This window comes from Pagrus pagrus (genome assembly GCF_965226575.1).
Source record: "Pagrus pagrus genome assembly, chromosome: 10".
Lineage (NCBI taxonomy): Eukaryota > Metazoa > Chordata > Actinopteri > Spariformes > Sparidae > Pagrus > Pagrus pagrus.
The window spans coordinates 9,990,871-10,112,001 of NC_140194.1; the positions used below are offsets into that span (position 1 = coordinate 9,990,871).

At 41.8% G+C, this 121,131-nt stretch overlaps 5 protein-coding genes across 8 annotated transcripts; 2 read left to right on the plus strand and 3 right to left on the minus strand.

Moving 5' to 3' along the window:
- The first annotated feature begins 1,065 nt into the window (after nucleotides 1–1,065).
- Nucleotides 1,066–15,573, plus strand: rgma (repulsive guidance molecule BMP co-receptor a). 2 transcript variants are annotated; one of them, XM_084363882.1, is made up of 4 exons: nucleotides 1,066–1,716; nucleotides 6,772–6,887; nucleotides 8,904–9,421; nucleotides 12,024–15,573. In XM_084363882.1, the coding sequence occupies exons 1-4, from the start codon at nucleotides 1,703–1,705 to the stop codon at nucleotides 12,711–12,713; spliced, it is 1,338 nt and encodes a 445-aa protein (XP_084220008.1). In that variant the 5' UTR covers nucleotides 1,066–1,702; the 3' UTR covers nucleotides 12,714–15,573. The 2 variants fall into 2 exon arrangements, with proteins under 2 accessions (XP_084220008.1, XP_084220007.1); XM_084363881.1 differs by lacking the exon at nucleotides 1,066–1,716 and adding an exon at nucleotides 6,187–6,402.
- A 1,078-nt stretch (nucleotides 15,574–16,651) lies between these two features.
- Nucleotides 16,652–44,081, minus strand: chd2 (chromodomain helicase DNA binding protein 2). 3 transcript variants are annotated; one of them, XM_084364022.1, is made up of 42 exons: nucleotides 43,943–44,081; nucleotides 42,473–42,538; nucleotides 42,267–42,328; nucleotides 38,872–38,928; nucleotides 35,471–37,424; nucleotides 31,784–32,018; nucleotides 30,756–30,842; nucleotides 30,488–30,549; nucleotides 29,967–30,095; nucleotides 28,833–29,009; nucleotides 28,563–28,702; nucleotides 28,229–28,454; nucleotides 28,038–28,138; nucleotides 27,886–27,927; nucleotides 27,603–27,781; nucleotides 27,207–27,331; nucleotides 26,891–27,107; nucleotides 26,723–26,812; nucleotides 26,417–26,607; nucleotides 26,122–26,313; nucleotides 25,834–25,996; nucleotides 25,499–25,651; nucleotides 24,279–24,350; nucleotides 23,823–23,972; nucleotides 23,584–23,732; nucleotides 23,404–23,500; nucleotides 23,222–23,314; nucleotides 22,941–23,117; nucleotides 22,633–22,802; nucleotides 22,500–22,541; nucleotides 22,239–22,378; nucleotides 22,015–22,153; nucleotides 21,746–21,896; nucleotides 21,466–21,588; nucleotides 21,224–21,346; nucleotides 20,572–20,712; nucleotides 20,315–20,431; nucleotides 20,022–20,200; nucleotides 19,831–19,930; nucleotides 19,548–19,740; nucleotides 18,669–18,915; nucleotides 16,652–18,579 (listed from the first exon to the last, which is right to left on the minus strand). In XM_084364022.1, the coding sequence occupies exons 5-42, from the start codon at nucleotides 35,530–35,532 to the stop codon at nucleotides 18,294–18,296; spliced, it is 5,460 nt and encodes a 1,819-aa protein (XP_084220148.1). In that variant the 5' UTR covers nucleotides 35,533–37,424; nucleotides 38,872–38,928; nucleotides 42,267–42,328; nucleotides 42,473–42,538; nucleotides 43,943–44,081; the 3' UTR covers nucleotides 16,652–18,293. The 3 variants fall into 3 exon arrangements, with proteins under 3 accessions (XP_084220148.1, XP_084220149.1, XP_084220150.1); XM_084364023.1 differs by having other exon boundaries at nucleotides 31,778–32,018; XM_084364024.1 differs by lacking the exon at nucleotides 29,967–30,095 and having other exon boundaries at nucleotides 31,778–32,018.
- Nucleotides 44,071–53,860, plus strand: fam174b (family with sequence similarity 174 member B). Its single transcript, XM_084364026.1, has 4 exons — nucleotides 44,071–44,155; nucleotides 48,375–49,106; nucleotides 49,820–49,951; nucleotides 51,326–53,860. Exons 2-4 carry the CDS (start codon nucleotides 48,820–48,822, stop codon nucleotides 51,327–51,329), a joined length of 423 nt encoding a protein of 140 aa, XP_084220152.1. The 5' UTR covers nucleotides 44,071–44,155; nucleotides 48,375–48,819; the 3' UTR covers nucleotides 51,330–53,860.
- A 434-nt stretch (nucleotides 53,861–54,294) lies between these two features.
- st8sia2 (ST8 alpha-N-acetyl-neuraminide alpha-2,8-sialyltransferase 2) lies at nucleotides 54,295–67,545 on the minus strand. Its single transcript, XM_084364025.1, has 6 exons — nucleotides 67,028–67,545; nucleotides 65,464–65,520; nucleotides 63,434–63,574; nucleotides 63,082–63,339; nucleotides 60,016–60,309; nucleotides 54,295–56,997 (listed from the first exon to the last, which is right to left on the minus strand). Exons 1-6 carry the CDS (start codon nucleotides 67,123–67,125, stop codon nucleotides 56,685–56,687), a joined length of 1,161 nt encoding a protein of 386 aa, XP_084220151.1. The 5' UTR covers nucleotides 67,126–67,545; the 3' UTR covers nucleotides 54,295–56,684.
- An 8,185-nt stretch (nucleotides 67,546–75,730) lies between these two features.
- On the minus strand, nucleotides 75,731–111,785 carry slco3a1a (solute carrier organic anion transporter family member 3A1a). Its single transcript, XM_084364999.1, has 11 exons — nucleotides 111,436–111,785; nucleotides 111,064–111,255; nucleotides 103,726–104,173; nucleotides 83,124–83,222; nucleotides 82,761–83,033; nucleotides 81,835–81,999; nucleotides 81,530–81,728; nucleotides 79,402–79,570; nucleotides 78,735–78,907; nucleotides 78,561–78,625; nucleotides 75,731–77,568 (listed from the first exon to the last, which is right to left on the minus strand). The coding sequence occupies exons 2-11, from the start codon at nucleotides 111,220–111,222 to the stop codon at nucleotides 77,216–77,218; spliced, it is 2,103 nt and encodes a 700-aa protein (XP_084221125.1). The 5' UTR covers nucleotides 111,223–111,255; nucleotides 111,436–111,785; the 3' UTR covers nucleotides 75,731–77,215.
- Between the last annotated feature and the right edge of the window lie 9,346 nt (nucleotides 111,786–121,131).

Consider the following 121,131-nt stretch of genomic DNA (forward strand, 5'->3'; position numbering starts at 1 on the left):
CATCAGAATAAAAAGTACATTTCTGCAAAACCACAGATAAATGATTTAGCAATATATTAGCAATATTTTTTTTTCTCTTGTCACAATGCTGTGACTATGCTCTGGTTAGGTTTAGGCACAAAAACCACTTGGTTAGGGTTAGGAAAACATGTTTTGGTCACCACAAACACTGCAGATGTCCCAACTTCCCGTCAAAAATATCTTAAAAAATTTGCTACAAACATGGCTGGAGATGTCGCGATTTCCTGTCAGAAATATCATTTTTTTCACGCCACAAACATGGCTGACGATGTCCCAACTTCCCATCAAAAATAAACGTTTTTTTGTGGCCATTAACGCTGCAGGAGATGTCCTGACATCCTGTCAAAAATAAATGTTTTTGGTGGCCACAAACATGGTGAGATCCCCAGCTTCCTATCAAAAATATAATTTCTTTCTCACCACAAACTCGGCCAGAGACGTCCTGACTTCCCCTCAAAAATAGAAATATAAAAATAAAATAAAATATATTTTTTCTCGCCACAAACATGGCTTAATACGGTCCAACTTCCCGTCAAAATATCAGTTTTCCTCGCCACAAACATGGCTGGAGATGGCCTGACTTCCTGTCAAAAGTATCCGGGGTTGGTCGCCACAAACGAGGCTGGAAATTGACCGAGGCCCCCTCAAAAATATCCAGTGGCGTCACGCTTACAAATGCTGGAACACAGTCTCGAACTGTGGTTATCGGCTTTTTGGCCGATAAACATGTACTGTGAACATGATATGAAGACAATATCAATGTGGTCAGGCCTGTAGCCAGTGACATGCACACATTTGGACATATCTGCACTTCAACTAACATCTCATCCTTGCCACCGGGCTGATCATTCTGAATACAGCACATATCTTCACCACCTATCACGAGAATCACATTTGACACGACATGGGTTCAGTTTCACTTGCTTCAACGCAAAATGACAGTGCACGACTCAATTTTTTTGGCTTGTTTTTCAATGCAGCTGCGCCTCCAATCTGAGGACTCCTGTCTCCTGAAGCCTCTGAGAGAGAGAGAGAGAAGTTGTGCGTGTGTGTGTGTTGTGTGTGTGTGTTGTGTGTGGTGGGGGGTTCACACACAGCTGAGATGTGGGGCTCCCAGCGGCGTCATGCAGAGTCGATCATTGTCTCTCTCACACTTTCTAACTAGCCATTTCACAACATCCACACAGCGGATCGGGGCCGTACGCAGAGCAGCAGCGAGCGGCAGCAGCAGCAGTTTTTGCCCCCGGGGGCTTTTTTTCTTTCCCTCCCCGACGTCGACCATAACCAACAATTTGGATTCACCGCGCGGATGAGGGGCAATTACTGGACTTAATCTATCATAATGTCTCCTTTCCGATCGACTTGATAGTCAAATGAGTTCAGCAATGGCTGGAGAGATCTGAGTCCCCCCCTCCTCTCTCCTCTCATGAATCCTAACTCTCAGAAAAAGCACTTTGATTTCCCTGAGAGGCTCATCGGTGGACATCATGAACACATCGGCGGGTTTTACGCGCAGAGAGCCGCTGGGCGCGTTTGATTTCGGATTACTGTGACGAGTTGTTTGAAAAAGGGGGGAGATATAATTTTTTTTTTTTTTTTTTTTTTTGGAGGAGTCGGCTTCCTCTCGCTCCTGTTCGCTGTCCTCCGGGTTCCTGCAGGACTCCAGAGCCGCGCAGAGCTCATGCAGTCGCCAAGGTCGGTTTGTCTGTTTTTAAGTCGGATTTTTAACCTAACATGATGTGAGTTTATGTTAAAAAAAACAAAAAACGCAGGTGTCTTGTCTCTGCCTCTCGCTTTGCTATTGTGGGCTTTCAAACTACATGTGTGTGTGCCTGATTTCCAGCCAGGGGAGCTGCAATTTCTGCAAAAAAACTTGATCCATTCTGTCAAAAGACATTTGCAAAATGCTGCATCCGCTTGAATCGAGCATCTTTATTCTCATCTATATTGCACAGTAACATCACGCAGGACTGTTTTTAATTACCATACTGTCAGGGTTGGTTACTTCTATCTGACAAGGTGTAAGGGATGATCGGGACAAACGCGCCTGCCGGCTGCAGGTTTCCACCTTCCTCTTAAAAAAATCCTAATTGCATGACAGCTGTAATTAGAGCAATAAGCGAGCTGCCCACAAAGCTCACATTTAATGACAGGTTTGGTTGTCCTCATAATGCCATGTGCGTTTGTGTCATGATTTGAGGTTTCATATCAGGAGATCCCAACAAGCGCCATCTGTTGGAAAAGAGGATCAGTCCTCTGTGCGTCAAGACGCACGGATACCAAGGAGAAAAAAAGTAGGCTAGTGCACACAATGTGACACTGCACAAAAGATAGAGATATCACTTAGCTTATATAAAAATGTCAAAACTGTGTCTGCTTTGACAGGTGACATCAGAGGATGGAAGCAGCACAACATAAAAACGTGATTGGATGATACCCGCTGGATTTATGGAGATGTTTTATTGTTAAATGATGTCACCTTTACCTGTTTCAGCACGTGGAGCTCATGATCTGTCTGCTGTCTCTGTGCAGATAAGTCCTAATTTATAGCTGCTTTGTGTTTTCACTGCAGCGAGATGTTAAACCTCAAATTTATTTAATTAAAAGCATCAAATAATCTGTTGATAAATGACTGGAACTGTCACCCAAAATAGAGCTGATAGCAAACACTTGATGAGTAAAGGCTGTTGAAAAGAAGAAGCCCCAACCTGATTTTGACCGGTTATGTAGCCCAACTGATAAAAATGAGCCTTTATGCTGAGAATTAGGGCTGTGGCATTAAATGTTAAATGTAGAATGGCCATCACAATTTCCTAGAGCTCAAGAAAATGGCTTCGAATTGTTAATTTTGCCCTCAAACAGCCCCAAAACTACCCAAAAATCATTTTACATTAACATGAATCCTTGCACATGAGAAGCTGGAACCATAAGGACATTTCTCAAGCCAGACCGATACATGAGTTGGCCCATGTATCGGCTGATATTGGCCTATCACGGATATATCAGTATCAGCGTTGTGGTGTCCTACACGCCCCGTTAAAATGAAAACTTGACCTTTTTAGAGATTATAATGCAGAAAAAGATTATTGAGATGATTTATAATGATTGAATCTGCAGTGAAATGTATTGTTTCAGTGCATAGATGTCATTTTAGACAATTAAGTTTATTGTTTGTGGCAAAGATATGCAACAAAAAATGTGTATATATCGGCTGATATATCAATATCGATAATTTTTTACTCTTTAACATTGGAATCAATCAAAAAAAAGTATTATTTCACATTTTTTCGTAATAAATGACATGAAAATAAATGATTTTTGTCACTTTTTTTGGCTAGTTTATGAATCAACTCCTTATTTACACGCTTATTGCAATAATTCGATATTTCTGATTCAGAATAAGGACTCGATCCGCCTGTCCTGACGATGTGGACTTTAAAATCCATTGATACAAATGTAAAATCAGTGAAATAATTCATTTCTCCAGTGTCTTTGTCACAAGGCAGATGAATGCAGGTCACGCACTACTATCTCTAAATATCTATCATCAAAGAGCGAAGCTTACTTGATGCCATAAGTGTGACTATCTTTTATCTTTTAATGATATCAGCTTATCGTTCATTAAAAAAATTAGCAAAAGAGTACTTATCCAATCACGACAGTAATTACATGATTAATAGACTACTCATGTGAGCAGGGGCAGACAATGTCAAAACACAGCCTATTAACATCTTAATATTACATAATGTGCAGTCATGATGCACCTACATCTTGCAAAGTCACTGCAACAGGTGAAGAGAAACAAGGAGTCTGAGCTTTTTCTGCACCAAAGCCCTCACAGTGACAGAGGACAATTTTGTCTCCTACATCCACAGTGTCACCGCTAAAGAAGCCAAAAATGTTCCACAATCCATCAAAGGACATCACCGAGCAGCTTCTAGGCTACCTTTCAGCTGCAGCCATTCATTTCAGATGTGAATGCCTGGTATATAAGAGCTGGAAATCAGTGTGCACAGGGCCACCCTTGTTGAAAACATGTATAGGCTCAGACCTCATTGTACACCAACGTATCCATCATCCACAAGAGGGACAGCGATCACAAAGACGTTCACCGACCGCGCTGTGGAAAAATACTGTACAGCCAGCCTTAACCTGAGCACGTAGCCATCTGCCTGCTTGTATTTTGCTTTAAAAAGACACCAGTATTGTGTCATCTGTAGAAGTGAAAGATAATCAGAGAGGAGGTGATCACAAATGATTCAAATCCTTTAAGCCAACATGCAAAAAAGACTAGTACATGTCAAAGTCTTGCAACGTACTGAAAATGTGCATGTGATGTGTTAACCTATGAGCACGAGCTTCGGTTCTGACTTTGATTACCTCGTGTACTGCTGAGGCCTCATGTTTAATTATGAGCTCTTGGCTTGTTGTCTGCCGATCAATATTTCTGTCCAGCGCTGTAGGTGTCATTGAGAACACACAGCTCATGTTCTCTGGTCATTTACCAACCTGAGGATGAGTTTATATCATATAAATACAGGCGTGTTACACAAAGTGGGGTTTTAAGTGCTGATTTCTACATGTGCTTTCTTTACTTCCACCCCGTCCAATTCAGTTTGATTCAATAGGTTATGTTTAGGGAGTTCAGTTCCCTTTAAACCCTTTAAAGCCCGCTTCCTCCCTTTTAATACCCCCCTTTACCTCGCTGTCAGTATGTTTAAGAGTATATTACATAAAGCTGGAACTATTAGGTAATCAATCAATTTGTCAATCAACAGAAAATTAATTGGCAACTATTTTTTTTTTAGAAAAAGCGCCAAACATTCACTCCTTCCACCTTGTCAGGCGTGAGGTTTTTATGCATGTCTTTGTCATGTATGATAGTAAACTAAATATCTTTACGTTTTAGACTGCTGGTCGGATAAAACAACCAGTTTGGTTTGATCAGCTGAGCCCAATGTTCACTGGGCCTGTGTTCTGACTAGAGCCTGACCGATATATAAGTCGACTGATATCATCATCCGATATTGGCCTATCATAGATACACTGGTATCGGCATATTAGTGAAACTTTATTTTTTTTACAGAACATAATTTAGAAAAAGACGCTCGGGGCATTTATAATTATTAAATCCTTGGTGAAGTTTATTGTTTCAGTGCACTGATGTCATTTTGGACACTATTTAGTGTTATATAGTCAAATGTGACAGTGTTCTGTGTATATAAGAATATGAGCTGATAAATCAATATTGGATTTTATTTTTATTTTTTGTTGTTCTCTAAATGGTATTAGCCCCAGAAATCCAGTATCAGTTAGGCTGTAGTTAATGACAGCGATCAGATTATATTTCATTTATCGGTATCGGTGATTTTTCTGTCAGATTGCCCATAAAATTAACACATTTCAATTTCAAAAAGTGCAACTTTTTGCTCTGATGCATCATCCTCTCACTCAATGTCCCGCCTACAACAATATCTGACTGGTAACACGTCAATATTAATAGCCTATGAACACCTAGTAATCTAAATCTGCAAAGTCACTGAAGTTATCGAATAAATGTAGTGGAGTGGAAGTATGAAGTCGCAGAAAATGGAAAGTACTTGAGTAAATTGTACTTAATGTTTATTCCATCGCTGGTTGTTCAGAGATTTTCATTTTTACTGCAAATGAATATCAGTCGCAAATATTAGTTTTCAGTCTCCTTGATTTCTAATAATCGTTATCGGCCCTGAAAAGGACATATCGGTCGACCCCTTATTTTTGAGATCAGGCAATTATTTGTTTGTTTGGTGTATAAAATGTCTGAAAATGGTGAAAACCTTCAATCAGTGTTTCCCAAAGCCCAAGATGGCATCCTCAAATGTCCACAACCCAAGAATATATGTAGTTTATTGTGACAGAGTAAAGAAACAAGAAAATATTCACATTTAAGAAGCTGGAATCAGGGAAATTTGACTTTTTCCTTATACCGATTAATCGATTAATGTCTGCAGCTCTAAATCTACGATGTCATCGAGTGAAATATTCAAACACCAGACTCCTCATGTGTTTATGGCTGCAACGTTTCATCAAATGGAAATATCCTTGGTGCCTGTCATGGTTAGAAGATCTTGACTTGGCCTGTAGCCACCATTTTATTTCATGGCAGCTTCAAAGCTGGCAGTGCATAAAGGAAAGCAGCTGAAGCTCTTAGAGAATAAACGTGATTTTTTGTTTACACTGTGGGGTTTTTCCTCCACTTTCCTCAGCAGCACACAGACTCGGCTCCCCCTCTCTCCACACCGACACCATGCTCCTGTCCTCTCCTACATGCCGCTGTGGACTAAAACACTTCGTGGGTCGTGAAGACTCGGTCGTCGTCGAACAAGTCCGCACGTCGAGGTGTAATTTGAAACTTTGAGAGGGGGGTTTTAAGGGCACCACAGGCGGTTGTGATTGGCTCAGTGTGTCCGCTGGGCCTCAGAGGCTGCACCTTTGTCGACACTCCCTAAAAGGAAGAGCGATCGCCGGGCTGCGCTCAGCCGTTTGCCCCGCACTGGCTGTTAGCAAGCTAACGGCTGTAGCCGCTCGGTTAACTCTCGTACAAGAGGAAGGCAGGAGAATAACAACTTCTTACCCCGTAGTGATGAGAAGACGGGGACCGGCTTCAGACCTCTTTTATGGACTTTTTTTTTGTGTGTGTGTTTTGTCACCGAGGACTGGGTGGCTCTAACTCTTCTCCTCTGTCCTTCCTTAATCCGGTCTGAGCAGGGAGAGGAGTGAAGTGCGACCCCGAGCTGGATGGATGGTTATGGGGAAAAGAGGAAGACCCTCGGCGCTTGACGTGTGCAGAGTCCTCGCCGTGTTTCTCTCACTCTTCCCCGCCGGTAAGATGCTACTTTTTTTACTTGTCAAAATGAGTTTTAAAACGGAGAGTATCAAGTATGTGAACCTAATGCTGTTAACTCAACGCCACATGTTGAACTTTGTAAATCGCAGTGTTAGCTAACGCTACGTCTGAAGCGTTGACTTACTACTTTATCACGTTGTGCTGCAGAGTTTCCAGTTTCGGGCTTTATTTATTAGCCGAAATACTGACGTGATGTTACAATCGAAGTAAAGTTTCCCATTACACCTAAAAAATGTGCGTTTTTTGCTGGAGACCGCAATTTATGATAAAAATAGCGAAATATTCACATTTCGCCGCAGCAAATCAATTGGAACCCAATCGAACTCGATGCAAAAATGATTAGATTCTTCTAGACTACAGCGATTTAGGGCGAAGTGCGTACGTGCAGACGCCTGAAAAAATAGCTGAAGGTTTGGAAAATATTACAACAAGCTTACAGCGCCAAATGTGACTCATTTAAGTAGTTGTAGTCTGTTTTATTTGACTTTTATGTTATTAGAGAAAGACGGAACAAAGTGAGAGGTCCGTGTGGAGCTGCTGCAGCCCCTCAACCCTTGTTTTGTTTGGGGGATGGGGCATGCCTCAGTATTTCACATCATCAGCTCTCAATAGTCAGTTTTTTCCCCAACCTTGGGTTTTGATTTAGCGAGGAATGGCATTTTAGATGTTTTAAATATTGCCCTTGAATTTCAATAACTATTTCTCAGTGATTGTGACCTGAACATGCCTGTTGAAATGGTTTAAAACCCACCAAACAAAGTCATTGATGAGAAGATTTTTCAAAAACACTGCCAGAAAAATGTATCATGACATCAGGAGTGTAATCTTACATTAAAACCCCCCTATTTGTGCATTTAAATTGACAATAGGATGATGGCAGTGGGTCACTTTTTGCAGCGGGGACGCCTCATTCAGCTCACCTTGCACGTTTGCCAAACCCTTATCAGTTTCCCTCTTAAGTCACTTACCATCCAACAACAAGGTGATAATGCACTGAGTTGAGATCAAGATAAGTTTATTGCCATCTATCAAATGGGTGGTAAATGGAGAGGTGATGTGGGGGTTGGAAGGCGCTGCGGTGAAGCTTTGAGGAGGGATATTGTTTTAAGTGGGACTTCAAAGTGTCGATATGGCTCTGCCCCCCCCTCGAGACACTGGGTGAAACTTCTCACGGCCCATTCAAATAAATGCTTTATTAGTCAAAGGTAATGCTAGTCAAACATGGTGTCGCAACAGGGCATCCTGGGAAATGTTTGAAGAGCATTTGTGTAAAGAGTTTTTCCGGATGTGGAAATAAAGCTGGAAACAACAGCAATCAACAGCCGAGCAGCGTTTATTATCATCAAAGGTGTAGATTAGGATCCTGAATGGCTTTTTTTATTTGCACATAAACCAAAAGCCGCTGGGTGTGAAATGGAAGTGCACTTCTGTCTACAATAAACAGCAAAGTTATCTTATATCCTGGTTGACCTGAAGAAGGTTCAGACCTGCTTTTTTGCTGTTTCTTTAGAGCTTTTGTTCACTGTTTGCTCAAAAATCCAATGTTTTGTGCTATAAACATGTAGAGATTTGTATAGAAATAGATGTTATTTGTTGTTTTTTTTGTTATTATGGTGCTGAAACAAAACCCAACAGCAACACAAAATGGAGCTTAACTCTTTTCTTTTCTCTAGCTGTAAAGTGTTTTTTAAGATGTTGACTGAATGCCAACTTGAAAATAGACAAAATCAAGTGTTTGGCAAAAGACATGAATTACTGTGTATTATTATAATGAGTATAATTTGATGTGTAGTAGCCCTATGCAAGAAAAGTAGTCTAACACCAGTGGCTTTGTGGGTATTCAATATTATGTAAATCTGTGGTTTTAAACTATCATCAAAAAGAGTCACAATGCATTTATAGCATTATCTGTGTCAGTATCATGTTTCTAAATGACGTGGTGGCCTCTGGTTTGCTTCTCGTGTTCAACTCGTATCTTGTTCCTCCCTCACAGTGAGTCTGCAGTGCAAGATCCTCAAGTGTAACTCCGAATTTTGGGCGTCCACCTCCAACTCTGGACCGGAGGAGGAGTTTTGCACAGCACTGCGAGCGTACAACAGCTGCGTACGCCGGACCGCACGTACCTGCAGGGGTGACTTGGCGTACCACTCCGCCCAGCATGGCATAGAGGATCTAATGAGCCAACACAACTGCTCCAAGGAGGGGCCGACATCCCAACCACGTGCCCGCACCCCGGTTCCTCCTCCTTCCCCTCCGCACCCGTCTGACAACCAGGAACGCTCCGATGGACCGGAAGTGTGCCATTATGAGCGCAGTCTTCCACGCAACACAGCGCCGCCCAACTACACCCACTGTGGCTTCTTCGGAGATCCGCACCTCCGGACATTTGGTGACGACTTCCAGACGTGTAAGGTGGAAGGAGCCTGGCCGCTCATCCACAACAAATACCTGTCTGTCCAGGTGACCAACACTCCTGTCGTGCCAGGTTCTCCGGCCACTGCCACAAGCAAGGTGAGGCTCCTTTCTGTTCATCCTGTATGCATTAGGACAGCAACTAATGATTGTTTTCATTGTCGATTTAATCTGCTGATTATTTTCATGATTAATCGTTTAGTCGATAGAATATCAGAAACTTGTGAATAATGCTCTTCATTATTTCCCAGAGCCCAAAGTGACGTCTTCAAATAGCTTCTTTTGTCCAACTGACAGTCCAAAACCCAAAGAATCTTCATTTAATATCAAATCCTGACACTCAAGTAGCTGGAACCAGCAAATGTTTGACATTTTTGCTTGAAAAATGACTGAAATGATTTATCAGTTATCAAAATACTGTAGTTGGCAGTTGATTTTATTTTGATCGACTCAATGTATCGACTAATCATTGCAGCTCTAGCATGCATGTCATTATTCTCTACTTAGACCGGTAACTATTCATCAAACAGTAAATCAGCTAACAATTGTTTTAATTTATTGATGATTCTGCTTTTTTTCCTAAAAAATTGAGACATCTTAATCTTGTTTTGTCCGACCAGCAGTCCAAAACCCAAAAACATTCAGTTTCCTCTCACAGCAAAGAAGGAAAAGAAGCAAATTCTCACCTTTGAGAAGCTAAAAAAGGGAAATTTGGCATTTTTGTCTGAAATAGGTTGAACAAATCAATCAATCAAAAAACTTCTTTGTGATAATCAATTAAGCATTGAAGTCATTTATGAAGCAAAATTGTATTAAAATATGTGGGTTCTGGACTGGTCAGTCAATAAAAACAACTGAACACAAGAATTGAACAAAAATGTAGGTCTTTTTGTCGTTTTCTGTCATTTTTATAGCCTAAATAATTTAAATCAATTATCAACAACTAAATCTGCAATTAAGATGGTCATTAGTTGCTCGTTGCTGTATTGACATTACATGTTCATTGTGGATGACTTAAGTTATCACAACAAGTTCTTGTCGTCTATTGAAGTCAGTGCTGCATCAGAACATCTCGCTCTTCATATTTTTGTTTGTGTGAGTCTCCTCTTTCATGTGGTCTTGTGATTGTGAGAGCTTCTGCTCCTCTGTCAAACTGTGGACTCTGGTTAGTGTTTGGATGAGCTCCACAATAACAGATAAAGAAGCCAAACCCAGCTCAATTGCAAAGATCTTGATAAGCTTTATAAATGATATGTTAGTATTATAACAGCAGTGCTTTGTCAGATGTTAACATGGGGCTACATTTTCACTTTCCACGGTGGACAGCTCAGGCTGATGTTTGGCCTTCTTAAGAGTTTAGTCCATGCTGAAGCACATTGAATTAAAAGCTGTAGATGTTGTGTGTAGATTGAGATATTTTCTATTATATCTGTATCAGCAGTACATTCCTCAGTGTTGTTGTTTTGTTTAATGGTTAGTTTGGACGGCTATGCCTGAAATAGCATTGAGTAGAACAAAGAAGTAGGAGTTTTTGTAGTTGGCGAATTTACCTTGAGTTGGCCCAAATTTAGCAAAGTTTTGACAGCAGTGATTGTGGACCGGAGCCACTTTGTTGAGTATCATAACTGAGGTATAAGAGCACTTTGTCCTTAATCACATTTGTAGAAAGTATAATTTTCTGCAATCAAGGTTTCTTAATGATACCCTATTAAGCATTTGTGGGTTTTTTTAGCTTTTAAAGTAATGACATTTTTATGTTGCTGTTCTTGGAAGCAAATGAGACAGCTTTTTTAAGATCTTGATTCTGGACAAAGGGAAAACAAGGCAGCAGCCAATGCCACCTGTGCAAACAAGGCCCCTCTGGTAAAAGATCTGCATTAGCAGAGCTCTGTGCTTGGTACATTGCTCTCCCTAGAACAAATAAAACTGTCTGGTTATTTCCATCTTCATTCTGAGAGAGGGATAATAGAGGCATTTCTTCTTTTGTTTGTTTTCATTAAGAGCTTTAGAAATGAAGCAGGACAAAAACAGAAGTTAATGTAGGTGGGAATGTTAGCTGAGCGGAGGGGGGGTTGGAGACAGAACTGGTGCAACAGATGAATTGTCGAGCTAATGGAGTATTCTGTAGACTCTCCCTGTCCGCTGTCCCGAGCGAGCAGACATCAGAGTCCCTAGGCTGTCCTGCTATCGCTGCTCTGACAATGGCTCATTGGTGTCCTGATGAAACCAAGCTTGCAGAGTCCTGACCAGTCTCACTTAATTAGCTTCAGAGTATATCGCTCTGTCCTGGCCCGACGCCACTCCCTGGAGCATAGTTCTGGGGTTCACAGGCAGGTTTTTCAGCGCTATGAATGGATCGTCTTTGTGTCTGCAAACTGAGGCCTGATTTTACATGGCCGAGACTCATGTTTTTTGAGGGCGTTTACCTTGGCCTCCCCCATGTTGAGCCAGTGCTGAAATGTGACACTTAACTGGGGTGGTGGGGTAGATGGCACATATTGCACAAACTTGTTCCTAATGCGAAAGTATAAGCACTTCCCTTTTTTAAATCTGATGTTTACATTTACTGCATTTTACAAGGAATTCTGTATGTGACCAGAAAAACACAGCGGCTTATGACTGCCTGCTTGTATATGTGAGAATCTTAAAGGATCATTTCTGCTAAACGTTAACGAGATTTCTCTTGTTTTCTGTCCTGCAGCTGACAATCATCTTTAAGAATTTCCAGGAATGTGTGGACCAGAAGATGTACCACGCAGAGACAGATGAGTTGCCAGCTGCTTTCGCAGACGGATCCAAGAACGGAGGGGATCGGCACGGAGCGAACACTCTGCGCGTGGTGGAGAAGGTTCCCGGGCAGCATGTGGAGATCCAGGCCAGATATATTGGAACAACCATAGTGGTGAGGCAGGTGGGCCGCTACCTGACCTTCGCTGTGCGGATGCCGGAGGAAGTTGTGAACTCTGTGGAGGAAGGTGACAACCAGGACTTGTACCTGTGTCTTCACGGCTGTCCTGCCAACCAGCGCATCGACTTCAGGAACTTCAGGGATCGAGCAGCCGAGACCCACAGCACTAGCAGAACCAGGGCTCAAGGCTTCACCTACCAGTCTGCCAAGGCCAAGTGCAAAGAGCGGCTCCCAGTGGAGGATCTTTACTTTCAGTCCTGCGTGTTTGATCTGCTCTCCTCTGGAGACATAAACTTCACCATGGCAGCCTACTACGCCTTTGAGGATGTAAAAATGCTCCACTCAAACAGCAAGAGATACCACATCTATGAAAATTATTCCAAGGGCAACGCAGCACAGAAAGGCAAAGATTTACTTTCACTGTTCCTCCTCAACCTCCTCGCTGTCGTATTGTGGATTGAGTGCTGCACAGCTCATCTATAGTCCCTTTGCAACAGTATCCTCATGGTGTATCTGTCAGTGAGTGTTGTCGCTGTGTCGTTCATTGGCTGCTGTCTTCTGCTCTGGTTCTGTGACGTGACCAGTGGCTTGCCAGTAGGCTCATCCCAGCCGAGAGTCTCATTTTAGTTGTTTTGTCATGTCTTGACTTCAGCCGAATGACGGGGCGAGTTTCACCGTGCTCTCCACCTCTCATCACATGTATTTAGCTGCTTCGTAGGACTGGTCTTTGAAGAGAGCAGCGGTGAGAGAGCCCAGCCACTCCGGAGCTCAGGATATCCACCTGGGATTAAATCCCACATTCTCACCGGGGCTGCATGCCTATGGGAAGCCGGACAAGATGATCTTTTGCAGAAAGAGGAGTTTGCTGATCCTCCCCTCCCCTGATCCCCTCATTGGTGCCAAGCCAGTGAAGCTCTCTGTGGCTCATGTGGCGAAGCGAGAGGACCTGACAGGGGCTTTTGTTAACCTAAGGCCAGAAGCAGCTCTATGTTTGATTAGTTTCCAGCTTTGGAAAAGCCTGAGCCTTTTTGGAGGAAGCACTCAGCCAAAAGGATGTCAGAGCAGCGTCTCCAGTTGTCTGCTGTGGAGATTAATGGGTCATATTGTTAGGTTGTGTGTGAGTGAGTGTGTGTGTGTGTGTGTGCTTGTGTGTGAGTAAGTACAATATGTGTGCAGAATTCAGCGTCTGTGGTTAATTTTGTGTGTTTGTGGGTGCAGGAGTTCCCAGAAGTGAGATAACAAACCTCCAGTGGGAGAAATCTTTCCCATGTCTTTATGTTGCACCCAAACCTTCAGAAATGGAAAAGACAAGGCGCTCTCCAGTCTGCTAGAACAGACTCTACCAGCCAAGTAGCGAATCCCAAAAGGGAACTGATAAAAATAATCTCTTTTCATCTGTACGTCATTTTCATTGTCATCCAGCCTCTCTCTCTCCATTGTTTCAAGCTGACATGGTGATCAGACAGTGTTTGTATTTTAAGTCTGTAATGTGAATGTAGCTAACAAGAAAGCAAAAGAACAACCTTAGTTTAGGGCACTCGGAGTGTTTACAGCATTTAGATCAAAACCAATCAAACCACGGCGCGTCTTTGAGAGCATTTTGTGAATTTCAACTCTTCATTTTAAGTCTCAGTGATCGCTAGCAGTGGTGTACGGAGGACTGAAACTGCCAAAATCAAGACATGCACAAATGGCTCAATAAATTAATAAATAAATATGACATTAAAGGGATCAAAAATAAGTCATTTTACAACACCAGCTTTGTAGACAGGAGTCTCACAGCCCTGAGGAAAGAAGCTGCTCTGTAGGCTGGTGGTATGAAGCAAAATTGCAACAAAAAATGTAAAAAGAACATCATTTAATAGTATAATACAGACATAAATAGATAATTACATTTAAAAATGTATAATTTCATTTAAAAATGTATAAATACATTTTTATTTAATTAAATGGGAACTTACAAAGAGAAATTGATACAAAGCCAAATAAATACAAAAGCAAATCAGATATAAATATACATTTTGATAAATTGATTAATGCTTACATGCATTTTAAATACTTTTCATACATTTAATGGCATATTTATTGACGCATTTATTATTGCTTTTTGTTTTTATTTTAGATGTTGGCAGTTTCCACCCTCCATATCGCCGTAGTAACTGTAAGAACTAACTGTAAAGACGTCATTTCCAGTCGGTTTAGCATTTTCTAGACTACCAGTGTGCTGACCCGACTGTGGCTTAAATGATAAGCATATGTCTGTAGACGTGATTTCATGGCTTAAGTCATTGCCAAAGAACAAGCCCTTGTGCCAACATTTTCCCCAACAACTGAATTTCCATCTTTCAGTCTTAAACAATTCACATTCGGGGGATTCTTAACTGTATATAACTTGTGTTTGTGGTGGAATTTGCGGTTTTGCAGAAAAATTACAGCTGACACACTATAAAAGCAGCATTTAGTTTCTGGTTTTGCAGTCTCACCTTTGCTTTTCTTGTGTTTCATGTTAGCACTCCCCGCTACGAGAGGTTTTCCATTTGAACTCTCTGCAGCTGCAGTATCTGGTAAATGTGTAAGTCATCCCTGTAGATACTGTTATTCCTCGGGCACAGTTTTACGCTCATTTATCCTTTACACTGAAGTATTTGGCAGGCCTTACTACTGCTATTTGGAACATGTATTGGTGCAACAACAAAAAAAAAAAATCATACAAACAAAATGATTGTAATGTTGAATCTTGTGTTAATAGATGTAATTTGTATTGTGAGTTTTGCAGTATATGGTTCTACACGTTTAATGTGAGATTGTACATATGTTTTGTGAGTTGTTGAGTTTAAATTTGTATATTACCAGTTGTGTTTTGAATTTATCACTCCAGTTTTTGTACATCAGATGTTTTGGTGAATGTGAACCTTTTTTAATTTTGAAAAGGGATTTTTTGCAAAAACATGAACACCACAGAACAAAATCTTCTTTACTAAACACAGTATACTCAGCCAGTCTTTGTGGAGGAAGTGATAAAACCAAAACGCTCACTTTGTTGTAGATCAAATCAAACTTCCTAAAATGCAGCCCACCTCATCCAGAAAGGGAATGTAGGAACATGTTGTGGGGTGTTCATGTTTTTGAGTTTAAAGCACTTTATGTTTTCTTTTTATTTAGCTCTTATGTTGGTTTGAAAGTCTGTCAGACTTGTACTGGTTCAAAAGATTGAAAAAAAAACATAGCTGAATGGGAAAATGCCAGAAAGATCAAACTGTTCGTATGTAAAGCAAATGTTGTGCCACACGCCAGCTGTTTATAATGTAAATTATTTATTGAATAAAAGAAAATGTCTTGTTAATGAGGTGTCCTCTTGTCTCATTTGCTGTTGCTGTGAGAGCTTTTTTTGAAAGTCACAATGTGACTTCTCGCCATGACTTGTGGTGTTTGACTGCCCCCTGCTGGAAAAATGTAGTGGAGCATGTGAGGAGTGCCCTGCCTGGCACTGAATCAGCCTAGTCATGATGAAGACAAGATTATATAAAGTATGTTTCAGTAAATTGTAGCATACACGAGAGGTTATTCATGAACATATTAAACAAGTTAAAGCAAATATAGTGAGAATCATCTGTAGAGGCCCTATGATATATATGTTTGACTTTGTTTTTCTGTAACAGGTCTCAGGGCTCACTGGCAAGTTTGTATATTTGGAAATAACACATTTGACTTTTACATTCTGATTCAATTATTCTCATTCAAACTCACCAGAATTCTTGTATTTAACAGCTCAACTAATGTAATTATTGACATTTTTTAAATCAGTATAGATGTGGACATCAGGAATAATGACACTAACATGAACATTTGTATTCCTGTCTTCAGTATCTTGTTCAAAGATGCTTAATATGCAGCCGGTGTAGCTGGGTATCGAACCAGCGACCTTCTGATTACTAGGTAACCACTCTACCTCCTGTGCCACAGCAATGAATTCATGATGTTACTCATTAAATTAGGCATTAAAAGTAATAAAATATTACTTTTTGCCTTAAACATTTTATCTGATTTCATTTATGAATCCTTTTAGTCAAAATAAGCCAACCTCAAAATGTGAAAACTTCACATTTCTAACGTCACTCATCTCTAAACCTACCACTGAACTTAACACTGCAAAAATATGGATTAACCTATCTCACTATAAAAAACATATTCCTACATAAAACTTCTCTCTCCCTATGCACAGGACCACATACATACTACATAGCTTTTTCCACAATGATTAAATAAAATAATATGAATGCAGCTCTTACTAATCATAAGAATTCTTATGATTTTGAGCATTTTTCCTGAAAACATGATGATTTAATTGAGACAGTAAAATGCACTCATCAGGTATATTTTAATAAAGTCAGCCGCCATCGGGGGATGAACGAGGACACGTCTTTCATTGTGTAACAAAGTTTATTACATATGTCCAAACATATGTACAGCACGTTTCTCATGAAGAGTGGTTTTGTCACAAATATAAATTATTTAGACTTTCTTAAAGAACATATGATACAGGAACCGTAGCTTGCTTAACGTGGAAGAAAAGATGTGCTGGCTGTTCACTGTAACAGGTTGGTTAAGTGCCCCGGACGAAACACACACGATTCGTTCTGTATATTGATGTTTATATTTTCCCCTCAAATCATCAACTCTTTTGGAAACCACATGATGATTACCACAATACATGGTCCCTTCATGTTTTTCATTTTTCCTTAAAATGTGGCTGTAATACTACACATCCTGCCTGTGTTCGGCCCCAGTACTGTCCATGGACCAATATACAGCATGATAATACACACATAAATAAGGCACAAATGGAGAAGCATAAAAAAACAAAAACAATTGAGGGCCAGAGCAGAACCAGATTTGGCACAGGAAAGGATTGACCAAAGGTAATAAACACAATAAAATGGCATTAGCAACTTCCTGATAACCCTTGAACAACCTACCAAGTCTGTGGGTCAGACATACTGCCAAACCATAGATTATGAAAGAAAACGTTTTTTTAACACATAGTATTTTCGGACATAATTGAGTACTTACATACAGGAGGTGGAAAGATGGGTGAACTACTGAAACTACACTGAAGTACCATTCTTATCCAGCATAATACTGAGGCAAAAATAAAGGATATTTCTCTAAGTCATAGTGTTATGAACCTTTTGCACAAGTTGTTGCAATAAATACTGCTTAAGAAGCTTCGAATTCATCAACTACGAAGACGAACACAGTGGTTAAAGTGAACAAAGCAAGAGGACCGCAATGATTTATGGCGCTACACAATTACAGAAGTAATGATTATCTGTACACGTGGAGGAAACTGAATTAGCTAAAACCTTCTCTAACTGTGTGTCGAGTGCTTGGAGGAAGCATACTGGCTTCACTGATCATTCACAATCAAAAGAATTAGGCCGCCCCCGTCACGCCACGCGGCGATACTGATGATTCAGCTCAGCTACATGTTTAAGATTAAACATTTTGAAAGGTGCACATGATAACACATAACACATTCTTTTGTAAATGACATCATTTTAAAGACTTAAAGCTAAACACAAAAAAAAAAAAAATAATGTCCATGACATGCGTCCTCTGGGAGTGATCCCATACATTTACCATTCAGAAAGGCCAAAACCTTCAGGCACTTCTAGGATTGAGATCAGTCATCAGTTCGTGTATCCCAAAGTCACTTTAGATAATAGTCCATGGGACTAAGCATCCATCAGCATTCCACTCAGTCTTAGTCACTGATCGAGTCAATTCGTTTTAAATAAAGATGCTTATCTTAGTTTTTGTTTGTGTTCATCATGGAGATGACAGGAGGAAAACCAACTCCTTCCTTCAGGGCACAAATCATTCACAGCCACAGTCACGGGGGGAAAAGAGCAAAACAGTTTTGCTGGTAAAGAAGGTACAGGTTGATTCCCTTTCCAACTGCGAGCTTATGATTGGTGAGTCCACACTTGTCCATCAGCAGCATGTGGCTTTGACCCTGGACAAAATACACGGATCAGTTTCCTGAGCCAGCACTGGCGTCCTTTATGTTTTCCTGTTGTTCCAGTTCGGATCTGCCGCGGCGTTCGCATCTGCGGGCCGCTCGGGGGGCGAGCGAGAGTCCTGGGGAGACTTCTGAGCCTGTGGGGAGCGAGGGTCCAGCAGCGGAGGAGGTTTGTCAGGGTGGAAGGGCCGGCTGTAGTGCTCGGGCCCAGGTGGACCTGCTGGCCTGTGATCGGGCATCCTCCTGAAGTCCTGAAGAGGGCCTTCTCTTCCCTGGTGGTAGTTGGGATGGAACTCATCACCACGTCTTCTTTTGGGGTCTGGATGCCTGAAATATCATAGTGTATTACATTTATATTTAGGTACCTGATATTTAAACAAAAAACTAAAACAAGTGATGAGGTTTGAGTAACTCACCTGTCGTAGTAGGGTCTGTGACCCCTGTGGTCCCGGTCGTTGCTGTACTGGTCGTACGACCTTTTGCGAGGGGAGCTGTTGTTGCGGTAACTGCCTGAGCTGCGGTACGGGTCTCCATGTGAGCGTCGATCGTTGTAGTGCTCCTTGTAGCGATGCGGGTCATAGGGATGATGTCGGTCTCCCTGCCACGACTGGTTGCTGTTACCTGGGTAATTGTATTTACGGTCCCTCTGCCAGTCTCCCCTATCTGCAATCAAACATGTCAAACTGATGTTAAAAGATGTTCTGTTATTGTGGAAGAGCGTAATTAAGTAACTTCAATAAAAAGGAATAGTTTAATATATTGGTAAAGGTACAGGCAAGACAGTTAGCTTAGCATAGCTAGGCATAGCTTAGCATCTCAGGCCTTGTCCACACACATTTTTCTCCACCATTTTACACCTTCATTTTACAAAATCTGTCTGTACCCTATTCCAAGTGCTCAAACAAGCATGCCTGGCCAGTAGGTGGTGATAAAGTCTCATTCAACGTTACGTCAAACACTAGAGAAGAACATTCTGAAGATGTGGGTTTTACATTAAGTTGTAATTAGACCTTGCGGTGCTAACCAAACCTAAACAAACAGTAGTCTGCTATTGTTGTTGTTGTTTCAGGCGCAGGATCATTACACAAAACATCATGAATTGAGGTGACGATGACATCAGACAGTTTTACATGGATACACACAAACAGGAATTGAGAGAAATTTGCATTGAATGAAAGGCCCAGGTGCTCTTGTCTGTGAAGGGTAAATAATAATTTTGCATGGACAAAGCTTAAAGCTCGCTAATGCTCACGTTGCCTGTGCTTTAAACTAAAATAACCCTTTTTTGCACCTACCATCGTTGCCAAAGTGCCGCTTGTTAGCCGCGTTGTACTGTTCTCTGTGGTGTCCGTGGGAGCCCGGCTGGTTCGAGTTAGGTCCAGATTTGGAGGACGGCTGAGTACCCGTGGAGTCTCGACTGGAACCAGACGGCTCCGGTCTGAAGGTTTTGACCCTCCCTGCAGGATCCTCCTTCTTCTTCTGCTCCTTCTGGAAATGTCACAGGATATTTTTTTAGCATTAGTGATTCCTAACACTTGGAAAAGCAGAGTGTGAACAGCTAGAAATAGTAACACTTGCCTCTTCTTCATGTGATCGCTTCTTCTGTGCCATTTTGTAAAGCTTGTGAAGCTTCCTGGCACCAAACTCTGTAAACTTAGACACAAATATCCAGAGGTTTCTGTGGGAAAAGGGCACAAAATAACCATGAGCTGAGTGGAACAGGTGAGCATTATCACGTAATTAACAAAGGTAATATCTGATCATCTTACCGTCGCCATATTTTGACATGTTCGGGGTCACTGTAGGCTTTAAGGCACTCTGTGATTCGGTCTCCAATCTTCAGTAGGCATGTGCGAGTGTGCTGGAGCTGCTCCTGGTCGGACAGACCCTCATCTGGTTTATCCAGCTGCTTCAGGGCCTTTTTCACCGGCCTCATGCGCTCCTTACACTACACACAAGAACAAATTAACAATATTATTGTAATTATCTGCTGACCGGCAACTCTGACACTTGTTAAACTCAACTGCATTATCTTTGCAGGAGAGCTAAAGAAGAAACTCACAATACTGAAAGTCTCCTGGTCGAGTTCATCGTCCTCCTTTCCTTCGATGGGGACGGGGTCAGACCCAGCTGTGATGTGGACTGGACCTTGAGTCTTCTTCCCTTTGGCTCCTTTAGCCTGAGAGACGAATGGATGGGGGAAAAAGGCCATGACATTCTAGCTGCGTTCTTGTAGCCACATGTTGTATTTTAGTGCTAAAATGAGAGTCTAATAAGGATAAATTATAAAATAAGACGATGAATATTTTGTTGAAATACCTTTTCTTTTCTGGGCTTGGCACCCTTCTTTTCTTTGTCCCCATCTTTCTCCTTTTTAGGGGTTCCCTGTTTTTCTTTGTTCTCTTTGTTGTCCTTTTTCTTTTGTCTTTTCTTGGCAGGGGACTTCTCAGTTCCATCGTCCTGCTCGAACACGAGAAAAGACAATGCAAATTAAACAACAGAAGGTTATACAGCAGGAGAGGACAAGTGTTGTGCACTCTAATCAAATGCACTATGACTGTGATCATCTAAAACAAAGAGCTGAATTACATCTCTTTGTTACGGTCGCTTGGAACAGCTCTGCAATACAAGATGGAAATGTGGCACACCGACAAGCCATGAGTGCATTTAATATATCAGAAGTAACTCCGTTTACATTCTCTGTCAACAAGTCCTGTTCAGTAACAGCATTAAGGACGAGGTTTGTCGTGTGTTTTGTTAGGTTGCAAAATCAAATTTCTCAACAAACACTTGGCGACAAAACAAATTACAGTCACTATTTGTAGAAACAGTTTTTAGGAAGAGCACATCAGCTACAACAAGACCCTGCACATAAAAACATCATGTAGGCAGCAGGAGACCTCGACAATGAAGCATAACATGCCCCCTACGGACTAACAGGTGACACATTAGTGGTGATCTCATGACTGACCTTGACCTCGCCCTCCTCCGACGGGTTGTCTGACAGGCGGGGGGAGGAGATGTCGTTGCCCTGCTCATCCTTGAGGATCTTGTTCTCCTTCTTCGCCCGCGGCTTCCTCTTCTTCACTTTGACCTTTAGAGGGAGAGACTGGATGAGTTGTGTGGCCGGTGGGTGCTTTGTGCAGATCAAAGGCAAACTTCATGTGGTGAAAACAGTGCAGACAAGTTACTCAGAGATTAAGAGCAGCATACCTCTTCCCCTGTTTTAGACACGTCGCTACTGTCTTGTTCTTTTTTCAGCAGCTTGAGGAGATACTCGGCTCTTGCCTGTAGTTGCTTGCCCTGAGGCTTCTTGCTTGGATCGTCTGGGAGAATCTGTCCAGAAGGAATCGATGTAAGACTCCTGACTTGTAAAGGTATTTTTCAAAGCTTTTACAATATCTTAACAGGCTAGTTTTAGTCCAAATTCACAAGTGAGTGAATGCCTTTTTATTTATACAAGTACCCTCTCCAACAAAAGGTAGACATTTACCTTATCAGCGAGTTTAAGGTCAGGATCCGTCTTGATCAGATCCCAGTTGCCAAAGCCATGCTCGTAAATACCAAGCAAGAGCTGAATGTCATCCTGCAGATCCCAGTCGACATCAAAGTGGGCTACTTTGACCCTGCACGTCAGCTTGAACCTGCCGGAAACAGAGACTTGCCATATTTAATCTGCAGCACAGATGCACTTTCTCAACATCTTATCTTGAACACAACACTAAGCCTGTGCTCCTTCTTACATCTGCAGTGGTATCTTACTTATTTCTCTCAGCAGGGTTGACGGGCACAGCTTTGTGCAGAGGCTCAAACTCTTCCTCATGCTGGATGATGGACTTGGCGTTGACCTGCACTCCTGAGATCTTGATGTTGATCCCTCGCCGTTTCCCAGGACCTTTGGCTGGGATATTAACATGGGTCATTTTTAGGGGCCTGGAAAATGATTTGATTTCAAGGAACTCTAAGGACATAAAAACTAACAGTACCTTCAACTGGGTTCTCTTTAAGGTGCTCCTCGTGTTCCTGTACTGCAGCCACACAACTAGTATGAATCAGTTCACCTAGTCTCTTCAGGTCTGCGATGGATTTGTCAACCAGCTCGGAGTCTCGGGCGATGCCCTCCAACCTGGACACAGAACAGAGCACCTGACTGCATTGTGTGTTTGAGAACTTAACTGCTCAAACGTTACCAATTTCATGATGCAGACATACAGTATACAGACTGTGGTATCAGTTAATCTGCCTACCTTTCAAGTGGAGATCCAAATTTCTTGTAGGCCTTAATGAACCTGTTTAAGATATTAAAATGAACACATTTTAATTGTTTTCACAAAAAGAATCAGAAAAAAACAGAATACAAATGCTCACTAAATGTGTTACCTGCGTATTTCAGCATCAGTGAAACCCTCCACATTGTTTTTGCGGGCTCTCGGTCTGCCTCTCTTTTTCGGCTTCTTGTCATCATCGCTATCATCGGTCTCGCTGTCAGAGCCTGACGAGCGGTGCTTCAGCTTAGAGCCCACGTCGCTATCACTGTCGTTGGCCTGAGCCTGAAAAGAGCAACACTTTATCACTGGATTCAAAAGCTAAGGAGCTGCTTGAACACAAAAAGCAGAAGAGTATGTTTCTCACAGCTCACTGCAACAGTTAACAGAGAATCCAAACAACCAATTTTCCTCTCCTCTTACCCTCTTGTTAGAGCTCCTGCTTCTGGGCAGCATGAAGATGTCCTCCATTTCCCGCTGCTTCTCCTCCTCCTCAATTTTTTTGCGCTGCTCTTCAGGGATGATGTCGTCCCATTCGCGAATGGACTTCCCCTCGAACTCTGAGGGAGCGCTCTCTTCCATGCTGGAGAAATTGGCCACCTGCAGCAACACGCAGAGAAGAGAAAGAAGGGATATCATAAGATGCTGAAAGAGACGGGCGCCTGACTGTGGTACAGTGCAAAACTGTAACAACTTAACGGTACCTTAAACTGAGACAGAAGTTCATCTGTAGCACTTGAGCCCTGATCACTTTCTCTTGTTTCGGCCAACCTCAGGATCTCCTCAATGTCCATCTCCTGCAGAAACAAAGAAATTCTGGTTTAATTTTACAAACATGTAACACATGTATTTTTAATGCACAGAAGATAATTAGCTGTTGTAATACCTGTGGTTCGGACTCTTCTCCTTCTGGCTCTTTGAAAAGCTCCTCTGCACCAAACTTGAGGATGGCAGTCAGCTCTTCTTTATTGAAAGGGTTTGAACTGAAACAGAAATCAGCGTTAAACACAGAATGAAATAGAATCTATCACAAAAAAAACTCCACAGCTTATTTCTGACATCTTACTTTGTGTTCCTTGAGTTGCTATCCAGTACAGTTCGACCAGTGGTGTCCATTCTCTGAATGACGAGATGGTCCAGAACCATCTTCTTTTTCGCCCTCTCGATGATGTCCTCCTCCACCGTTCCCTTGGTGACCAGTCGATAAATATTCACCTATGAAGACAAAGCGCTGATGTTAATTTTCTCATGCTCTGTACAATAATCTGTAGGGGGTGAAAGTCATCTGTTTGAGTTGTGGGTTACCTGTTTCTTCTGGCCGATCCTGTGAGCCCTGGCTTGGGCCTGCAGGTCGTTCTGAGGGTTCCAGTCAGAGTCGAAGATGACTACAGTGTCTGCTGAGGCCAAGTTGATCCCTAAACCTCCGGCTCTGGTGGACAACAGGAAGCAGAAGTCCTAGAAAACAGATGAAACTCTTAATACAGATCTGATCCAACAATTCACACACCAACATTTGTAAATGTGTCTTGCGTTAAGAAAAGTACGAACAAAGAAGAGAGATTAATCAAATTTATCAACTATAGTAGTCCAAAAGACAAGCAAAAATGTACAATATGTGTTTAAAACAGTCATTATCTGGATATGTGCATTTGACAGTAAATGCATTACTTAAAAAGACTAATAATAAACTAAAAGATCTTATTTACTGCAGCTTAATTATAAAATGTCAGCCAAATTAGACTTCGGACTTTGTTCACACACCTCTGAGCCTTCTGCATTGAAGTGGTCAAGCGCCTGCTTTCGGATTTCTCCCTTTATGGAACCATCCAGCCGCTGAAGAGGAGAGAGCCAAACAGAGACGATTATCAACCTCTGAAGATTTCCTGGGCAGCCATCAGCTGTAACCTTGGCATCACTCCGCTTTACATGCCATAGCAGCCCCCCAGTCTATATGCTCAGACCGATCACAACAGTCTGCACCGAAGAACAAGTCAGCAAAAACCCAGGTCGAGTGACTTGCAAGAGTTCAGCTGGTCTGCAGCAGCAAATAACTTGTTGATATAAATAACCACATGAAGTCTGAGCCTGTCCGAGTATGTTTGCAACAACAAGTGACATCTGAGCCTGATCAGAGTCTAACCCGCCCAATGCAAGGACCTCAAAACGCCCCGTCACTGTAAACAACAATGACAAACAACAGTAAAAACTGATTTATGGGTCAAAAATAAAAATAATAACATTATAAAACTTTCCACTTATGTCTTAAAATGCTTGATTTAAAAGAGAATGTTTTTTTAATTTCCTTTAATTATTTTAATACTACCTCTGCTTATTCATTTGTTTCTGTGCGATGTCTATTCTAATCTATGGGATGTCTCTTGTTTTTCTATGGCTCACTCTGCATTTAGTGTTTTGTGAGAGAGATTTGTAAGCTGTTTTCTCTCCTTCTCTGCTCTATGCTAGACTAAGACTGTGTAACCATTGTCTCCTCTTTATTTCCTTGTGGTGAACATCAGGCACTATACAGTCAGACACACATGATGTACTGTGATGGGCAGAGTACTGCCTGTTTATTGATTTCTCCTGAAATAAAGGTGTGTGTTTGTGCTTGTGGGTGCCGGACAGTCCCACGTTCTGAATCGCCTTTAGCATTAAAAGGGAGAAGTGAATATGAAATAGAATATTAGTTATGCACTGTAACTCCAGGCTCTATCAGTACAGAGACGGCTCTCTCTCAGCTGTGGGCCCAACTGGTTCATTTAACCGGCTAAAGTTGTAGCTCAATTTTAACACAAGGTGACATCGAGGTGGGGCTCACTTGGTAATTTGGTATGTATTGTAACATAAGCATGGGATGAACCCATTAGTGACAGCCTTAGAGAGTTATGGCACATAACTAATATCTGTTGCTCGGACACAGTAGGTTGTTTAAAATGTAAAGGGTTAGCAGAAAAGCAGAATTTTAAAATTTGCAATCTTACCTGGAATGGGTAGCGATTCTTGGTGAGGTATTCAGCCAGGATGTCCAACATCCGGACCATCTGGGAGAAGATCAGCACCCGGTTGCCTCTTTCTCTCAGTCTGGTCAGCAGCTTGTCCAGCAGCACCAGCTTCCCGCTGCCCCTCACTACACCCTGTAACGCACAAGAGTTAGAGTTTGAACACAACAGAGGATTCATGAAAAATAAATAAGCACTGAGTCCTCTGTTGCGACTCGTGTTTTCATCTTTATTATGTCACAACTAGTTTCCTCTGCAGAGCGCAGCTATCCTGAGGTGTTGCTGGGAGCCAAAGAAGAGTTCAAGAGGAGACTCACCTGCAGGTGTTCCGCTTGTGTTTCACATTCACCATCCTCAGGCTGTTTAATGAGGAAACTGTGGTTGCAGCACTTTTTGAGCTCCATAACGATGTTCAGGAAGCCGGAGGAGCTGCCTCGGGTGCCTTTGGAAAGAGCTTTGTAATTCCTCGTTAAAATCCACCTGGAAATATTTAGGAACAAATTAAGTTAATGTAGAGGAGGAGTGCAGCTGCTGTACCAGAGGTTTGTGTGAAGCACAGGAGCAATAAAAGAAAATGGTTGCGAAAGACAGAAATAAAACCGTACTTGTAGAATTGTTTCTGCTGTGCAGTCATGTCTACGCGGAGGATCTGTTCCACCTTGGCAGGGAGAGATTTTTCCACATCTTTCTTGACACGTCGCAGAAGGAAGGGCTCGAGGACTTTGTGAAGACTCTGATAACCATTTTCCCTTCCTTTCCCGTGTTCATCCTCAAAATCCTCCCAGGAACGAAACCTGCTGTTCTCGACAAAGATAAAAAAAAATGGCACTCATATCTGAAACTGATTGCATTTTCCCTTTTTTGCTCAGCATCATATTAAACGTCTAAACCAGGACATACTTGTCAGGCATGAGGAAGTGCAGCAGTGACCAGAGCTCTTTGAGGGAGTTCTGCAGCGGAGTGCCAGTAATGAGGAGTCTGTGGTTGGACCTGAACTCCATTAATGTTTTATACAGCAGAGAATCATCATTCTTCAGCCTGTGAGCTTCATCGACACCCAGGAAGGCCCAGTTGATGTTCCCAAGCACGCCCTGGAGATAAATGTTAAATCCTTGTAATCCAAAGTGATTGATTCTCTTCATGCACAGACACACTGTGAAATAAAACCTAAACAAAACCGTAAGAAATTCTGATAATTGCACCTACCTTGTCTTTAAGTAGAATTTCGTAAGTGGTTAATAATGCATTGAAACGGATTCTCTTCGTTTGATGGTTCACCCACTCGTAGTCGCGGATCTAAATAAAACAAAAGCATCGGTGTAAGTTTATGTCACCAACTCAGTGAGAGAAAAAACACCCGCAGATTCAACCTACCGTTTTCCTGCTCATGACGTCACCGAGGTAGACCACCACGTTCATGTCTGGGGCCCAGGTGTCAAACTCCCTCTGCCAGGAGGTGAGCGTGGACAGAGGCACCACCACTAAGAAGGGCCCGTACAGCTGATGCTGGTGAAACAGGTAGGACAGGAAGGAGATAGTCTGGATCGTCTTTCCGAGCCCCATCTCATCAGCGAGGATAACACTGTTGCACCTAAGGACGAAGAATAAGAAAACACTATGGTTTCAGCCACTTTCTATGTGTTATTTTTCAATTGAGGTCATCAAAACCAACATTAATCCATTTATTTACCTGCACCAGGAGTGAGCCAACCAGTTCAACCCATCCAGCTGATAATCTCTCAGCTGAAGGCTCTCATCTCCAATATACGATGGTTGTTTCTTTAGAGCAACAAACCTTGGTCTTTGCTTTAACACCTGAAATGATAGTTAGGAACATGTTTCTTTAGTTACGGGGAGAAAAAAATAACCATCTGAAATATGTTTTGAAAAAGCAATTAAAAAATAAATCAGAAGATGAAACCTAATTGGGTCATTTCTATTTGCAGAGTTCCAGACTGCAACCATTTAGCTGCATTTGCGACCATTTGTGGAGGCAGTGAGACTGTGCAAGTACTTCTCAATTCAGTGAGCAGCACCAGTGCGATTCGTAGAAAAAGTAAGCGTAGAGCCCCGATTAAACTCTTACCTTACAGTCTTTAGAGGGGACCGTTTTACAGGAGTTTCGGTGCGTGAAGCTGTCGATGCAGGACTGAAACTTCTTCCTAACCAAAGCTCCGTCTTCCCAGCTGCACTCCGAGTAGGGTAGGCCCATCCACTTGCATAGATACTCTGGCTCATTAGAGGATGGTATCTTGTGACTATGAGCTGTTTGAAATGCAGGAGAGTTGTTATACAAGTGTACAACACAGGAGACCATTAATAAAGACAAAAGTTAGGAATGATGGTGAGAATTTTGATAAAGGACTTACAGGGGAAGTCAGAGGGCCCTTGTGTCTTTCCTGTTCTCGTAGCTGAAAATAATAAAATTCCTTTTAGTACGAGTGCAATACGCAGTATATTTAAACTAAATATCTGCTGCACAACCAGACAAAAGCAGCTACGTTTGATGATGAATTCTTACCGATAACACGCTCCACAAACTGAAACTGCTTGCTCAAGTCAAAAGTGAGCTCCTGTTGGCAGTTATGAAACTCTACATCCTCAGGGGACGCCTTCCTCAACCTACCAACAAGGACAGAATAATTGGTGAAAATGCTCGGAAAAAGTGTATATTTGCAAAGACACTTTTGAAGAAAAAACAAAGATTTTCACCATGAATTTAGCTCTTCATGCTTCTTTTTGTAGTTGTCCATTTTCTTTAGTCCCTTGACCTTTTGCTGTATCAGAGAGTCCATGCTCTCCCACGTGTTGTGGATGTAGGACCAGCCCTTCCACTTGATCAGGTACTGAACCTCGCCTTCATCGTTCTCGGGGTCAAAGCCTTCATTCGGGTCCCCGTTTTCTTCCACGGTATAAACAGTGGTGGAAGCACCATTGGCTAGAAGAGCAAGATAAACTACTTTTAGACTGTATGCACAAGGCGAATATTTTGATGAGAAGCAACTTGGTTTTCAAAAATAGTAGGACACAAGTGATAATGCATCACCTCCTTTTTTGGCTGTCCTGGTGTCCATAACCCTCTCGATGGTCTCACTGTCATCATCTTGCTGCTCCTCGCCCGCGTCCCCTGTCATTTCAATCAGGTCATCAGAGTCTGTTTCAAAGTCATGTTGGTCCTCTTTATAACTGTGAAATGAAAGAAGAGGAAACAGGTAGTATCGATATGAAAACTGTGCATTTGCAAAGGTAACTTTTTTAATACCTGTTGTAATGGAAAACAGTCCTGAGTTCAAAATCTCAGCGCTCAGAAACGCACCTTTTGACTTTTGTTGCACCCCGTCTTCGAGTCTGTCTCTTTGGAGTGTCATCCTCATCATCATCGTCCTCATCGTCTTCCTCCTCATCATCATCTTCTTCGTTAGATGAGTCCTGTTTCCTGGACTTCCTCCCTTTTTGTGCCAGCTGCTTTTTGGCTGTTGATTTGGTTTGAGGTCTGCAAAACACACAGTTATGCACATAAACTCAAAAAAACGTTGAACGTTTTAAAGGGTTTTGAAAGCTTTTGATCGATTCTTAGATGCATCGCAATTCTCTCTTCAAAGATTATGTCTTTAAACAGAAATTAAGAATCGGACATTTAAAACCCTCGACATTATGATCACCTGTAACAATTTTTTAAGAACAGGATGTAATTTCCTTACGGCTAAATCAATTGGATGGTGAAATGTAAGGGAAATATTACATGTACGGCATGTTTATGCTAGGCTACTTCTTGAGCTTTGATAAGGATGGTTCAGTGACAGCAAAGATAACAGACTTAAATTCATCTGTTTATTTAAATCGTGGATCATTACAGATATGCTGTGTTTTAACACACAGAGAAAAAATACATTATGTATCCACGCCAGGTCACTGGGGAAACGACTAGATTGATGCAAAAGGTGATATTTCCTGTGCTCGGTGAAACTGGCGTAAGTAACAAAGTACGATAATAACTGATAAAAAAGCATTTAAAGGCTTTCAAATTTTGATGTTTTTCGAGTACATCTCAGCCCTCTGAATTAGAATCAGATTGTGAGGTGCCAAGAGATTTCTACGCCTAGTATCGAAGTGATTTAAAACGGTTTTCGGGGAATGATGCAGAAAAGGCGGGTTTTCTCGAGATCTCAAGTTATTATCTCGAAATAACAACTGCCGGGATAATTTTCTCGAGACGGGCTTCTGTACATCAGTACAGTATTTGTATCATGTTTTATGATTAGATTAAATTAAAATTGTAGATGTTTTATAGTCTAAACTTTCAGATTACAGCATGTACATCATATCTAAACTTCACACCAAAGTAAAAGAGGAAAAAAAATGTAATCAAACAACTGTTCACACAATATGGAATGATATTTAAATGAGCAGTGGGTAGCTGTCTGATGGCCAGGCTTTGCTACACTCTTACCTTCTAGCAGGAAGTCGTCTGGATCTAACTTTTTTCTCTTCCTGCTCACTGTCTGAAATGTCGGAAGCCTCCTCCTCCTCCTCCTCCTCCTCCTCTTCATCATTTGAGTCATCATCATTCCAGATATTTCTTACAACAAAGAAATGCCACAAGTTCACCCTCAAGGCCAACCACTGCGATAACCAATTTAAAATTTCATGAAATGCTGGCCATAGGGTGTTCACCAAAACCCAATGTGATCAGGGATAAGCCGCTGATCCGACCAATCAAATTTGATGTAATTGTACAACATCACCTGGCTGATTGAAGCTAACTGAGCCCAATTAGAGCAAACAGATACCCAGTTACACAAAATGATAAGAATCACAATATGATCACAGACTGGCACCACAATGACAAAAACAGACATGAACAGTGCAAAACTACAGTATGGATCGAGTCTTAAATCATAAAAATCTTGCTAACAAAAGTGTCTCAAATAAATTAATAATAATACAAATGTTCACTATCATCATACTTACTCTTTTTTCTTGGCTCGTGATGTTTTCCTCTTGGGACTTTCACCCTCAGAGTCACTGCTACCCTGCAAATACAGTCAGCACAGCCAACACACATTTCAGGAGGAGCTTTGTTGTCATAGGAAACATAGCAGCACTTCTTTAAAATGCCCACTAGATGGCACAATAGGCTTGTTGAGAAAAGCTCACGTCAGCGGCAATGACTGCAGAGCGAGGCCATGCCGCATATTAGTATCGCTGGTCTTTATTGTTTCTTTGTCCGTCTGCTTACCCCAGCTCCGATGTTCAAACGAGCCGGCTCCTGTCTGCTGCGATTTGACCTCCTGACCCCGTACACATCTGGATGTTCTTCCCACATCTGTAAACGGAGACCAACTGCTATTACAGAGCCACTGATTATCTGAACCAATATATAAATATAATGTGTCCCAATTCCATTATACATTTTAATGTGTACACCAGCTGTTGGACAGCAACTTGTTATTATTTCATTAGCCATGACCTGCTGCTCAAGGTGCCATTTTTAAATGTCTTAATTAGTCCGACCAACAGTCCCAAACCCAAAGATTTTAGATTTACATCTTTATTAATGAGAGAAAAGTGGAAATTTACAATTTAGAAGCAATAACTAGGAATTTCTTGGTACTTTTGCCAGAAAAATGAAAAATAAAAGTATTATTTTAAATGTTAAAATCATTGGTTTATGGGGGTTATTCCATTATTTTACCAACTGCTTTTACTCTATTGGGCTGCATGGTAGTTGTCATAGTCTACCGTCTATGTTCTTAGCATGTTATGTTCTGTTTTATACCACCACCTCATCTAGCCAAGTAATGCCTCTGTTTCCTTTGTTTATTGCACTGTGGTACAATCATGTACATCAACAGCACCTTTAAGGGTGTTTTCTAGTATACATACTCACTATGTTGAGTATAGTTTTTATCACTTTTTCAATGTGACCGAGTGTCGTCATGATACTGGAAACACTGAAGGCAACGAGGGCATACAATGTTAGAATGGCTTGTGTACACACTACCTACTCAAAACCTGCTTTTAGTTATGAAGTAAGACTGAACTGGGACAAAGCTTAAGTCTAACGTGGGCAAAAAAGACAATATGGCTAAAATAAAACTTCACTTAAGTTAAGTGAATGTCATTGAACCCCTATAATCACATTTAGAGCGTGATTAGAGAAACAAAGTTAACTCAATCTCCATTATCAGAGGACAGGAACCTTAATCTGCTTTACAAACAGTAAGTCACCACAGAAGCTCCTCTCTAAGGCTCAGTCACCTTTACCTTCTTCACATCTGCCAGACGCTCCTTCTTTCTAACTGGCTTGTCTTTGACTTCTGATGTGGTTTGCTGTGATTTGGACTCGGTGGACTCGCTCCCTGACCCTGAGTGACTCTCTGACTCCGAGGAGCTGTTCGACTCGGAGTTGTGGGATCTCCTCCTCTCGCTGCCATGCTCGCTCTCTGACTGACTTCCCGACTCCGACGCAGAGCGGTTGGACTCTTCTGAAGCTGAATTGCTACAGGAACAAGAACATGTTCATTGTTTTCGATTTTTGCAGGGCATACGTATTTGGTTACATAACTCTGTGAACCCGACAACGACATGGCATCTTAAAATTAACCTCAAAGTGCACACACTGTCACTGGGACAAGGAGAAACAGAGAGCTCGATGGCACGAGTAAGTTGTGATCGTCAGCCGAGTGGAACAGATACCTCATTACATCATGCAGCATGTTCCTTACTTAGCGAACAGTCTTATAATAGCCTCATTCTCTCTAGGGCACACAAATCCTCTTACAGGCATTTTGAAAAGCCTAAGATCAGCTTTCACTACTAAATAAAACCGAGCTTAACGGTAATTAAGTAAGTATTGAAATCATTCATGCCTGCTACTCTGCAATTACTTGTGACATGGCAGTAATATAATCAGACAGTAATACAACGGTCATGAATAAATGAACAATACAGTAAATTTGCAGATGTCCCATTCTAAGTAGCCTCATTCATGCTCATTAAACTCCATTGTTTTGTGGAGGTATACGAATCTTAAGACCGACCTTATTTGAGTTATGAGACTATGTGCTGCTATGACAATTTAATTTCTTTTCTCAGATTATTTCATTGGAGGGATTTTTAGAAGCCTGAAGAGTTGAACATTTTCAGTAATTCACATGAAAAAAAGAAAATACTAGAGAAATGTTTGAAAGCTTAACATTATTTTGTGTCACAGAAATGTTTCTTTCACTTGTGTCCAAACCCCAAATTTCAAGGACTTCATCTGTTAAGTAAAAAAGTCCAAATAACTTAGTATCACTGCACACAAGGAGCCTCAAATGGTTTTGGGACCTGCAAATAAATTCAAATTTGATGCAAATACATCAGTTTTGTATAAATTAAACAAATTAGCTGACACTTATGACAGCACATTGATGTGATAAGGGGCCATCAGTGCATAAAACATCAAACTTAGTATTGTGACCTTTCTGTCTGGCTTTTTCTGCATTCAATACTTTGTCTGGACACATGGGGGCGTTATATCCATTCACAATAACTATGCAGGGTTCACTGCCTTATATGGATTGCATTGCAAAAGACACATACAATAGTGTCTTACGAAGTTAAAATAAATACTCATTTCATATATTGAATGTTATTAAGAACAAGTCTCCTACTGTACTATTAAAGGATTTATATTTGTCATACTACTGTCTCTGTATTCTGGCATTTATATATTCAACTATGATAATGTAACTAAAGGGGAACATTAATTTATTGGTTTTGAATAATTACTTACAATTTAACTGGTGTTAAAAAGCATATAATGACTCTGTAAGTCGATATTACAGCTTGTACTTTCAGCTGTCTCAATGGCCTAACTCGGATGTGCATGGCTCCTTCCGCTTTAAGTGAGGTCAAAAGTGGGCGGGGCATGAAAATAAACTCGAATTGTTATTGGCTGGCGTGTTGCTATGTGGAATTCTAGCCTATAGCACTGCAGCGTGGAGGCTTTTTCCAGGCTCTGAACTCTTCCTGGTCCTCCTCCATGTAGTTCTGAGCTGAGTTTTAATACAGATAAGTGAGCAAGCTGGGCACACAAAGCAAGGGCCATTTTGTGACTCAGAAGAGCATGTACACTGTGTGGTACTTTTGTAAGATGTCATTTTACAGGAAATCACCATGTTTTCTGTTGCTCATTCTGCTGCTCTGCATGCCCACAGTGCTCATCTATCAGTACAAAAAAGTTAGGCTGTCATCAGCAGCAGAGGGTATATTTCACTCACAGCTGAAAACACTAAAATGGCTGCCACAAGATCACACAGAAAACTACAAGTGTGATGTAACCTGCTGCAGTGAACAGTCAGTAAAATGCTGAAGGAGATTACCTGCATTTAGCATTCAAACTCCCCTGTGCCTTTATCTAAAAATAGGCTAATGAGGTCAGGCTGCATTGTTTGTTGTGGAAATATGGCAGCAGTTATTATAGTAAGAACTTGATTGGGGCTTTTATGCAAAAAACATATTTTTTTTAGAAAGAAAGGAACATGGCAAGCCACTTGTGTTGTTTCTGAATTTCTGCATTGTTTTGACACCATGCAAATGACCTGGTATTAGTTTTTAAACAATCTTTATTGATCAAAATAGACTGGTGTTTCCACTCGTTTTGGTATTTGAAGATTCAGATACCTGCGGATGATGTATACACACTTGCCCAATTGCTCTCAGTATACATTTACTGTCTTTATAAAAAGAAAACCAGACAATATTGTAAAAAAATATTATACATTAGTGTCAAGACTCCTGGCCACAGGCCTTTAAATATAATCTACCTCGTAAGTAATACAAATAAAGCCAGATTTGAATTTGAATGTTTTTGCTGTAACATTCACAATAATCAGACATGTTCAAATCAAATACTTCCATCAACACATCAATCTTCATATAACCGAAATTCAGAAATACAAAAAGTACCTTTTAAACTTGTCGGATAATTAAAAATGACAGTAAATTTATGTGATAGGATTCCAACAGATATAATATATTGCATGACAAGTGAAAACAACCATTCAATACCTGTAATAAGTCAAAAAAATCATTCAAAAAACTGTAATAAGACAGAAAATCATTATGTGTCAAGAGAAATATTTGAAATGAAACTGTCCATTGCAATAAGGCCCAGAACAGAAAGTAAAACAACCTTGTCCTGGATACAAATATAAAGCTGGGGAGGTTAAAAGGTTATGTTACATAAGCAGGTGGCCACTGACATAACTCAGTAGTGGAATAGTTTTAAGTTTTACTATCCATCTAAAACAACATAATGATTTAACAAGATATTCAAATCTTTTAGATGAAGGGCTTTAATGAGTAGAAATAACTAAGCATGAAAATTGTGTCAAAACTATGAGGACAGATCCAGATGAAAGGTTACAGATTGATATAAAAAATGAAAATAGTAGCCATATGTAATCTGTACTAAGGTCAAAGAACTACAGAGTATGTTATATATAACCCCTGTAAAATACTGGATACATTGCTGACCATAATGAACACCAAAGCAATACATTGTTTCTGAAATAAATAAAAACCAAACATCAACGTTGTAAAAATGGTGCAATGCAGTACCAACTAGTAAGACAAGGTCATATTACTTTATAGCGATTGGACATCAAACATTTGTGACAAATCATGTGCAACATAATAGGACAAATCACTTTTCCTTGTGGTCTAACACACACATCTTGTGGGCAATGATCTCTAAAACACAGGGCCTGAAACCTCAGTATTGAGTGTAAGAAATGGTAGGAAAATCAGGGTGTGGCTATTAAACAATAGCAAGGTCATTCATGACAGTGGTGCACTTCAACAAAAACCACGTCGCATATGTATACACAGGTGATCAACCATGCTTGACAAGGTAAACAATCAAGGCAGATATGGAAAAAGGGGAAAAAAGTATAAGGATCATACCTTGATGCATTGCTCTGAGTCGATCCTTCATCCTCTTGTTTTTTACTTTTATTCTTCATCATCGTATTATCCTGTAATTCTCTGATAGGTGATCTTTTCTCCTGGTATTTACTGTCAAAAAGTTGGAGGAAGCATGAACTATCATACAAGTCCCACAAGACTGCCTTTGCTCAGGTGGCAGTTAAAGCCCAGGCGGTGCGACACGAGTCAGGAAAAAGGCATTAAATCGACAGAGCTGACGATCATTATTTACATCGCTAATGTAAATAAAGCGAAGGAAAATGACAGGTGTCGATACAAAAAGGAGAATAGCCAACTTAAATCTTATAATATAGTCCACGGATGAAGCCGCATGCAATTAATTCTAACTGCGTCATCAGATGAAGGGTAAGAAAAATAAGATTTAAAGCTGAGAAAACCAGTAAATTATGCACTACACAATGTAAACAGACCAATTCAAAGTGAAGAAAAGGTGGTAACCTATAAATGAACTATTAGATTCAACTTCAGCTCTATCACAAGGGTTTTTATCCGACTCGGATAAAAAATAACAAACCGTAAAAATAATAACTTAACAATAAATTACAAAAAGAGCCTTGTTTCCAAAAGCTTGTAGGCCTTTAAAGTCTTCATCTAACAGTCAGACTCAGAGAGACAGACGCGAGCAGCACACTAAAAATGGAGGCGCGCCATGGTTGCCAGAGCCCAGTATGGAAAACAACGACAAGCACTGCCCTGCACAGACGGCTCATTCGGCTCGAAAAATCAGCACAAAAACCACACAAAACGCCTAAATTCCCGTAAAAACACCGATCGTACGTGTATATCCCTTGATTTTGATCAGAATCGAGCGTTTTCCGCCGAAAAACAGGCAACAGAAACGGTCTGACGAAAGCCCATGGCACCCTTCCCAAGGCTCAGCCGCCATCTAGAGCTCCTTCCTAGCTCTGAAAGCTTTGCCTTTGATTGACGTTATTTCCATTTACACCACACTCAGGTGATGTTTAAGTCCCACCCCTTTTATTATGTTTTAAAATGTACTTTTATATTAACTTGCATATTTTTCAGCCCCAGGACAACAATCTTTAAATTATAACCCTTTCTTTTCCACAACATAAAAAAGGTAAGAATATTGAGAGGCTGGTAAAGTGTTTAATTCTTTTGCACCAATTGCATCACTTCCTGCTCAGACAGGAAGGAGGACGACCAGGAGCCATTTTAGGGAGCCTTTGGAAACCATTTCTGTTCAGACCAAAACCTTTTTAAAACTACTTTATAAATATGAATGTATTCAACTGTTTTCATTAATTAGGATTTATTTAAGCACAAGTGTGCGCTTTCATTAACCCCTTTCCCTTCGTCTCATCAATCCAGTGATAATTTCCTTTGTATAAAAACACTCGAAAAACAAACATTACTTAACGAGATTCATCGACCCAATGCGTAGCTTTAGCACTTGGCTAGCTCGTAAACTAAATGGGCAAACCATGATGGCAAGTGACACAACGTCAATGCAGACCTAATTAATTTGTTGAATGAATTAGCTGAAATATTAAAAACATACAGCGGAGCTAATGGACTTTAACACTATCAAAATATTACGCCAAATATCCTCTTGTGATTTTCTGGTTAGCTAATTAGCTAATGAAACAAAGCCAGGAAAAAATACGTGGTCATACACTTTATTTAAAAACAACATTTGAATATCAAATGTACACAGGCGGATTTTGTGTTTCTCAAAAACAATGTCATTTTTCAACAAGTCCACTATACAGCCAGCAACAGTGTTCCAGTGTCCATGTTGTCGTAAAAAAAAAAAAAAAAATCCAATCGTCAAAGTCCAGTCAGAAAAAACAGTTTCATCTTGTCAAAATTTGGCTAACTGCCAAATCGCTTGCAATCTTCACGTTAAACAACGCTGTCTCCACCTCAGCAATATCCAGTTGAATGGGGTCTTGATAGGATAAAAAAAGAAGGAAAGGTTGTAAGCCCACAGTGCAACTGAAATGAGCAATGATTCACTTGTCCAGAGGAAAACGACGGCTTGCTAATCTTAACTCAAATTAAGACAGAATAGTCACAGCTAGCCGTCAGTTGCGTTAGCTAGCATTGCGCAAACATGAGTGTTTGTAAGAATACCCACTTGTTTAAATATTTAACAAAGTTGCCCTTCTCAAACTGTAATTAAAAGTCATCATATTGACATGATGTGTTTAACGCAAGCTTCAGTTTTGAGTGTGTGTTTCAGGATCAAAGCTGTTGAAATATTGTTTTACAGCCAACACTTGTGTTTTTTTCAATTCCTATACGAAATGAAATCCGACTTTTAATACGTTACGCGAAATACATTTGTAGATCTAGTAAAAAAGGAAATCTTGGTATTAAGTTATACAGTGAGAAGTGCAACAATGCTGATGGGCCTGATCTAAATTAACATTTGATGTGGCTTTGAACTGACATATTGTTTGGCGAGTTCAAAGTAACCTGCAAAATGAAGTCCGAGTTGAGTAAAGGCTCCAACATTTCGTAAGTTATTATTATGAGTTCAACAACTGACCACCAGGGGTATGGTGAGTCTAGAGTTAGCCTAGTTCACATCATGCATAAAACATTTTTTAAGCTTTACGCAACATTGATGCTCAAACAAATTTCGATTAAAAAACAAAACACTGGCATGTGAGCAAACAATGCTGTATGCAAAATAGGATGCATTGACTGATTTAACAAAAAGATAACCAGTCACCAAAGCAAATACATGACTGACCAACAGTTTGACAATATAATAGCATCAATAAGTGTTAAAGCAACCATTGAAACAATGATGTTTTCAGACATCTATTGTTCAAAATCAGAAAAAAATGTTCCCTTACTGCTCTTTAAATGTTGAAATACTAAACTAATGTGACCTGGACGTTTGAGCGTGAATTTTTACGGCTTAAAACCTATCAAGCATTTTAGCAAAAGCGGAGAATTCAGCATCTCTTGAAGTAATGTGGCCTTTTTTGTAATTTAACAACAGGAGGTAACGCAGCCAATGTCCACATAAAGCCACAGTGAAAAAATGCTTATATTATTAATAATTAATTAAACCACATGATTTAGAAAATTCCTGTGCATGTTCTACCATAAACTTACATTTACAAGCTTAACATTTAATTTTGCACGCTACGTGCTAACATCTAGGTCTTTTGCTAGCCTTTAGAATTAACTCTGAAAGGCAGTAACAAATGGTCCAGATAAATGTGGGGAGAGGTCTGCTTAAAATAGGTGTGCAGTGTCCTCAACCTATCCAAATGCGATTGTAGAAAACATATAATCTCGAGGAAGTAGGACATTTTCTATGGATTACATTAGTTCAGTTGGCATTTGAATGATACCGAGTTCAAACATGAAAAACTTACAGAGCTGTCTTCTTTTTCTTCAAATTTGGAAATTCTTCCCACCAGTGCAGGTCTCCACTGTGGAAGAGAAGGAATAATGAATGATACCATATTACCATGAATCAGATTTACACACAAATGGTATACTAGTGGGCCAATCAATGTGGCTGGCTTTAACTAATGTGGGCATTTGGGACTTCTGATTTCAACACTGACTGGCAAAAATTACTTAAACAAATACGCAATCTTTTGAATTTGAGGAATGTGTTCGTCTCAGAGAAAATATACAATTGTCACCAACCTTCCCAGTATTAACAACTTTAAAATCAAGTAATAGCTCATGACCTGCATGGCAAATGCTTTGGCCGAAAATTGATTTAAGTCCAATTGTAGCTTTATTGTTCTTTCAAGAATCCTAATTTAACAGAAACCTTAAGCCCGAATACCATACATGTTTTCATATTTGACTCTATAGAGCATTCAGTACTGCAACCTTACTGATCACTGTTACTAACAAGACTCAATGTCAGCCAACTGTTGTGTGATTAAATCCGCACTGTATGGTTTTAGATATTTTATGAGGTTTACAGTGTATGGGGGGTCAAATACAGCAAAAAAAAAAAAAGAAGTCTGGAGCAATAATTACATCTAATTACATGTCTTATTACAGTGGTAATGACAACTTATCAGGTCTTTTTTCAGGGCCAAAAGAAAAAACAATGCCTGTGGTGCATGGTCAGGGAAGAGGCCTGCATTTTTAACGAAGTATGTGCAGAAGTGAAACTTGACACTGTAAGTTTGAGATTTATTGTGCACTCATGCACCTCAGAGTTGTCAATCTACTGCAACATTGGAATTGGTGTTTTTTTTTTTTTTGGTTTGTTTGTTTTTACATTACTGTTAAAGTCCACTAAATTCCTTTTGTCAAACTAAGCAATTCAGATAGCTAACTTTATGGTTTTGCCTTGATGTTTTGGTGGTATTTCTACTCTCAGGATTTTTGTTGTAAGAACTCGAGTTTATTTCTACTGTCAGTGAAGAATTTAGGGGGGCAGCCAAAAATGCACTTTTCTGTGTTAAGGGTGACTTGCTTTATCTATTTTATTTGGTTAAGAGCGGTCTTTGACCCGTGATCATTTAGTAGACGATTTTAGAAATGTATTTTACTTATTATCCAAACTGTGAATTTGTGTGAATGTTTCAAAGAGGCAAAATGGTCACATGAATAGGCGTAAATATCGATCACAAGTAGGTAGTTAAGTCATTAAGTTGTTGTTGCTGTTGTGTCTCAAGACATCTCTCATATTTCAAGATTGGCTTCATTTATTCATATTTTGGAGCGGAAGTATTTTCAATGATGTTGTTTTGGTTGCAAACAACATCACTGCCAAATAAGACAGGAACTGATGAGAAAATAATGTACAATCAAAACAAAATGCAGCACATGGCACCAAATATGTAACCTATGGTGAAAACATGGATGATAATAAAATTAATTTGACTGTCTTCATAATGCCCTCAACAGGCCAGGATTAAACTGCATTTCAAAATTGCAACTGTTGAGCCAAAATGGCCAGTAGTTCTTTTACAATGAGCCTTGTGAAATGTCACCAGTGTGCAGGCTTGAATAAACTGAGCAACATGTAATCAAAAAATATGAATGTAATCAAATTTGGGATGTTTTCACAAACAAAACAGTCCAGTATGGCAGTAATCGAAAAATATGTTCTATGCCACCCTCTGTTAGAGGTGGGTGTTTTGGCTATACAAAAATATGACTAATCACAATTATGAGCCACATTCTGAATTGCCATCTTTTTTCTCAGTTTGAAGAATGAAATGCCCTTTAGACTATAGCCTGACATAAATGGCCAATGAATTTCTCCATTTGCCCTTTTGAAACATAACTTTGCATTCAAGATATTTCTATCATGGCACAAATTCCTCATCCTCCATGTTGTTTAATACATCATCGCAGGAAGAGCCAAGTGACGTAGTTCGTCTAAATCAGCACTGCCCTCTAGTTGGCTACATCACTCTAGTAGCTTGTTCATGCAAAGCAGATCTGCTCATAGATGGTTATTTAAAGTTTGTACACATAAGAGGACATTCGATACCGCAATCTCATCGATTCACCTGAGAAGTAGACTGTTGACGCCTTGAAGATCAATTGGAATCTAAAATCTACTACCACCCATTCCTAACCCAGGGTCGAAATGTTAAACATTATCCGCCCCTGATTAGTTTCACTACAAGTCTTGATAGAGCTTTTTATTTTGAGTATGACTCTTAAAGGGAGACGCAACATCCTAACCGCTCAAGAATTCTATTGCTTAAAGCTGCGATGAATGTTAAAACCGCAGCAACTGAAGGATGATCTAGAAGAATCGCGACCCCACCAAATGTACTTCTTGCATTGGCGCCACAGTTGTTGTTGAATGGCAGCTACATGCAAGTAGGTGTCAATTAATATGACTAATATGGGTGTGATGTGATATTCAGTTGTATTTTTGTTTACCAGGGTTCAACGTTAATGTTTTTTTCCGCACTTCTTTTGGCATGTTGGTCAGAAATCAACTTGCCCAAAGTCAATTTTAACTTGTCCCAATATCTTTTAAGGGTGTAGCAAATAACCACAAAACCTTAAGTTAATTGCTATGTTACATCTTATGCACTTTGCTCAACAGCCTGCGGCAAACCGTGTCACATGGTTGGAGTTTTGCCCACATCCACTAACCCCACCCAAATGAACTCCAAGTAACCCCCACCATTTACCCACGACTGACCAATCTGTACTGTACACGTGCAACTCTCAACAGAGATAAGAGAGAAGCAAGATGACTCCCTCCTTAGCTACTTCCATTATCAGCTCCGAAAAAAACGATGTGTTTAATTATTTTTTTTCCGACCTGCCCAATCGGGCACATCCTATAATATAAATTAATTTTTCACCAGTATGTTTAACTGTGAAACTATTTTAGTGATACGTTGGAACCACTAAATGGTCAAAACACTCTAAAATGTATACACAGTGTAATATATTTCGGTAGGTATTCAATGCTAACTGAAATATCTCTTCGGGGAAATTTGATTACTTTTACGTATCTTTAATTGATGTGCATGTCCTCGCCACATCATACACTAGGTGGCGTAACTTTTCTAAGATTGAACATGATTGTTATTGCCTTCAGTCAAAACTGGGACAATGCTACTATAAAAATAGAAGCTACATATGAAATTATGCTTAGCGCTATTTCTTAGCAATGACGTACACATAAATATACTTTATTTACGCTGCTGTTCGCTTAGTTATGTTTAAGGTCATTAAAAAAGTTAATTTGATTTAACGCATTTGAAGAGTTAAGTGCAGAGAAGTTTTCTAATGATAATTTGTCTATCTTAAAAATTATACTTACAATTCCCCATTGCTGCGAGGGTCACTCGAATCCTTCGACTTCATGGTGGCTACATGTTAACCCTTAAAAAAAGACAAAATAAGAGTCAGAGACGAAATGTGACAATAGCACACCCTACTGGTTATATGCATGTAGCAGGGAAGACAAAGAAGCTAGTAGGACTGCAAAAAAACATTTAAATGCCTGAAACGGTTAAAAACACATACCATTTAGCGCGAGTCACATGATGTCCTTTCTTCGTCCACGCACTTTGTGAAACATCAAGGGAATACCTGCAAAACACAAAACATGATTTTTGTTCATTTTTGTAGTTGTAATGTGTGACTTATGTTTGCATAAAACCAGACATAAATAGACTATTTGTGTTTTAAGATATTTTAAAGATAATTTTCGGGATGGTTTCAGAGCTCATTAACATATTAAGAAAATCATAAATAAGTTGTTGCACATTTAGTTGCCGGATATGCTTCTTCTTAGCGTGTCTTGGTGGATCAAAATGCAACTAAATTTGTCTTCGACAGTAATGTCCCATTGAGAATAGCTTTCAGGGGACATTTTGTTTCGTGCAGGGTGGTACTAATCCTTTGGATTTACCATATAGTTTAACATGCATAAATACGTATTATAAAAGACAGTATATTATCTATTTATAATGTGTGGTATTTGCCTTCATATGTGGGTAAACCAACAACCTTGTCCATGAGACCGTAATATTGAGATGAATTTATTTCTTTATTTAATTTTAATGCAGTATTTTGAGTTTTCTTAAATTCACATACTTGTAGTGAAGCTTTCTAACATAAAAATCTTTCTTAACGTGTCTCACAGGTGTAATGTAAGATGGAAAAACAAAATAAATGTATATATTTAGATTACTTCTCCATTCAGTACCTCAAAGGGTTAAAAGCCAACACCCTATTTTTTATTTCGAAGTATATCTAAGCTTTTAAAACATATAGAAGCTGTAATTGGCAAACAAATCCAAGTATTGTGTTTGAAGAGTGTCTACAATCGAAGAATTGTTTTCAATAGTCACATTTAGAGCATTTTGACAACTTGTCCCAATTTATTTCAACTATGTTTCAAATAAAAAGAATTAAGCATCTCACACTTTCTTAAATCTTGTTATAAACTACATGTGTGCAGCCTTGTGGTCAGATACTGTGAAAAACTGTCGATTTTTAAGTGCATTTTTGATTTATAATTCGGAGAAAAACCTCAAAAAAACAAGTATACTGAAAATAAACAAAATTCTGCTTAAGATTGATGAGTTGATGTCATTCAGTCACAGTACAACATTCAAAAAACGAAACATCTGCCTAATTTTGTTGTTTTTGTCGAGCAAATACGAACAAGGGCATTTGCCCTTTCAAGGACAAAGCAAATTTTAAATGCGTAGGTTGAAAAAACTCCAAACAGGTCGAGAACAAATGTGCTTGTCCAAATATCAACAAAGTTAACTCGAAAAAGGGCTACAAAACATGCAAAATCCACCAACTACAACACCATTTTGTGCAATTTACAGTCTCTACGTCGTTATCTTTATTCTTCGCTGACAACACACCATGGCCATTTTTACAACACTGCGTCTAACTGTCGTTCTATCCACCATATTGCCAGACACCCCCGACCCGTATTTTACAGCTATTAATGTTGGATTACTCGTAATTTCTTACCCATTTTCCAGGCCGTGTCTATCCGCCGTCATCTGCCCGGGTCAGTGTCGCTTTTTGGGGCGATTTTCGTCGTTTTGGTGGGTCTTTTGGCCGCATCGTTCCGCCCTTCCTCTTCTCCGCTCTCGACGCCTCGCTCCTCTGTTGTGTGTGTCCTCCTCTCTGCCTCTGCCTGAGCTGATATCCTTCAGCGGCTCTGCCCACTTTCCTCTCAACGTAAGCCAAACTCCACTTCCTCTCTCCAGCCCCGTCCAAGCTAACGTTAGCAGCCCACTGAGCCTGAAGCGTATATTATTTTTTTTTTTTTTATTAGCAAAACTAAAAACGTATTTGTTTTTTTTAAGTGGCGTCAACAAAACAAACTTAGTGTTGTTTATGTGATAAATAGGAATAGCTACGCACACAGGCACGTCGGGAGTAAACCAAGCAAATCAAGCTAGCTAGAAGTTGGGAACTTTTTAATGGTAACACAGGTGTGACCTAATTTACTGGTATGTAATTGAATGATTTAAAGAATATTTAAATCTAATCTTATAAAAACAGTGATACTCTGTGTCACAGGAGTGGTATAGTCTACTACTGTCAATATGTAGATGGGTTTATATGTCTGCTAATGGGAAGAAAAAACACATTTCCTCCTGTTATCCAGTTTGTCTGCTTCCATATAGGAACACAGATCAAAACACAAGTATGTATAGTTGTTGTGATATCACACAGTAGTGTTTACATCAGTAAACACAGGCCTTCTTTAAACCTTTTTCCTTTAGGGGAAATGTAGTCTACTGTGTGTGCAGGGCTGCTAATAAATGATCAATAACACATTTATTCCCTGGTTTGTGTACAACAAAGTTCAGACATTTGACTTATCTCCTGGTATTAATGCCTGATTGCCACCATTTCATAATGATAAAGGAAACATTGAGGTGTTTTCATAATACAAACACATATATATATAAAAAACTATTCAGAAATTGAGGATTGAAAGGCTCCACATAATATGTGTAACTGAAGCTTGAGAGAAGCGAGCCCTGCCTGTGGCAAAACAGCAAAAAATCAATTATATTATCTATTTTAGCTGAGGAAATTTTGAAGAAACAAAATTAGAAACTCCAATGGGGGCAACCACACTTGGAAAACTTTGGCCCGCTCAGTCAGTGCAGCCTTCATTGGACAGTCTGTGGAGTCTGAGGTATGCACTCCACCCCCATCACTAACCAATGAGGTGTTTCAGACCACAGCGCATGCTCTGTGCAGGGGAAGATTTCTTTAAAAAGATCCTCAGCCTAGCAACAAGAGGGCCCTGCAAGTGTATTACAAATCCAGATGCTACAAGTGAAGGGAACACAGCCTTATATTGACTGACTGGTTGGATGGGTTTGAATAGGGGAGTGTTTACCGACCAAAAATTTGTTTGCAGTTGTCGTTGTCATTTGTGCTGCGGTCTAAAACTGTGCTTTAAGAGATTGAGAATTGGAAATGTACCACAAAGCTGAGTTAAGAGCACCTATTTGGTTTCAGTTAAGCCTGCTAAATTTGCTGAGAAGACGGAATAAACAAAGAGGAAAGAACAATAAAAAGTAAATACATGCTTGGTGCCATACTTGATACAAAGAAACATCTTGGTTGCCATTTTATAAATAGGTAAAGACTTAAGTCAGTGGTAAGCAGGGACATTCACATTAATATGGTACCAATTACTATGACATATAATGTGTTTATTTGTTTATTTAAAGGATCCCTATTAGCTGATACCATCAGCTAATCTTCTTAGGGTCAGCTCTTGGCATACAACACATATCACACACGATGAACACTAGTTGTATTCATTTAAATAAAATTACATTCATATATATAGATATAAAAAGCCAAACTTGCATTAATATAGAAAAAAAATGCATTCATATACAGTTAAAAGCCAGTCAAGCTAGAATACTAAGCACATTTACTATAAGACCTGTCTATTTCTCAGAATGGGAAGCCAGTGTTGCAGCCATGAAAGCAACAGCAGTGTTGCAGAAGGGTGTGCTGTAACACATTGCAAAACTGCACCGACAACAGGCCGGATTGCACTCATGGGTGTGTTATTTCAGATGAAAGCACGCACACCAAACCTCCTCTTACATTGCAAAACACCACTGATGATTAACATAACATACATAGTAGTCACGTAGCTCAACAAACAGCTTTTAAACCTGAGTTTAGCCAGTTCCAAAACCAACACCGTGACTGTGTTTTCAGCCTATACTGCAGTCTTAATTCAGTGCTTTGTGAGAACAACTATTTGTGTTTAATAGAAGCTAAACTGAAACTGAAGCACTCAAACCAAACCGGATTGTAACCCAGTTTAAGCAGTGTAACACGATCCCTGCAGTCACCCTCTGAGCTCTGAGCTGCTTCTCTGAGCAAAGTTCAGGATGTTTTCTCAGAATGTGAAACCTCTCTTCAGCTTGAGATTTATATCGCCTTGCGGCAAATGAATCATGCTTCACGGAGCAAAGTATTCTCAATGAGCAATAAATCTCCATGCAAAATCAAGATATAGCAATATATGGTTTTGTGTGCATGTTAGTTTACACTGCATTCCTCAATTCATATGCATTATATCTCATTTTATGAGAAAGAAATTGCAGCCAGCGTATGTTTCATAAACTGAGTTCTGCTACAAATCAGTCTCTTCTGAATTTTGACCTATGCGTTGAAGGAAAAATGCAGTCATCCTGTTGTTATTTTGTGCTGCCATCTGCTGGGCTTTGATCAAATTAAATAGCAGCAGAGGGCCCTCGCTCCCAGGAGTAGGTGTTCAGAAAATAAGACACATCAAACCAGACGAAGCTAAACTGGCTGTTGTGTTGTTGTTTTCAGATAAAGCAAGTCCTCTCAGGTTTGCACACTGTGTAGAAATTAGTCTGATGAATAAGTCTGATGTATGTCTGAAGCATTTCTAACCACAAGCCTTCAGAGGGATTTTTTTGTTGTGCCAAATCTAAGTGGTGATCTACTTTTTTAATCAGGATTACGCATATTACACGCCCAAAGTGTAGTGAAAACATAAATGGAGATAATTTGTGTCTGCCTGTGTGTCTGAGTGAGAAAGACAAGGAAAGACATTGACTGTGTGTGTATAGATTTTGTCGAATCAATTAGTTATCACCGCCACGGATCAGTAGGATGCTTTTCACCATCTTGTCTGTCAAGATTTTCTTGGAATCTGTGGTCATGACCTGCAGTCTGCTGCCCTTGGAAAATTGGGTTTGCTATGTCCTATTGGTAAACAGAGAAATGCTGCCTTCAGATGCTGTAGGAAATTTTCCATATACCACATTACACCATTAACCCTATTTTTTTAAATAAATATTTGTTTGAATGTAGAATATAAACACCTGAAATATACATTTTCTCTCTTTTGCTGCACATTTTTCAAAGATAATAGTCTGATATCTAAGAATACCAAATTGTAAAACAATTGACTGGAAGAGGAACAATGCAGTGACGTGCATGATATATGAATATACTAACACCAGCTGAAGGCAAAGTCATGTCTTCTGTGTTGCTGTATTGTGGAGCCTTTAAAGAGCCACTTGCAGGTTACATTTTTTGTGAACTCTTTTAGTTAACATTGTCTGAAAATGTCCATTTCAAAAAGTGACCTGAGAATGCGTTTAAATTCTGGAGGCACACACACGTTGGCCATACGTGTGTTCAAAACTAATTGAAATTTTTAGACTCTCTATGTTTAAATTAGATTCTTTTTTAGTAAAAAATATAATTGATAATAAAGAAAAAACAAGTAAATAAAGAAACTTTTTTCACCAGATTTGTCACGGGTGTCCTGTGTGTTGAAAAGTGGTTGGGACATAAGGACTTAGATGAAAAAAAAAAAAATAAATTTAAATGTTTTTTAACATATACAGTTACTGGCAATTAGCGGATTGCATGAGGTCATAGTAGATAATTATAGTCATTGAAAAATTGCATAATGGAGCATCAAATTTCATTCTATCTCATTTGTAAGGTAACATTTCTTGGCGCAAGCTATTTTTAGCACATTTTAAACTATTTCTTCTTTTAAAAAGTGATGGGGACAAAAAGTGTAAACGACACCTATGACAATTATATTCAGGCAGTCTGGAAAAGGTGTGTGTCATTTATAATACAAAATATGCTTGAACACATGCAAAAATATTTTTTTTAAATAAATTAATAATAATGATAACAGCATATAATACTGTTATTCATACCTTTATAAGTAAATATATGATATTTTTAAATCCTATACCAGATACCAGGAATGAAGGACTCCAAATCTTGGCTTCGGTCCTGACTATAACCTCATTATACTAGCACATGAACAGGTATTATTCTTATTTATTAGTATTTATGTGTTGCCATGTCTTCCATCTGAAACTGCCCACATCCTTTCCTCTGGTGACATCAGGTGTGTAGGTGTTCGGGAAGTACGAGGGCTCCCTGAAGGCAGCACCAGCCCACATAATGCTCCTCTTCAGCACTGGGAGCAGCGGGCCAGCCTGCAGAGCTCTTCCGGAGGCGGATAATCCCCATCTCTCTACACGAAGTCCTAATGCAATCAGGAAGGGATTGCCATAACTCACCTCCAGGGAAACACGTTTTGGAGGCAAATTGCAAAGTGACGACCCCCAGAAGTCCAGTGTGAGGAGAAGAGGGGGAAGACGGAGCACAGAGATGGATATTTGCGTCTCACATTTTCTTCATTGTGTTCACAGCAGAGCCTGACACTGATAAAGCCGATCCTCTCTGTATAATGTGACAGCTGCTGTCGCATTTTTCACCCAGTTTTGCAGGAAGAGAAACTACTGAAGGAACAAAAACCTCTGCTTACATTTTTCCTCACATCAGCAGCCATGGCGACCTACAGTCTGGTTTTAACTTTCCTTATTGCGGCTTTTTGGCGGGTCAGCTGCGAACCACAAACTCTGCCTTCACCCGCGACGCAGTTAAATTCAACATCATCATCATCATCATCCATCATCAGCAGCGAGGATGGACTGACGAGTAATGTGACAGATGCCGCCGTGGGATCCCGGATTTCATCTCTCATGACGCATCTGCCAACTCTGAAAAACATTGTTATTTTCATCTGCGTGTTAACAGCTGCTCTCATCACAGTCCTGGTCATCAAAGTGATCAGGTAAGGCAGGTTGATGCGTGAGCTGGTTTTCTTTTACTGTACTGGTCTGTCGTGATGCGTTTAAATGTCAGCAGTCTTTCCTGGTTGAATGAATCGATTAGGAGCATGTGGTTTCCTGGAGGAAAGAAAAGGTCTGGGGCCTATTAATAATAAGGCTCCTAGAGGGAGTTGAGTAAGCAGCCTGCTGTATGTAGTCTATCTTATGTGTTTGTGACAATCAGGTTAATTTAATAGATGATGTATACTGTGGAGTTTATCACCAGCATCTCTGCATTTTATCTCAGAAGTCATATTTTATAGCAGGGCTGCAGATCATGACACATTTATTGATGAATAATCGGTCAATGAATCATTTTGTCTGCAAAATATCACGAAAAGTGTGAAAATGTGTCCGTCACAAGTTCCCAGAGCCCACAGTGACACGAAACCAGGGGAAAAAAACAGGTGTAATCACACAATTATGTTTGTCCTTTTCAGAGTTGATTTCATCAGCGTAAAAACATTAGGCGGTCATGACTCTACTTACAGCCAGTTTGAGCATTAATATGATTGCAAAAACCTCAGATTTGTTACCAGTCTGATCCTCACCATCTGGAGGAACTAAAAATGGCTTCACAGCTGATGTTGTGGTGTAGCCAGTCAGCCCTTAAATGATTTGATTCTGTTTGTTGTGTCGTCTCATGTCTGGCACCGGTTCCCTTTTTTCCCCACAGATCTGGCAGACGGATCAGGAAAACACGTAAATATGACATCATAACGACACCTGCGGAGCGCGTGGAGATGGCCCCTCTTAATGAGGAGAACGATGAAGACGATGACTCAACCCTCTTTGATGTCAAATACAGGTTTGTTCTCTTTTAATTACTTTAAGCGGTGGGAGGTTCATGCAGCAGATGTTCATGGTGTTTTGAAGCCAAATCAAACTTTTTCTTTTTCTTTTGTTTCCGCTGGCCAAGTGAGAACAACTGTGGGCTCAGTCCCATTGAAAAAGTTCTGCACATATCAGAGAAGTTAGGTGTATAACTCCTTAAATGGTTACAGTGCAGCTACTGACCACAGTAAAGCATGATAAGGGTATTATGGCCTTTTATTGCGACAGGAATCTATCAGCGCAGTATACGACTTTGAGAAATTTAGTCTTTCTTTGTCAGAGTTTGACTTTATCAAACAGATTTAAAGAAATCTAAACCCTTTTTAGTGTTTTTGTACTTTAAATGACCTGATTTTGCTGCTCTTACAGTTTGTAACTTATCTTACTTGTCACTATTGTAGTCATTAACCGTTTAACCTTCATTTCCCTATAAGTAAATCACCTTGTGAGTCTGTTTTGACTATCTATCTTTGCAGGGAGGCATCAGCTAGCTTGTGCTTATATGTAGGAATTGTCCACCTGTCAAATCTATACTCAAAACCAATAGGGGGGAAGCATATCACCAGAGTAAATGCTGTCCTTAGCTAGTTAGCTCAGTTAGCCGTGGCGGCTCCGGCTGGTATCTCGGGGACCAGCCGTGTGTTGGTGTGTACACCACTAGTACTGGAACAAGCTGCGGCTAGCTGGTTAGCATTCTACCTTAAGCAGACACAGACAATTATTTTATTAAAATGTTTTATTTTTTAAATTTTATCTGTTATGTTTTCAAGGTATGCTTGATTCAGATATATTCCTTTGATAAATGCTTGATTTTTCAACACAGTCTGGTGTTGTATCTACACAATCATTCACAGAAACCGAAACTCTACTGTATATAAAGGAATTCTGTAAATGTACTTTTCGCAGTTGCATTTTTCACAGTTGAGCTGATAAAGGCTTCAAGAGTCTTGAAAGTGCTTGAAAAGTGCTGATATTTTACTAAGCTGAATGAACCCTGAATGAGACGCAGTACAAAAGCACACAGACATAACAGGAATAACTATGTGAAAGTGTGCATTATAACAGGTATTTGCACTTCTTGCTCTGCCTGAAGAAACACGCTACTTTAGAGAAACGCTTTCAGCTCTGGCAGCGCCGACATTAGGTTTCACCCTTCCGTCCTTTCTATTGTTCTTTAACATACAACCACTTCCTCAAAGGAAGGCATGACGCCCTGTTTACCTGACATTCTGGACTTCCAAGTAAGACAGGACTCAGCAGCAGGGGAACATATTTCCTTGTTGCCGTGTGGACAGTAGCACCGCATGAAATTCAATGAAGTAACCGTGTTTTTTCCCCTTTTTTCCAGGTGAATCCCAGCATGGACATCAGTATTTGAGAACTCCTGTTTTGCCCCCGAGACAACTCAAGTGATTATTTTTTTGTGTCGCCAAGTCTGACCAAAATCAGCAACTTCACACGCAGCTTGTGCATGGCTTTTTATCTGTGTTTGAAGGACTGGAGCCGCATAGATATCATTGTTTTGCTGATTTACTGATCATGTGGCCCAAAATAACCTGCCCGACTCTTCCTCATATTGAATCAGGATGCTTCATGCTGTGACCTTTCCTCCGAAGTCGTTCAGTAATCAGGCTGTTAGGGACTTGTCTTCATAACAACTCATGTTTTGTTTTGTTTTTTTTACACTTTGTGACCATTTTTGTTATTTACACTTAGTTTTTACACTTGAGCGACGATATGTTGGGCTGGGGAGTTCATAGTAGGAGGAGAAAATGCCTACTCTGTCCGTATTTAAATGCAGGATTAATCACTCGTGATTGGAGTGAATATGTAATCTTTAAATAAATACTGGCTGGCCACTAAAGACCATCATCTAACGCATAAAATGTTAACAAATATTGTGCAGAGAATACTTTATTCAGATGTAAAATGTGCACAATCTGAAGGATCTATCTATAATATACAGTAATTGATATTTTTAACTAAACTTTCATACCAAATATATTTCTATCTACTAACCACTTTATTGTGCATATATACTGAAGGCTTTCTGTCCTCATGTATGGAGTAAGCGTATATTTTTTTACCGTGTGTTGTTTTAGACAGTCCTATTTTGCTGCTATCTCAGCTGAAGATTTACGTTTTCAAAGGTTCATATTGATGAAAAGCTCAAAGAATATTGTCAGGACGTATTTGTGAGGTGTTTGTGGAATATGTCCGTTTGCTCTGAATGTGAATGCTGTAATCTGTTGTGATCAGGTGTGTTCAATCATGTGGCGACTGCATTTAATCAAGTAACCACTGAAGGATGTTTAAACAGTGATTTAGTTACAGTAGTCGACATGAACCCAGTGTCTTATTTTCTAAATGAAAACAATGTTATGTCACATTTTTATGGCCATTTTTCCCAAACAGTTGCTTCTCTGTTCCACAGATTCTGCTAGAAAGAGATCAGTTACATAATTTATGCCCTCCTCATCTAATATGATTTTCCTGGGCACTCAATTAATTAAATTTTGGTATTTTGAGTGCAGGGTTAGCGTGCAAACCAGAACCAAACCGAAGTCCAGTGTATTGTTCGTTAAGTAAAGTCATTACTGGCTTTGACTTTTGATGGAAATGTTTTGAAATTTGAGTTTAAAGGGGCCCAATTTAGTTTTGGAAAAGAAAACGAGCTGTTGTGTTTGAAGCTGGAAAGGTGGCAGGGTCCGCCACATATAAACAAAGTAAAACAGTGTAAAAACTGTGTTGTCCTGTTAGGCCCGTTTATGAAAACGATGACAGTTTGTTTAGGCATAAAAATCAGTCAATGAAGATCGTTCCCCTCTGATTTCTAACTTTCTCCCAAAACTACATAGTGCACCTTTTTAAAATGGAGGTTTTACCTGATACTACATCCTCTCATGACTCGGCCCATTAGATCTTAAGTGAAAGTCCTAAATTACTAATACAAAAGTCGATTTAAAGTAAATGAAAGAAAAGGCTTTCAAACCTTCCTCGTCTCCGTCCTCACTCTAAATGTAATCAGAGTAACATTTCAACAATGCAGAGTAAACCTAGATTAGTTTTCTGCACCAGATGTGAGTGTCGTAGGTGACCTTCTGTTTTAATCCAGACTGATATTTGATAGTGCACCACGGCCTGCAGGTGCAGCTGTCTGCAAATGACCTCCAGCCAAACAGAAAAAAGAAAAAGAAGAATCTGCACGGTTCAATCTTGTACAACCTATTCCTCATTTTCTTTCCAGGAGAAAGAACATTGTGTATTTTTCTTTGTTGTTGCCATTCACAGGGGACTGGGTACATTTGTCGTCACTGTTAGATCTACAAGTGGTATGTGGGAGTGTGTGTGAATGTGTTGAATCAAACTTTCAGCCATGTTTTTGATTGCTGGCTGCAGACTTTGTGACCTCTGTTCCTGTCAGTGTTTTGTCATGTTCCACTGATTGTACAGATCCATTTTTGTGCCTCCGCACAAGTATTTTGACCCGTGTACAGTTAACTTCTTTCATCCTGGCAAACGTCTTGTTTTATCTTTAGTCGTGCGTGAAATTGTGGAAAAAGCCTGCTCATTTACAGACGCTAATGCTGGACTTTTATTAGATTTCACCGAATCATCCGCTGCAGAAAGTTCCTCTTGTAAAATGAATCAAAGTCATTGTGGTAGCTATTCGAGGACTAGTTAATCACCCCTGTCCCACATTTAAACCAGAAAAAGTTCAATGTTCACACTGTTTTTTGGAAGTTTATTGAAAACAAGTCCCCGCTTGGTTTTTGACACAGAGATGTTATGTGTACCCACAGCTGTTTCCTCAGTTTCCATGTTCTTTGAAAAACACTACTGAAATAAAATTGCTTCCTTTGAAGTGTTAACTCGTTTTTAAGGGAGAGGCTGGAAGTGTTATTTTTTCCATTCTGGTCTTTTGTGTATTTTCTTTTTGCCACAGGAAAGTACATTCACTTTGTCATAACCTCACAATTTAAGTGTCGTTAAGTCATTCTGAATATTTTTAAATACAAAGAGACTGAAATATGCTTAAGTCGTATGTATCAAGACAAGACAAACATGCAAAAAAGCTAACATCTGTCGGCTGGAAAACAGATGTTAACATACAGTATACGTGATTAAAAAAGGTAAACTATACAGCACACAGTCCCCACAGAAGCTACATGTCAGTAGAAAGTTATCTAAACTGAGACAAATTCCAGATTCTGGGTTAATTAACTTAATTGTGTTGGTCACAGAATGTTGCTATTTTTGCCAAGCTCAGACAAGCCTCAACAAATAAACCTTTCATTGCTTCAGACTGCTGACGTCTCTGGTACAACTTTCATGTTTATTCTTAACAGGCAGCGTAGTGCTACACGCAAGTCAACAGGCGCATTCTGTCAAAACAACACTTTCATGGACAAATGAGTGGAAGCACATGAGAGGCTGCTTGTTTAGCTGCAGAGGCTCTTTGAATATTTCAAATACTTGGGGCAGTTTTTTTATCCAAAGAGGCATTTTGTTATGGAGAAATACGCAAAAATGTTTGACTGAAAGCCCAAAAGTAAAAAATACAAACTAACAAACTCTTCAACTTCAGGACTTTTACTGAGTTGGAGCTTGGCGGTACACAAATATAATCCGAACAGTCGCTGAAGGTGCACTGTGTAGTTTTTTGGGAACAAACTTTAATCAGAAGAGAACAAATCTTAACCGATTGATTTTCCACGCTAAGATAAACTAAATAATCAAACTGTCTCTGCTTTCATGACTGAATAAACTGAATTTCATACTGTTTTACTTTGTTTATGTTTGGCAGGGCCTGCCACCTTTCTAGCTTCAAACAGTGTTCTGGGGACCTGCTTTTCCTCTGAGAACAGCTTGTTTATTCAGTTATGGAAATAAAAAATACTTCTGAGTTTGTATTATTCCCTCATTTTCTGAGTTTCTGAATTTATTTTCGAAAACTACATAGTGCACCTTTAAACTGATATTTTGATTTGACAAATCAGTAAAAAAACAACAACATAATAATGAGTTTCTTCCCTGACAAAACTCCAGTAAAATCAGTTTTTGTTGTATTGTTGTTTATCCACACTCAAGAAATGATTTGCCTTAAACATTGACTTCCAGTACTTTAATTACATATACATTTCCCAATTTTATTACATAAGTTCAAATGTAAAGTTTCACATTTAATGATAATTCTTCCTATAACATTGTGTCAATGTGAATAAGTTGAACAACTTAGTCTTCAAGTGCTTATTATTGGTATAAGTATCATACATAAAATGTCTCCAGTGATAAATCACACATCTGCTTTGGCTGAACATGACAGAAAACCCTTTGCTTGTAATTTGACATTGAAAATTAAATGTAGATGTAATCAAAGTACTAGGCAAATCCTTTTTTTGAGCTCATATCACGGCTTCAGAAGCGAGTCTCACTTTTAAAACAATCATGTAATGCTTCATTTTCCCCATCCTGTGAAGGAAAAACTTGGATAAACCCTGAACATTTTTACGTCTGGACGTGTAAATGGTCCAATTTAAATGTATTGTTTATAGGCACAAATTACTGGCAGCTTCAATCAAATCTATAAACATCTGCATCAACCTACACGAGTACATTATCTCAAACGAATAAAGGCAACAAAGTTATCAGCGTCAGTACATTGAAACGGTTGTTAACTGTGACGAGGAATTAATTTAAAGCACGTTAAGGGGCTCGTTTCTCACAGAACTTGTAAGAATATCACCGATACATTCATTAAAAACTAGAAGCTTCTTTTCTACCGCTACGTAACCACAGTCTGTGCAGAAAAACAGGGCTGGTGCTCTTTGAGTTAGCAAAGTGAGTTTACTGTCGGCGGAGTCTGTGTAAACATTCTTGTGTGAACAGCTGGTACACTCCTTCTTTATCCTCACCGAGGCTGGATACAATTCAGCGTGCTTCCACTCAAGGTGACCCAACCTTATCACGTGGCAGTTCTGGTCGACTGGACTCAGTGAATTTTTGCTTGTGAATCACCTGTTTTACTGTGAACAGCAGTTAAGGTGCTTTATAAGGAGCTACAAAAGCATAAAACGTTCTCAATCAGAAGGAAAATGTGTAACCACGGGTCGAGCGTTACACCAACATCCCAATCAAACGGGTTTGTTGTATTAAAAACTAATTTAAACAGGTGACCTACATTTTCTCTTATCGTCCTTCTCCCTGATTATTAAGTGCTTCCATCTTGTGGCCCAAACAGTGACTCACAGCAGCCATTAATTCAGCAGCTCTTCATGCTTTGACATGCTGGGTTAAATTAAAACAATATTAACGGAGCCCTTTCGTGCCATGAGGTGGGGATATTAATTTGTGTCATCTCATTAATTGAAAAAACAAATATGTGTTCTGAATGCTTCACTTGTAACCATTACTGGAAACCCCCGATGGAGCGTGAGAGCTTAAAGTCAGCTTTTTGAGGGCCAACAGATGGACATGACGGGGATCTAGACGGGTCGCACCGTTGCTTTTTAAGGTCGCCGTAGAAATCTCATTAAAAGTTAAAACACACCAGTGAGAACGAGTCACTAAAAGAGCCCCGGAATAGAAAAACGTTCATTCCAAATTACTGAAAATAAGTTAATTCAAGTTTCATAAAAGAGTAACAAGAAACTGTCCGTGCAGAGTCTGCTCAGTGGTTTCCATGGAGATCACCCCCCCCCATTCAGCTATTTGCTCTGGAGCTCCGTCTGTGGCCTCCTCTCCACATCGCAGGTCCCAGTGTGGAGCCGGAGCGCCCCCTGTCTGTGCAACGTGCTCAGGGTCCTGAACTCCAGGGGCATGGTGTGAGGACTGGAGCTGGATGTGTACTCGTACTTCAGAGTATCGTAGTAGTGGTACTTGACCGGTTTGCCGTGCGGGTCGAGCGGGAAGGGCCAGAAGCCGTAGAGGTGGATCTCCTCGCAGAAGCGGGTGGCCATCGTGTACATGAGGAGGCCGGTGGTCGGCCGCTTGATGTGGACATTGTTGGTCAGCCAATACCTGTTGGTATAAGACACAGATTAGCTGCATTGGATGACACAGTTACTATCTCCTAAACAAGAAATACAGCTACAGACAGAATCTGTTCAAGGTCTCTGGATCTGTTTTTTTATAATCTCATTCACTAAGACCATTCTCCCACTGGGTCTGGATATTAAGCCGGATATACAGCATGCTGGAGCGCACAGAGAGAGGCTGAATCCTAAAACAGTCACACAAGTTAAAATGTAGAGCCTGCCAGACATGTTTACTCTGTTGTGGACCACCAAATTGCACCTTAAGAGCCTTCTGCTCACAGAAAATCAATAAGTGACCATTTTGTTTTCTTCTTCTTCTTGCTCAGTGGAGGAACGGCGAATAACCCACCCTCTTAACAAGCCATTTAGTCTAAAAGTCTGAAAATCTGACTCTTTAACTAAAGCCAGTTATTTGTCGTTTATAAAGCAAAAACACTAAGCGCTCTCTGGTTCCTGCTTCTCTGATATGAAGCCTTGCTGCTCCTCTCTGTTTGATATAATTGTAAAATGAATACATTTGTGTTTTGCCCCGTTTACTGGACATAATAAGCCATCTTGAGATGCCATTTCAGGCTCGAGAAAATGGCATTTTTCCACCATTCTCTGACATTTCCTCTCTTCTTGCAGCCCTATTGTTAAGACAGCAAAACAAGATTATTCCACACATTTCCAATTCACAACAAACTGGCTCACACTTCTTGAATTATGTGCCATTCTCTTGATACCAGTGCCGCCATCTGCACAGGAGACAAAGATTTTCTGTTCATCCAGTTTCTAACAAAGACACTTCTGATATAATGGAAACTAAACTGTGAAAAGTGGATTCATCATGGCACACTCTCAGAGCGTTTTCCTGTACGTTTCTTATCTTTCTCACCCCTCGCAGTCTGAATGTCAGATTAAATTACCTTTTGTGTGTTTGCTGAGCACATACTATATGTTCTTTTACCGCAGCAGACCTTAAACACAACAGCGGCGCCCCTCTGCACAATAGCATTCTTCAACTTTCGGTGACCTACGAGCTGCTATGACATTGAGATACCGCATGCTGGCCCCAGGAGCAGCTGATCAGATGTTCACTTGCTCTAACTTCATTTTCCTTTCCAGTCACTAGCCCATTTCTCCAGCCTCGAGGCTACCCGCCGCCTCCTGCGGCTGTGCACTCTGCGGTTAGTGTGGAAGGTCGTGTTGAGATGCAGAGGATGTACTATTTAAAGCTGTTCATGTGCCGTGAAGGGCAAACAGCGGGCAGGTTTACAGTCCGACTCAACACTACAGCAGGTGATAAGCATTTTAATAAGCGGAGGAGGTGGTCTAATTATCAGTGAAACGGTCTGATGTGGAGTATGAAGATGAGCTTTGTCCTCTGCTGCACCTGATGGGGATTTAAGATTCAGCCTTTACTGAGAAAAAGAGAAGTTCATTTATCAGACAACACTATAAAAAGAAGAGAGGTATGTGTTTCTTCTCCAGCTAGATTTCAGGCTAATTATTTTCTCTTGTAAAACGCTGATCTTACAGACTGTGAAACTACATGGCCCAGTTCTACCCCACTGCAATACCGAGTGTTAGTTGGGGCATACAAAATGACATTTTTGGTCACCGACCAGCGGTGGCTGGTTTGAACAATGCAGGAAAGACCCGGAGCAGAGTCTGGTTGTGATGAGAGAGAGAGGCGACGACAGCAGAAAAATTTGCAGAGAGGGATTTTATAAAAGCCTGAAGGCAGCGGAGGCTGTATTTGACAAAAAGCAAAAAGGATACTTGACCGGCTCGAAAATCACCACTTTGGTGCAACAGCTATTGAATGAGACTGTAGCTCTGTCACCGTGATGTTGACATTTGTGTGTTTTTGAGTGAAATGTCACTTCCCCGTTAGAATGAATTCAGGGCAAAATTTTTATTAATCCAGTACTTCAGTTTATGAGCAAATACATGCCACCAAACTTAAATGGTGATTATGGTAACCACACTGGAAAACATTAGGATATTAGCTCATCATTCTGAGCATGTTAGCATATAGTAGCATATAGTTAGCATATAGTAGCATATAGTTGCAGGCTTTTAAACTATGAGTGGGAGTGTCCTTACAGAGTCGTTAAGTACACGCGCAAGCTCTGAGTTTCAGAGTCATTAGGGCCACTTGTGGGTCGTTGACCCAACCGGTCTTCATGTGGCTAGGCTCACATAGCCCTAGCAACCCACATGAAGGCTCAGAGCTCACACATGTCCTTAACAACTCTGTAAGGACACTCCCACACAGAGTTTAAAAGCCTGCAACTCCCCATCCAGGGTTTAATACATGTGGTCAAGATGTGTGTTGAATAATTTACACCTTTCCTATCATATCATGTAAGTTATACCATTTCATGCCATTGGCCCAGCTTGTGGCCTAATGCGTCACCGTTTTTATAGAGCATCTTTAGTACAGCCTCACGAGGCTGCTAGCACGGTTACAGTGTGGATTAAACAAAATGTGGTAATTAGTCGGATTTAGAGGTGTTGTGAGGTACATTTTGTAACTTTTTTGAACAGAGCGCGGCTAGCTTTGAACCCCTTTTTTCAGAAGCTAATTGCCTCGTGGCTCCTGCTTCTTGATTGACACACTAGGCTATGGTATTGATCTTCTCATCTCACCCTCTGCAAGGATGCAAAGAAGCACATTTCCCAAAATGTTTGAGTATTTGTTTAAGAGCGACAGAGACATCTGAGAGAGATCCTCGCACACAAATCAAACAGAAAATAGACTGATAAAATAGACGGAATCAAACAAACGAAGACGGATTGAGGCTTAATCGAGACAGATTTGGTGAGACGACTCGAGGTGCACCCTGACTGAAGCGAGATCAGAGTCGCGTTCTCGCTCTGACTGGTGATCAGCTTTAATGCTCTGTGTAAAAATAGCCACCTGGGCTGCAGATTAGAGTTTGCCAGCCCCTTGATTATGCTGCTCACAGGTGTTCTTATGAGAGACGGCACAGCAGGAGCAGCTGCATCTTACCCTCTGACAGCGTGGAGAAGCCGCAGTGAGGGGAAGGCGGTGCGTACATCCACGGTGTGCAGCAGGATGAGACGGAGGGCCCACTCCACGCGCTCCTCTCCCCCCTTGGCCATGAAGGCTGGGATCCACAGCACACTACCGCTGAGGCTTTGAAGACGCTGCAAGAAGCGATCCCTCCACTCTTCGGTTACCAGGTCCTGGAAGGCCCGCTGGACCACCGAAGGGTTCATGGTCACCAAGTTGGTCCGCCACCCCACGTCACGGTAGTAGTCCTCCACTGGTGCCAGGTTACACCTGAGGACAAACAGGCACAGGTCGATCAATATCATATGAGAAATTATTTTCTATAGACAAATATCTTTTAATCACTGTGTCTTTGTCTATTGTTCTGACTTCTCTTTCATTTTCTCACCTTGAAGGGTTTTATTTGGCATTTTTAGTTTTTGTGAACGTTCATCAACCTTGTGATATTTGGCGATATTAACAAAATTGAATCCAGTGTTTAGAGTTTTACATGAATAGTTCTTTGGAGGGGTCCATCACATAGTTAACACTCCCACAAGTTTTCCTCACCCTTTTTTAGATTTAGTGACTAATAAAGCGATGACATCCCACATCCCTTCGCACTTTCTTCTTTTGAATACACTGAGGTAGGAAGAACCCAAAATATCTCTGCACGTAGTGGGCTGTTGTCAAGACTTAATTTAACAAATCTGATAGGAACCTTTGTGAGTGCTCAGCCTATTAGTTACTTTTTCTCCTGGTTGGCAGCACCCGATGTAGACTTACATCAGACTTACTTACATCACCGTCTTGTTTTGTGGTTTTTCGGAGCTCGTAGCGATCATATGTGGATGAGACAGTGGAGCTAGGGAGCAAAGGCATACGCTTTATCGTCTATTTTACTCGAAATGAGACCATAATATCCAAAATTAACATCATGCTGTGTTGAAGAAGACTTCAAACTAGCGATTGAGACCATAAACTCTTTGGGAAACTGTTTAGTAAATCAAGTGAGAAGTCATTTTCTCATTAGCTTACATACAATCAGACTTCTTTTTGCAACCGGTGGATTTGCCCCCTGCTGGCCATTAGAAGGAGCGCAGTTTTGAGGCACTTCTGCATTGGCTTCACTTTTCAGACCGTGAAGCACCGTCCATGTCAGTGGTAGCACAAAAAGATGGTACGACAAAGTAAAACAAACGTCTGAATAAATTATCGGGGAGCCGTTAATGCGGATACTTCAACACCAGACAGGACTGTGTTCCTCACAGTTACCAGACTCTCAAGTGAGCTTAAGTGAGAGCCAAAAACGTAAACTTTACAATAATATGAACATCTTTACTAAATTTTGTAACTTTCAGTGGCACCAATAACTCGACTATACTTCACCGAGCACTGAAACTGTTCTGGCAGCTCTTGTTGGCCCAACACATTTACTCAGACACTATAATTTTGTTTTCTTTCTTGAATTTATCACCCATCTGTCCGTGTCCTCAAGCTAGTCAAACTACATTCCTTTGCAGAAATTTCTAGCAGGAGTGAAATAAAGCAGAAATACAAGGTAAGTTCTGCAGAAAAAGCAGAGGATGGCATTTTGTTAATCAATGTTAACCCTGGCCTCTAAATAAATGCCAGAAAACACACACACAAAAGGCGGTAATTATCTTCACGGTGACGCATCTCTAGTCTCTAAACAATGTGGCAGGGAAAGACACACAGGACGGCTTTTTTTTTGTAATAACACACACACACACACACGGTGTAGCTGCAAAACATCAGCTTTTCAGATAATCCGATGTTTGTTTTTAACGGTTTGTTTAGTTAAGAAGAAGCGAAATGAAACGTAATTCCTCATTTTATCTGAAAAATTGTGAATCTGATAGACATTGTCGCTGAGCAGAGCTCAACGGTTGCTGTCAATACTATGACAGCTCCATTATATTATCATATCACTGAGCTGAAATCATTTGATAATAGTACCCCAAACACTGTCAACCTACTTTTGTGGAAACAGAGTGTAGGGCAGAGATCTATATTTAGCTGAGACATTATCTCCCTATCTGATACGTGAATACCCGAGCAAATTCCTCAGCTTCTCAAAATGCCACATTCCCTGTTGTCTGCCTTCAGCCAGCCATTACCGCCCTGCCCGGGCATTATTATCATGCTGCCGGAGTCTACAATTCATGACCTCTTCTTCCTCATCAGCATTACATTGCGGCACTTAGAAAAGACAAGCCACACAGACAATAGGATCAACTTCAGAATGAAAAGGAAAAAAAAGGGACATACACGGATTCTGAGGGCCCCGTTCAGCTATCGATCAATCAGCTCAATGAGGTGCCGCCGCAGACAGCTACTTCCTGCTCCATTTATACAACATTAACGCCGTTGATTTATGAGAGGGTGTTTCTAACAGTGGATCCTCAGCATTTAGTGCACGTTTGCTTCGATTGCTCCTCGCTGTACACAGAATCCCAACAAGAATGTCTTTTTTTTTTTTTTTTTTTTGCATTATAATATGACCCCAGCCAGATTTATGACGAGTATGAATAGTGATAAATAACCCCGCTCAGCGACTCCCAAACACAAAACAGAGCCGGCCCGATGGCTCCACAAACGCAATCCTCCGGTAAATGAGAGCGGGGACCCCTGAGAGAGTCGGCGTTTCTCAGACGAGCACAGTGTGTTTCTGCCGAACGCGGAAAAAGCTTTTCAAAATGTCAATTTAATGTATAATCATGCGTTTAATTGCTCGCAGTCTGCCAGCTCGTTCCCAACTTTAAATCACCGAGAAAGCTTTGACAGCTTTTTCAAACATGCAATTAATATATTTCCAGCTGTGTGAGCGCTGCCTCTAAACCTGAATTAAAACCGAGAACCGGGAGAAAGAGAAAGAATTGCACTCTCAGTAAAGTGAGATAAACCTAAAACTGAAACTAATGTGCTATTCCATTTCAATAACGGTCCACTTTAACTCGCATGTTTCATAATTTATTTCAAGTGGAAATGCTTCCAGCGCTGTAATCACTTGTGCCATTTCCGCGGGCAAAAGAATAATACCTGATAACAAAGTCGTGAGAGTCGATCTCGGGTCCACAGCTGCTGTTCAGCAGGATCCCAGAGTTTCCCACAATGGCACAGCGCCTGTGATGTTGGTTCTTCATTGGGGATACAGTTGGCAGAAGACGGTAGAGATTCTCAGAGATGTTTGTGGTGCTGTGGCGATCAAACACATAGTGGATGATATCTCCCGGCTTCAGCGTGCCCTTCAGGATAGAGATGTCTCTCTCTGGATCAAGAAATCTGAGAATATTCTTCCTGTAGAAAAGAAAATATGCACTACAGTTATAAAAGACTCTGCCTGGTGTAGTGTGAAAATATCGAGCTAAAATGTGGAGAGCGGTGAGTGTGCCTGATGAGGTTGGAGAGGGTCTTGTTGAAGGTCCAGTTGCTCGAGGAGAGCTTGGCAGTGTTATTGTAGCTCGGACCGAGACGTTTTATTCCTTTGCTCGGTCTTGTCGAAGCGGTTGGATCCGCGTGAACTGCAGCCTTTCTAAATGGGAAGGAAAAGCGGTGTTAGTGTTGATCCTTAAGAAAGAAAAGCTTTGTTATTTGCTCCACGTATCATTGTGTGAACTTCTTCTTTTTTTCCCCCCAATTACAGTTTGTTTTGTGGAGTTTCTCCGATCTGAGTCAGAGGTCTGAGAATAGAAGGTGTCAAATATTGTTAAGATTAAGATTGTTAAGATCTGAGACTAATTTGTGCTTTGGGGTTACACAAACAGTGGTGGTAGCAACAAAAGCTATTTTTATGCTACTTTATTCTTCTCCTGTTATTCCACTGAGTCTAATTGATACTGTTTTTTTTGGGAGGTCTATCAACACACATTTTTGCAATGATCCCTAAAATGTGGTTTTCAAACACTAAAACAGGGGCCAGATAATTCACAGTTTAATGATTATAAACTACCACAAACATCTTTTTCTTATGCTCTGTAAAAAGTATATACATATATGTATATATATATAATCGAAACTGATATACATTATCTGTGATAGGCCAACATCGACCAACGATATATCAGTTGGCTTGATTACATATTATAGGAAGATTTTACGTACGAAGATAAAGTCAATACCAACAAAAACATAAAATGTCAGAGAATGTTATAGATTAAATCAACCGAATTGAAGTTAATATCAGTTCCTGCTCAACCAACTACAGCAGTTAAGGGGGCTCTGTGAAACTTCAGTGTTAAGCTGGAAGCCGGTCGTTTCTATTTCTAACGTCCGACAAGAGTCCTTCACAAAAAAATCCACAATCCAGCAGCATTAAAAGAACTTAAAAAAGATTTATTATTTCGCTTTTTTGTTTTCTTCCTTCCCTTCAGTGTGTTATAAAGGTTCCTGTGCATGTAAAAAGTCTTAAAAGTTTTAAAGGTCAGAGTCTGCACCAACAGAAGCTCCTCTCTCCTACAGAAAACACCGCTCATGAAACGCCTCGTCAGTAGTCCCGTGACTTTGGACATCACACTACGTCACCACGTCACACATTTACATAATTTCTGCCTAGCGGCTAGTTTGGCACCTAAGGATGATTTCGGCACAGCTGTTCTGTTGTTAGCGGTGCTGGCTCAGGCGTGTGCAAGCTGACCAATGAGGGGAGACTGGGTAGGCCTTAAAGAGACAGGAGCTAAAACAGAGCGTTTCAGACAGTAACTGGACAGTAAGAGAAAACTGATGTGTTTTTTGAGCATTAAAGCATGTAAACCAATTCTAGTAGTAACCCAAAATAAAACTTTGAACCTGAAAATGAGCATAAAATGTCTCCTTTAAACAAATCGTCCAGAAGCTTTTATTCGCCACCGAGCAGGTCTCATTTTTAACGTCATGTTACAATCCACTCACATATGGTCGATAAAAAAGTGATTACTACATGTTAACTGCTACAAATTGTTACAAAGAGCCCATTTAAATAGTACTTACTATTTATGTATGCATTAATGCATCAGTAATAGTATTTAATAACAAAATATAGATAATGTAACACTCATGGGGGCCATTTTTGGCATAGTGAGCACTTTTGCTAGATTTTAGCAATAAAATGACATTATTTGAATATGGTTAACAGTTGAATAAAGTTCAATTCAGCGTTTTTTTCTTTATGGCAGCTGGTTTTGTAAGAACATACAGTAGATACCAGCAGATTGACAGGTATTTATAGCAGCTGCCTTTTCCCTGTAAAAAGTAATGAGACACTCACTGAATGACTCACTGTGTTCGAGGCTGCAAAGGAATCAAATGACCAATGCCTACTGGAAGTATAGAAAGACCAGTGGGCACTGGAGGTGTTCGTTTACAGTACATCCATACGTGTGTGTGTGTGTGTGTGTGTGTGTGTGTGTGTGTGTGTGTGTCTGAGGAGATAATTGGATTTCAGACCTGTGCGGTTTCGGGATGAGTTGATGCAAGGCCGTCTTCTTTGAATGTCCATTATTTCTAGAAGAAAAAAAAAAAGGGGGATTTAAGATTGAATTATGAAGCACACACTGCAGCCTGACGTCCCGGCTGGTAATGGACAGATGCTTTGAATCCTTCCTGTGATCATATCATGTAACAATAATGGAGGCAGCGCATTCACGGCAGGCGTATTGTACGTCTATCTTTTAAGACAGAATGAAGGTGAAAAGCACATTAAAGGTATTTTTAGAGCAATCCACTGTGGGCCCATTTGCTGATGTAATGAGGAGAAATGTGGCCTTAATGGGGCCCCATTATACTGACAGGAGGTTTTCTTTTTCACGGGGGCGCTGAACACCTCAGCCAGGATGCATTTACAGTCAACACGCTGTATGTGCATTCAGATTTTCAGCCCATTCTGCAATCCTGACCTTGGCCACACGCGATGAAATCGTGACAAGCCGGCAGCAGCTTCTCTGACAGACAGGTGGGCACTTGTTCCTCAATACCGGTGGCTTTAAATATGTAATTGTATTAAGCAGCATTTATGCACAAGTGGAAATTGGTTCTGGCTCTTCTCTCAAGGCGAAATCACAAACCAATATGACCTCATTACGACGTGAGCCACAGCCGGGTAATTGCATTCAAAACACAAATGTTCTTGCTGAGGGGGGAAATGTGAGAAACCAAAAAAGCATCACGGAGAAAACAAAAAAACAAAAAAACAAAAAAAAGTCCTTTTTGCTATTCAGGTAACAGAGAATGATAATGATGAGGAGAGAGGAGGAGGAGGAGGAGGAGGTTGTGACAGAAAGTATATGGTTGCCAAATCAAGAATGTATTTTTCATGCAGGTCAAACACAAGTGGGGCGCGAGTGTGTGTGACTTGTGGAGGATTTCTGCTGCACTGCTCAACATCTCAAAGTGTGGAAATGAAAAGGAGAAAGGAGAAAGGAGAAAGGAGAGCCTCTCTTTTGTTTCCAATCTGTTGCCCCCCTTTTCCTCCACCTCCTCTTTCTCTCTCTCTCTCCTCTGTCTGTCTCTCTCTCCCTCTCACACTACTCACACACACACACACACACACACACACACACACACACACACACACACACACACACTCTCCACTCCACTCCACAGTGTAAACGTATCCTATCCCACATGCAGGCTGCTGCAAGACAAATAGCCAAATCCTTGGAGACCCAGGCAGGCTGCTGTCTGAACAGCTGCTGCTGCACCCAAGTGTTACAAACGTAGAAACAAAAACCACACACACACACACACACACACACACACACACATTTCAACTCCAAACTTCCTTTTTAATTAAAAAAAAAAAAAAACCCCACACAACTCATTCATTTCACTCAGTTAGTCTATTTCACCCCCTCCCTCCTCCTCTCACCAGCAGCACTTCACAGATCCAGTGTGATGATGATGAGGAGAAGCCTGGAGGAAATAAACCTGCTGGACAAGAAAACAATGGACGCACACACACACTCACACACTCACTGAGGCACGCATGGATCAATTATGGTGGGCTACTTACGCAGTTTCTTCCTCCACTTCTGCAATATCATCTATGATCAGAACCACAACCAGCAGCGTTACAAAGCCGAACAGCAGCGAGCGGAACACAAGCGGCATGGCTGAGGGTGAGGGGGGTGCTGGTGCTGGTGCTGCTGGTGGTGGTGGTGGTGGTGCTGGGCTGCAGCCGGGAGTCCCTCCTTTCACCAAACACTGTGCTACATTCACCTTCTTGTGTTTCCCATTTAGAAACCGAGAATCCGCTCAGTCATCTCTACCATTGTTTCTTTCTTATCGCCGGAGTCGAAGCTGCGCTCCTCCTGTCCTCTGCGCTCCTCAGATGGTGGTGATGAAGATTTGCCTGTGGTGTGTGTGTGTGTGTGTGTGTGTTGTGTGTGAGTGTGTGTATGTGTGTGTGTGTGTGTGTGTTTCCCCGGCGGGGCGACGCTGCTGCCGTCTCCACTGTTACCTCTCTCTATTCCCCAGTCAAACTTTGAAAGCGTGCACCTCCACAGCCTGCCATGGGAGCAGCAAAGATGTGGACCACATGCAGCCTTAAAGGCGCAGGGACACCACAACTCTCCACCGGCAGCCGGGTCGGTTCCACTCCTCCAGGTGTTGGAGGAGGAGGAGGAGGACCGCAGTGTGGAGGTGCAGGTGTACGAGGCCAAGCACAGAGGGTGGTTTCATTAATTGGGGGATGTGTTTTATAGCACTATATTTAAAAAAAAAATGGAGGTCAACAGTGAGTGAGAGACACTGGGGGGTAATGGGGACATCTTTATTTAGCTGAGGGGACATTAAAGGGGCACTGTGTATGTTTGGAGACCCAATCCAAACCCTGAATTTGGATATTTATGATATTAATGAGGTAATAACACAAACTCAGACATGTTTATTTTTTCCTTAACCGTTCTCAGAGGAAAAAAAGGTGCCCAGAAAGGTGGCAGGGTCCGCCACAGATAAGCAAAACAGTAGGAAATTGAGTTGTTCTTAAAGGTCAGTTTGTTTATTCGGTTTATTCAGTCGTGAAGACGAAGAGGGTTTGTTTATTATTTTGTTTAGGCATAAAATAAATCAGTCAGTGAGGATCTTACTCTTCTCATTAAAATGTCCTCCCCAAAAACTACACAGTGCACCTTCAAAGGACGAGCTCACCCCAAAAAATGTAAATCCAGTCATTATCTACTCGCCCTCATTCACATCGACAGTCGAGGGAAGGTTCCTGGTCCACAGCACAATTCTGGAGCTTCAGAGTAAAAGCAGTGTCGCGGCGCTCTTCTAAATAACTGAAGCAGATGGGGACGTGTTTTGAAATGTAAAAATAAAAACAACCAAACAATACTGCGAGATGGCTCCAGACAGCTTGTCCGGCGTCTCCGTAAAGCCCTGGGATCCAAAACTGATTTGAAAAAGACAATATTCACACTCTCAATGCACGGTCGAGCTTGTGCAGATGTCACCTTCAAAAAGGGTGTAAATAACATCTTTTCAATTCGGTTTGGGATACTGGTGCATCTGGAGATTTGGATTACCTGACGAGCTGTATGGATCCATTTAATGTTTATTTTCAGTTTTATAAAAAAAAAGAAGTCCCTGTCTGCTTCAGTTGTTCAGGAGAATGCTGCAACACTGTTTTGCTGTGAAGCTCCAGAAATGTTTTGTGGACTATGAATCTTCACCCAACTTTCCATTGGCATGAGGATCATGACTAAATGTTCATTTTTGGGTGAACTTATCCTTTAATTCCAATTTTTAAGGTAGTTTTACTTTAATTGATATGGTATTTTATTCTTCTACTGACTACATTTATCTGTAGATATGAGCTCCTTTTAGATGGTTGCTGGTGAAGGTGAGGCACATTTTAACAACTTAAAGCACTGCTAGCTTGTGCTCTCTCATCTAACGTGTTTTATATCTTGACTATAGTTTGCAGGCCTCTTACTGATGGAGTAAGAAGCACAATATTTGAAGTATAACGTAACATAAAACAGAAATACTCGAGTAAAGTACGACTACCTTAAAATTGTACTTAAATACAGTACTTGAGTAAATGTACTTCCCACCACTGCGATCACTAAAGGTCATTTTAGTCAGGAAGTTAACAGAGTGACCTTTAAGCAGGAAGCTGAAGAGCCGTCTGACGGCACTACAGAGCAGCTGGACTGTTGAAGAAGATCTGGATCATATTGGACCTTCTTCATATCCTGTTTCTGTTTCGAAGTGGCTGCTGTGAAGGAGCGCAATCACTGTAACTGATGATTTAGGGCGACACACTCGACTGTTCGGACAATAAGTGAGGAAATCTTGTTTTTGACTGCTTCAAGTACACAATAAATGCGACATTCAGCAGATGTTAGTCATATCCCAAAACAGCAATGATTAGACGAATGTGTACTGTCAGACTGTAGTTAAAAGTAGCTCCACTTTGATTGAATTAGTGTTAAAAGTCTAAATACATACATTGCTGCACATACTGCAGTACTTTAAATACATTTTGCTGGTGATACATTTGCACTGTTTTAGGATTTTGAATGCTGGACTTTAACAGATAGTGTGTGTACATTTTTACTTCGTTTAAAGATCTGAATACTTATTAATCCTGCAGCTGCAAACCACTCGAATGAGGTTTGAGGTTTAACATTTATGGATAACTTCAATAGTCGGGAGGCAAGCTGTGATGAAAGTAATCCGAGCTTCTCTCTTTTTCATGTTTGGGTAAGATATTCCCTGTAAGTGATAAATGTTGGACGCTGCTCTCATTTCCAAAGTAATGTTTTTGAAGATTACATTTCTCATTTCTGTTGCATCGCTCAGGGAATTCCAGTGTACAAAATGGCAAGAGTGCTGATGATGGAAAAGGAAATGCATCAGACCGTATATCTTTGTATGACTGTTACTACCGGCAGCTCTGCTCTGTCTTTGAATATAGATTTTTGAAAGCTCCAGTTTATCCTGAAGAGGCTGGCACCGCTCTTTCTTGCAGTTTCCTGCGACTCCTTCGACACATAAATGTTAATGTTGGAGCCGCAGCAGAGGCCCATTTCCCTGAGAGCAACAGAGTGCACAAATTGCTGCCTAATTAAGCACCGAGTAAACACATGTTTACATTTTAATTCAAAGTTACACGTGTTTGTGCACGGTGGCCGTTTTAAATATCACAGCTACATTAGCTGCAGTGGAAGCTATCAGTGTAATTAACTGCAGTATGTGAGAACACTGTGGCCAGATTATACGTTCGATCATCGTCATAATTATCATCCCTCAGGACTTTGGATCCAAACCAAGCAAGGTGAAGCCCCTTACATTTTTATGCTCCCCACCTGTGGATCAAAGCGCCCTGAACACTTGAAAACCTAAAACTCAAGACATTAATGTATTAATTTTAAAATGTTCTCAAAGGTGCGATATGTAAGAATCGGCCACCTGTCCAATTCACACTCCAAACAAACAGGGGGCAGCGTGTCACTAGTGTAACCGCTAACTGCTGCTAACTGTGGCTGCCAACAGCTAGTTAGCTCCATTAGCCGTGCACCCATAGTGGTCTGTACTTGGAGCTCGGAGCACCAGGGGAGTGTTGGATTTGGATACACACTGCTAGCACAGGAGCTAGCACTAAGGAGAGGGATGGGGTTAGGTGGTTAGCATGCTAACTTCAGAGATCATTAGTTACTCTGCAACACTATACATAAACGTCATAATGTCAAAATCTGTTATTTTTAAGTTGATTATTCAATGTTTTCGACTAAATTCTTACATATTGCACCTTTAATGTCTCGTTTTTAAATTATTTCAATGCTCCTGTAAATCCTTGTGTCTAAATGGGGCTGTATACAGTAAAATAAACATGCACTGCCTCTCATCATTATCATATATTTAACCACAGGATAGCTGACCACACGTTTAATATGTAAAGAGGCTGTGTTCATGTATTAACTGCACAATTGTGTTTCACAGACATGGATAAAGGGCTAATTTACATAAAGTGAAAAGTGCAGCTGGAGCCTTGAGAGTGAGACTAAACCATGTTTACCCTGGTAGTACTACGCTCTCTAATGCTGATTCAGTGTTTAAACTGTGACACTTGACACTTAAAATGTAAAATCTCACATGAATCTCTCTCATCTTCGACAGTTTGTGATCTTACAGTGAAAAACTGAGCATGAAAATCGAAATGTCAGCAGGCTGACCTCACTCCACTAGATTGATATTCAGCGTATCCCCTCGACAGTATGAGAAGAAAGACATAAATCAAAGCTCTCCGCTGAGGATTTATTGCTTTATTTGTCCTGCCGGAGCTGTTGTGTAACAGTTCGTCTCACTAAAGCACCCATTAGGCTAATTGCCGCCTCTTGATTAAAAGAGAAAACCCTTGCTTGTAGCAGCTTCGTTTTCCAGGTTGCTTCCTTGCTTCTTCTTCTCGTGTTTTGACTTTCACTTCGCGAGGACACTTTCCCGCAGACTCCTAGTTGTGTTTTGTGTGTCTTTGATGTGACGAGCATCAGCAGTGAGGTGTGTATCAGAGAGTGTGTTGTTAACTGAGACAGATGCTGCTGATACCGCTGCTGTTGTCATACGCGGGCTTTTTTGTCTTGTTGAGGCGTGTCATTGTGCTATTATTAGACCTTACAACCGCCTGACAACCACACACACACAGAAACATACCACACACACTGATATCAAGTGATATCAGATGTGACATGTTTTCATAAAAGGCAGTTTCTGTGGCGGCTTCAGCGCACGAGCCAAACATCAGCGTTTTCAATAAAGTTCTGATGTATTATTTATTGTTTACATGGTATCAGCAATTTATGTAATCCCAGTGAGATCTGTGATTTAATGAAACTGATTCATTCCCGTCCACCAGACTGTGTTTTGTTATATTTGATAAGGATAACAAGGAAACTGTGCCTGATGATCCTCTTGTGGGAGTTTTTGGCTCTGTTGTTTTGGACTTCAGAGGGACTGCGAAGTAATTATTTTGATTCATTTAAAAAAATTCAAGCTCCAAATTCTCTGTTCGGTGTTCAAATTAAAAGACGTGCACTGTGTAAAAAGGCGACATGCCTGAAGGTACTAAACCAAACCCCCCCCTGCCGACTCTGTGCTGCTGTGACACACTCAGGTCAGCCTCTAATTGGCTGTGTGCAGCTGTGACAGCTGCTTGTTTGAAACACGGAGGGCGACCTTTTGAAAAATATTTCGGGATGTGATTGTTGGCTACAAAGAAATGTCATCTATTATTTCATGTTTCTGTCCACTTAAATTTGAAGTGTCGCTCACATACAGTCCAGGGCAAAATGTCAGTAAATGTGAAAGCAGGGGTTCAAGGCACACGCCTGTGACCTCCCGGCCACCAGGGGGCCCTGCAGAGGGGACAAGAACATCAACTGCCTCTTTTAAATGTTTTTTTACGTCTATTTTTAATTATTTTAAATATATAAAAACCTAATAACTATCTCAGATTCAAAACGTAGATTCAACTTTTATATATTTAAAGCAGCATTATGTAGAATTTGGCTTTTGGTGAGATTTGGCGCCCCCTACAGTTTCTGAGTGTAACACCACTGTTATACCATCAAGATGTTTTTAAGATAAAGTTACATAATGTTGCTTTAAATTTAAAGTATCCCTCACACACAGTATCGCCAAAATAGCATGTAATATAATGTAGGTAATACTTGTGTCAGATTTCCTTGGCAAATGGGAAAAAGACCACTTCAAAAACCAGAGGCAAACCAAAAAAAAGGGGGAAAAAAAGTCAAGCGAGGAAGGAAAATATTAAAAAGCTTTCATTATAATGACTCGAACGCGACTACCCAATGACTCCACACTTCAGCGACCATCACAATGCTAATGGATCATTACAGCGCATAGAGGGCACTGAGCACATCAAACCTTTGGTCAGGGGAGGGAGCGAATACAGAAACCTGACCAAAGGATTCATGGACTGGATGTGATAAAATATCTCTTGACATGTTTTCTGGAAAAAAACCCAAAACATTCTGAGCCCTGATGAAGACTTCATGGTATTACACTGATGTTTCCTCGCAGTGGAATAAAAATGGTCCATATCACTTGACGATTGTGATGTGTGTGAGGATAAAATCCACTTTAGGACAACTGCAAAATCTGCCAAATGTCAGTTTAAAGAATATATCAAGAGGTAAATGATTTAAAATCTCAGCAGGAGAAAAACCTGTCCACACTTTGATCTTTCGGGCAGACTCGTCTGCTGTCGTGGGGTTTTTACAGGTCTCTGTAAAAGGTCAACCCGGACGGCTGGAGCTGAATCAGAGCACCGGGGAGTGGATCACATCAGTCCAGCTGTCACAACCTTACACTGGCTTCTTGTATGCCTGAGAATTGATTTTGGTCTATAAAGACCAAGACGGCTTAGGGCCAAAATACATTTATGATCTGCGACCTCTGGGACGGTACTGTCCCCGGTAATAAAACCAAGAGGAGCAGCACTGAGTTTTTATTCTTCCCAGAAAACTTGAGATCCGCTCTGACATCTTATTTTTAATACATTCAATTAAGTGTATTCATTCATAGTTTGAAGCTTGTTCCATTTTAGCTTCTTCTTATTTTCTAATATATCTTATTCAGTTTCTTTTTATGCTCTTTACGTTAAACGACTTAAACAAATCGTCAGCAGGCTTGTATAGGCAACCGAGAGGCACAGGGAAGGTCTCATTTTTGCTCACATATGGCCGATAAGAAGTGATTAACACATGCAGATTACTAATAGTTACATAAAGCCCCTTTAAAAGAAGCACAGGAGGCTGAGATGCAACAAGAAATATCAAGGGAGGACTGGAAGGTCAACCCTGACAAATGCAAATTACTGTCAGATATTTTCAAACGCTACATATGATGGCAGACGGGCCAAACACACGTTAACACTGCCGGAGAAACAGCCAATCGCTTCCACATCTGACATCCCTCAACACTCACGGTATAGATCTTAATAAGATGAAATGCATTGTAATTTAACCACCAAAACACCATCTGTGGACCCCAAAAGATCTGGGAAATATGAGATGGAACAGATAACCTTCTGTCTGAGGTTACAACCAAACATCTTTGATAAGAGGTCTTAAAATGAGCAAATTAATGCAGCGATAACCTCGACTCACCTAACCCTCCAACACACAACCACAACTCAACCATCCCAGGAAGCTTTTTTAAGAGAAAATAAATCACCGAGCTGCAGTCTGTGGCTTTTTCAGAAGTAGTGACTGAATGCTAAAATCTAAAAGCCAAACACGGAGCTTTGCATCTGCTGTGCGGATCAAAATATGAGAACACCCTGTGCTTGTGTGGTCCATTTATTTCCCGGTTCAGTGCTTCACATCTTACTAAGTGAGCACTTACAGGTGTAGGTGATGAGCCATGAATGGACACTGACAGTCAAAAGCAGGTCCATTTAACACCTGTAAAGCTGAAGCTGGTATTTTATATAAAATAACTTCATCCTACTTAATATCTGCTGATTATCAAGCAGAGTATTCATCATAAAATATTTGCATTACCGGGCTGTCGGAGAGCACCTGTGGACCTAGTTGCTGCAGTGTGTCGCCCACCGTTGGCACTAGTCGGCCCTCGTTGGCATCGACTGAGCACGTAGAACAAGCGAGAGCTGATCTGTGGGAGAAATCACTCACTTGAATCAGTGCAAGAGCAGTGAACAAAAAAGGAAAAGCCCTTCGAGTCTGTTGCTGTAGTATCCATTATTTCACCCTTTTAGCGCGGTTTGTCCTTATTTTTCGCCACCATCTCTTCTCCAGTGCCGTTTGAGACTTTCAACCGACATTAGATTAGAAGTAGTGAGTGTGTTGTCAAAAAGTGCTGCTTTCTCATAACAAAGGTTTGCATAGCCAAATACAGTCATGATCTGGTCATCAAGTAAAAATTAGTTATATGAACTCTATGTTTTTAGCACGTCATAGTTTTATGTAGTTGCTTTGTTTGAATTCATCTCATACTCGTAGTTTCTCCGTGTTCATCTCCCTTCTTGGACTGATTTTGTCTTATGTTTTCTTTTTTGTGTGTGAATATTTGGAGAAGTTTGTTACGTGCAGTGATGGGATGTAGCTAAGTACAACTAATCAAGTACTTTGAGTATTTGAGGTACTTGTACTTTGCTTGAGAATTTTCATCTTCTGCCACTTTATCATGTACTTCCACTCCACTACAGTTTGGAGGCAAATATTGTACTTTTTACTCACAAAATGTATTAGATAACTTTAGTTACTTTGCAGATTGCGTGCTGCATCAGACCCAAAGAAGCACATTTTAAAATACAGATAATCAGAAAAATGCTGAATATCAGATCCAATAATCAACCAAGCCCAAAAATGGTCGCTCCGTAGAGTATATATATAAATATACATCCAAATACTGTACATGTATAATTTACTTAAAGAAATTATATTATTTATTTCCAGAAAAATACTTTTTTACTTTTATTTAAGTACATTTAAGATGAGATACTTCAACACTTCTACTCCATTACTAATCGTCCAGGTGACTTTCACATTTCCCAAAGTAATATTTTAGCACGATATCTTTACTTTTACTCAAGTTACCTTTTTCAACAGTGGTTATATGTAAGGTTGTTTATCGGGAAACCAAACCAGACCAAACACAATATGAACGCACTGGACAAAGCATCTCAGAGTCTATAAAGAAAGGATGCAAAAAACACACACAACTGAACATATTTTTCTGAAAAATAATTTATTTCCAGAGTAAAATAAATGATATGTTGCCATACAAAAAGTGTAAGAAAAGGGACGATGCCAAAACTTTTAACTGCAGAGAGATCAGTAGAGTAACAGGTCGTACTGGGCTGAAGAATCGCTCAGATGTCCAGGAATAAATTCAGTGTGCTACACACAGCCTCCTGAAGCATTTCTGTAACTGTTATCCCAAATAATACAGGTTTGGAGGTACTGATTATATTTCTTTTCTTTTTTCCCCCCACAACAATGCAACATTTCATCACTATGAATAATCCCAAATCTTTTGTGGCATCTGACACCTCTCAGACAATTAGATTATATTTCTTTTATACTTTCCTTTCAAGTACAATCTAAATAAACATTCTGGGCCTAATGATACAAATATATTAATACTCCTCATCTCTTTTACTCGAATGTCCAAACACAAAGAAATATCTCTCTCGGTTTTTTCTTCTTTTCCACTAGGCGCAAACGTCAGAAGAAAAAAAATATAATTAACATTCTCGTTGAATAATCCCTTATTAAGACATATTAGGCTGAATAAACTCTGCAAGATGTACAAACAAACGTGGAAATGAAATCAAACTTCTAGCATGAAAAACAAACCTGCCGTCTGACACGAAACTAGTAATAAACACGGACCTATGTGACGTGAATTGCACCTATGAGACAAGACTTCACAGTCTAGTCTACAGTATCAAAAACAGGGCCTGTGATCCAGCAAGAGAACGAGAAACTGAACAGTGCACGATGACGTGGAAACACTCGCTTGTTTAAAGGTATTAGACTTGATTTCTGACAGTTAAAAACATCTAATAGGCCACTATAACAACCCGGCGAGGGTGTTTCTGTCCTCGTTTTAGGAGAAACCTTCCTGCATTCAAACCAAATGCATTAAAACGGATCAACTATTAGTTTGTAAACACTTGGCAACTTTTTTTTTTTTTCAAATATGAATAAACTGAAGAGCCACCCAAACTTGTCTCGTAAAAATCTCATTTTTTTTGTTGAGAGAGAGCGACAGACAGGACACACAGTGCACTGACTGAAAGGAAGCTGTCATTTATCACACTGGATCACCAGAGTCATGACAGACCCCTAAAACAATATGGCAACTCTAGTTGTAGTAGCATCATGTCCACTGACTAATAATCAACTAGGACTGAGCCGGACAGTACTGTAGTCGTCTTCTACCACCAAGTCAACACAGGAATTCACTGGACAACACCTCGCTGATACGTAAACGACTAAAAAATGGACCCTTTCGAAAGTTTACGGAGGACGTGGGCGCGCAGGGGAGACGCCACGTGTCCTGAGACCTGAACGGGCCATTAAATAGATTGCCTTTATCAAAAACTTTTATTTTATACCTTTTCAAGAAAAGAGGAATAAAATCATAAAATAGTCCTTTGAGAGAATGTGAATGTCCACATTGTCCTTTTTTTTTCTTGCATAACAAACTATAAAACTGACTCCATATTTTCGCAAAACTCATGGTCCTCTAGGTTATATATAAACTTTGTCCTGTCGACTTGTTTGGGGCCGTCTGTGAGCGAGGGGTAAAACTCAGCTGGCGTCATGAAGACCTCGTGACCTTTGATGTACTTCTTGTAGTTCCTGCGTAAGCAGTACCACGTGGTGCTGTAGAGGAGGAAGGCGACGCCCTTGAGGATGATGGCGAGGCTCACGTACAGGTGCCTGTATTTGACGTTGTCGTACAGCAGGCAGGCACCCTTTTCGCCGCAGTCTGAACTCCAGAAAAGGCAAGTAGAGTCGATCCCAGCACCGAAGATCAGAGGAGGGGGGATGAATCCTGCGAAACAGAAACACAGGCTGAGCACACAAACTCCTTCTGATCCCTTAAAACATAAGAAATACTAGTTTATATGCATTCTGGGTCGATAACAGTTCTTTAGGCCTTTTTCTTTCACTGTTGACATCAGTATACTGTACCTCAGCTGATTTTAAACTTCATATCTATGCGTTTTTTGTTAGATTTGGTTTTCCTTCTCTCTGCTCTCTCTTACAAGCGAGACACTGATGAGACACATTGATTTCAGAGCAGCGATTTTCAGATCATTCTTAAAGGAACAGCGTGACATTTGACATTTCTTGCAGAGTTAGACGGTGAGATAAGTATCGCTCTCATTCATGTAAAGTAAATATGTAGCTACAGTCAGCTGCTGGTAAACTTAGCTCAGCATAGAGCCTGGAAATGGGGAAAACTGGTGTTTCTCTGTGTGAATGCAAATCAATCTTCTCTCTGACAGTCAAGGTGCTGATCCAGAGCTGTAGCCTTCAATAACGGCCAGAACATTTTAACATGTTTAACATTATTGTATGAATCATTGAGCTATGTCCAAGACTGTGTTTTGTGAGGTCACCTTTCAACTATCTCAACAATCAACTGTGGATGATGAGAGTTTCATTCTCTGAAGCTTTTGGCACTCTGTGTCTTTCTCGGCTCGTTAACACGGATAATATTTGACCAGAATTTCTCCCGTTTGTCCAGGACAAATCTTCCCGGACCGGCACCAAACGGAAACGCTGACCTGCGTGCGTCTCAAAAATCCGATTTAGACTCTCTTAATCCCATTATTACTCCCACTCCCGAGTGTGCATTAGCTTGTCCAACGGTGAAGCTCGATGGTTGATCCGATCTGTTTGTTCTCCATTTGGCGATAAATAAAAGAAACAGAGCATCTCAGGTCGACTGAGTCACGTATTTGCATGAGTGATGAGATTATCAAATGAGACGGACCCGCAGCATCTAAAATGGATGTGTCATCTGATAAAAGCTCTTACCGAGAAGTCGCAGCAACAGGAACAACACTCCGAGCGCGTATGACTTCAGTTCAGGGCTCACGGTCCTTCAAGAGAAGCAGATAGAATCAATTATGGGTTTTTATTAGATTCTTTGCAAGAAACTCTTTACAAACACAGACACACACTCTCATGCGGTTATATCCACAGGCATACCTGATTAGGATGATAACAGAGGGAGTCTGGGCCATGGCTCCGACCAGGCTGCAAGCACAGATCACGCACAGGAAGATGAGGAAAGCCTCTTGGCAGCCCGGTGTCGGACATTTCCCTGGAACCGCTGTGGCGAATTCACTGTCGGCGGATACACAACTACATCCAGTCAGGTTCTGCGAGGAGAAAAAAAAAAAGACGATTCAAGAAGCGGTCGAAGGCGAAACGAGTAAAACGAATTACAGGAAAAAAACGTGTTATTTTCCTATTTTCATATGTGAAGGAAGGCCTGGTGGTCTGCACTTTGAGAAGTATAATAAAACTGCTCTAGCTGCAGTGAGACGGAGGTAAAAGTGACATTTTCGTGCTGCTGAGCTGAGAGAAATTCTCTCTGCGTGTGATTTGAATATAGAAGACACTAATCTGCAGTCGGCATCTGATCCCGAGACAAACCACGGTAAGACTTGATTGCCCGGCGTGCGATAGCTGACGACAGAACTATGAAACACTGCGACTCTTTTACTTTGAACTCTCGTATCAAAGAATATAAAACATTTTTAATAAGTTCAAGGAAAAGTTTGCATCATCTGCAATTCACTGGGTAAGTTTTCATCTGCAATACAATGGCCCCATGTTCTTTACTGCCACTGTCACATCTTGGGTTAAAGACCTGAGCGTTGCGCGACGTGCCCCGAGCGGCTCCCGTTCGGGTGCAGCCGGCGAAGCAGGCGGACAGGTAGGTGACGCCGTTGGAGCCGCACACGGGGCTGATGGAGGAGGTGAGGCAGTTGCAGTGACTGATGCACTGAGCGTCGGGTTTCTCGCCCACTCGCAGAGTCCTGAACACAAAGAGAGGGAGAGAGATGAGCATCCTTACCGACTACATCTGTGTGAGAAACAAACAAAATCAAAAGGAGCCCTCTCGGCCCGTAATCTGTGATACTACAGGCCTCTGGTCTAAATTTAGAATCTCCATGGAAACTTTGCTAAACCTGTTCTGGTTCAGGGCAGCAAATCAAAGAGGAGTCGGTACTTCTACAGGACCACCGAACAAACAAACAAACACTGGAAATACAAACGCTAAAGACTAAAATGTGTCTGTTGTACAAAGATTCAAAACCAGACAAGTCAAGTCCAGACACCTCGGACACATGTAGAGCTGAACTGCTGGAAAATACATCAATCTAGGGTGAAAATGCACACGGATACATCCTACTAACACTTGAGGCAATAAATGGTCTTATCCCAAAGGGGTGGACACACATGGATTCGCTTGTAAACAACAGTGATTGTTTTGTGTACATTAGTGAGCTTTTTAAGATATTTACTGTGAAAAGGCTCAATTATCGTCCTCGCTTTAATTTACTTTCTCTTCTCCCTCCCTCCTATATCTGTTGGCCACTGGTGTTTGATATTGTGGTGCTGTTGTATCGAGTGTAGCCGTGATAAGGGCTGCAACATTTTAATAATTAAATCAATCTCATCTAGTCTTCTAATCTTTTTCTTGATTAACGGATTAAAGCATTTGATCTGTAAAACTGAAGAATGAGCATCGCAGGTTTCCAAATTCTCTTTTTTTCATTCAACAAACAGTCCAAATCCTAATAAGATGTTCAGTTTGCGATCACAGAGGAAGAGACCGGAGAGACAACCTTACATTTAGGAAGCTGTTCCCTTTTAAATGGTTTTTATTTCAAGTGTCTATCCGCTCCAGAGGCTGAGAAATAAAAAGGTTTTAGTCGGCGTTGACACTTCTGTCATGTTTTTCAGAAAACCCTCCGGCTTTAGAGGAGGCGTTTTCAAACAAAGCCTTCAGTTTTATCACACATTTTTAATGGGCGCTCTGGGTCTAGGTCAGATATTTACTATTTGAATCCTAATTGTCTCATATTCAAAGTTTTTTCATTTGGAGTCGATGTTTTAAACAATTCTCAGCTCTAGAAAAAACAGACAGCGACGGCGGTCGGTAGATACAGTTGACCAGTTAATCAATACGAGAGTGAAAGAAAAGTCCTGCTGAATAATAACTTTCAGCTCTGAAACACGGTCGCAGGGCCGGAGACCGGTGCGCTCTGCTGTATTCGTATTCAGTCTGTGCAGCCCTGAGCAACACGAGGTCACTTTCTGAATAGAAAAATCTTTTTATGGACTCCGTTAAACGACACAAAGTAGTTTGAATAAAAAGTAAGCCCACTGTGCTCCAATGACCGGCAGCGATAAGAATTTTCATTTACACATGAACCCTCCGCGGTTCACCTCCAATAAAGTCCTCTGGCCTTGGCAGCAGCTTCTCACAGCTCATATTTATTTATTAGAAGTGCTGGGACTGTATGATTGGACAGAAATGTTAAAAAATCCCACAGTCACTCACTCGCTCCTGTCCAGGAGCATTTAATAATATATCTATACATTAACTTGATTATTTATTGTATATAATGTACTGTATGGTGTATAGGTAAGGTTTTTCATCTCCTCTTCGACGCAATACTCAGTTCCTGATCTGCTGAAGATCAGTTTGACTCTTTGCTCAACTGGAAAATGTTCAGTTATGTCGAGCGTGTCATCAGACCAGTTATCCAGGAAGTTAAACCAGATAACTTGCATACAGCGTGACCGTGCTGCACGCACTTCAAGGTGTTGTGAAGTCACTTTCATGACTTACAAATATATTTAAATATCAGTATAACATTGCTTTAACCCAGTCGCTCCCAAATCTTCTGGCTCGCAAACAAAGAAACGTCTACTTATGAGCCCTTTGTGGTGTGATTAAGTCTAAGAAATATGATTTTATTTCTTACCTGTTGCCATAACTGACCGTCACTCCTGCGACCGGACCGGTGTCACAGCCCAGGAACAGGAAGGAGACGTAGCAGGCAGTGGAGATCAGGTTGACCAGCATGGCCATGCGGATGGCCCCCAACGCCGACAGGTTCAGCTTCTTCACCAGCAGGCCGCCCATGAAGATCCCCAGACACGCACAAGGGATAGCGGTCATACCTTGAAGATAAATTTGCACCAATAGTGTTTATTATACCGGTATATACAAATGTGTGAATGTGTGAATGTGTGAATGTGCATGTGCGAGGCTGCTGTGGAGACGGACCTAGCAGCTGGTTCGCCGAGGTGGTGGTGAGGTTGAACTGCTGCTCGAGGTATTTCCCCAGAAAGGCTGCGAAGCCGGCCACGACCGCGATCTCCATGCAGGCCGCCAGGATGATGCAGGTGAACACGGGGTTCGACAGGAGGTGCTTGGTCACCTTGGGGATCACTAGACAGAAAGAAATAAGAGAGGACGGCCGTTAATATCAGCATGTTGGTGAGCAGGACAGGACAGATGTGATTCTCATGTCTCATATTAAAAAATACTTAAGTAATAGTACAAAGTATTCTTCTCAAACACTAGTCAGGGTTTTAGTTAATTTTTAACCGTTGATGTTTAATACATTATCATTTGCAGGCGTTCAATCAAAAGGGTTTATATAACACAGTTTAATGCAAACTTAAGTTAGAGGAAAATTACAGAATACTCAAAAACTAAAAGTACCTAAATAATTACTTAAATACAGTAATGTGAGTAGCTGTAATTAGTAACTTCCACACCCCATACATATAATAATAATACAGCTCTGACTGGGGACAATCTGCATTACGTGTGCTTTTACTTTCTATACTTAAAGTACATTTTACTTATAGTACTTTAACCTTTACAGCGTAGTACTACATTACTTCATTGTGGTATCTTTTACTTGAGTACGAGTAGAAATATAACAGCGTTATAAGTAAAAATCCTGCGATAAAATACTTGCAGCTCAAGCTTTAAAATCAATGCAGTGAAGTAAAAAGTACAATATTTCTCTTTCAGTTGTAGTTCAGCAGATGTACCTGAAAACTGTACAGTACTGGAGTAAATGTACTTGGATACTTTGCACCACTTTTACTACATTAAAGGAGCTGAATACTTCTTTTACTCTGAGCTGGTTTTATCTTAACATTTCTGGGTCAGTACTCCACAGGCTCTCACACACTCACCCCTGAGTTGCTGACAGCAGGTGGCGCCGTTGGCAGGCTCGTGGTTGCGTACGACCCCATTACTCGACTTTGGAGTCTCATACTCTGAATTGAGAGAGGGTGGAAGCATAACCTGCTCGCTGTCCACCCCCTCCTCTCTCTCCTTGGTCGGCAGCGACTGAGGGAAGCCGAACATGAAGAGAGCCGAGCAGAAGAGTAAGGCACCGCACAGGAGGAAGCCGGCCCACCAGGCCCCGATCCACCGCGGGTCGTCTGGAGTGATGAGCAGCTTACCTGTGGAGAGGCAGGGGCGGGAAGTCAATACACAGAGCACAGAGGAGGGAACGCATTTAAAAACAAACACGGGAGAGGTGTTGAACTCACTGGTGTCGATGAAGATGGCGTCCACGTAGAACTTAGTGCAGAGGGAGCCGAGGATGAAGCCGCAGGCCGGCCCGAACACCAGCGTGGAGAAGAGGATTCCTGCACGGGAACAAATATCATGTTTAAAAGTCTGACACTTTCAGAAAGACAAAAACAACAGCCGGTCACAGACAAAAAAATCACGAGATGCTCTGAATAATTCTGTTAACGCTTCCTGGATGATGACATAAAACCTGCCCGGTAAACAAAAAGATGTACAAGGGATCCTCTGTGCAGACAATGACCCCATGATCTCAATAACAGGTATCAACTTCTGCACGTACGAACACTGCTGACAAAGTCAGCAAATTCAAAACAAGAAAACAACAAGAAATGCAAAGCAATCAAGGAAAGCTATGTATACCTCCACAGCCTCAAGTGGTCGTGTCTCTTATATATTATATATACGTCTTATAGTCCATTTTAAGCAGTACGTGCGTGAGTCATTTCATAATAAATATCTCTTCAACAGTGTCCAGCCTGTGTTTCATATATCTTTTTATTATCACAGGGCTCCGGGGTGCGACTACTTTGGTCACACATGCACCCAAAAATCTGTCAAGTGCAACTAAACACTTTCACTGGTTGCACCAACACCAGCTGGGTATGTAGACAGTTAGTTCATGTTTAAAGTTAAGACTAAGCAAATAAATAAAATGTATTACTGGGTGCTTTAGTTGATAAAGTGTAGAGAAATCTAAAAACTTTGTCCTACAAACGATCCTAAAAAGCTGCAAATCTTCACATTTGAGGAACCATTTCTGCTTCTGCTTCACTCCCGCTCTGCTTCTCGCTGTGTGTGTGTGTGTGTCCTTTTCCCGGGCGGTTACAGTACAAAGCACCAGAGCAAAACATGGAAACATTTTGGTTGTCATGAAAGATCAAATCAGCCGCTCCAAACCACAAGGCGAGTGCAGCAGCAGCAGCAGCCGCCGCGCTCGGTTTTTTTTCACGATCACGTGGCTTCTCGTCCTCGCAGAGCAACACGCCGAACCAACAGAAACAAACACACACTGTCAGGACGACACCTGACTGCAGACGCCGGCCGGCTCCTCTCTCTCGGCCCTGTTTGCTCTAGTGGGCAGCTGGAGATATATATAAAAAAAAAAAAGTGGAGCCTGGTCCAAAAATCCTCATTAGAGCGCTGTCAGCGGGGCGAGGAGTCTGGCACCGTGACTCAGACTTGCAGGCACATAATGAAGACTCAAAGCTCAATTTGGGAGACAAATTTCTCCCTGACTGTAAGTCCTGTGATCTGTGGTATTATTAGACTGCAGCCGCACAAAACCAGATCTAAGTTTGACCACCGCTGCTCACAAGAAACGGCCACGCCAGCCTTCAAATTACATTCAAAATAAGATAAAATCATCTCTGCCGTTCCCTTTTCCCTCCCTCCGGCGCTGCAGCAACAGAAAACATCCTCTTTTATTGGCTGCAGGTTGGCCTGCACATCGCTGCTATCAGCACGCCGTCTCCTGTAAGATGCTGTTTGGATGCCAGGAGCGAGCCACTTAATGAACAAGCGTGGAAACTGTGACTAAGCTTTGTGCATCTCTGCTAGTGTTTAGAGAGAATGTGAAAGTCTGCTTCCTGCCTTGACCACCCACATAGGAAGGGAGTCGACGCATCGACACTATCGCGGCCTCGTTCTCATGAATAGTTTACTCTTTCCGCATAAAGGAAACCGTTTAGAGGTCTTTGGGCGTGGCTCTCTACCTATATTGCCACATAAACCGACTCGTTTCGGCGAGGGCGAGGAGTGAAACGAAAGAAAAAGGGATTTTAAGGGTTAGGATGGGAACATGCTGCCGGGTTTTTTCACATGCATCAACTGAAACATCTTTGCGGTTGACACTTTGACCACGGAAGTGAGCAAAGTGTGTACACGAGGCGCCAGAGCTTGACAGGTTTTTACCTCGTCCTGCTGCCAAAATCTGAGTTTTGGTAGTAAGAAAAGGAGGCAGAGGCTTTTTTTCATGCCTGATGTCAAAGTTTAAAACAATTGAGCTCAAACAACACACACAAACGGTGGGATTCACACCCACAAACACACACAGGCACGCAGGAAAGAAGTGCTGAGGCTAGTTACCAGTGAAACTGTGCAGGTTAACCAGCACTTTCATGACAGAGGGGCCTGCAAGACTGCCACATTTGCCTGCGGTGTTGCAAATGAGGCCGGTGCACCCTCTATTTCGAGTGTTTCCTTAGAAACTGAGTGTTGTCTTCTCATAGCAACAACATCACAATTGCATTCACCACAGGCCAGACCTCAAAGAGGAAATTCAGTTAGCGAAATCACCTTCCAGGAGATGACGCCTCAGCTAGAGGCCCCACGAGTCCACAACGACCGAGAGGATACATGTTTCCCTCAGAGAGCCGTGCCAGCAACCCCCTGGTCGCTTTGAGCAACGCTGCCTCCTTGATGATAACGGCGTGCCGCGGCGCGAGCCTCGCATGTGGAAGAGATCAGCAATCTATGAGGGAGCATGCCTCCTTATCAATCTGCTGCTGCTGCAAAGGGAAACAAGAGGGAACGCGATTTTGAATTCGATGATAATCTTCACATGAAAGATCGACTCAAAAACTTAAGCTGGAAGCCGGCGGAGGGGAAGCATGCAGCGACCAGGGCGCTTTCACAGTGGGATTAAGCTAGCATGAACATGAACTGGAGCTCGTAGTCAAAACATAAGTCCAACACTGCTTCAGTGTAGTCTTGCCTCCATTTTGCTCAAGATAAAACCTTTATTTCTACCTCTACGTGGCCAAATCTCCAGTTTTCACTTAAAGGAATAGTTCAACATTTTGTAAAATATGTTTATTTTGCTGTGAGCGGGGTGAGAATATCGATACCCAAGGGTGTCACTTTGTTTTGAAATTTTTTAGGCAGAACATGAGACATTAGAAAAACTACTTGTGCAAGCTAGGCAAACATTAGCATGCTAGTACTGTAAGCTAGCTAGATAATGTAATCGCAGCCATCATCTAATAAACGAAAACAGTTTTCCTGTACATGTTGTACGCTGTCGCTAAACCTTAGTTTGTAGTGTACTTCTCATTAGTTCATCTGTCCGTTAAGTATCGAGCCAGACCCAGGAGGTGGTTAGCTTAGCTTAGCACAAAAGGTGGAAGCAGGGGTGAAACGGCTAGCCAGGCAACCAAAGGAGACTCCAGGAGGTGAATGTCTCCGGCCGCAAAGTAGTCGGGCACATAACCCCAGATTAAACCACAGCCTGAAGCTTTTACACTTTGTCTTTGTATTGAGCCACGTTAGCTTTCCATTTTTCATACAGACACGAGACTTCCTAATGTAGCTAATGGTACGGTAAAGCAGCAACAGCCTGCAGCAAGTTAGCTTAGCTTAGCGTAAAGACTGGCAAAGGTCAACAGCTAGCTTGTCTCAGTCCAAAGAATTTAGCTTTCTCCTAGCAAAAAAATATTTTAAAACAAAAATGTGTTTATAGGAAGTAAATACAATATTTGTTGTTTAGGCTGCCTGTTTGCCTCTCCTTCCAGTCTTTATGCTAAGCTAAGCTAATTGCCTCCTGACTCCAGCTCTGTACGAATAAGGATGTCCAAAAAAAAAAAAAGTCAAACTACTTCTTTAAGTTCAATTCTTCTATGTAAAGACAGGAGCAGAGCAGAAGAGATAACTTGAATTTACAATCATAAATGAGTTTATTTGGTCAGTTTCCCTCGGGCACATATACTGACAAGCCTGGTCACTGTTATTAAAAACTTCTCTTCCTGATCCATCTCTGTGCTACAGTTATTATTGTGTATTTTAAATAACTGACTCTTGCTCTCAGGTCAAAGATAAAAAAGACAACTGTGCTCGTACGGGCTGTCAAGGGACATATTTCATGTTCATCACGGACAAGGTTAAGCTGAAGGGAGAAAAAAAACAAAAAAGGGAAAACCTAAGCTGAGCACATTAAATCTCCATGAAGGACAATGCACGACCACAGCCGTGGGTAATCTTTGCAACACACTACACTCCTCCAAAAAACTGCCTCCAAATCCCTTTTCCCCTTCCGGCGGGCCTGTTACGAGATAAGTACAAAACAAACTAATTTGTTCATGTTGTAGTTCGCTCGAGCCTTTTTTAGTGTCCTGTGAATTACACTCTCAGGGGAGCATGTCAGATGTAATTCAATAACAAAGCTCAGCTCTAGTGTTTTTGTCTCGTTCTAATTTGTTTAGAGAGCGGTAGAAAAAAAGGCTTGGGAACGCTGCCGTCCGTGAGGCCTCGTCCTGGTCCGGATATTAATTAACCCCGCAGATGCGTCCCCATATCCTTCTGCACTATATCTGGGAAGTTTGCATATTAGACCCACGCGTTCCCTCGAACACGGAGGATGGGTTGGGTTTCTTGTGAAAACTGTAGATCGGGCGGTGATTCACAAGAAGCGCTTGTGGGTTTTTTGGTCGCTGATGTCATGCTGTTTATCTTCACACTTTTCCACAGAAGTGCATGACCACATGCAAGCAGGTCCATCTTGCATATATAGCTTTGTGAAAACACCGTGCAGAGATTAAACCGTGATATATTGGAGGAGATGGTGGCAGTTAAAAATCTATAGTTGCAAAAGTTTCTTGAACCCAGAGGTTTTAGATTATAAAGGTTGAAAAGGCCGGCGGTAATCGAAGTGTCGGATGCATTACGGCTGCACCGTCCTCAGTTTATGTCCTGCCCTCGCTGTACAAAAGGAATTCCTCCTTCTCCTCCATTAATCCTGCTCAAGTTGGCTCGGTAATCCCCCGAAGCTCAATAGGAGCAGAGGGACAGTGCGATGTGGGAGGCCAAACAACAGCTTGTGCCACTTTCACGACAAGGCCAGACTGAAACCGAGAGTGAGCTAAACGATGAAGATAAGAGCAAAGAGCCCTTCGTGTCAGAAGGTCGACTGTTTTCAAGGTGACATTTACGGTGACTGTAAAGTTTAAGACCGTGTGATTTAAAGAGCTTTCAAACAAAAAGCTCAGGCTTCCTCTTCTGCCGTACATCAAGTCATAACATCCTCTGTGCGAGAAGTGTGAAGACAGTTTTTTAAGATTGAAGACACTCAAACAGGCCGGAGAAGTCAGACTGAGAGCTGAGGCCATTTTCTGCATGTCCAGAGAAGTATCATTCACACTGACAGTTACACAAAAAGGTTCAGACGAGAGCTCTTCAGCTCACACGCCACACCTAACAAACATCTGCTTCCTGGCAACACTTCCTCTGCTCTCATCAGCTGCACAGAAGCAGCATGCAGCTGTTTTCAGGTATGAACAGCAACTGTTGTGATTTGTGACTGAGCTTCACCGCTCTGTATCTGCGGTTTGAAGGCCAGAGAGGTCTGTCAATTTCTTATAATACATGCATAGATGTTAAGCTGGTTATTGTTAGATAGCATATTATTAGCTGATAGTATTAGCTTGTTATTGTAAGCAATGATAGCTTACAATAACTAGCCAACAAAATCAACAAACAATATGCTATCTTACAATAACCAGTTAGCCTAATACCGTCTGCAGATGATATGGTAGCTAATGTTGTTAGCTAACAATAACCCTGTTAGCTGATGCCATAGCTGGTTATTGTTAGCTACCATGGTGTTAGCTGATGCCATAGCTGGTTATTGTCAGCTACCATGGTGTTAGCTGATGGTGTTAGCCACCTATTGTTAGATAGCATGTTAGCTGATGGTGTTCATTCGTTTATCCGTTAGCATTCGATATTTTCTTACTGTGCCATTGTATCCAGGCTACTGACGACAAGCTAGTCAGCAAACATGTGCAGAGCTCTGCATTTTGACAAAATGGTGAATCAAACATGACATGTGCTAGTTTCTACCTGTCACTCTGCTTGCGGGTAGAAACTAGCACATGTTGTGCACATGTTGTGCTAGTGTTGTGCTAGTTTCTACCTGCAAGCAGAGCGACAGGTGGTCGTCAACGTGACCATCAGTGCTCTGGTGTTATGTGAGAGGACACAGTTCATTTGTAAGTACTGATTTTAGACGCAGAAGCTACATAAAGTGGCTGCAGAGTGAATTTAACTGGATCGGTTACACACATACTAGAAGAAAAAAAAAAAGAAAAGCGATAGAGTTGGCCACACGTCGTCTGCATCATGCAATTAATCACAGCTGTTCAGAAGACAAACCAAAAGACCGCCACCTTACAGTCCTCATAACCTTGCAGGCCTGTAGGTGTATTTAACAGGTCAATACTCCTACACCTGTTTAAAAAAAGGCTGATGTGAACACGTGCTCCATTTACTACCATTCAAAAAACCTGCTGCAGCTTTTAACCTTCATTAAAAGGTGCAGCACATTCAGACATCAGGTCGTGGTACGCGATTCACGAGCGACACAGTCTGTGGCTCTCAAACTACAGCCTCCTACATCTGTTAATAACAGGAGGCACACACTGAACCTGCGTGATGTCACGATCATAGTCACCCATTCATCTCTATCAGTTCTGTAAATGTTAATCACTTTTCATTTCAGGAAACGCATGAAATGAAACTTGCATTACGACAGAACCGCTCTGTAAAGTTTCGTCTCTTCCCGTTTCTTTCTCGCCCGTCTTCGCGCCGTCACATCTGATCTCAACCTCAAAGTCGTTTGTCTTCAGGCGCTCTGAAGGGGAACTGACGAAACTCTTATCTTACATTTGTCAAAGCAGATCTCACCCGAGCACCACTTCCTCTCCTATCTTTGGACGATATACTACCGGCGCTCTAATCCTGACTCCCTGGCACTCTGTTGACACCCGACGTGTGAACCTGTGAACAACAACAACAAACAAAAACAAACTCGCTCGACAGGAAACGAGCCAATTTTAAACGAGTAAATCTCCTTTACTGAGATTAAATACGATTGACTTTGAATTCTTTAAACATTTAGTGCGACACAAAACCCCCCGAGAGTCGAGACATGATCGTGGTGTGACTCCAGTTTATGCAGATGGCTGTTATGTAAACTCGGCCGACGTCAAGCCGACGGGATTAATAACAAACAGGTAAAAGTCGTGCAAAGGTCGCCTCTGAGGTGAAGTCTATTTTGATGAGGTACAGAGGATATTAAGGCGACCAAATCTTCAGTGATCCATAAGTCAGAACTAACAGCATTAGACAGCAGCTTTCACCCCAGGAAGTGAAGCCTCGGCCCACCTGAGTGGCTTTTAGCATCAACGTCAACATCAGCTGTCACGGAAAATATTAATCACACCGACGACGGAAAGTCTCACGAGGCATTTTCAAAAACGATCCCTATAGAAGCAAAGTTTGCAGTATTTTACATGTAATTAGATGATTTAATATGTATTTTCAGCCATGTTGACGCCTTTTCAGACAAGTGAAGTGTTTCATTTTGGTTCATCTTGTGGTTTATTGATGAATCAGTGGATTTTTTTCTGAAAAATGCCTGTTATAATCTTAAAAGAGTTAATAAACTTGCACTTCTCGTCTTTGTGATGCTGCAAAAAGTGGAAAATTGGCATTGGTTCCCGATAACGTCCCTGTTGTTCAGCTAATTAATTAACAAGTCATTGTTCCGGCTCTTAACTGGTGCGTGAAGGCGGAGGGGACGACTGAGACGGCTCGTTGGTCAGCTGTACCCGACAGTAACCCTGTTGGCTCTGCACAGCCGTGACCTAAATAACAAGCCAAAGCTTAAAGTAGGCTCTCAACTCACATTCAAATGCCATTACATCAGGATCATCCTGCTTTAACTTCCGCTTACGTCAAAACATCCCAAAAATTTGAAGCAACCCTTCCCCGCACACGTCCCGACCGCCATCTGACATCAGAACGGCGTCTTCTGGTCCGTCCCGACACTCGTCTTCTAGCAGACGAGAGTCGGGACGGTTTCACCGGTGCCATATGGGCGTGATATAAAAAGTGCAGCTTAAGGACACGTTTAAAACTATTAGCATTTTGACCCTGAGGATGAGCGGCGGGGTTTTACTGCAGAGCTCGGTCCAGCCGGCCGGCCCGACACACACCAGCTTCTCTTTCCCCCTCGACACCCCGTCGTCACGTTAAGCCGAGCTCTGGCTCAATCTAAGCCTCCGAGGGGTGAAACTGGAGGTGAGCGTCGGGGCCTCGCTGAAGGCTTCACTTCCTCGCTGTGTGAACAAGACTCCTGATATGAGTCTAGACTGCTGATAACAAGATTAAAGCACATACTGTACAGAGTTTTACCACATTATCTTCTTTAATTAAACAAAAATACAGACGCCAGGACGACTTCCACTTCCACCGTTTCACTTCCTGATGTTGGGTGCACGAGGCTCGTTACGAGTACACCTGATGAAGTCATTTACAGTATAAATATTCACACCAGTTCAATAAAAACCCTGAAACTTTTTTCTAGATGCCGATTTTACTGTAATCGGTGTGAATATGCTAGGTTCTTAAGCTTGTCTTATAGTTTCTGAAGCTTCATGGATTAAAGAAAACACTAAAAAACAAATATATATGTATTAGTTTAAATAGTACGTTAAAACACAAAAGGACAACAACTATCTGTTATCAGAGCTGAAACAATCAGTCCATTAAACCCTTAATTTACCATTTTTTAAGCAAAAATGCAAAACATTTTCACATTTGCTGCTTTTCTCTCTTTAATTTAACATCTTGGGGTTGAGACATTTGACGAAGTTACCTCGGACTTATATTTCTCTATATTTCATAGCTGAAAACCCCAAAAAATGGTAAGTTGCCGTCCGTTTTGTATCAGAGGTAGAAAAAAAAGACAGCAAATGCCGACTGAAGATCGACTGTGCCCGACAGATCTCTGTCCTGTTTTATAATTCAGGCGCTGAGACGACCGAGCTGCCACATCTCATGACTCTGTGGACGACAATACAGAGAAAAATCACTTAAGTAAAACACAACTGCAGCGGGACGGAAACAGAGAGAGAGAGGAAAAGAAAAAGGTTTTATCGAGTGAGATACACGGCAGAGCTGAACAGTGAAGCCCCGTCATGGAAATAAATGCTTTTTCTAATCTAACAAAAAAAAATTGATGGAAATCCGACTCTCTCGAGTTATATAAGACAAGAGAAGAGCCGTCGTATTAAACTTTGGGAGACGAGGAAAGTACGAGTGTGTTTGTATCCTGTGTGGGTCTGAATATCGGAAAGGAAACGTTCTTGATTATAGAAGCAGATGAACATCAACAAACAGGCGATAGGGAAATTAAAAAATGGGATGATTGTTTAAAAAGCAGCTATCGCGTTTAGTGTAAACACTTTTAAAACGGATACGAGAGAGGCCAGACGTCAAACTACTTCATCTGTTACAGCATCGAGTGGTATTTTTTTAACCCTACCCGCTGAAATGATCCTTAAATATCTGCTCGAGTTGGCCAAAGTCGTCTGGGGATTTAAAGACTCGGCATCATCCATCGTATTAAAGGTCTTGCACACTCATACGGGCGTAAAAGCCAACGTTAAAGGTGCAAGAGAGTTGAGGAAATGTCGATCAGAACCAGCCGGCACACGTCCACGTTGTCCTGAGACGAGGTTTAATAAATGCTTTTCATGGTGTCACAGCTGGACAAGGTGTAAAATCAGCTGCTTCAGTTTCAGGGTCATGGTGCTGCTCGCTCGCCGTCAGCATGCACGACACAACAGAGCAGAGCCCTCGTTAATGTTATTAGTGACGCCCGTGCTCGTCCGACTGTGACAAATCAAAATGTCTGCGGTGAAACAAAAAGTCTGTGTGGGTTTTTACCTTTGGGCCCGAAAGAATTTTCCGTTGGACCTTTTTTCCTTCAATCACTCAGCTGACTTCTCTTCTAAAACTGAGACTTATGTGATCCGATTGTGAGATTGTGGGCCGATAGCGATGTTGAAACAGGTGTTTACATTAAGGATTTGGCCAATAGCTGATGCCGATATTGATACAACTACCTAATCAATTAAAATAGTTATTCAGTAGTTGCAAACCCTTACAGAGTCATGGGAGGGATGTCACCAGGAAGAAGCTCGTGAGTGTGCCGGTGTGAATGTCGTCGTATCTGCCGACGGCGATCAACAAGGAGAATATTGGCTGGTACCAATCAGCTGATCTATCGATACATCCCTTAATGAGCTCTTTAAACTTTCCCATCATTGTAAGAAAAGAAAATTTCAGCATCACTGTGACTACAAACATCATTTCTGCATCAAAATTGTCATTTTTATTGTAAGTTGCTTCTGGAAAGCAAAGATTTGTGGGTCAGAACATCTCTGCAGCTTCATCCTGTTTCGTCACATTTTCCTTCCAGCCTCTTGTGACTCGGATATTAGCCATAATGCAATTTTGCTATTATTATCGAGTAAAAGTAAACACGGCACATCCGAACATGTGACGAGCGTTGTCTTGTGCACATTTGTCTGCCAGGGTCGTCTTCCACCTCGCAGGTCGACGGCATTAGGCTGCTTTGACCTGACGTGCAGTAACTTTAATCTCTGAGTCCAATTAACCTCGTGTCATCACTCACCAACTCTTCCAGGAAGCAGTGAAAGCCCTCATTAACCTAAATGGCACCAGTATTAGTTAGCTCTGACTGAAGTCCATTTGTTTCCCGTCCTACGGATTTAAAATCCACAACGCTAATTAATAAAATGATCTCCTTTTGTGTCGGGAACCCAAACGAATCATTATAATGATTTTAATTAATTGTTCCAGTGACTCGACGCTGCCAGGTTGTTTTTAAATATTACAGTAATGCTGAGCCTCCACTGCTGTTACAATAATAATAATAATAATGACGGGTTTCTGTGCCATAAGATTACATAAACAGACCGGGCGTGTTTTCAAACAGGGCGCTGATGTGAGCCGGTCAGACTGCCAGCTCTGAACACCGGGTCAGCAGAGGAGGGAGAGAGCGGCTGATAGACGGCTGTGTAGGAGTTAATGCAACAGACCGAAGCCTTGTCGCTCTGCCCCGTCACAGTGATCCGTTTGTAATCTTGCGTCAGATGTTTTCTCGGAGCCCGAGACGGAGCGACCCACGGGCTCCATTGTTGGGCAAGTCGGGTGGTGGGATGAAGGCGTGGAGGAGAAAAAAAGGGCACAAGACCAGAGAGCGTACGTCTCTCTCCATCTCTCTCTCTCCGCTGGAGAGTCGCAGCTGCTCTATTGAAGACGAGGAGCGCGGAGAGGTTCGGGCCTCTTCGGCAGCAGCTGGTTACAGCTTCTTCAGCAGGTGGCGTGGCCTAATTATCAGGATAGAGGTGCCAACAGCCTGTTTCCCCTTTACTCGGAGAACATGTGAGAACCAGGCGCACGGTATTCGGACCGTTGTACGGCACCAACTATAACGGTGCGCCAAGTGGGCCGCATCCTGAGGAAGAGGAGAATCGATGGGGAAGGACAGATGTGAGGAGGAGGATGAAGTCACTAAATTATCCAGTTTCAACCTTCTGACTTCGTAGAGCTGGAGCGATATGGCCTTAAAGAAACACTGCAATATTTTAAGGCTATATAACGATACACAATATCTATCTAGGTTCTGATATTTAGTCTAATCAGGATAATTATAATAATATTAATGTATTTACCAGCCCTACTGCTTGTTTTGAGTGCTACGTGCTCTAAAAGCCAGAAGTTTAAGAACATTTAAGCTCATAAACCCAAAATATTTTGATTATATGCATCAGTTCTCTTCTGAAGAAGAAGAACAGTCCATTAGGGATTAAAGAGTGGTGCTTCTACGTCCAACAAACCATCTCGGACAGAGTGCAGACACCATCAGTTACAGCTGATCAATAGATAAAGATGATAGTTAACCAGAATAAACGCCTCGTGGTTGTACATCTTTACAGAACGTTATGATGTCATTGTGCATCAATCATTTCATCCTATTAGACGCTGGTGTGACCTTTGACCACAACAATCTATTCAGTTCGTCCTTCAGCACTCGTTGGAGAAGTTTGCAGAAATTCTCACAAGGCGTTCTTCAGATATTTACAAGAATGGGGCAGACGGACAGACAACCTGAGAACATAATGCCCTATCCAAAAACGAGAGACCTGCTACCTAAATGTTTTACACGTCAATCGTTGCCAATAAAAAATAGTGACTATTGTTAAAAGATCGGATAAGAGATTGGTTGCGTCACTGAATCCTGGTTTGTTGCCGACAAGGAAAACCAGATCCAAAACGACCAACAGATGAGACTGAGCTCTTCAGACAGATCTAATTTGTAAAAAAAAAAAAAAAGCATCCTGAACAACAGTTTGATTTATAACTCGAGGTTGTAAATCAAGCAGCATCGGGGAATGAAAAACTCCAGCAGAACCTTCCAGATCAGAAACCCAGGACAGACTCGCCTCTGTTTACACATGGAGCAAATAAAAAGTTGACTGAATCAAACAGTTAATTATAATTACTGCCCACCCCTATTGATCAGAGTCCATTTAATTAGGCGCTGTTATCCCTCACCCTCCGCCATCAGTGATATGGGGATTAAGTGCTGAACATGCTTCTGAGTAATCCTAGGAGCCCAGAGAGCAACCACTTACACACCACTCAATCAATGAGGCTTGGGATTTGTGGTAAAGCCACGAGCGCAGCATGAATCTGTATTTTCCTGAGCAAAGTCCTTCACCAAGGGCATAAACTTGTCGCACTCTTAGCTGCTCATTTTTAAAGAATGATAAATTAACTTAACGGCTCGTTTTCAGAATGAAAAGCGAGGCGAGAAAGTCCGAGACGGGAGCTGACCGGCAGCTTCGTGTGGGTTTTTAAAAAAAAACAACTAGCTGTGGTTTGAAAGATCTGGCAGAGACTGAGAGTGACAGCTGCATCCTCCACAGCAGGAGCGGAGGAAGGACCGAGCATCTCAATCCAATGGCACCAAACAAAACAACAACAGCATAACAACTGCCCGTTTCTGTGGCAACGGCTCGGTGATGCTGCCGTGTTTATGATCCGTCTCCTCCCACCTCTTATCCCCACGCTCCTCCCCCAATGGATGACAAAAAAAAAAAAATCCCCTTTTTAATCAGCAGTGACAGAGCCTGTGACCCAGATTGCCTTGAGAAGGCAGCATGGTGGCCTGGTGAGGTTTACTGAGGCCACAGACGGAAAAACATGATGGGTAGAGGAAATACAAAAATAAAAAGGTGCCACAAGCAATGATTAGGCCCAAACACGATGCAGCAGGATGCCACGGGTGGCACCTTTCAGGCCGCTGAGCCTCGTCTCCGCTGTTGCAGATGGCAATCTGATAGGAGGAAAAAAAAAAAGACAACATGCTCGCGGCGATAGCAAGAGGCTCCAACATACGGCTCTGGTGAGACGGCCTCAGGGTGTCATATCTTTTATCCAACACTGATCCACTTCCAACAGAGGTCTGACCCATTTACTGGCTTCAAAACTCACACGTTCTCAGATCTGTCAGGGTCCAGTCGAGGAATAAAAGGTTCACCGGGCCAGAGGAGTTCATCAGTGGAGCTGTAAAAAATGACCCGTTGGACCGGTCTGTAGAGTTCGACCAGTCCTGATTTCACACTTAGATTATAGTTTATTATAGTTGAACAGGTGAGTCGTGCTACGCCAGGTTAACTCAGGAGTAAGAGCCAACTTTCTTAAGTCTACGAGGTGTGATTCACGATATTTTGCCGACGATCTAATTCTGAATATTTGAAACTGTTTCAAAACAAAATTTTGCAGTATCGATACACCAGTCCTACCAGACCCACGTGCACTTTGGACACACACACATTATTTTTTAAGGCCTGATCTAAAACTAATGTTTCAATAAAGTGCAATTTAATGTTTACTACAGTCTTTCTGCTGTTGATACTGTACATCACAGTCATGTTATAGCCTTGTTATATTAATCTTTTAATAAAAAAATCAAACATTTCCTGCCCAGTTTTCCCCTAGGTATTGAAAATCCATATTTTTCAAGGTATTTTATCAAAGTTAGAAATGTCAGTGTCGACTGAAGAACACAAAATAACCCTAAAAACATAAAAGTGTAGGAATCTGACATAAACTGAGATATAACAGTGCATAAAAAACATAGCTGACTCCCTTTTTATCACACACACTGACAAACAGCTCTGGAGTTAAAATATCTCAACTATGTCTCACTAAAATCTGTATAAACACAATCTGTGTATATTAAGTTGAGGGAAGTTGACAGTGACGACTGGTAAATGTCAAACTGTCGGGGGAATCTGTTTAGAGCGCCTCCATGTTTAAATAAAAATATCATTCCTTGGCGCCAGTGTGTATTATATCTTTGTATAGATATTTTGTCCCTCCCTCGTATCTACTGTGTCTTCGTGGGAGGTTTCATCGGTCGACATATGTTCAGCTGCTTTCCTCTATTTTGTGTGTAAGCTGCCAAAAAAAACTAAATGGGATTAAGTGAAACCTCGGGGATGTTTACGTCTGATCTGACCGGCCGAACACCCAACACACAGGACTGTGCAGATCGTAGCAACACATGCAACCCGGCATAATCGTGGTGTCACTGCACTACTATCCCACAAACACGGCAGATTGAGTGCGGGAGGTGATTCACTTCAGACGAGCAGCCAGATGACGAGTCCTCGTGAGGCTACTACACGGCCCGACACACTGCACAGATCTGGGAATGTAAAAATCAACCTCGCGCCAAGTCCACACCCCTCCGAGGCTCATTTAACACGAACAGATAGCTTCGCACACACCCGCCCCGGCCGATTCATATCAGAACCACGTGTAAACAAGCAAGACGGCGGCTACTGAAGAACGGTGAACACATTTGCTCGGCAGGACGGGACTGAAACATCTCCCTCTGCTCAAATTCAATGAGAACTTAACTTGAGGCAGCCGTAAATCAATCACAACGACTGTGAGGGGTGAGGTCTCCTCCTGCTCAGCACCGTGTTAGCTCACTTTCTGTCTGACTCCTTTAAATTAGACTATTTGTGGATAATTACTGATTAGGTATGAGACAACAGCAACATGCTGTTGACCAGTTGGACACAAGTTAATCTCATATTCATTACCCTCTCTAGGCCCCGGGGCCCGACTGGGTCATTTAGACAGCAGACGAGGGAGCGTGCTGTCACACACGGTGCACTTTGGTTCATTACGGGGATGCAGAGAAGCAGCGGCTGGCTGATGAACGTTCACCACGACGGCCGTTTATCATCTTGAGATAAAACAAACTGTGTTGCTAGGCAAACTCAGCACGCAGCTTATGGCAGGGACGGAAAAACCCATTTAGAAACTAATCCTTCAAGATGACATTAACATGCGCTGAGTTTAAGTAGCTTATATAAACGCCCTGCTGCAGCAACTGTTTGGAGTCAGAGCATTTTAGCAGGAATGTCGACAAGTCTCTCGAGGATCCCTCTGGGACCTTTGTCACTTCGACTGCTGCTATCGGTTTTTTTTTTTCCCCCTCAAACAAACCTGAAACTAAATTTATCCCTACAGAGCTGAAGTGAACAGAAATATCATGAAATATATCTTCAAATTTGAAAAACAGAGATACAGCCTGAAAATAAAACACAAACCAGCGGTTGGCAGCAATAATACAAAGATATGAAAGGCAAATTTTTTATGGTTTTTGCTCTCCAGGTAGAAGCGGTTATCTTTCTCTCAGGCCACAACGGAAAAAAAGGACCTCTGTGTTCCCCCACAGCTCGTCTGTCATTCCTAGTTTGGTAGTTTGGGCTGTGCGAGAGAGAGAAACAGAGAGCGAGCGAGCATGTCGGCCACAGACGCTCCAGAAGGCTTGTGTTCGCCAGTAAAACTCAGAAGCACTTCATGCTCTCGGCTGTCGGAGCTGCTGCTGCATCCTGTGACTGCTGTCTGTCATCGGTGCACCAAGTCGTCGTTTTCACTGTTTAATTTATTCGATTATGAAATGAAGAAGGTCTCTGGACATATCAGAAAATGCTCGCTTAGCATTCAAGCCTCTGAGTGGGTGGATGTGTGTGTGTGTTTGATTGACAGCTAAGCTGGCGAGGCTCGGAGACCGAATGTAAACAAACCACAGTTTACAAGTCAGAGGCAGGTTTTTATTAGCAGCGGTATTGAAGAGTGAGGAGCGTAACATTCAGCCTCAACACTAACCACTGTTGACATGAGCAGGTTGTGTTTTGAGTTGCTCAGTGAGCTAACTAGCTAGCCTAGCCTAACACTTGTTCTAAGTAGATGTTTGGCAGCTCGTCCAGCAGGCCACTAGACGTGTCTTTATTTGTAGAAAGGAAGGAGACGTTAGCTAAAAAGCTAATTTGGATTGTAATTGGCTGATTTGTGGTGGTTAGTCAAAGACAGAGCAGTGATGTCACCGCTTTATGCAGTTTAAAATAAGCTTATTTGGGTGTGTATGCTCTGTATAGTGTAGGGTGACCAGACATCCCTTTTTTACAGGGATTGTGCCCATTTTTGGTTGCCTGTCCCTGGCTGGAGCGGTTGCCAGTGTGTAAAAACAGACCACGAAGTGAAATATTATTTCTTGTTGCAATAAAGACCGGGCCACAGAGCCCACCTGTTGGCAAGAACGGGGAGAGCAAAACAACAAGGCCGGTCCCCAGCTGGGATTTGAACACAGGACCTTCTTGCTGAGAGGCAACTACACTAACCACTGCTCCAGCTCACGTAAAGATGGATTCTGGAGAAACACAGTTAATGACTCGACAATTCACTATCTTTCCTCAGAATCGCTCGACCCACCTTTAAAGATAAGAGAGGAGGATGAAGGGAGTGAGAAGGAAACATGAAGAGAGGGAGAATAGCGTCTTATCTGAAGTGTTTCTGTACTCGCAGTGTGCCTGCGGAGTGTTTTGTTGTGTGGTTTGTTTGCCTTCGCCGTTTTCATAGATAATAAAATTGGATATTTAAAATGATTTACTGACCACTGAACTGGATGTCCTCAAAATTTAATAACTGAAATCCGGTCACCTCAATATAAAACACAATATTCAGTTACGTCGATGGTGAAGCAGCTTCTTCTGCTCGCAGTAGACGCAGCTGCTTTGGTAAATTGCACTTTAAGCCTCTCCTCCGTCAGCACTTTTAAATCTGATCATACATTTCTTATATGTATTATGCAACGAGCCGACGTTTACATGTCCAAATCTGTGGGATTTTACATAAAAAGCCGTGACGCTGATGAATTAATTAATGTCACCCTTTTACTCTCCACCGTACGCGTCCTGCTGTAGATCACAGGCACGACATACTGCACATTACAGTTTAATGACCAAATCCAAGGCTATTTAAAAGGAAACCTGTAGAGGCAGCCAGGGTGGAGTTTTTTGTGCTGTATGACACACAACGTCAGCTTTAAGCCCTTCTCTGTGTGTCCTGTACAGTATATTTATGCAGTCAGGGGTCCTGTGGGAAGAGCCAGAATTAGCAGTGGATAGTGAAAGGTCATGGAGCAGTGGGAATAGAGATCCTGTTGACGCAATCTGTCCAATCATATTTATTTCCCTTGGCAAGAGACGAGTGCCTACGTCTAGACATGGGAAACAAACCAAAACAACACCACCCTATAAAGTACGTGTGTTTACGTACGACTGATGGTGGTGGCATTCGACGGTGAAGTGTTTCCTTTTAAGAAGAACGTGCAACACTTGGCGGTACGGTCCTTAAAAAAAAAAATCTAAACAATGACGGCGATCGTATCTCAACCTGACAGGGACAAAATGCTCGCTCAAAAGTCGCCGCAGACTTTACTTGAGTGTGTTTCACAGCTGTTTAAACAGCAGTAAGCCATGTCTGCTGCAGTATACACAGTAAAAGCAGGCAGCCGGAGCCTCTGGAGGAGTTGTTTTTCACAGGCCTGTGTGGTATGCGTGTGCGTCCCGGCCCACTCAGACCCACCTCATTGCTGGCTGGTTGGCATTCCTGCCTCGCTCTGTAATTATGGCTCTTCTCCAGGGCTCTCGGCTCTGCTCCGCCTGCACCGCCGCGCTCTTGAAAGGGGCGGGGACTCGCCCTCCGTCGAACACGCGCTTTCTCACCTGGCAATTTAGCTCAGGCTCTAATTTTAACAATAACACATCACCGGGCGAAAATGTGCCGCCGACAACAGCGGCGGGCCGGTGAGAAGAGAAGCAGCGTCAATTACACTTGGTGTCATGTATCGTGAATCAGGGTTAATCGGGATGTTTTCACCTCGCGCTGAACTTAAAATTATGTGATAGCACATAATTAAAGTGAATTAAAAGGATTACAGTGATAACCCGTCTCAAATTGGGTGTGTGTGAAGCAGGTTCAACACTCAAAGCTGTGAAGGGAGTCTACACACACACTTGTAATCACACACTTGTTGTAGCAGAGGAAGTTTTACTGTACGTGTCTATAAGGCACATCTGTCTCCTGCTGTTCTGAGAGACGCGTGTCAAGTTTCTGGTCTCACATCCGAGAGGTGTTTTCCTTTCTAGCGGCCTCTTCAAAAACGCTCCTAAATTCCCCCTCATACCTTCTGCAAAAAAACCTGTTTGCAGACACAAAATAACATGAATTTGAAGATGATTGATCCTCTCCACAATGAAGCGACGTTTATCTCCTAAATTACATGTTGTGGGACTCGTATCCAGGTGTGTTCGCAGTGTTTTCAAATGAAAATATAAGGCCGGAGGCCAACAGAACCTGTTCCAAACCTACAGGAAATATGCAAATACTTTGTGTTTCGAGACAAAACTTTGTGCCACAGCGACAACAATGTGAACTTGTTAACGTAAACTGATGAATAATCCAAATACATTATCAGTATGTGAAAGGAAATCTCAGTGAATTTCACACAATCTACTCCATTCATGCAGCTGGGGGCACATGACATGCCTGCAGCAGAAGGATTAGGACGATCAGCTGAGCGCGACTCAATACCACATTGTTCCTCGCTGCTCACCGCTTGTTTTTCCTCCAACTCTCCTTGCAGCTTATCAGAGGAGGACAGAACCAAATCTCCCCTTCACATACGCTTGCCAAACTTCAATCAATCGCAGTCCACTTCCCTCCCGCAAACAAGCCACATCGCCGGTGCCAAAACGTCAAAGCCCTTTTTGTGGTACGTTTTTTCCGGCCGCTTTTATTGTTTCAAACAAAGCTCGAGGTGCTTTTTTTTTTTTTTTTTGTGTAAAAAACCCGCTCATGTTCAGGACAAATAAACACAACAAACGGCAATTAAGAAAACCAGCTTTGGGCTTGAGATTACAGAGCACACTGCTGCCTTTGTTCAGCAGGTCACATCTGTATTTGAGTGACAAAAGGCCGCCACACAGCATGCTGCTGCGCGAATGTATCAGAAGAGGGTGAGTGCCAGCCTGAACTCATGGCTCCATTCAGCCCCTCATTGTCTCTGCTCCACACTGATAACAAACAGCAAACACTATGCAGACACATCTCATCCACTCCATCAAAAGGCTGATGTGGCAGTCTGGACAACAAGCGGGCAGGTCCGCGTCAAAACAAGGAAACATGCTATTAAATGGATCTGCGGCGGTGGTCCGCAGGGTGACTCCTCCGCTCTCGTAAAAGCGTTACCATGCTAGAGCGCTAGCCTCAGACTTAAAGGAACATTTTGACATTTGAGAAAAACACTTATTCGCTTTCATCGCCTTAAGTTAGAAGAGAAACTTGATACCGCTCTCATGTGTGAAGGACAAATATGGCAGTTAGCTTAGCATAAAACCAGCTCATAACGCTCCATAAAACTGCAAATTCTTGTTGTTTTATACTGATTAAACACATTAAGGTTAACTGTGCTGTTTCTCCTTTATTGCCAGTCTCCGTGCGAAGCTAAGCTAACTCACTGCGAGCTCCAGCTTTAGCATACAGACAGAAAATGTCAAACTTCCCTTAACATCTAGTGGTCTTCTTTAAGCAGAATACACTGTTATGTGTATTAGCGCGGTAACATCTCTCACTGGGTTTAAATTTCTGGCATGGATTCACAGAAAAAAAAAAAGCAAGAGGAGTGAAAATCCCTACATGGCTTAATGGGCAAAGTGAAACTACCTTCTGTACACCAAAATAGCAAAATATACACATCACAGCAAATACATATCCCTAAACAGCCATTGTGTGTTCAGAACTTTGCACAGAAAGCACTTTGAATGCACCTTTAAACCGCGAAGAGCCGCATCAGCAGCATCTCGCCTTTGAGGGAGGATTGAGCGAAGCAGACACATTTAACCCGCATCTGGCCTCTTCGCCACTGAAACCGCTGTAATGGAGATTAAAAAGCGCCAAGATCTGCTCACCTGGCACTGTGAACAGGCCTGTGCGTGGAACAAAGGGAGACGGTGTGCAGCAGAAGAGCACACATACCGTATATATACTGTGTTGACTCAAACTATGCACACATTGCACCTGAAGGTGATGAACAAACACGTTCACGGTTGACTTTGCGCTGTACCAGTTTTAGTTGCCTTGGGAAATCAGTGTGCTGCTGCGCAGATTATTAATTTCCAGCGAGATAATCATCTTTTTTCTTGAACAGTAATTTCACTCAGCTAATGTTTCTCAACAGCTGTGGCCTTCGGAAACCTTCCCCAACAAAAGTAGGCACAAAGTAGACTGGTAACATTGTGTCTGTGCAGTTTTATGAACATGGCTCACCTATATAGAGTGACGAGTCTTTCTTCTTCACGTGATCATCAATGTAGGACACCCCCAAGGGCTGCACCGGCGTGGCTCCGATCCCCAGCAGGACCTGGGCTCCGATCAGCAGCAGGTACATCATGTTAGTGTTGGCCTTGTTGGCGCACACATTGTCCTCAGCCTCGTTGCTGCTGGTGTTGGAGCAAACATCCCGACCTAAGTCAGTCCTCCACGTTTCCCGTATCTCATACTGATTAGTCAGAAACTCAGGAAGAGCTGATAGAAGGGCGCCGAGCGCCATGACGATGCCCCCGCAGCCAATCAGGCGGGGTCGATGTGCTTTGGCCCCAAAGTAGCTGACAAACAGGATCAGTGCCAGGTTGCCTATCTCGAAGCTGCTGGCTATCACTCCTACGTCAGCACTTTGCAGGTTGAACCGCCGCTCCAGGGTGGTCAGCACACTCACCTGAAAACAAGGCAGGGACACAACATCAAACCAGGGTCATGGGAACGGTGCTGAATGAAGCTAAAATAATTGTTTCTGTGCAAACAAATACAAAATCATAAACAAGGGAATCCAATCCCACCAAATGAATTAGAAAATTCATCATATGATTTGTATGTACAGGGTCATAAGCATTCACTCGGTACTGTTTACAGCTGGCACGGTATAAATACACACTGAATGTCTTGCAGCTCACAAAGGTGGTCTGTCTCACATTGTGCTCGTTTCTCAACCACAGTGTGACCACAATCTAAAGAAAAAAAAAAAGCTGTGAGATATGTTCGGTAGTCACCTAAATACCACTTCCTGCTTGCTTAAAGGAGAAATTCGCATAAAAATGGCCAGCATTCTTGCTAAAAACACAATGGCTCCAAACAGCTCATGTGTCATAATGTCTAGAAGCCCTGAGATCTCAAATTGATTTGAAAAGACTTTAATCGCACCCTGTTTTAGGCTGAAATTTTCACGATAGCTGCTAAGCTAATAGCGTGAGTGGGTGCATGCAGTCGACTGCGCATCAGAGGTGTGAATAAAGTCATTTCAAATCAATTTGAGCTTCTTCTTTGAGCTTTCAGGGACTTGGACTACACCTGACGAGCTGTATGGATCCATTTTATGTGGATTTTTTGGTTGTTTTTAAGCGTTTTGAAACAAGTCCCCATCTACTCCAGTTGTTTAGGAGAACGCCGCAACGCTTTTTCGCCATGAAGCTCGAGAAATGTTTTGTGGACTACTGCTAATCTTCACCTGACTTTCCATCTGCACGAGTGCTGAGTACGCGACGACCGAATTTTCCTTTAAAGTAACTTTTTTTCCTTTCAGTAAGCACAGCCAAAGCTCGTAGCAGCACGGCTTCTTCACCGAGCGAAAGAACGACTCCCATTTATGGTTGACTTGAACGATGTTTGCTGATTGGTCTGCCAGCTCCACTAACTTCTATATTTAGATCTGATCGCATAATGAACATAAGAGAACAGAAACAACACCAGGTTTAAAACACAAAGGATCAGGTGCCATTACACAGACAGTGTACCCAGATACAGTTCACACAGGACTAAATGGGTGCCTGTGCTGTGTTTGATTCTCTTGGACAAGCTCTTGGAAGAAAAGTGTGTGTTTTCGTCATCAGTCATTACAACTGTGTCTTTCCATTGGAATAACAGGCTGCGGCTTCTCCCTGGAAACAGGCCTCTGTTTCTGATTAGCTGGGCACTGCATCTTTTTTTTTTCTTCCATGGCTTCAGCGAGAACAGCTCATCACAAGCTCCTCTCTCTCTCTTCACCAGCTGTCAGCCACACACGAGCTCGAGCCGACCAGCAACTTCCAGCTGAAGCAAACACAGCGTTGTTTAGCCCCGTTCAGGTTCTTGTTTGTTAACAGCAGTTGTCAGAGATTAATTACCGTGAAAATATTTAGTTCGTCGTTGTATTTTAAAAGACTTTTCAACAAATCTGTGGCGAAGCAGAACAACGTGGGAACGGTCTCCGTGCCATGTGAACCACAAGAGTCACATTTAAACGGTTATCAAGCTATTTTCAGAGCAGTGTCCCAAACTGTCCTTGAAAAGGCATCACAATTTTTCCATTCCCCACATGGCTCCGTTAAAGAGTTTTGATTGAGCTCTAAAAAAAGCCTCCTGCCAACACAAACATCCCCTTCTGAAACGGGTGACTTCGCTGAAAAGATGAATCAACTTGCGGTTTTTTCGCTGCTGGAACATTTTTTCCCCCATCAAATGCTCAATTATGCCAGTTTGATGTACACAGTTGATTAGGGATCGGATGGAGCTATGTTTGAACACGGCGCTTCAAGGAGAAATGTGGAAGCGTACCCTTTATTTTTCATGCACTCGTATTTTACCTTTAACTTGACATTAAGAAAGATGCTTTGCTTTCATCACAATTTCCCAGATCCCAAAGCGACGTCTGCAAATTGCTTCTTTTGTCCAACCAGCAGTCTAAAACCCAAAGGCTCTTCATTTACTGTCATAAATGACAAAGAAAGGCAGCGACTCCTCACATTTAAAAGGCTTTAAGCCGGCAGATGTTTGACATTTTTACTTGTAAAATGATGGAAACAATGAATCGATTATCAATAGCTGAGTGACTAATCACTGAACTCTGATCTGCATAAAACACTGCTCACTGTCTGCACCACAATGTTCTTAAAGGTTAAGTTCCCCCAAACAAGAAAAATCATTATCTTCTCAGCCTCGTGCTGATGGAAAGTCTTGTGAAGCTTCGCAGTCCACAAAACATGTCAGGAGATTCACAGCAAAATAGCGTTGCAGCGTTCTCCTAAACAACTGAAGTAGATGGGGACTTGTTTTAAAATGCAAAAAAAAACCCACAAATTGATTTGAAGAGATAATATTTACATCCTTGATACGTCGTCGAGCTTTGGCACCCACTTCAGACAGGGTGTGCGCTCACGCTTTCACCTTAGCAGCTACAGTGAAGAACGTGGCTTTAAAATCGGTGCAAACAACGTCTTTTCAAATCAATTCGGGATCTCAGGGCTTTCTGAAACTTGGATTACACCGGACAAGCTGTATGGAGCCATTTCATGTTATGTTTCCTGTTGTTTTAAAGTTTTAAAACAAGCCTCCTGACTTTCTAGCAGCGCCAGGGTGAGTAGATAATAAATTATTTTTCTATTTTGGGGTGAACTTGTCCTTTAAACAGATACTTTGGTGTTAAATTCAGCATGTATCATCCACCTTTGACCTCAGTGACATTTTGAAACACTCTCTCTTCTTTGTTTCCTCCAGTATGTCTGAACAGCTGCAATCCACACTCTGCTGAATCAGTCATGACCATGAAATTGACATTTAAGAGTTTTAAGTTCTGGCTGTGACTTTATTCTGCGGCATGAAGCAGTGCGACTTGCTGGAGAGGTTTTTCTGACCTCTCTGTCGTGAAGCAGAGAAGAAACCATGAACCCTTCAGTTCTGTCAGCCGTTTCTAACAATGCCACCTGATCACACCCTTGTTATAACCACTCTCCTCCCTATTCTGTTCTGCACTGTCCCCTTCGAGGCCATATTTAACGCACAACGGGCGAGTAGATGATGAGGCAACACTGTCAACAAGAACAGACAGCGTACAGCCGGTTCGCCTTGTCATTAGAGTTGAGCAAACATTGTCCTCTGTGACTTTTAAGAAGCAGAAGTGACAGCAGGTCGCTCTTGCAGCTGCTCTCAACACAACTGCAGAGACTCCTTCGCTCCAGATCAAAGCACGGGGAGGATGATTGTTGGGAGCGGTTCATGCCGGAGTGCCTTTGGTGAAGTTGAGTGGATAGAAAACTTCAGAATGAGTCATGACGTCTCTGCCCCTTGGGTGGCTCTTTCTCACAAATGCGAACACACTGGACGGGCAGCATTTACGCCTGGCTGGCTCCGCCCGGCTGGGGTCTGATCGCAACGTTCAGTTCTCATCCGGTCCTCAGAAAAAACGAGCCCCGGCAACCTGCTGACACTGTGGCTTTAGCTTCACAGCAGGGCAAAGCAGAGGAGCCATCATCCAAGCCAGCCCCGAGTGAGCGGCGGTGGAAACACTCTGGATGAGTTAAGCCAGTTTCAACGTGTTTGTCCACTCTGACTTAAACAGGCAGCCTTTTTCCAGGAGGATTATACCCGGGATAAATTATATAGGAAAAATCGAGTGCACACTGGTCAGTGGTCGCAGCCGCACTGACTCAAACTGTGGAAATGTTTAATCTGTTGCACGGCAACAAAACAAACCACGTCATGCTGCGTGACGTCCCGTCAGCTCGCAGAAAAAAAACAGGTCTTGTCTGAACACTTCCACAGAGTTTGTACAGAAGGTACCGAGAGTCTGTATCATCAGCTCAATGCTGACATTTACCTCAGCACATTAAGTTTTAGCGCTGACGTGAAAGTGCTGAAATGTGGCTATTTGCAAAGGCACTGCAGCTGTTAATAACTGATGCTGCGGCTATTTGGAAACATTTCCACTCAGTTTTATGGGGTGTAACCTACTGAAGGTTGACTAAAGGTTAGCTAAAGGTGCTTTAACAGCTACGAATAAGCTGTTTTAAAGAGCTATTTTAAATTGCTCTTTTATGGGCGTCTAAAAGAAGCTACATCTCTTGCATTAGCCGTGTAGAGGTGGCGCGTTTTATACCGTTTCGAGCACATGCATGGGTTTTTTTTCCAGTTCGTGCATGTGTGTGCCAGAGAAAAGCGTCACATACAGCACAGCAGATTTTGAAAAAACTACCTATTTATTAATCCTAAACATGCTATCTTTTAAACTTTTACACTTTCTCAAGGTCACCTGAAGGCAGGTAATCTGTTAATGGCCACACCTGTGCATTATGTAATGAACAAGGCGAGACACACCGATAATAAAAGTACGTAGAGGATGTTTGTTTTGATTTATATACTGAGTGTCTACTGGATGGTTTGACTTCTCCTCATACATTTAAATAATAAATGGATGAAATGACTAAGTGAGCATCACAGCAGCTATTAATACTGATATCTGATGTGGACATGTCTCCGCGAGCCCCGTCTGACAGCCCACAGTTCAGATTCGGGTTCAGGTGTTTGTCGCACTTTGCAGCTCGAGCTCTGAAGTGTCAGATTTGGTTCTCGTCAGGGAGGCGTCACTATAACCAGCAGAGCTCAGACACTCAGGTGCTGCATACACACAAGTCACAAACAGAGCCTCCCAGGGCTTAATAATGTGGAGCGTCATCTCCTGCAATTAAAGTCTGATGCAATTACTGCAGAGAAGTGGGAGTCGGTCCTCGTATTTTGGATCATTATAGAGTCGTAGGTCGAAACAAAATATTCACAGGTGCAAAATAAGTCCACTTGTACCAGATCTAATCAACTCGTCGGTCACATGATGGATTTGGGATCAGTGAACCTCCGACTCTTCAGCTCAACATTATTTCCTGTTTGATCCTGCACCACTCGGACTCCAACCAGCAATTACTCTCTCTATCGATTCATGATTTTCTTTGGACTTACTGACATGAATTGTAAAAACTATACAGCTTTAAAACTACAGTTTATAGTCATTTTATTAATGTATCGGTTGTAGATAAGGGATTGCATTGATCTCTTGATAATACGATCCCTCTGATAATACGATGAAAAACCAGTCAGTAAATCAATCATTAATTGTTTCTGCAATTGTTTAGTCATTTAAACCTGTCGTCAAGTAAAAACAGGGGAAATAAAGCTACAATTTCTCAGTTTCCAGCTTCTAATGGGAGATTTGTTGCTTCATTATGTAATAAATCACAGTAAACTGAATACTTCTTTGTTTAAAGACTTATAGTCAGACACTTTTCGGGCTCTGGGGTTAAACAATTGGCATTTTCTCACTATTTTATGACACTGATAGACGAAATGATTAATAAAAAATGGAAATATGGTATTTGTTGCAGCCCTAACGACCTGTCAGCCAATTCATTTAACCATTTACTTCGTCTCTCTTCGTATAGACACGAAAAACGATAAAAATATCAAAGTGACTTCACGAGAAGTGAGAAAAACCCCAAAATAAAATCAGGGAACAGACTCGAATCTGCACCTGTGCTTTTTTTTTTGTCCTGTGCAGGTTGTCCGTCTCCGTCTGTTCACTTGCGGTCAAGGCTGCTAAATCAGGACGCCCAGCACGCTGCTAAGTGTCTTGTACTGTAAGCAGCTCACAGAAAGCAAGAGGACCATGATAGTTCACTTTTGTCCCTTCGCTGCCAGCAAACGCTCTTAAGCTCCATCATCCAATCAGAGGCAGAGTAGCTCATGTAGGTCGACACCAGTTCACCAGATTGCCACCGACCCAGGCACCTCCTGTCCTGCCCATGTAAATTAAGCTCCATGTAAATTAGCTCATGTAAACCGACCAGAAAGCCTCGTGTGTTCGTGTGCTTCAGTGATCCCAAACCTCACCTGAAACACCTGGTTTCTATTGTTCCGACTGTTTGAACAGGTGTCCCTGACCTAACGTGCCGCACAAAAGCAGAACTGCACTACCTGTTTTATCAGAAAAGCACAATAAAGAGGAAGAATATCCTCCACGGCTTCGACCCGCCGTGCTCTGACGCCGTGGGATGCTTGATGCTCTGCAGGTCCACTCGCAGAGAAGATAAGATGTTCCACTCCAAATATGGCCAAGGCATTCGGAGGAGTTTAGTCTATTAATTGCGAGTGTTTCTTGGAGGACAAACAACGCTAATGTCAAAACTAAAAGTTCACAGTGGGGCTTGCCCGAGGCTGGGGAGGGAGGAAGCTCCTCTGGGACGCTTTGAGGAATATTTTGGAGCACTTCTGGGAGCTTTTGTCCCACAAAATCTATATTAGAGCGTCTACACGAGTGACATTTGTCTGTGTTTTGATGTTTTCATCACAGAAGTGACATTTAGAGGTTTAACAAGAAGAGAAGTTGTGTTTAAAACCTTAAAGAAGAATAGTAAAAGTGAAAGAATGAGCAAAAGTAGAAAAAAAAGCAGGAGATAAGAAAGATATGTGAGGGGTCCTTGACCTTGAAGGACATCTTTGGTAGGAATTACCCTTCTTGAACATAACAAGAGATTAAAGCTGCCAAGTTTGATTCAGTTTTAAGTTAACACATTAAAAGATAAATTAAGACATATTCTCACACAATCAGCTGGATGTTTTCCCTCACAACTACAACAAACAGCAGAGTTGAGCAGCATGAAACGTGTCCTGCGGGCTGTATTTGACATGTCTCTGTCCATGTCTCACTGAGCAGCAGGAACACACACATGCAAAAACCCCAAAACACAAGTCGGACTCTGACTCCGGCAGGGTCTCGGCTCAGAGTCCTGCGCCTGCCTGTGTTGCACTCACCAGGTATGCTCCGACGGTGCCCTGTGCCAACATGAGGGCGCATTCCGATATCAAGAATATCTTGATATTTGAGAAGCATGAGGAGTTTTTCCGGAGGCCGTCTCCTTCCAACATGTTCCCGCCGCTCCGGTCCGAGTCCCGGTGCTTCTTCACCTGCATCCTCGCTCACTTTTTTCCTTTACCCACACAGCACTGCGAGAAAGCGAAACACACGAGAGCAGGATGACCGCATGAAGACACTGGCTGGTACAGTGTTTCCAAAAAAATAACCCCCTCCCTCCCGCGCCTGAAGGCTCTACATGCGCGGCGGCGCTCCTCCTCGTCGCTGTTTCTCCCGGGTTTTTTTTCCGTCTATAATTTTGTATTTCTTACATCTGACAAAGCTACGAAACACACATCCAAACTCTCCGCGGGGCTGTGCCGGCTCGTCTGCGCCTAAACATCGCTTCCCCGTCGACGCGCAGGAACATGTGAACTCCCCGAAGGTGTAAGTGAACCACGGGCGCGTAAATCTCTGTCACATCGCATGTCCTTGTTCCTGTCGCGGGGTTTTTGCGTGTTTGAGCGTGCAGGTGAAGAAGTCTGGTCAACAGGGCTCCTTCTTCTTCTTCTCTCTCTCCTAACTCCTGCCGCTCCGGACTGTCACGCTCCTTCACGCACAATGACTCGCTCTCTGCCTGTGCGCCACCTCTCCACTCCTCTCCGCTCCTCTCCACCCTCCTCCTCGCGGCCCTAGCGGCGCTGTGCAGCAGCAGCTTCACAAGTCTGCTCAACTTCCCTCTGACTCGAGAAAAAAAAAAATCCACTCCAGTAGTCCTGTGGGACCCGGTGTGTGCGTGTGTTCCCGAGCTTCACAGCGAGTTTAAAGTGATTTGCTGCCATTTTTTTTAATGATCATGTTCCTCCCCCCTCCCCAACACAATAAATCTACAGGGATTATTGTCTGTGGAGTCTCAGGGCAGCACGAGGATTATTTTAGAGTTGGAGCTGGGCCCCATACCTCATGAAATCAATCAACAGAAAATATCTGGGAACTGTTTTGATCATCAATGAATCGTTTTTAGTCGTTTATGAGGGAAATATGTGAAACATTTTCCCGTTCAGGCCTCTCCAGTGTGAGAATGTGATGATTTTATGTGTTTTATATCAATGGAAAGAGAATATCTTTGGATTTTACAGTCTGATGTACGATCTTACGATATGTGCCGATATCACACAGTCTGCCATGATATGACACAGTACGACACGATACAATTCGATACGATACGATACGATACGATACGGGCCTGCGATCGATATGAGATGATATCATATGCCCATTTTTTTCAAAATAAAGGCGTATCTTAATGTTTTCACTTTGCATCAATGCTTTTGCATTGTTGATTGTGAATCGATATATCAATCCAGATTGATGTGTCGTTACACCCCTAATATTTACTAGGTTTACTCGCCCCTGATAAACTAAACAATAAATTCATAAATTAAATTTGATTTAAAGGTGAAATATGCAAGAATTGAATTCATACTCAAAACAAATAGGGGGCAGCACATCACAAGAGCAACCGCTAACTGCTGCTAACTGTAGCTGCTGCTAGCAAGTAAGCTCAGTTTTCCGTGCAGCAGTTCAGATTGGGAACTCAGGAGGTGTTGGCATTAGCACACACATTATCACATTCTGTTGATGATTTCAGTTAATTTTCAACTAAAATTAAAGTAGACATATATTTAGAAAAGCACTTATTCACTCTCTTGTCAAGAGTTAGATGAGAAGACTGGATAAAGCCTGGAAAAGTAGAAACAGCTAGCCTGGCTAACTCTTACCAGGACATAATAGGGCACCAAAATGTGTTTTGCTAACATATTGGTTTCTGTACAGATAACATAAACCAGATTTAGCGTGTTAATTATTGAACTTTACAGGTGCTAGGATGCAAATGAGCGAGGCTATCCATTTCCCCCCCGTTTCCAGTCTTTATGCTAAGCTAAGCTAACCAGCTATAGCTTTATAATTATCACAGAAAACATGAGAGTGGTTTCAACGTTGTCATCTGACTGTCCCAAAACAATTCCTTTTAACGATCAATCAAATATCAGAATAGTTAAGTTGAATTTTGTCACTCAGCTGATCGACTAATCGACTAATCGTCGCAGCTCTTGCTCTGTAATGCTTCGCTGAGGTTATAGCAGAAGCTGTCATGTTTCCAACACTTATTATTGGATTATAATGTTGTCAGCGTGTCTGGGATGAGGTACTGCAGTGGCTATGATGTAATGTGACCACATAATGTGATGATGATGGGGTGGAACTAAACAGGATGATAAACAAATGTTGAGTAAAGGCTGTGAGGGTTTTATGAGCAGCAGCGGCAGCAGCAGCAGCATGAGGACACGTAAAGGTCAAGGAGATGAGCTGGTGGTTTGATGAACTGCAGAGTATGTTTTTAAACCACACTGGAGATTTAAAAAGTGGTCGTAACACCACAGTAACATGCGAGATGGTTTGTAGATTTACTGTTTGCCAGATAATTCAGATCACAGGTCACAGTTCCATTATTATAGTAAACTCAGAGGACCTGAAACAAACTCTGTCTCACTTCCTTAAAACAACAGATGAACCGCTGCACAATGAAGACTATTATTGATCGCTGCATGATTTAACAGTCGGCTGTGATTCAGGGCAGCCCCCCTGACTCTCAGACTGGAGTCGTGGCAGGTGTCCAACGCAAACTGATCATCAATCATAGTCGCTCCCTCCCTCGCTCTCGACCAGCACACTCCCACACAGAAACCCTTCCCACACTCCTGCACGCTGCTTCCTCCGTCCGGCCTGCTGGGAAGAGCAAAAAAACATAGACTGTCAAGCCGGCAGTCAGATGCTCGATTCACACGAACTGTGTGTGTTGCAGTGTTAAAATCCCAGCAAGCGCTGACGTGACAAAACTGAGACAAGTATGTAAACATGGGAAGCTAACGAGCGGCGTAATGAGGAATGTAAATCTGATGCGGTGTTGTTTGGGGCCACGTGTTGGTTTCAAAAGGATTGTTTGAAATCAAGCAGATTAATGGTTGAAAGTCCGTTGTTGAAAGCTGTGTGTGTGTTCAGGACTTCACCGTGTTCTTCATATGCTAAATCTCCCTTTTCTACCTTTTTTTACTTGTGACCCCAGAAGTCACAGTTACACTTTTATTTCTGTAACTTTCCAAAACTGACATTTACGCCCACTTGATCCGCTGTATGAGGTCAGAAACTACATTTAGGGCAGTTAGCAGATGCTTTTGCCCAAAGTGACTCACATAATACATACATACACTGATGGCAGTGGCAGTTTTGGGTTCAGTATCTGGCCCAAAGACACTTCAACATGCAGACCAGGGGAATCACCATCGACCTTCTGATAACAAGACGCTGGCTCTACCACTGAGCCACAGCCGCCTAACTACTAAAGGTCACTAAACCATGTCCAGTGTGGTCGAACAACACGTCAGCCCTGCACATGTGTTTTCAATTACTCTGCCTGATTAGACCGCTTGTCAACAGACAAAGAGTTCGGTGTCGTCTGAACCCTGCATTAAAGCTAAAGTTAGGACAGTCTTGGACATGTCAATGAAACTCAGCCTTGAAGATTTGTGAAAACAAACACCTGTGTTGGTGGACTTCAGGTGTGTAGGAGCTTTAAAATAAATCAATGTTTATGTTGTTTTGAGCAGGTTAAAGTGAAACTCATGGAGGAGAGTAAAGGAGGAAAGCTCCGCGTTACGTCGCACTCGGGGATCGAAGCAGATCGACTGGCAGGACGGCGACGAGCGGAGCAAGCTAAAGCTAGCGTGAGTTGTTCAAAAACCTTCTTTGTCGTAAACTCTGTGTACACAAACAATGTTCTCAATGCTCGCGTTCATGTGTAGAGACCCCGGTGATACTACGAGCAAAGTTTCATGATGTGTCGAGTCTTCTTACTGTTTTTAAAAATAGCGATTTTGATGCTAGCGTAACGTTGCCCCTAGCACGCCGTTGAAAATGATTTTGACCCAAAAACGAAAACAAGGTAAATCTTAAAAGTGGCTTTTTCGTCGTAATTATGCTTTTGCACTAAGGTTCGACTCGGGATCCTTCACAAAAAAAGCCTAGGTTTCATTTTGGCGAGAGTTTCACTTTAACTGGATGTTTTGGGGTTAGGGTGTCCTGGTGGCCTATAGTGGAAAGAGACATGCCGTCCCACTGCAGCGTTCCCAGTTCTATTCCAGTCTGGGACATTTCATCCATGTCATATATCACACCACTCTCTCTCTTTCTCCCATGTTTCCCTGGCTCCTTTATTATTGTAACAAAATCAGGTTCAGATCAGTTTCTAACAGAAAAGAGCAGGGTTGAAACATAATGCCGAAATGTGTGTGTGTGTGTGTGTGAGATCATAAATCCAACGGTGTTTGTGTGTGTGCAGCACTGTTTACATACAGTAGACGTGCAGGGACATGAGTCAGGTAGTAACAAGCGGTGGGCGGAGACGGCTCGGACCGGTGCCAGGAATGTATGAATGGAAAAGCCTGCAGACTATTGTTTCGGCCCTGTGAAACAGCTGCTATTTATAGGATTTGGAAAAGGGTGGATTGTGGAAAAGAAGCCCAGCCCGTCTGCTGGGAGATACTGGGAAATGGGCGAAGTTTGAGGGACAACTGGGAGCACAAACAATGCTGCTTTACAGAAACTTTTCCTGTTTGAGCCTTTGAGGAGAACACGCCGGCACTACCTGTTATTCACAGTGTTTACAAAAAGCAAGGTTATTCTTTTTTCAGGACATACAGTACTTTTTCTCACATTTTTCCAGGAGTATGTTTTTTTTTTGTTTTTTTTTACTGTGCTCCCACAAAAAAAACACTAATTCAAACCTGATCTTCAGTGGAAACATCTGATTCAGTCACTGAGGATGTTTTTCCACAGCGAGCACTCGTCTCACCGGAGCTGTGGTGTTTAAAGAAAAAGTCAAACGATGGTTTCACAGCCCTCGTCTTCATCTGTCATTACATCTCGGCATCCGTCCCAAAATCTCTTACGCCACAGCGGTTGCCATGGAGACGGTTTCGGGAGGATATGGGCAGCAGGCTCGGTGCAAAAGGACTTTCTGCTTATGTTTTGAACTTATGGGCTTATTATTGATTTGCAAATGTGAGACTGTGAGTTAGAGTAAAAACATAGTCGGTCGTCAGTATGGGTGACTGCTGCTGCTGCTGCTGCGTCTGCTTTATAGATGCTGACTGGTGTGTGATAAACATTTTTCTGTCATGGTAATCCAACTATCAGTTTTATTGACAATATACTGCAGGGCCTCATTACAGTCACCATCCAAGTCTGAAATCCCACTTAATGTCAGTTTAGGAGGACATTTCAGATGATCAGTATTGCAGAAACATGTTTCCTAACTGCACTTAGGACAAAAAAATCTCATCTTGGGACAGAAATTAATGTAACAGAACCATCCGATCTGAAGAAAGCTCTTTGTTATTAATCTTAAATTAGGATGGAAAATACGTGCCAAAAATGGTGGCACCACTGTCGTTGGGTCTGTGGGAAACAATATGAACCCTGAAATATTATGATTGAAACGTTAACCTTGCTAACGCTAGCTAGCCGACATTAACACGTTGCACACGCTAGCATTGTAACGTTTACATCTGTAATGCTAGCTAACATTTACATTACTAACGCTAGCTAGCTAACATTAGAGCAGTAGAGTATGCTGGGTACATCCTGTAGAAATTGTCCATTTTATCCCCCCCACCCCCCATAATAATAATAATAGATCATAATAATGTTTTTAAGGAAAAGAGATACCTTTATTCTGCACCTTCCTACAAACCTTCCTACAAGCTCTAAACACTTTACGGGAATGTTTCCATATTGATATTGAGGACTGAAGCTGGAGCCAATGAAAAACAGTAAAATAATCTTTCATGAAATATAAAAAATAAACCTCAACGTTCATTTGAAAGACTAAATGACTGTTAGCTTAGCTGTTAGCTTTGGACTGGAGACGTGAAAACAGCTAGCCTGACTCGCTTCAATGCATAAAAACCCAGCTACCAGCACATTTGAAGCTCCCTGATGAACAACAGTGTGTCTCACTGGCTTAACCTGGATCAAAACGTTAAAATGAAAAGCAGGTTTTTTGCAGGGGATTTACGTGCTCCTTTTACTTGGCAAACAGCGGCCAAGAGCAGCGACTTCCTGGAGTCTTCCCGTCATTGTGAGGTTGCCAAGCATGCCTCTAAATGTTCCTTTTACCTTCCCATTTTTTGTATGGAGTAAACAAACAGGATATAAAGTGTTTTTCTGAGCTTTAAGATGTTTCGGTAGGCCGATTTTTTTCACTTTGGATAGAGGCTAGCTGTTTCTGCCTGTTTCTAGTCTTCAGGCTAACCTGATCGCCCTCTGGCTTCAGCTAACGCACAGCGAGAGCAATGCTGTTCTTCTTGTCTAACTCTCAGCAAGCTAGCACAAAAAATCATCCAGACGACCCGCTATTACTGATAATGATCACTAACAGTGCTGTCATTTTTATGACGCCTGAAGAATCACCTAACACATGCAGCGTGAAAAAAGACACACGTTTGTACAGTTTCCTCATTTCTAACGGCATCTGACTAAAACCAGTTCTCCAGTAATTCCCCTGCGTGTTCAGGCAGTGCCAAATTCCTCATTCACACCGAGCCCAAAGCCGTCTCCCTCAGACCAACGATCAGCCGGTCCGGCCTCAGGCGCTGCATCACTCAGCCGTGCTGGTGCTGCTGAGCTGGAATGTCACCTGGCAGCCTCTGCAGAGGACGCCGCTCACTTAAAACCCTCACAGACACTGCGAGAATAATGTGAAAATGCCTCCTCTCACATAACTTTGTCAGCCCTGAGTGCCTGGACCATATTCAGTCCCATCATGTGGCGAGCAAACAAAGACGCGGATTTTAAGACACTGCTGGAGTGAAGCCACGTAATTAGAAGCCATCTGCGTTAAGTGTTTGATTTATTTTTAACCGGCACTTCGCTTTATAATCAGCTGTGACTGTTGAGTTTTTATCTCGCGTTTGTAACAACACTGACAAGAGGCAGAGTAATTGAGAGGTCAGACTCAAACAGAGCGCCAACATTTACCGCCACAGTCGGTTTTGATCACAGTTACCAGGAGTGAAGCTTCTCCTCAGACATCAGCAGATCTTCAGGCCGCATGAATACTGCATGAATGTTAGGACAGTCAAAAGGCATTTGCAGCTTCGATGTGGAGTTACTAAAATGTCACCAGGCACTTTTTTTATTTTTTTTTATTGCGTCCTGTCTAAATATAGCTGGCTGCTGTCTGTTCCACATTTTAAACCATTTCATGCCGCCGCTCTGCCGTCTATTTTTACACCGGTATCAACAGAGGGGCCAGCGCGTGGTTTTAAAATAGAGTAATATTGTCTGCGCTGCTGGGGAGAAGTACTTTCAAACGTAGCGTGTATAAACCGTGGTCCACTTCCCTCCCTAAGGGTAAATAAAGCCTGGAGACGCACGTGCTCGTATCCAGACGCAACCACGCCTTGAGAAGCTGCTACTCGCTCAGCTTTTTAATCCAACCTGGAACATGTGATATCAAAAAGTCACTCCACCCAGCAGAGTTGGCATTCTGAAAAAAAAACACAGATGTTATTGCTGTCATCTCTGCGCGGTCATTTTAGACACCAGCCCAACCTGCTTCGTGGGAATGAGACACAAAGTTTGAAGTGCAACACGAACAGGGAGGGGAAAAAAATGAAGCTAAAAACCAGAAAGACGAGTCGGATGGCATGCGCACACAAAAGGGCCAGCAAAGAAGAGGGAGCGCTGTGAGCCAGCCGAGCATGGGAAGAAAAAAAGGAATAAGTTTTGAGTTACTAGTGGGGCGAGATGAAAACAATGGCAGGACAGAATAGATAGCCCCGGGGAGCCGCGGAGAGGACGTTTAAGTCAGACTTCAACGAGTCACACTTGTGTGTTTTTTTGTCTGTCAAAACAATATTTGCAAAACATGAACAACTTGCTCCCAAAGCGAGAAACCACAGAGTTGAGGCACCCTGATGTCATCAGCATGTCCAACCTGGAGCGACTGCACAGCGTTGACTCATGTTCAAGCTTTTATGACCTCTTGAGCCTCATTTTATAGCTTTATAACGATGTGAACCAGAAATGTACAAATGTCCCCTGAAAATACTCCCAAAGTGCTTTTTTTTTTTTACTGTCGCGGGATAATCCCATGTTTGCTGTACAAATTGAAGTGTTCCAAGGCTGAAGGCAAACAAACTCAGACGTAGTTAAACAGCTTAAAATAAGAATGACTGTACAGTATACTGTGTATCTCATGTTAAGAAGTTCAAGAAATGAACCTTATATAAGCTCAAGCAGCAGTCACATGCCTCTGGAGCACTTTCTTGACAAAACATGCTACAGCTGAAGCCTGAACTAATTTGTCTGCCCTCAGGAGGTGATCCTTATGTTCAGATTTATTAAAAGTTTTTCTTTAGGTTAAATTTTTCATACTGTTTTTATGCTCTTGTTAGGTTTAGGCACAAAAACCACTTGGTGAGGGTTTGGAAAAGATCATATTTTTGCTTGAAATACCTGCTATGGCTGCCGCAAACACAGCTGGAGATGCACTGAGGTCTCACTCGTCACGCTTACGAATGTTGAAAAGGCCGTCTCCAGCTGTGGTCGCCAGCTTGGCAGCCTTCTCGCCTGTAACTCCGCCACCATCCACTGTGAAAGTCAGGTCGTAAACATGTAACGTGAACTTGATATGACAGGTTTTGTAGACACGTCCATATGGTAGGTAGCTATAAATGTCGACGTATCTGTCAACATTAACTGCCAATATTTCATCCGAGCGACGAGGCTGGCATTTTCAGACCATTCTCATTCCCAGGTCATCAGATACCGATGTGTTGTCACATCCCTTTGGCTTCTCGTACAGATGCACAAGGTGCCCTTTAGTGTCTGTATAAGCTGCTCTGGGCTTTCAAAGCAACCACAATGCAAGCGTCTGGTGGGAAGACTGTCGGTGAGTCACAGACCATCGACCATTGCACCACATTAATAACAGTGCAAACGTCATAATAAGTCACAATGTGTGAACTATTTGCCAATAGACATTATTTGGAAGGTTTCCGGAAGCTGGATGTGTATTGATAACATGACCGAGGACCCATTCATGTGCAGAACTGACGCTATAGGTTGTAGGTAGTGCATCACTGCGAGTAGTACACCGACAAAGCTGCCAGATTTGATGAGTTGGGAGTGAGAACGTATCCCAACATCAGCATTGTGTTGAAAATCAGTCATCGCAGGTGAAAGTTAACCGACTGAAAATAAACACCTGAGGCAGAGACACTGAGAACGCAGCCCCAGCAGCTGCAGAGTACGAGCAGAAAGCTTTTAGTGACAGAAGTATATGTTTTGTCATGTGACTGTTTTTTTTTTTCTTCAAATGTGAGTTTGCCACAGGCCTGTAATCCCTTTAATTAAAGACTTCTTGCTATGGCTCAGCTGCAACTGGCAACTACAGAGGAAAAGGCTCATAATTCAAACGTCGCCATTCTGGACTTTAAGGGGGAAGTTAAAGCAAAGCTTTGTTTAGGATGGGTGGGGTTATCCACAGGGTGGGATCTGGCAGCCGCCCTCATGAGAAACAGTAACCGGCACCACCACCTCTGCAGCTCGGTCTCCAAACACGAAACAGCGCGAGGTAACAGCAAAGCAGTTTTCTTCGGCTTCATCCCCTCACTCAGCAGTTTTCATCGCTCCCGTTTTGCAAGAGAGATATTTTAGTCGCTGACATTTTGATTGTCAATGTTTGGCATGTGGTGGGCTGATAATTCACGTTGAAAAGCTGACTAATTGGGCGCCACATCCAAAAGGCTCTCTGTCACTGGAGGCTGTCCAGAGTTAAGATGATTTCATGCAACTGAAGAGATAATTCACTTGCAGATTTTTTTGCTCAGCGCAGCACAAGATATTCATGTGACTTCTCTGGCATCAGCGATGCTCCAAGTCACAGTAAAGAGCATACATCT

Excerpts from the sequence above, each read along its gene's own strand:
- slco3a1a (XM_084364999.1), bottom strand. The coding sequence starts at position 111,222 with ATGCAGGTGAAGAAGCACCGGGACTCGGACCGGAGCGGCGGGAACATG. Across the intron at positions 79,571-81,529 it reads ACGGTCAGTTATGGCAACAG|GACTCTGCGAGTGGGCGAGA; the intron begins GTAAGAAATAAA and ends CTTTGTGTTCAG. Across the intron at positions 78,908-79,401 it reads GCACGTCGCGCAACGCTCAG|AACCTGACTGGATGTAGTTG; the intron begins GTCTTTAACCCA and ends TTCTCCTCGCAG.
- rgma (XM_084363881.1), top strand. The coding sequence starts at position 6,311 with ATGCTCCTGTCCTCTCCTACATGCCGCTGTGGACTAAAACACTTCGTG. Across the intron at positions 6,888-8,903 it reads TCTCTCACTCTTCCCCGCCG|TGAGTCTGCAGTGCAAGATC; the intron begins GTAAGATGCTAC and ends CCTCCCTCACAG. Across the intron at positions 9,422-12,023 it reads CGGCCACTGCCACAAGCAAG|CTGACAATCATCTTTAAGAA; the intron begins GTGAGGCTCCTT and ends TCTGTCCTGCAG.
- chd2 (XM_084364023.1), bottom strand. The coding sequence starts at position 35,532 with ATGATGAAGAATAAAAGTAAAAAACAAGAGGATGAAGGATCGACTCAG. Across the intron at positions 23,501-23,583 it reads AGCAACTCAAGGAACACAAA|TTCAAACCCTTTCAATAAAG; the intron begins GTAAGATGTCAG and ends TTTCTGTTTCAG. Across the intron at positions 22,154-22,238 it reads TAAAGAGAACCCAGTTGAAG|CCAAAGGTCCTGGGAAACGG; the intron begins GTACTGTTAGTT and ends TTAATATCCCAG.
- fam174b (XM_084364026.1), top strand. The coding sequence starts at position 48,820 with ATGGCGACCTACAGTCTGGTTTTAACTTTCCTTATTGCGGCTTTTTGG. Across the intron at positions 49,107-49,819 it reads CTGGTCATCAAAGTGATCAG|ATCTGGCAGACGGATCAGGA; the intron begins GTAAGGCAGGTT and ends TTTTCCCCACAG.
- st8sia2 (XM_084364025.1), bottom strand. The coding sequence starts at position 67,125 with ATGCCGCTTGTGTTCCGCTCGCTGCTGTTCGGCTTTGTAACGCTGCTG. Across the intron at positions 63,575-65,463 it reads CTCATCCCGAAACCGCACAG|AAAGGCTGCAGTTCACGCGG; the intron begins GTCTGAAATCCA and ends CTTCCCATTTAG. Across the intron at positions 56,998-60,015 it reads CTTCTCCACGCTGTCAGAGG|GTATTGGCTGACCAACAATG; the intron begins GTAAGATGCAGC and ends TTATACCAACAG.